Source organism: Myotis yumanensis, unplaced genomic scaffold (assembly GCF_028538775.1).
Source record: "Myotis yumanensis isolate MYYU_CA2020_CCGP unplaced genomic scaffold, mMyoYum1.0.hap1 SCAF_16, whole genome shotgun sequence".
In the NCBI taxonomy this organism is placed as follows: domain Eukaryota; kingdom Metazoa; phylum Chordata; class Mammalia; order Chiroptera; family Vespertilionidae; genus Myotis; species Myotis yumanensis.
The window spans coordinates 12,974,117-13,110,848 of NW_027223767.1; the positions used below are offsets into that span (position 1 = coordinate 12,974,117).

Genomic DNA, 136,732 nt, shown 5'->3' on the forward strand with positions numbered 1-136,732 from the left:
CTCTGCTTTCCTCTACGTTATGTCCGGAAAGAATTTGGAGGGGAGCCGAGTCTCAAATTACCGTTACGATCTCCTAGCTTTTCTTTCCTAGCTTCGTGGGGAAGGTCGGGAAATGGGTTTTCAGTTATTTTTTACGGTAGCGAAGACCAACCACCCAAATTTGCTACGTCGCTGTGTAGCCCACAAATTGATTCCAAAGTGATTACGCTGACGGCGTGGGGGTGCGGTCAGGAGGTGGTGCTAAGCGATCCGCGTTAGAGCTGCTGCGCTGGTGGCGTAGCGCAGCCCGCAGGGCGGCCCCAGATGGGCGGGGGCGGGGTTGGCGAATAGGGAAGTAGCGCAAGTCTTGGGATCGCTCCGCTGAATCCGCCTGCGCGTCGCCACCGTCGCTGCCGCCGCCCCCCGTCCCGGGCCCCCCCTCCCTGGGTTCCCTCAGCCCAGTCCGGTCCAGCCCGGTTCCCGGGAGGATGAAGTTCGTGTATAAAGAGGAGCATCCGTTCGAGAAGCGCCGCTCTGAGGGCGAGAAGATCAGAAAGAAATACCCGGACCGGGTCCCGGTGAGGACGGTAGCCAGGGCCGAGGGCGCGGGGCGCTGGTACTGACGCCACAGCCTCGGCTTGGGTCCGGAACGGGCAGCGCGGCCATCAGATTGTGGGCTGCGGTGGGGTTGGGAGCGACCCTGAAACTGCTGTCGGGGGCTGGAGGTGAAAGGAGGGGTAGTGGTGGTAGCTGGGGGCTCAGGGGTGTGGATGGGGGAGATAGACCTTGGGATTTGGGTCGGAGGCTGTAGGGAGTTTGACAGTCTGAATGTCACATGGTCATTCCCCCAGCTAGCTAGGCTTTGGAGATTGAACCCATAGCCGCCCAGACAAGTCGTCCCGTGGGGTTCAGGTAGTTGTTTGTTATGACGCCCTCCATTCAGGGACCTGGGTGGTTAGGGGAGTTGAGTCAGTGGGGTCCCGGGTCTCTACTCAGGGCTGCACCACGTGTTCAGAGACAAAGAAATGAGTCTGGGGTGTTTGGGTGCTCGGAATATTGTTGCTTGGGTTGCTGACAGGTGGAGCTGGGGGCTATAATATCAAATGTCTTCTAATTGTCATCTTCCCTTTATCAGGTGATAGTAGAAAAGGCTCCCAAAGCTCGGATAGGAGACCTGGACAAAAAGAAATACCTGGTGCCTTCTGATCTCACAGGTGGGAACCTTACCACAGTACCCGGGTTTTGCTACCTGTGGGAGGAGGCTCCACATAGCAGCTGTTATTTTGAGGGCATTTGTGATACCTGTGACTTTATCACATCTTATATTTTGGGCAGTTGGGCAGTTCTATTTCTTGATCCGGAAGCGAATTCACCTCCGAGCTGAGGATGCCTTGTTTTTCTTTGTCAACAATGTCATTCCACCCACCAGTGCCACGATGGGTCAGCTGTACCAGGTATGGCGATTGGGAAGTAGTGGTGGTTTTGGAGAGGAGTTGGAAGAGCTTGAGGGGAAGGAAGTTTTAGGTCAGCAGTTTTTGGGTTAGCTGAGTAGTCCTGGGTTGGAGGTTTGTACAGGACAGTGGGAGTAGACCGAAGGGAGAGAACAGCGTGCTGGAGCAACTGTTCTGATATGGACTCTCCCCCACCCTCCTCATTCCAGGCAGCAGAGAACAGTTTGAGGGTTTTTTTGTTTTGTTTTTTTTTTTGCCCTGGGTTGCTGCTAGAGATAATCCTCCTGTTAGGCTGCTAGGTCCTGGAACAAGTGAGGGAGAGAATTAAGGCACTGGTTTTGAGGGTCTTCAAAAATGGTTTTTGAAGAATGTGTTTTGGTTTTGGGTGGTTCAAGTAACTAAAGGCCAGATGCCTGAGCACCATTATTTTCTGCTTTCACCCCAGGAACACCATGAAGAAGACTTCTTTCTATACATTGCCTACAGCGACGAAAGTGTCTATGGCCTGTGAAGCTGCTGCGCCTGTAGTGGGGGGTCCCATTCTACATAGAAAGAGATGGCCCCCCCTTCCTTGACTTCTTCCTTCAGGACCTGTACTTCCTAATGTTTGAGGCTCTTCTCCAGACCCTCTTAACAGGGGGCTCATGGGGGAGATGGCCTCTGGTACCTCTCCTTTCTCCTGCCTTCTTTCTACCACCTTTCCCACTCTGCTTTAGACTTCTTGATTGTCGAGCTCTGTCACATCCAGTGATTGTTTTGGTTTCTGTTCCTTTTCTAACTGCCCAAGGAGCTCAGAACCCCAATACTGGTTCCCTTTCACTATCTTTTTGTGGGTAGATGGAAGGGGATGAAATTGTGGGGGGAAGGTAAGAGGCACGTCAATAAAGAGGAAACCATCAAGCTGAACTGGATTTTGCTTTGTGTTGCTACCTTCTATTGTTTTTTAGTGGTTGGTGGGAAAAAATGAGATTGGGGGGATAGTAATATATTTTGGTTTATTCCGTTGATGTTGGGCTTTTCCTTGTGCATGAAAAGGTGCTTTTGTTGTGATGGATGGGATATCCTGAGTATTGTTTCTTGAAATTCAGTTGTATATACCTGTGTATTGGGTCCTGATGTAAAAGAGTAACATTTTTACTGGGTTCTGGTGGGGAAAGTTTGAAAGTATCTGCTTTAGATAAATGCATCCAAGTTTGTTCCTTTTCGATTAAGGAAGAGATTTTGTCACTTGTCCAGACTTTGTGCGGGCATGTGGGATCTAGTGGAGTGAATCCAAAGAGGGAGAAGACTAGGAGGAGGGAATCTATTATTACCAGAAGAACTTCATCTCCCAGCAACCACTTCTCTGGCCGGAAGTGGGGCGGTCCTCCAAGGGAGAAAGAAACTGCAGAGTGAGGCAGTATGGTGGCCGAGAGTTCTAATCCCTTCTTTCCCCTTCTTATTTAGTCCCGCCCAGCCTACATTTCCCAGGAGCCTGAGCGCGCGTTTCCGCTCTACCCTCCGCTACCAATCTCCCCGCCACTCCCAGGGGGAGGGGAGTGGTTTAGTGCGCCGGCGCGAAACCGTAGCTTGTTGGGAATTGAAGTTCCCAAGGCTCATGCGGTCCCGTTCCCGCTGCCCCCAGATGGACTACAAGTCCCTTGATGCTTTGCGCGTCGGCGCCCGCGAAGGGAGGGGAGGAGGGAGTGGAAAGGAGGGAGGAGGAGGAGGAGGAGGAGGAGGGAGCAGGCGGCCGGCGGCGCGGGGGGAGGGGGCTCGGTCCGGGAGTGCGGGAGGCAGTGGTAGAGGGAGGTGGCGGCAGCGGCTAGCGGACTCGAGTCACAACTGGGGCCAGGCAGACACCTCTGTGGAGCGAGGCAGCGGGAACACCGAGCACCGGAGGCGGCACCGGGATCCCCGGCTCGGGAGGGGGCCGCCGGACCGGGAGGAGGGGAGGGGGCGATGCTGGAAGCCATGGCGGAGCCCAGTCCCGAAGGTGAGCTCTTGACCGGCACTGAGCACTCAGCCGGAGGGGGGCGGGCAAGGAATCAATTGGCAAACTTGGAGGTCGAGCCTGGAGTCCAGCGAGGGAGGTGGGGAGGGGCTCGGGGGCTGCCCCTGGAGGTGGAGGGCGACGAGTTGGGAGACCTTGGGGAAGGAGGAGTGGGAGGCTGTGCCGGGGGTAGTTGGAGACCAGATGCTGTGTGAGGCGGGTGGAGGGGGGAGTGGGAGCTGGAGATCAGCCTGGGGTTAGGGGGCGAAAGGGCCTCCGGCCAGTCGGAGCCCTGGCGCTGGGTGGCTGGGGGGTCTGGGCCGGAGAGTAGTTGAGAGAAGGTGGACGGAGTGGGGAGCCGGTTCCCCGAGGTGGGGAGTTGGTGGCGGCGGCGCCGAGCTCCCGGCAGTTGCCGCCGGAGGTGGCCGGTGTTTGTTGGAGGGCGGGGAGAGTTGCGGGGAAAGGAGAGCCCGGGTATTGTCTGCGGCAGAGGGACCTGTGCCGGGAGAGCCCGCGGGAGCGCGGAGGTGAGGAGTTTGGGGCGTGGGGCGGGGTGCGGGATCGAGCCGGCGAGTTGTGCGGCGAGTGGGGGACTCGGTCGGCGAGGGTGAAAGGCTCGGAGTTGCGTAGGGTGAGGGGCAGCGGGGGCTGCTGCGCGGGAGAGGGGAGCAGGGTGGGGGCCAGAGTGAGGGGTCCGTCGCCTCGGGACTGGGTGGCGGGTACGGGGGTGGGGGAGGCGGCGGCCGGAGAGAGCTCCGAACTGGGCCGGGGGGCCCGGCGGGGAGCCGAGCTGCTCGAGGCGGGGAGGGGCCAAAGCCCCGGATGGGGGCGGAGGGACCGCGACATTGTGGGGAGCGCGGTATGTGGGGGCAGGTGGGGCCGCGTCCGGGCGAGCGCGCCGGTCCGTCCCGGACGTGGAGCGGCGCTGGCGGCGTGAGCCTGTGTGTGGGGTGAGGGGCGCGCCGGCCTCGTGCTCGCGGAGGGCGGCCGGCGGGCGGAGGGCGGGCGGCGCGGTCCTCTCGGGTCCGGCGGGCGGCGTGCTCGGTCTCGGAGGGACGGTGCGGAGAGCGCGGCCCGGCAGGAGCTCGGACACGGGGCGCCTGTGAAGGATCGGGCGGGCCGCGGCCCGGCTCGGTCCCGGGAGCGGTACGGCGGGCGGGGCGCCGAGCGATAGGAGTAGACAAGTCTAGGGAGACCGTGGGGGGGGCGGAGCGCGAGGCCGGCGGCGGGGGGAGGGGAGGGGAGCGCCGTACCGAGGCCCCGGAGGGCGCCGCGCCGCGCCCAGGCTCCGCCCCGCGGGGCGGGCGGGGGAGCCGGGGCGGGGCGGTTCCGCAGGGGGCTGGCCGGGCTCTGGGACCCGGGCGAGCTGGGGGTGGCAGCTGGGGGTTCGCTTGGGGTCTCCCAGGTTTAGAGGTGGGGTTGTACCCAGACTCTCCTCGTGCCTTGACTCAGCTTTTATTGCTTTCGCAGACCCACCTCCGACCCTGAAGCCAGAGACTCAGGTGAGGTTCCCCTTACCTTGCAGCCCAGTATTACTATCCGACCCGCCTCTCCCCTTCCTCCCCTCTCTCCCTCCTCCCTTCTCCAGCTTCCTTATTCCTGGGTATATGCCTTTGGAAATGCCCCTCTTAAACCCCGTATGATACAACTTTCCTTCCTTCAGCCACCCGAGAAACGTCGGAGAACAATTGAGGATTTCAACAAATTCTGCAGTTTTGTCTTGGCCTATGCTGGCTACATCCCCCCCAGCAAAGAGGTAGGAACAGGAGGTCAACTGACATGAGGGTAGTGGCCCAGGACTGTAGAGGTCTGTTGAACAACTGGAGCTCTACTTACTTACAGAAGGAGCCCGTCCGAAACTGTATGTAAGACTAGGGCAATTAGAAATTCTAGTAGGAAAGCTATCTGGGGTGGGGGTGGGATTAATGGAGATAGCTGGCCTGAGCAGCAGTGAATGGCCTTGGGGTTCTGTTAATGGGAGGTGTTTTGGATAAATTTTTGGAAACTGTAAATGATAACCAATGAGGCTACACAGAAAGCTAGATAATGAGATTCTTGTTGGAGGGATACAATGTTGCAAAGGCAGTGGGAATTGGAGAAATGGCTAAAATGTAAGGGCAGAAGTAACATGGAGATGCTCATGGGAATTGGGGTGGGGATAAATTTTTGAGCACAGTGGTGATTTGATGTTTTTGGCAGGGTATTTGGGGGTAGATTAGTCCCTAGGTTTTAAGCTAGGATTGTAGAGGAACTGAGTGAGATAACACTGGGTCCCCTGCTGACCCGGGTCTTGTTCCTCTTTTAAGGAAAGTGACTGGCCAGCCTCGGGCTCCAGCTCTCCATTGCGAGGTGAGAGTGCGGCAGACAGTGATGGCTGGGACTCAGCCCCCTCAGATCTCCGAACCATCCAGACCTTTGTTAAGAAGGCAAAGTCATCCAAGAGACGGGCTGCTCAAGCAGGTCCCACCCAGCCAGGACCCCCAAGGTCCACCTTCTCTCGTCTGCAGGCCCCCGACAGTGCCACCCTGCTTGAGAAGATGAAGCTCAAGGACTCTCTCTTTGATCTAGATGGGCCCAAAATGGCATCTCCACTGTCTCCCTCATCCCTCACACATGCCTCCCGGCCCTCTGCTGCTCTCACCCCAGTACCCCTTTCCCAGGGGGACCTCTCCCAGCCTCCTCGAAAGAAGGACCGAAAGAACAGAAAGTTGGGGCCAGGAGGGGGGGCTGGCTTTGGGGTGCTTCGGAGGCCTCGGCCAGCCCCTGAGGATGGGGAAAAGAGGTCTCGAATCAAGAAGAGCAAGAAGCGGAAGTTGAAAAAGGCGGAGCGGGGGGATAGACTCCCACCTCCTGGGCCTCCCCGGGCACCTCCCAGTGATACAGACTCTGAAGAGGAGGAGGAGGAAGAGGAAGAGGAGGAGGAAGAAGAGATGGCAGCAATGGTAGGGTGTGACACCCCAGCCCCTGTGCTGCCAACACCCCCTGAGGCTCCTAGGCTCCCTGCCCCAGGGCACCCTGAAGGAGCCCCTCCCACTGACAGTGAAAGCAAGGAGGTGGGCAGCACTGAAACAAGCCAAGATGGAGATGCCAGCTCCAGTGAAGGGGAGATGCGGGTCATGGATGAGGACATCATGGTAGAGTCAGGTGAGAAGTTTGGAGTTGCCCAGGGGCAGCTGGGATGATGGGTATGGGGCTGTTGTGGATGCAGCAGCTCAGGCACAATACTAAACCAACCTTTTTTGCCCCAGGTGATGACTCGTGGGACCTGATCACGTGTTACTGCCGAAAGCCCTTTGCTGGGCGGCCCATGATTGAGTGCAGCCTCTGTGGGACATGGATCCACCTCTCCTGTGCTAAGATAAAGAAGACGAATGTCCCTGACTTCTTTTACTGCCAGAAGTGCAAGGAACTGCGGCCAGAGGCCCGGCGGTTAGGGGGGCCTCCCAAATCTGGAGAGCCCTGACATCACTGTCTCTAGGCTGGAACTTCCAAATGACAACATGACTTGGGAACTGAGCCTCGGGGTCCTCAGCCCATCCCCCGAAGCTTGGATATCGTCCCACTTCAAGGCAGGAAATCCCAAGGGAGACTCGTTTGGAAACGAGTTGTTACTCTGTTCTTCCTCCCCACCTTGTGGACTTGAAATGGGAGCCATTACAGTTGGGGGTGGGAGGCTGTCTGGGTCCCTAGACACTTAATCTCTGTCCCTTGGACCTGCCACCTCTCACTCAATGTGCCAGGGTTGGAAATGGGATGGAATGGGACAGTTGTCTATAAAACGCTAGTGTAAATACAGCACTTCCCTCCCTCATCTCTTCTCTCCATCCCCATTTATTCTACACTGGTTTTGTTTTTAATTTCGGACTTCCCCTTTTTGGGCAGGGCAGCTCAGAGGTGGAGTACCAGAGCCTGGCTGGGGGAGGAAGGAAGACAGGTGATCATTCTCCGGGTCACCTCTTGTTTTTAATAATACCGGCCCGCTGTTGGTGCGGGCGGCCTGCGTGTTGTAAATAAAGCAGAGTGGGCTCTTTGTGTTTACAGCCCTCACTGACTGTCCTCCTTGGGGGGGAGGTTTTGGAAAAGCTGGCAGAGAAGATGGCTGGAGGCGGCCCGGAAACCCACCTCTAAAGCCAGAGCTGAACAGGACCCTCTGTGTCTTGCCCAACAACTCTGTCTTCAGTTGGCTTTGCCCCATGTCATCCCCAGTCTGGAACCCCCGGAACCCCGCCCTCCCCACGCCTGCATCCCCCGTCGGACCACAGTTGCTTGGCGCCCCTGCGGGGTGGGAGTGTGCTGCCTGCCCCCTGAGGACAGAGGCCAACTTGGCCGGGGTGTTCGGAGGGCAGGGAGGGGAGTGGGGAACGGGGGCATTCGGGGGGCGGGGCCACGAGGGAGACCGTTGCTGAAAGCAGTCACGTGGTGTGGCGCCAGTCACGTGGTGTGGGCGTCGCGAGAGGGCGGGCCGGTTTGGGCCACGTGACATGGGAAGAGGTGGGCGGGGCGCTGGATGGTGTTCGCGGCGGCGGCCGAGTCCGTGGCTTCGGGTCGCGCCCCGCGGCCCGTCCCCCTTGGCCGCCACCCGCGGACCCCCGCCCTCCTCCCTCCGGCCTCTCGCACCGGGGCGGTCCGGTCCGCGCTCGCCCGTCGGTGTGCGGGTGTGCGCAGGCGCGGCGGGGGCGAGTAGCCCGGTTGGGTGGGCGGTGGAGCCGGAGAGCGCGCGGGCGAGACCATGGCGGGCGGCGGGGCCGGGGGCGGCGGCGTCGGGGAGACGAAGGTGATTTACCACCTGGATGAGGAGGAGACTCCCTATCTGGTGAAGATCCCCGTCCCCGCCGAGCGCATCACCCTCGGCGACTTCAAGAGCGTCCTGCAGCGGCCCGCGGGCGCCAAGTACTTTTTCAAGTCTATGGATCAGGATTTCGGGTGAGCGCGAGGCCTAGCCTGGGGCCGAGGGGGCTGCGCCGGGGCTGATTGGCGGTGTTGAAGGGCACGGCTTAGTCTGGGCCATGCTGGCGTTTTCTGGGCTGTAGGAGCGGACCACTGTGGTGGGAGGGATTGGCTGTCCCAGGATGGACAGACTGAAGCGCACGGAGCTGTAGGAGGAAGACTGGGCTGTGCTAAACCATGAGCCAGATTAGCGGAGATCAGGTTCTACCGGAGCGGAGTGGGGCACACTGGTTTATTCGGGGGTGTTCTGGACTGTCCTGCTGTAGATCGCTCTACCCGCTCATTCTGCGCAGTTCTGTAGCACAGATACTGTGAAATCTGATGTAGATTGGGCTCTATTGGGGCAACTTGAGACACTCCCGTCCTATGCCGGGGCTGCCGGGATTGTTTTGGGACCGTCGTCTGTACTAATGCAGAGGGTGCTGTTTGGGGATGTTGAAGGCTGGGGGTACATTGGGCCATTCTGGTCTCTATTGGATTGTATTGGTTGATCTTAGTTTGTATTGGGGCCTGGTTTTTATTGGGACACTCGGTACTCTTGGTGTCTCTGCCAATACTGACAGCTGTATGGGGATATTCTGGTATGTGTTGGTGCAGACAGCTGCGTGTGGGGACATTCTAGGCTGTGCTAGAATATATTGGGCTATCCTGGGGTAATTTGGGACATTCTGGGCTAAGCTGGGATTTTAAATAATGCAGAGTGAGCTCTTTTGTGTTTATAGTTTTGGGTAGGTACTGAACCTCAACCTCAGCGCTCTCTCTCTCCTTTTAATCTTCACTTGATGTTTTTATCGATTTGAGAGAGAGGGGAAGAGAGAGAGAAATGTTGATGTGAAAGAGAAACATCAACCGGTCGCCTTCCATATGTATCCTGACCAGGGATCCAATCTGGAACCTAGGTTATGTGCCCTGACCAGGAAGGACTCAAACCTGGAGCCTTTTGGTGCATGAGACAACGCTCCAATCAACGGAGCCACCTGGCCCGGGCTCAATCTCCAGCTCTTTTTTTGTTTCTTTTTATATTTTTATTGATTTCAGAAAGGAAAGGAGAGGGAAAAGGAGAGATAGAAACACCAATGGTGAGAGAGAATCATTGATCAGCTGCCTCCTGCACCCCCCCCTACCGGGGTTGAGCCCACAACCTGGGCATGTGTCCTTGACCAGAATCGAACCCAGGACCCTTCAGTCTGCAGGCCGACGCTCTATCCACTGAGCAAAACCAGCTAGGGCTCAACCTCAGCTCTTATAAGCAGACTGAATAGGCTGGGATAGGCTGGGTTCTAGGAGAGCCAAATCAGCTGGGCTCCATCTAGAAAGATTGTTGGCCATTGGGAAAATGGTATTGTCTGGGGAGTTACCTTGGATTTAAATCAAGGTTCTTCTATTTGTCAGCAGTGTAATTGGGCAATTTAAAAAATTTTGTGCCTGATCTCATCTGTGAAATGCAGATAGAGTAAAATGCTTAGTACAGGTGCATAGCACACATTAATTCTTGGCCAGTGGTAATTGGCAGTATTGAGTTTGACTAGTCCATAAACTAGGTTATGGTAATACAGACTGGAATCATTGGGAAGGCTGGGTTATGCTGAGACAGATTGGTATTATGTTGTGAAGAATATGACATTATGCTGGGACAGATTGGTAGTGACTGGACTGTGTTACATTGAAAGCAAATGGGATTAAGTTGGCATGTATCCAGGGGTCTAGAACCATATTAGGCTAAAAGGTTAATCAGACAGGATGTCCTATTGGGGCCGGGGGGTGGGGGGGGAGGTGTGTGTGTGTGTGTGAGAGAGAGAGAGAGAGAGAGAGAGGGAGGGAGGGAGAGAGAATGTGTATGAGATTCTGTTCAGGGCAGGGAGGCTCATAGTTCATATGTGTATTCCTTTAGCCAACAAGTATTCGTTGATGTTTGTGAAGTGTCAGGTACTTTGCTGTGTGGCCAGGACATGGTGTTGAATATAATTGATTCCACAGATAGTTGAAAAGGGGCAAGTCCAGTCCATCTCAAGGAACCCAGGGGAGATGGGACCCCCAGGGTTGGTCATTGAAGTCTGTCAGGTGGAGCAGATTGCAGTCTTGTGGCAGGTGAGGCACAGAAATGGGAAGCAGGGCCTCCCCTCCCCTTGGGAACTCAGCCTGGTGAGGAAGTGCCAGTGTTTGGTTTGATGGTTGTTTTTACTCAGGCAAAGACAGTGCACGTGGATGGCTCCCTGGAAGTGAGTTAGAGAAAACTAAAGAAAGCCTAAGAGTAGAGTCTTAGATGAGGACCAAAGACTTTTGAGGGGGAAGGTATGTGAGAAACGGTGGAGGCTGCCAGCAAGGCTCCTAAGTAAGGTTAGATAGATACTTGGGGCAACTGAGGTGACTTAGGGGGTGGCCTCTTAAATTGGACTGAGAGATCTGAGTCAGGCTCAAGGAGATCTTCGGAGCAGCACTGAGCCCCTGAGGATGAGCTGGGGCAAGAAGAAGAAATAAAGAAACAGCATTGAGTTTGTAGATATCTTAGGTGTAAGAGCGAAGTGTTTTAATGTGAGAGAAGAGGACTTAGATAGGGTGGGAGAAATTCAGCATCACATCCTTGAGCTGGATGGAGATTGGGAGAGCCCTTTTGGCTCTCTGAGCAACACCATGGTGGTCTGCAAGAACAGGTGCCTTAGGAAAGGTGGCAGAAAGGGAGCCAACTAGAAAGGGCTTGATCCATTTTCTAAGGAAGATTGGTGTGATGTGAAGCACCAGCTCTGTTCCACATAAGAAATACTGGAGCCCTAGCCGGTTTGGCTCAGTGGATAGAGCATCAGCCTGCGGACTGAAGGGTCCCGGGTTCGATTCCAGTCAAGGGCATGTACTTTGGTTTCGGGCACATCCCCAGTGGGGGGTGTGCAAGAGGCAGCTGATCAATGTTTCTCTCTCATCAACGTTTCTAGCTCTCTATCCCTCTCCCTTCCTCTCTGTAAAAAATCAATAAAATATATTAAAAAAAAAAAAAAAAAAGAAATACTGGAAACAGCACTAGTCACGAGAGCACAGGAAACCAAAATTGCATCCAAAGGTCTCAAAGGCCATGTTTTTGAAGTGAGTGTAGCTGATCTGCAGGGTAATGAAGTTGCATTTAGAAAATTCAAGCTAATTACTGAAGATGTTTAGGGCAAACCTGCCTAATTTCCATGGCATGGATCTTACCATGGAGACAAAATGTGCTCCACGGTCAGAAAATGGCAGACCATGACTGAAGCTCGTGTTGATGCCAAGACTACCGGTGGTTATTTGCTTCATCTATTCTGTGTTGTTTTTACTAAAAGACACAACAATTAGATTTGGAAGACCTCATGCTCAGCATCAACAGGTCCACCAAATCCAGAAGATGATGATGGAAATCATGACGGTAGAGGTTCAGACAGATGATTTGAAAGAAGTGGTCAGTAAATTGATTCCAGGTAGCATTAGAAAAGGCTTGCCCATCTATTTGTCTGCTCCAAGATGTCTTTGTTAGAAAGTCAAAATGCTGAAGAAGCCCGCGTTAGAGTTAGGGAAACGTCACGGTGAAGGTAGTAGTTCTGGAAAAGGTATTGAGGCTGAGACAGGTGCTAAAGTTGAATGAGCTGATGGATATGAGGCCCCAGTCCAAGAATCTGTTTAAAGGCAAATTTTTAATGGTGACAATTAAAATACCCTGTTTGTGCCCTGCCTGGTTTGGCTCAGTGGATAGAGCATCAGCCTGTGGACTGAAGGGTCCTGGGGTCAATTCCGGTCGGGGGCACATGCCCTGGTGGCCGGCTCATTCCCAGTAGGGGGCAAGTGCAGGAGCAGCTGGTCAGTGATTCTCCCTCGTCATGATGTTTCTATCTCTCTCCCTTCCTCTCTGAAATCAATAAAAAGAAAAAAAATCCTATTCGTGATTTAAAAAAAAAAAATTGGGAGAAACTTTGGGGATGGGTTTGGAGGGACCTAGTCCAGTCTCACTGCCTTTTCATCCTGGCTCTCGACAGGGTGGTGAAGGAAGAAATCTCAGATGACAATGCCCGCCTTCCCTGCTTCAACGGAAGAGTAGTCTCCTGGGTAAGGGGCCCGGCTCTGAGGGCCCAGTCCCTCCTGTATCACCAAGCTCCTTCAAGCCTTAGTCTGGCCTTGTAGCCCAACCCCTGATTAGTTGTTGGAGATCCTGGCTGTTTGCTTCCCCACCTGTTTGGAGAGCTAGTTGAAGTCCCTCATCCCTCTCTCTCTGGAGCCTCTAATGCTTCCTCCTGCTTTTTGATGCTTTTCTCCAGGCTCTGGCAGACCCTGTCCCCTTTCTAGTCCTTTCCCTCACTCCCATCTCATATGCCTCACGTCCCAGTAGATCCTTTTTTTTATCACTTGCATCCTTCTAGCTTGTGTCATCTGATAACCCTCAACCCGAGATAGCTCCCCCAGCCCAGGAGCCTCGGACAGAACTGGTGCCTCCAACCCCACCATTACCCCCTTTACCACCGGAGAGGACCAGTGGCATTGGGGACTCCAGACCTCCATCCTTCCAGTGAGTCCTTGGGATTCTTGGGCGGCGGGGGGGGGGGGCGGCAGAGGAGGAGGGAATCGAAGCCTCTTGGGCGGGGAAGCCAAGGCTTTGGAACTCTGTCCCACTGCCTCCCGTTGGCGCCATCTCTGCCCCTCTAGCCCTAATGTGTCCAGCAGCCGGGAAAATCTGGAGCCTGAGACCGAAACGGAGTCAGTAGTGTCTCTGAGGCGGGAGCGGCCTCGCAGGAGAGACAGCAGTGAGCATGGCGGTGAGGGGTCGGGCTCTGAGGCTGGGTAGACTGGAGTTTGGGAAGGGGTTGGGTCAGACCCGAGCCTTGATGAGGGTGAGGAGCAGGAGGCTTGGTGCCTGAAGTTGCCATTCATACTCAGCTGGGGGCCACAGGCCCAGTGGCCCCTCGAGGCTGGAGCGCCACTTGGCTGGGTACGAGAGTTCCTCAACCCTCATGACCAGTGAGCTGGAGAGCACCAGCCTGGGGGACTCCGACGAGGACGACACCACGAGTAGGTATGGCTCCACAGATCTCCCCCAGGGCACCAGCCCCTTCTCTTCCCTCCGGCACCTAGTCCTCTCACCTTTCTCTGCCTGCAAGTGCTCCCTCCCCCCTCCTGACAGGTTCAGCAGCTCCACGGAGCAGAGCAGTGCCTCTCGCCTCCTCAAGCGCCACCGGCGGCGGAGGAAACAGCGGCCGCCTCGCCTGGAGAGGGTGAGGGGGTCATGGGGTGACTGGATCTTGGGGAAGATGGGGACCTGGGCCTTGGCTAAGTGGGTGTGAGGGCCCAGACAATCCCAGACCTGTCCCTTTGTTGTTAAAGGCAGTCTAGTGTAGCTCCTTCCCTCTTTCCCACAGACCTCATCCTTCAGCAGCGTCACTGATTCCACCATGTCTCTCAACATCATCACAGTCACACTCAACATGGGTATGAGGGAGCCAGGGACGGGGGTTTGGGGACCTGGTCTCCAGGGCGCGGGGGTCATGTGGCTTGGGCTTCCCCTCATCACATGGACTCCTTCCACAGAGAAGTACAACTTCCTGGGCATCTCCATTGTGGGCCAAAGCAATGAGCGGGGAGACGGGGGCATCTACATCGGCTCCATCATGAAGGGGGGGGCCGTGGCTGCTGACGGGCGCATCGAGCCGGGGGACATGCTTTTGCAGGTGTGCTGGGCAGGGCACTCGGGCAGGGCTCTCGGCCTCTCCCACCCTGTCTCTGACCCACTGCCCCTCCCTTCCAGGTGAATGACATGAACTTCGAGAACATGAGCAACGACGATGCGGTACGAGTGCTGAGGGACATTGTGCATAAGCCAGGGTGAGCCTCTGAGCTGGTCTCGGGTCCTCAGTCCTCTTGTCTTGGCCTTTTCTCCTTTTTGTTTTATCATTTTAAAAAGTAGTGAAACGACATTTATGTACAAGGTGTATAAAACAAAAGATGCGCAGTATAATGAGTGATTCTAGCGTGAATGAGTACCCCTGTCACCACTGCCTAGATCATGAAGTAGAAGATTGCTGATACCCCCAAAGTTTCCCCCAGTGTCCCTTCCGGCTCCCACCCTCCTCACGGCCCCTAGGGGTAATCATGCTCCTGATTCTTTGGTCATCGCGGTGACGAAATCTTCGCTTCGCTTGATAGTTTTACCAGCCATGCATGTGCCCTTGAACAACATGCTTTAGTTTTACCTGCTTGGGGGCTTTCTCTGAATGGAAGTGTACAGTGTGTACTCTCTTGTCTGACTCAGTATGTTTCTCAGAGTTATCCAAGTTGGTGAGTCACCCTCATAGTGGATGGAGCCTTCCACCCTCATCTTCTGGGGCCCAGCTATGTCTTTTCTTCTCTCCCTCTTTCTGTCCCTCAACCCGTTCTCATTCCAGGCCTCCGTCCTCCGGAGGCCTCTCTCCACACCCTGCTTGACTGGCCTTCTCTCCCCTACAGCCCCATCGTGCTGACTGTGGCCAAGTGCTGGGATCCCTCTCCCCAGGCCTATTTCACTCTCCCCCGAAGTGAGTGATGCTCAGGAGGGCCTGCAGCGGAGAGCCTGGGCGGGCTGGGGCGGGGTCCCAAGGCTACGGGGAGTGGGTGGAGGAAGGTCAAATCAGAGTCAGGGAGGGACAGGGATAGCTCTCCGGGACTAGGAAGTGGTCATGTTGGTGGTTTTCTCTGTCCTAGATGAGCCCATCCAGCCAATTGACCCTGCTGCCTGGGTCTCACACTCGGCTGCGCTGACCGGCACCTTCCCAGCCTATCCTGGCTCCTCGTCCATGAGCACCATTACGTCAGGGTCCTCTTTGCCTGATGGTGAGCCCCTAGGCCCGCCTCATCCCCCCTTCCCAGAAGGCTGCAGTGTTGTGGTCCCCTTGCTCCTTGGGAGTGGGCTCTGCCTGATTCCCTGCTTCTCTGTCAGGCTGTGAGGGCCGAGGTCTCTCCATCCATACAGACATGGCCTCTGTGACCAAAGCCATGGCCTCTCCAGAGTCTGGACTGGAAGTTCGGGACCGCATGTGGCTCAAGATCACCATCCCTAATGCCTTTCTGGGTATGGCTGGGGCCTGGGCACGGGGCATGGGAAGAGGAGGAGGAGCCAAAGCTGGGAATGGCTCAGGCCAAGGGTGAAACAAGTCAGGGAGGATCTGAGGCCTTTTTCTGCTCGGGGTGATCCCAGGTTCGGATGTGGTCGACTGGCTCTACCATCACGTGGAGGGCTTTCCTGAGCGGCGGGAGGCCCGAAAGTACGCCAGCGGACTGCTGAAGGCTGGCCTTATCCGGCACACCGTAAACAAGATCACCTTCTCTGAGCAGTGCTATTATGTCTTTGGAGACCTCAGTGGCGGCTGTGAGGGTTGTGAGTGCCTCTCTCTAACCTCAGACTTTGCCCAGAAACCAGTTAGGGTCACTGTGGACCGATGAGCAGTATGTGCCCTGCACTAGGCCCTGCACTGGCCGATGACACAAGTAGGGGCTAACGCCCACCAGTGTTCTGCTGGACAAGCTGAGCACCAGGCACAGGCTGTCTGCTGGGGGCTAGGGCGCCTTTTCCTGAGTTGCATAAAAGCATATGGGACTTGTGGCCCTGGCTGGTTTCCTGCCCCAATAGTAGTGGCAGGTGGGGAACTTCCTGTTAGAGGCCCTTGTTGGAACCCCTGGCATGGATGGTTCTGGGGAAACGGTTCACAGTTCCTCTTCATTCAACGTCTTGGCGTCCTGGCCCTTTGAAGCAGTGACTTAGTCTCTTCTCTTTCCAGACCTAGTCAATCTGTCTCTGAATGACAATGACGGCTCCAGTGGGGCTTCGGACCAGGACACCTTGGCTCCTCTGCCTGGGGCCACCCCTTGGCCCCTGCTGCACACCTTCCCCTACCAGTACCCAGCCCCGCACCCGTACAGCCCCCAGCCCCCACCCTACCATGAGCTCTCATCCTACACTTACGGTGGAGGCAGTGCCAGCAGCCAGCACAGTGAAGGTAAGTAACTGCCAGGCACCAATATAGTTGTGGGTGGGGGACGGGGGGACACCAGGGAGGAGAGGCAGAGGCAGGGGCTGGGGAGGCTGAGGGGCCTTGGGCCTGGGCTCAGTTGCCCCCTTACCCTCTCCCCCAACAGGGAGCCGGAGCAGTGGGTCCACACGAAGCGATGGGGGTGCAGGGCGCCCAGGGAGGCCTGAGGAGCGGGCCCCTGAGTCCAAGTCTGGCAGTGGCAGTGAGTCAGAGCCCTCCAGCCGCGGGGGCAGCCTTCGGCGGGGTGGGGAACCTGGTGGGACTGGTGATGGGGGCCCTCCCCCTTCCAGGAGCTCATCAGGAGGTGCTCCCAATCTCCGAACCCACCCAGGGCTTCATCCCTATGGACCACCCCCTGGTATGGCCCTTCCCTATAATCCCATGATGGTGGTCATGATGCCCCCACCTCCCCCACCTGTCCCTCCAGCAGTGCAGCCCCCGGGGGCCCCTCCAGTCAGAGACCTCGGCTCAGTGCCCCCAGAGCTGACAGCCAGCCGCCAAAGCTTCCACATGGCCATGGGCAACCCCAGTGAGTTCTTTGTGGATGTCATGTAGAGCCAACAGTGCGCCATGTTGGAGCTCTACCCCTGGCCTGTCTAGTCAGTGCCTGGTGCTCCTGTCCTGTGATTGGGTGTCTTGTCAGGCGTGTTCACTACTCCTCTGTGGTGCCTGGGTGCCTGGGCTCAGCCTGTCCTGTGGCTGCTGCCTACTGTGAGGTTACCACTGTGACTCTTACCAGCAGTGCCTGGTTCCTCCCCTTTCCCTCAGGGGTGTACAAGGGACCTTTGGTTATTTTTAGTATTGTTTTTTTTTGTACGCTTTTTGGGGGGTTAAAATAGATTTTTCTACATATTTTAGACTATTTTTTTAGTAGATATTTCCTCTTTTATATGAAGAATCCCTATGTCCCGGCCCTTCTTTTAACCCCCAAATGTGACCTCATCCAGTCACCTCTGTCCTGCTACCCTGGGAGGAAGAGGGGGGGTTGGTCACCCTTGACAGCAGTCAAAGAAAGCTGGGGTATCTGGTATTTGGGGGCCAATGTAGCTGCATTTGTTATTCTATTTATTTTAGTCACTTGTATAAAACACCAAATAAAGCAATAGGGGCAAACTCCCTACGCCTTTGGCTCCTTTTTTTGGGAGGGAGGCAGGCAGCGAGGAAAAGGACTCAGACACAGTAGCAAAGCATGACTTTATTTGTAAGGCAGCGAATGCTCCCTCTGAGAGCAGGCACAGTCCTGGAGTAAGGCCCTTCAAGGGAGAACCAGGGCCCACAGAAAAGGGGCCTAGGCTTTGGCTTAAGGCACACCCTGGCTCTGGCTGGGCGTATTCAGAAGCCAAGGGGGTTGCTGGTGACCACGCCACCCTGCTCCACCAAGGCCTTGGAGATGCTTTTGAAGTTGCGGAAGAGCTCCTGCTGGTGGGGGTCAGACTGCAGAGCAGCCATGTTCTTCTGGATCCGGGCTGCAGCCTGGGGACAGGGAAGGGGGTGTTCGGGACTGTGCCTTGGGCCCCCCACCTGCTCTTGGCAACCCCGAATCTCACCTCAATGCACCAGCTGTCGCAGAGCATTTTCTCATGCTGGGCTGTGGGGTGGCCCTCACTCAGGGATCGGGAAGCCCTGGTGGGAAGCAGGAGACAAAAATTCAGGGCTGTGACCCTGGCCCAGGACCCCCTTGCAGCCCAGGCCTCCCACACTGCCTCCTGACCTGGAAAGAACCACCACCATGGCATAGAGGTCAATGGCACTGTCTGCCAGACGCTGCAGCACAAACTGTTCATCTGTCAGGTAGATGGGATGGGGGGAGGGGTGTTAGTCGGAGGGAGAGGAAAAGGGGGGAGGGGTGGGTATGGGGTAGGTCTCACTCACTGACAATATCCTTCTTGTGTTTTATCAGCTTGGCCTCCACCACAGTGGCAAACTGCTCCAGGGCTTGTGTTGCCTGAAGAGATGAGGAAGGTGCCCAGGGCTCAGAGGGGGCACAGCCCCATCAGCTCTGGAGGCAGGCTGTCTCCCACCCACTCAAGCGTTGACTCCTTACCAGTTCACCACTCCGATTCAAATCCGGATGGATGACGCCACTGAGACTCAGGCCACTGCCCAGCCCTGCCCGCCTTAGAGGAAAGGGGAAAGTGATTGGTTAGTTGCCATACACTTACACTAACCTGCCCTACCCTGGCCCCAAAGCTTACCGCCTCAGCTGTTTGCCCGCCTCTCCTAGCAGCAGGCCGGCATTCCCCAAAGGATTCTTCAAAGCTTTGCCAAGCCCAGAGAGTTCCTTTCCTTTGTCCTGTGGGCAGGAGGGTACAACCGTCAGGGTTCCGTCTTCCCCACCTCCTCCCCTCAGTTCTCCTCCTCCTTACCATGCAGCCCTGCAGAGCCACAAACAGCCGAAGAATATCATTCGTTCCCTCAAAGATCCGAAAGATGCGAAGATCCCGGAGCACACGCTCTACTCCAGGCTCCTAGCACAGGGAGAGATAAATCACATGCCTGATGAGTGAGACGTGCCTGCCTCCTCCTCCCAGCCCAACTGCAGCTCCCAAGGGCAGAGAACCCTCCCGTACCTTCATGAAGCCCATGCCCCCCATGATCTGGATGCACTCGTCTGTCACCTGCCAGGCTGCCTCCTAGGGACAGAACCATAGAAGGTTGCTTTTGGAGCTGAGCTCCCGAACTAGGCTCCCCCTCCCTGCAGCCTGAAGCCTCACCGAGCCAAAGATCTTGCTGATGGCGGCCTCGATCTGGAAGTCCTTGGACCCCTGGTCCATGTTGGCACTCACCATGTAAGCCATGGACTGAGGTTGCGTGGTTGGAACATGAGAACAAAAAGGGCTGCATTAGATTTGACCTGATCATCCACATCTCCAAGACCAAATCTGCCCCAGCTCCTGCAGCCCTTGCCTTCACCTTCTAACTCCACGTGTCAGGCATGTTGAAATATTTGGTTCCCTGAGTTAGTTCATCAGGGGATTCTAGGAATCTGACTTCTTGAAAGGGGTGAAGAGGTAAGTGTGGGTGTGGGGGTAGAATAAACTTCAGGTCCCTCTGGAAAGCACCTCAGCAGAACAGCATGGCTCCCCCCTTCTGCAGCAGCTGAGCTGACTATGCCTCCCCGCATCCCCTAGGGCATTGGTGTAAAGCTGGAGACCCACTGCCCCAGGTGCTGCTGGGGGTTGTAGTCTGACCCGACTGAGAAGGCCACAGGAAAGGAACATGGGGAGGACGCTTCACCTCTGTCACATACTGCAGCATAGCCATCCGGGCCAGCTTCTCCTGGATCAGCCCGAAGTTGTGAATTTTCTCCCCAAACTGGGTACGATTAGCAGCATGATCCACCTGGAAGAGAGCACCTGTGTCCCACTGTGGTTCTCTAGTCCTCCCAGGAGAGGGGCTGGGCTGGGCTTTGGCCACAGCCAAGGAGAGTACAGTGTAGGCTAGATGGAGACCTAAGTGATCAGGTCTGGAGCTGCTGGTGGGGGAGGGGTCTCTGCAAGGGAACAGGGACATATAGGAAGGGGGACAATGTGACTTAGATTTGGGCTATCTAGGGACTCAAGCAGGGTACTCACCGCCTTAGCAATGATGCCCTTCATGGTGCCTGCAAGAGCCGCCGCCATGCCAAACCTTCCATTGTTGAGAATGTGCATGGCGACCTTGAAGCCACCCCCCACCTCGCCCAGCACATTCTCTGATGGCACTCGGACTCCATCAAAGTACACTTCCGCCGTGTTCGAAGCCTTGATGCCCATTTTCTTCTCAGGGGGCCCACTGTGATAGGGCAGAGCAGAAGTGTGTTCAACAAGTTGTAGGGAAAACTGCCCCTTCGTTTCTTATCAACCAGGGAGGAACTACAACTCATAGCCTGTACACAAGTTCCCTGCATGTCCAGAGGGCTGAGGAGGTCTGGCCCTGTCCTGCCCTGTGCTGGGCTCATTGGTTGCTGGAGCTAAAGCTTTAGATCAGTTTCATACGTTTTAGTCCCAAAGGAACACTCTCTCCAGCTGTGTTGGCTTCTACACACATTCCCAGGTGCCCTGTAACAGCCATTTGCCCCAGAGCTCGGTACTGCCCTCCCTGGCTCAACCTTTTTCTTCCTCCCCAAACCCACTCACTGGGTAACACCTCCAAAGCTCCTCTCCACCACAAAAGCTGTGATCTTCTCCTTCACGGCTCCCGTGGCTGCATCGGTAACTGGTGTCTTGGCAAAGACGGTGAAGATTTCTGCCAAGCCCCCATTACTGTGGAGAGAGAGGGCAGTCAGGGCATGGAGGACAGAGCAGTGTGGCCTGGAATGGGCAGAGGAGGGGAGAAATGGGAGGAAGATTGCCTGATCCAAATCTTGCTTCCATTGAGGGTAAAATATTTTCCACAGGGACTGGGCACAGCTGAGGTTCGGATGGAGGCGGCATCTGAGCCACTGGAGGGCTCAGTTAGACAGAAAGCTGCTATAGTCTCTCCTGTTGGGCAGAAAGCTCCTTTACACTGAGCCCATCGCGGGTATGATGGGCACTGAAGGTCCTCAGTGCCCCCCGCCCCCAAGTTACCCCTTAACACCTCAGGGTATATTCAGTTTCTTCCCCTTCCCCTACCAGCACCCTGTCATGCCTTCCCCAAATCTCCCTCAACCAACATGCCAAACTTTGTGGTGGCCTAATTTCGTCAAGCCCAAGACACCCCTAATCCCTGGGGCTACAAGACCTGCCTTACCTGATGCCAGTTTGGGGAGGTATTTTTCTTTCTGGGCCTTCGTGCCAAAGAGCAGGATGCCTTTGAAACCAATGCTCTGGTGGGCCCCCAGGGTGATGCCCACACCAAGGTCATGCATGCCCACGATCTCCACCAATCTGGCGTACTGGAGAGGAAGCAGGCTGTAACTGGTGGGCAGAGCCCGACCTGGGCATTCCCAGAGAAGGGAAGTGGGACCATGGCAGGGAAGGACACTGGCTGGCGGGTGTCCAGTCCAGGTCGTGATGGCTTCCTATCCTGTCAGGTAGTCCCCACTTTCACGAGATTCACTAGGATTTGGGAACCTGGGTGGGGGTCCATGGCCCTAGGGGACTGTATGCAGTTCAGTGATGTGTCTGGAGGGGGTGTGTACATATCTTGAGAGTCCATATCCCGCAGGTCCCAGGGCAGGGACTGGGCAGACTAGCCCCAGGATGAAGGAGCTGAACCTGCCAAGCTGAGTAGACCACAGACCTGGATGCTGGGAAGTAGCTGCGGGGCTCTCACCTGGGTGTTGCAGAGGCCCACGCCACCCAGTTCACTGGGCACTTGCAGACCAAAGGCGCCCAGCTCCTTGAGGCCCTGAATGGTGGCCTCCTCCACCTTCTCCAGCATGTCATTCTTGGCAGGATCGTTCACCTCCTGGGAAGGCACAGGATCCCGCATGCAGGCTCCTTTAAAGGTCCGAACACCGCTCCCACCCCACAGGGACCAAGCCCGCGATTCCCCAGGCCCAGGTTATTTCTTACCTCGAAGAAACGGGACACAGGCCCCACCAGCTCTTTGAGAAACTGTGTCTGCTCCTCGTTGAGCACTGCGGGGGCAGCAGAGACAGGCCGGGCCAGGTGATCAGGGGAACCTGCCCCGCCCCCGCCCGCTCGGACTTGCCCTGCCCTTACCTGACGGGTAGGGGAACACCTGCTCTGTGGTGAGCTGGCCCTTGAACATGCCCACAGCAAAGGACTTAGATTCCTGCCACAGGGGAAGGAGGAGGTTTCAGGGAGCTGGCTGCCGGGGTGGCCCCTGGGCCCGGCCCGCCCCGCCCCTGGCGGCTTAGATCGGGGCCACATACCGCCTTGGCCGCTTTCTCCCCGGTCGAAGCCTCAGAGGAGAGCGAATCGGACTTGTCCAGAACCGCCTGGGGAAAGGGATAGTCAACGCGCTGGGGAAGGGTCTGCCGAAATGCCAAGGAGAGCGGAGGGGCAGAGCGAGGTGCCCGGAAGGGCAGACCCGGCGACCTCTCACCTACTTTCATGCCAGGGCACCCTGGCCCGCCCTTTCCCCTACTTTCGCTGCCAGAGCGGTCAGCGGGTCACTGCACCGAGAGGGAGACCCCTGTCGGCGGCGGCAGGGAGGTGGGGGCCCGGACGGTCGCCCACCCCAAGGCCACCGTCGCTTTCTTACCTGAGCGGCCCCACTGGCATAGGGTCGTTGGGCCGGGCCGGGCCGGGGGTGCCCCAGGATGGCACAGGGCCGTGCGCTGTGGGGGGTGGAGGGTCAGTCCTGGCCCAGCCCCCGGGCCCGCCGCCCCCATCCCTCCGGGCATACACACACCTTCCGCCCCCCAACCTCAGCAGCTGCCGCCCCACGCTCGGGGCCCTCCTCGCCGCCTGCATCTCTGAACCGCCTTCCTTAGCCGCCGCTGCCCTGAGCGCTGACCTCGCGCTCTGGTTCTGTCTGCGAAAGCCAGGGTCCTACCACCTCTGACTCATTCTCCACAATGCACCGGGAGGTGGGCGTGGCTTCCGGCCCCCGGGGCATGCTGGGAGCTGTAGTTTCGGAGCCCCCCAGCCCTGCATTCTGGTTGACCTAGGGGTGATCTCCAAACGTCCCTTCTCTCCCCCAAACTCCTTCCTGCCACCTGTCCGAACTAGAGTGTAGCCCTCGGAAGGCGTGATCGGTTAGGCCGGGACTGAAGACGGAGGAGCTTAGCAGCTGCAGCCAGAGGGATGGAGGGTGGGCTGAAAGGAGCACTTACAGGTGGGTTAGAAAGGAGAGGCGGGGAGAGAGAAGTGTAAGCCAGATGCCAGAGACAGAGGCATGGAAGGATGACTCTTCGGTCTCCCTGGTGAAATTTACAAAAGGGAGGAAAATGGCGGGGTGGGGGACTCCAGCTGGGGTGTGAGTGTCCCAAGCACATTCTCCTGAGACCTAGGAGGTTCACTAATTTGCGAAACACCAACATTTTCACAGTAGGAAGGACTTCCTCTTCCCTCCTGGGGTTCACTGCCTCCCCCTTAGGCCTCTGAGACCTTCCTCAACACCTACCTCTCTGCACCTGCCTTCTGTTTCCTCCTGAGACGTGCTCAGGCCAGACCTGTGGGCAGATGGAGCTCTCCAGGCGTGAGAGGAACTGCAGGGATCCTCATGTCTCTTCCCTCTCCCACACTTCTCTAGCTCTGGGTCAAGAAGTCCCAGTGGCCCTGGCCAGTGTAGCTCAGTTGGTTGGACCAAAGGGTAGTGAGTTTGATTCCCAGTCAGGGTGTGGGAGGAGGCCCATTGATGTTTCTCACACTGATCTCTCTCTCTCTCTCTCTCCCTCGCTCTAAAAATTAAGTTTAAAAGAGTCCCAGGTAATTTATGCCCTTCTTTTTGCCATTCCCACTGGAGACAGGCCCAGGAGGAGAGAGAGAGCTGGGCTCTATTTCTGAGCTGTGGGAGCCTCCGTGGGAGGCAGCCATCTTCCTCAGTCCCTCAGGAAAGTGTAGCTAAGTTGTGACTGGCTTTGGGGAGAAGGGGCCAGGGTGTGTGGAGCAAGGTGATGGTGGTGGTGCCCGGAGACCTGGAGCAGAATGGGCTATCTGGTTGGTTCAGAGAGTGCCTGCTTTAGCTAATGGCTAAAATTGGGTTGGGAGAACACAGCTCAGCTTCAATCCTGGAGGATTAGGGAGATTAAAGTGAGAGAAGAGAGAGATGTCCGAGAGACCAAGAGGTGAAAAACAGGAGTCCTTATGGAGGAGAGACCTGGGGGTGGAATGGGGGCTGAGGCTTTGGGGATCCCTCTCCCTGAACCTTTCCATAGAGTCTGGGGTGAAAGGGCCAAGGCTGGGAAGATGAGGTGAGTACATTGGTCTCTCTGTCTCTTTCTTCTCCAACCCACCCTCCCTTGCATTTCACCAGCTCCCAGGTCAGCCCTCTGGCTCCTGGCCCCCCCTCTGCTGCGATGGGCACCCTCTCTCCTCAGGGTCCTGCACAGTGACCTTTTCCAGGCCTTGCTGGGTGAGTGGTCTCCCAATTTCCTAAGGAACAGTCGTGGAAAGGGCTGGCCTAGGCCTGTGAGGGCCATGACTGAACTTGGGGGCTGGGTGGGAGCCCGGAGGTCATGTGGTCCGAGCAAGAGCCTCGTGCAGGGGTCATCCCCACAGGGCTCCTCCTCAGTGTCCACCAGCTTGGGCTGGAGGGGCGCCTCCCTGACCAGACAGCAGGAGGCAGGGTGATGGCTGGGGTGGCCAGGGAGGCGAGGGTGGGGAGTAACTCGGTGCTGTTCCTGTGGCAGACATCCTGGACTGTTATGAGGCTTCCATCTCAGAGAGTCAGGTAGGTAGGATGAGGGCCTAACTTTCGGAGGGTTGAGCAGAGTCCTGCTGATACTGAACTGACACTTGGGGACAAAATCCCGAGCCAGGGGCACAGAGAATGCCTCTCCCGTCCCCGAGCCCCTTCTCCGGCTGGCTTCCCCCTTTTCGTCGCCGGCCTCCATTTCAGGCACTAAAGAGTTGAGGATATAATTACTGTTAAGGCTTCCTCTTGTGAATCCTGTGGGAGAACTAGGACCCTGGGATTCCCTCCTGCCAACCCCTCCCTCACTCCCACCCTCTGCCATGGCCTCTCTCCAGTATTTAAACAACCATGGGTGCTCCCTGCCCAGCTATGGTGCTTCCTCCTCTGAGAAATGAAATCTGCCCTCATCGTGTCTGCTGTCACCGCTGGTGGCTGGCCAGGTCTCCATGTTTGCTTCAGGGCCTCTCTGCTTTTGCTTCCGTCTCCTTTTCCATGATCCGGGTTCCTTCCAGCACGGAAGGAGTTAACTCTGCCAAGGCACCCCCCCATTCTGGCTCCTAGCTCCCTCCCTCCCTCCCCCTGCTTCCTCTCTCCTCCTCTCTCCCCTTCCCTCCTCTGGCTCCACGGCTCCCTCGGCCGCGGCCACCTCCAACCCCCCAACCCCACTCCTCCCGCCAAGGCCCCTAGCCCCTGGCCAGTAGGCAAGACACCCCCGGGGCTCCCCGAAATCCAGCTCCCCTCCCCCACCTCAGCTCATGCCCCAGCCCCCGAACTCCGGGGCAGCTAGCCCCCGGTGCCCCCGCCCCTCCTGAGAACCGGGGTGTGCTCCCCAAGCCCCCCCTCCATTGGGGACTCCCTTTTAGGACCCCCTTTCCCTCCCTCCCACGCTCCCCTACCCTTCCCTTCTCCAACCCCTTCTTTCCCCTCTCACCCCTCCCCCCATCCTGGCCACCCCTGCAAAAGTGGGGTGCGGAGGGGGGAGGGGTGAGAACCCACGGAGGAGAGGAACGAAACTCCGATGAAGTCAGAGCCCCCTACCCGCCGCTGCGGCCAGGCCCCCCAACATGGACTGTCTCTGTATAGTGACAACCAAGGTAAGCATGATGGGGGGGGGGGGACTCTAAACTGGGGGAGGGTATGAGTTTGTGGGGAGCGGTTCAGCAGGCCTAATCTGGGGCTGGGGGTCCTGGAGTTAGAGGATCAGAAGATGTATTTGGGGTCCTAATTTAGTTTTGGGGTTCACATTTGAGAAAACGCTGGGTTTGGCCACAGGTGCCCCCTGGAGTCATCCCTTTGTACCTGTAGAGAAATGGAAAATTTGGGGTACACTGGTTTGTGGGTCTGGTAGGTTTGTGGGTTCATCAACCATATTTGAGAGAGACTTATTTAAGGAGAAGCCTGGCTCACATGGGAGTCCTGTTCCTGTATATTAGAAGGTGGACTATGTGGGGGGATTCTCTTTCCTCCTGGGGGACAAGCTGGCCTCTGGGTGCCCGGTCTGATTTAAGGGGGCTTTCGGTGTGGGTAGAAGGTTATTGGTTGTGAATGCCTGACTGGTCTGGGGGTGTCAGCTGGTGAGAAGGGGTGGGCCTTCAGGCTATAGAAACAGCGTCTTCTGGTAGATACATTTGGGGGTGCTTTCTCAATTAGAGGGAACTGTTAATTTAGGGTTCGATCATGATCATGTGGGATGGGGAGAGTTGGGAGTTGTCAGAGGGCTGGGGCCTGACAAGGATCACCTGAGGGAATGGACCAAGTCAGGTTAGGCTCTGGGGTACTCCCATGGGAGACACAGGTTACAGCAGCTGAGGTTGCGGGTTCCTGAGGAGGAGGAGGGGGAGGAGAGGTTTTGGAAGAAAGGGGATTTGAGGAGGGGGGCCAGATGGGTGGTGCAAAATTTGGGGGTGGGCAAGGTGGGTGCCCAATAACTCCCTCTCCTCCCACACTGTATCTGCTCCTGGTTGAGTAAAAGGGAGATTCGATGGAGGGCAATGTTTCTGTTACCTCTGACACTTGGGCTCAAGGTGCGGGGAAAATACCTGGATTTAAGGTGACGGGGGTGAAAAGGAGTAGGAGGAGGGCAGGGCTGGCAGCAGTGAGGATCTGTACAAGGTGTCCCTGTGGTTGGAGTGTGGAAAGGGCAGGAGATGACGATGGGGAGCACAAGCAGCTCCTGGTGGGTACAGAATACCTAGGTCTTGGCTGTGAGACTCTGGGACTGGAGAGCTGGATGCCTGGTGTGTGGAGGGCGGCATGGGCTGGTGGCAGGCAGCTGGGGGCTGGGGGGTGGGACAGGAAGTGGGGGCCGGGAAGGCGGGGTCTGGTGAGTCAGAAGCTGGGGAGGGGGTTATATTTAGTGGGAACTGCAGCTTTTCAGGGGAGGGAGCTGAGGACACACATGTTCCCTGTCACAAACTTACACATGTGTGAGCACGGACGGAAGAGATTGGGGGCTGAGGACCTTTATGTCGCCAAGGCTGCTTGCTTGTCCCTCTCACTGAGACCTTTCTCCCCCCGCTGCTGCTTTGCCCCCCTCTCCCATCCCCTGTGGTTTCAGTAGATTTTGGGGGCCTCAGTCTCTCTGGCCTGCTCTCTCTAAGGTCCTCTGGTCCTCAGCTCCTCCTGTCTCCTGCCCCAGCCTGCTTCTGAGACTTAGGCTCCCAGGCTGTGGTTCCGTGTGCAGGTGTACACAGAAAGCCAGCTGGAATGTGTGGGCTTTGCTTCCAACACGTGTGCACATGTGTGAGCGAGGGTGAGGGGCTCCCTAGCACTGGCAGCTCTTCTGGGAGGGGGCGCTTATGCGTGTTCCTTCCAGACTCCCACTTCTTCCATGGAGCCCAGGGCTGAATTCCCCTGAAGAAAGGAGCCTTGTACCGAGAGGATGATGCATTTGGGCTTTTATAGAGGCGTGGAGACTCAGGCTTGCCACATTCCTTGGCCTGAAAACTTGTCAGTTGCGGGATGGCGGGGACTCCAACTCCCATAAGGCCTTGAGGTACAAGATCCCTCAGTGTTAGGGGATTGCTGCCATGGGGCTGTTGGGAGTTGTGGTTCCTCTCTATCCAGGGCAGCGGAGGGTAGCCCTGGAGGAACCAGCAGGGGGCACATGGCTCTTGTCCCCCCCAAAATGCTATGTGGGTAGCGGGTGCTCGGGTCGTGGAGCTCCCCACCTCCGTCTGAGAGTACTCCATCTTCCATCACCTATATTTAGACACCTGGTGCAGGAATTTAAGGAACATGGATTGAATATCTACCATGTGCCGGGCCCTGTGCTTTGTGCTAACTCTGCTTTTGCAGCTATCACTTATTCTTACTCTGTGCCTCTCTCCGCAGGAGTCTCTCCATCTCTGAGCATCTCTTTCTCCCACTCCGCCCCCGTCCCTCCCCCTTCTCTCCGCACTGCTGCCGCCGTTGCCATGGTAACCGGCGACGACTGAAGTTGCGTGGCGGACTGGAGGGCCGGGCGCGGGTGGCGGAGGGCGGAGCAGAACTGCGGGGGGAAAGGGATGGTGGGGAAAGACCAGGGGTATTTGAACCCTCGGAGGCGAAGCGGTTAATCCCTCCGGGTGGTCCTTATTGGGCAAAGCTAAGAGGACGGAGGCGGGGCAGTGTGGCCAGCGGCCTCATTCATTGGCCGACAGGGGCGTGGCGAAAGGACAGTACGGGGGAGGCCGGGGAGCAAATGGGCGGGGAGTGGATGGAGGCGTGGTCTCCTGGAGGCAGGTGGGCGAGGTCTGGCTTACTCTCCAGGTTGGCGGGCTACAGCCCTCGGAAAGGGGCGGGGCCTTAGGGCTGGGTAACTGGACTGAATGAGGGCGGAGCTGACCTGGCAGGGGCGTGGCGTGTCCCATGTGCCAAAATGAGACGGGGGTTTGAGGGGCTTCTCTGAGTAACTGCGGGGCGCGAGGGTCTTTGGAAAGGAGAATCCGGGGGTTGGGCCATCTGACGTCTCAATTTTCCTAAGATGGAGGCCTGTTCAGATTTCATTAGAGCACAACCTCCTACCTCAGCTCTATGTTCCAAGGAGACGGTTACTAGGCGACAGCAAAGTCCTTGATAGCTGCGTTGCTAGGCAACCGGGAAACGGAAAATGGAGGGAAAAAGGAAATGGGGGGTGGGGGTCTTGGGTCATAGCGCCCACTAGTGGAGAACTGTGATTTTTCCATTCTTGAAGAAATTTCGAGTCCAGCCCCTTCGGCACTGGTTTCCTTTGAGGATCCAAGCATCTATCTATCCACATATGAAACTAGGGCATTGGGGGTCATCTTGGGGGCGCGTCTAACAGACTCGAGTCCACAGGAAAGAGGAGGCATGGGCGAGATTCTCGGGAAGGCCGTCCTTCATGCCACGTGTGAGCCTTTAGAGAAGCCAGAGGAGCAGATTTGGGGAGACTGCTCACTGGGCTTTGAGTGGGAAAGAAAGGCGGGCGTTCAATGGGAGAATGTTTGGGAGAGACGCTTTCAGGCCGTTGTTGGGCAGTCGGTTTGGGGTGTTCTGGAAAATTTGTGGGTCACTGCAAATTGGACCTTATCTTACTTTAGTGAATATTTTTCGAGGCTGGTGTCTGGGACAGATTAATACATTTGGGAGCAATCTTCCAACGCAGTTGGAACTCGGAATCATGGAGGGGATGAATAATGTATGAAACTGCGGGGTAAAGAAAAAGAATAGAAAAATACCTCTTAATTTAAGGGTTTGGGGGTACATTGAAAAGGTTTCCATTTAATTTGGAGCGTCAGCTTTAAGATACACGAAGTATTACCTAAAATTGGGGTCTGGTATATCAGAAAAGCCTGAATATTCTATTAGATTTGGGTATTTGAACAGGGGACGACAAAGGAATTTGGGAACTGCTTATTTGGATGTTTACGTTAGAGCAAGGGTAATATTTGCATTAATTTCAAGATTTCTGTCAGTGGATGGAGGGATACATATGATTTTGAAAGGGATGATTTAAGGGGAAGATCAGTTTGAGGGCAGACGAGGATCTGTGGTCCTTAAACTCTTGAAAAGCACCCCCTGGCTCTCAGGCGGGGCTGGACTACCGGTGAGAATAGGAGCTGTCTTTGCTGCCGGGATGCTGTCCATATGAACAGTCTTTAGGGACGTGGGGGGCGGGGCTTGTGGGAGACAATGTAGACCCCTTTGGGTCCTAAGGTGAGATAATGCTGCTTCCTTCCCTGCACCCTGACAGCCCGGCAGTGACGATCGGTCTAGCGAGGCTTTGGAATAGTTAGGGGCCTGGTGATTGTCGGGGTGCGCGATGAGGCAGAGGAAGGGGCCCGGAGAACCAGACGATGGATGGGCGCATGTTAGGAGCGTCTCTCTTTGTGAAGGGAGCCGGCCGTGGACGGGCAAGTCCGCCGGGAACAGCTGGAGCCGGGAAAGTTGACGGCCCGGAGGGTCTCCCCGCACCCTCTCTCCCATCGTGACGCTCCTCCGCACTGCGCAGGCGCTGGCCCCCACCCTCCCCACCAGCGGCCGCAGCCTCCAGTAGCCGCCGCCGCCGCAGCCCCCGCCCCTCTGCCCCTCCCCCTCCCCAACCCCGGGACCCTTGCTCTCCCGCCCGCCCCCTCCCCTCCGCCCCCCTCCCCTTCTCCATGTCGGCTCGGAACAGATTCGCCTCCATGTGTCTCTGCGTGGTACGTGCCGCGATCCGGGCTCCGGCCCCGCTCCCCTCCTCCCGGACCCTCCACATCTCAGGGTGCGAGCTCCAAGCGCTGACGCTGCTCCTGCTGCTGGGCGTGGGGTCTCTGGGTTGCAGTGTCTTGCGGACAAGCGCAGGGGGTCCCCCCTCTTACCTCCATCCACTTTCACTCACACCCCTCTGTGCTGGGGGTGCAGCTGGGGCGACAGTGAGGAGGGGGCCCAGGGAGGAGGAACAGCGGCGATCCCCAAGCCCTTCACTTCTCTTCTGCCCTAATATCTTGGGGGTGTCCCAATAGCATTGGAGCTGTCGCGGGTCCGGGCCCTCAGCCCCAGGCGGGGACCTGAGCATCTGTTTTGGGGATCCCCCTTTGCTGTCCGTCCTGCTTTAGATGTCCTAATCGAGGACTGAGAGGTGCCGGCCCCAACTCCCACCTCCTGGTTTCAGAGCTACTCTCCCACCCTCCCCTTTCCAGATCCCCCCCCCCCCCCCATACATGTACCTAGAACATTTCCAAGGGCTGAAGGTAGGCTCTAACCTCCTTCAGCCACGTTCTGGGAACTTTGTCCCTTACCTTGCTTCTATTTCTGTCACATTGTCTCCCATCTGGAGGAGCCTTTCCCCCGTCCCGGACCCCCGCTCCCCCCACAGGGGTGGGGCAGAGGGAGGTGATGGCAGTCTCACTGGTAAACATTTACCGCCCTCTCCTCTCTAGAATAAACGATGAAATGTCCCTTCCCATGCCTCCCTTTTCCGTATGTGCACCTGGCATTTCATCACCCGGTTCAGGAATCTTCTCTGTGAGATGGGGTGCAGAGGGAGGGGCATGGGGCAGACCCTGTCCCAGACTCCTAAGCTTGAAGCTGCACCCCTTGGCCCTGCCTCATTTACCAGGGAATTGGGGGCCTTGTGAAGCGAGAGAGGAGAGCTGCCTGGACCCCCCGGTTCTGGGGCACTGCCCCTTAGTTCTTGCACTGTCCTGGCTGAAGACCACCTTTTCCGGGTGTGGGATGAGCAGGCTCTTTCACTGAATTCTGTTATCCAAGATGGCTCAGCCTTTGAGGACGGATACTTAGCTTATACTCTCCCCTCCTCTCCCTTCTCTGCTTTTTGTGCCCGTGGCATTGAAACCTGGAGCTCTCTTCACATCTGTGGGCCAGAAAACGGGGTATGTCTTCATGAGCCCCTGTTTTCCTTCTTGAAGGCTTCAGATGCATCAAGGTACTTCTTGATGCCAGTTGTCTGTGTCCTGGGTTGAGAATCTTCATGTTGCCAGCACCATGTCCCTCCCCCCATTCTTTTACTGCAAGCTGAGCCACAGCCAAAGTTGAGTTACGTCTTGGTTCATCATCCTCAGAAATTTCAGAATCATACTGTCGTATTAGGCATTGACCTTGATAAGCTTCCTTCAGTTGGATCGTGCAGCTGTTGGCCTCCAAATGTTGGGGTATGCTCAGCTTCCCAGATACTTTTTTGAGAAGGAAATTCTTTTTTACCCATGTGTACCGGGGGGTGTATCCTACTTCCCTCTCCATACGGTACCCCTCTCCTCCTTCCCCAGCCTGGAGTTGGGGAGGGTCTGCTTCTGTGGGGGGCCAGGTCCTGAGAAAGGGCGCAGCGGGAGGTCAGAGCAGAGGTGGGAGGACCAGGCAGGGTTGCTGCCCTTCTCTGCTGCCTCCGGCTGCCCTCTTCCTCTCTCTCTGCCCCCCAGTTAGTCTCCTTTGCTGGTGTCCCTATTAAGCTAGCACAGGAGGCCCTTGAGATGGCAGGTGGTTAGCTGGGAAGGGAGTAATGTTGGGTCTTTCACTCCTTAAGGCCAGAGGGAGGCCGTGCTTTTACCCTGAGGCTCAGCACCCTACCTTCTTCCTGTCAGGGACCCTGGAACCTGACACCCATTCCTGTCCCCTTCCTGAGCCCTGCTGCCTCTGTCCTCCCCTTTCTCTCCCATCCCCTTCTAGTACATCCGATTAGCTGGCTGGGCTGTGGGCATTTGTTGGGGTGGGGCTGGACTCTTGGGGCCTCTCTGCTGACTTCTTGGGCACCAGCGGGGCCTTTGGAGAAAGAGCTGGCCAGGTTTAGCTTTGTCCTGCTTGGGGGGCTGATGCCAAGTACCTGCTCGTTGAAGGGCCTGACTGAGGTTCCTGCCTTGGGCATGGAAGGTGCTGGAGAGCCCGTCTCCTGAGGTAGAAGCTGTCGTGGGGAGACTGAGGCAGTGAGGGTGGTGGGGTGGTGGTAGGATGGAATGGCAAGCAGGAGCAGCAACTGGAATAGGGAGGAGGGAGGTTACAACCTGGGGGGTGGGATGAAGATGATGAGAGAAGCAAAGAATTTGGGGCTGGATGGATGTAGAGAATGTGGGCCCCACTGTCAGAGGGGCTGTCGCTCTGAAAGGATGGAGGGATTTATGATGCAGGCCTGGGAAAGGGGTGAAGAAACAGAGGCCAGAGGTGGGAGTTTGCTGGGTAGAAGGCTGGGGGTCCTAGGGTGGGAGGAAGAGGAGTTGGGGGTTGGAGCTGGGATTTGGAAAGAGATGAGAGGTGCCCAGGCCAGGGCCGGAGAGGGGGCTGTGGGAGGGCGGAGAGAGGGGAGCCAATGGGCTGGAGGAGAGGGAGGGGGAGGAGCTGGTCAGGCCCCAGGGCCTTCGGCACTGTACTGGCTGGGGGAAGAGGAGGCGGCCTGGAGCCCGAGGCACTGGGTCGGCCCCAGTGACACTTCCATCCCTGTCCCCAGAAATACCGCTACCAAGATGAAGACACACCCCCTCTGGAGCACAGCCCGGCCCACCTCCCCAACCAGGTAAACGCCCCCGAGCTGGTGCACGTGGCGGAGAGGAACTTGTCCCACCTCGAGGCCGTCCACGGGGTCGTGGGCCGCGCCCATCTCTCCCCCCTCAAGGTAGGAGACTCAGGCAGCCCCTCCCCAGTGCGGCCCTCGGAGCCTCGGAGCGACAACCACCCTCCAAGGCCGGTAGGGCGGTAGCCAAGCTGTGTAGGTGGAGGAAGGCTGGGACTTGGGCTCCTGGGGCCTAGGGGAGAGGGTATTTGGGGGGCTGGAAACCTTCTTCCTACAGAAGAGGAGCAGAGGCCAGGCAAGTGGGAGTGGGTGCAGAGCTGAAAGCCTGGATGTGCATGTGTGTGTCTGTCTGTCTGTCTGCCTGGTATCTGCGCGCATATGTGTTGAGATGTGTGCAGGATGCTCACCAAGCCCAGGGCTACTCCATTCCTTCACATTCCCTGCCTCTGTTCACGGTCTCTGTGTCCAGAGCTCTATTCAGAGCTCCTGCTGCCCTCATTAGCTCTGGTCCCTTCCCTGCCTCCTCCCCCCACTTCCCGCTCCTGGGCCCGGCTCTCCCTGCCTCCCCAGTCTCCAGTCCTTTCCATCTGTCTGGCCTGAGACCTCTGGCTGGGGAGCCCTCTGCCTCTGTCCCCGGCCCCAGCTTTTGCTCTGCTCTGTGCTTCCTCCCCTCCTCGCTGCCCTTCCCTCCCTGCTGGCTGGTTCTTGATGCTGTCTCTCTCTCCCTCCCACGCACTCGCCTCCCTCCCCCAGATCCCCGCTCAGGCCCTCTGTGGCCTGCTCAGTCCTCTTCAAGGGTCAGCCAGGCACCCCTCCACCCCTCCCACTTACCCCCTTCACTGCTCGTCATTGCTCTCCTCTCTCCCAGGCCTCCCCTCTCCTCCTCTTGGGCTCTCATTTCTGCCCAGATGTTTTCTCGGTGTCCTGTCTGTCCCCCGTTATTATTTATGACCACCTGTTTCCCTCTCTCCTATGTGCCGGAATCTGAGTTTCCTTCTCCCATCTGGGGAGCCTTGTTTCTGAGACGTCCCATTCTCTAGGCCACTCTCATCTTCTTCCCCCTCGGTCTCCTCTTCCAGGGGGCACAGCATGGGGAAGAATGGAGGGCACAGGGCAAGCTGTGCGATCGAGGGGAACATTGTGGGCTCAGGGCTGGGCTTTAGGGCTCTTGCGGGATGCCCTTGGAAGGGGGACTTTGCTGATCACACTAAGAAGGTGGGGAGGAGGTCGGAGCCTAGGGATGAGGAGGCAGGGAGGGGCAGCAGCAGGTTCTGGGGTGAGAAGGAGGTGGTTGGCAGGAGAGGAGCTGGAGAGAGAAAGACCATCCTCTGGCTTTAGCAAAATGGAGAGGCAGCAGAAGGGTAAGAGGTCCCAGGACTGGGGACAGACCGGCTGAGACTGAAATCAGGGTAGCAGGCTGAGCTGACTGAAAGGAAGGCAAGGAAGGCCTTGGAGCTGGGGAGACGGTGAGACGCTCTGGGGGCTGCAAGGAGAGAAGGAAAGATGCCAGAGCTGCTTTTTCCAGGTGGGGCCGTTCCGTCCCTGGCAGGGGTGAGACGAGAGAGGGAGGCTTGAGAGGTGCAGTGGGTACGGGACTGGGGTGCTGCAGTCAGAGCTCAGGAAGCACAGGGAAGTGGAGGAGAGCGTGGAGGCCCGAGTGTGTGTGTGGGAGGTCTTAGGACAGGCAGACAGGAGACACCCCCGTTTTCAGAGGAGATGGGGAGCGGGTTGAGAATGAAGGATTGTGATTTAGGGACGGAATCTGGAGGGGCTGAGGATGAGGTCAGGGGGAGTGGTGCTGATGTTAGTGGGGAATCAGCAGTGAGGATGGAGGATAAGGCCAGGAGACTAATAGGGATGGGCTGGAAGGTGGGGTAGGGGCAGGGAAGCAGGTGGAGAGTGGAGGCTGGGGCTGGAGCCTGAAATGGAAGGTGGGACAGGTTTATAGATGGGGGTGTGGGGATGGGGTGGAGAGGATGAAAGGTGGGCCCTGAGGAAAGGTTCTAGGTGGGGACTGAGGATAGGCTGCAGGGTGGAGGATGGCCATGTGGAGGGGAGTTTGGTGTCAGTGCCTATTGGCTGAGTAACAGCATTTACTGAGACCGGAAGGGTCGGAGGCTGGTGCTAATAGATGTATGAGTGTGAAATCTATTAGCGATTGAACATGGCAATGTGCAGTATTGAGAAGCAGCAGTAGGGGAGGGGAGAGACCCCTTTGCAGGGGAGAAAGAGGAGCCTGGGGAGACGTGAAGACTGCCTCTCGCTTGGTAGGCTCCAGATAAATATTTGTTTAAGGAGGCGCTAGGTTGGGGATCCCGGAAGGAGGCTCTGGGCAGCCTTCCCTCATTGCCATGGAGACGTGGCTTCTGTTGCCCTGGCAATGGGGGAAGCCCCTAGGACCGGCCTAGAGCTGGCCCCACCGCGGAGTCTAGAGACCCTGCTCTTCCGAGGCCACTGACGTCAGGGGCCTTAGCACGCCCCACTTTAACTCTTTCTTTAATGAAGTGGCGGCGGGGGGGGGGGGGGGGGGGGGGTAAGGCGGGGGGAGGAATAGATGAGAGGACAGGACCCGGATGTCTTTACCACTTCCCCTCCTGACGTCCTTTGCACTGTAGGGTGAGGGGCGCAGAGGAGGGAGGTGATGCAGAATGCGCTGCTCCTGGAACCTCTGCAGCCCGGGCAGCTCCCGCCCGGCTGGCGGGGGCGGGGCCAGAGCAGGAGGGGCGGGGCCGGCTGATCCCTGTTGCGTGGGGAGCCTGGGCGCCCCTAGGCCACGCCCACCCCTCCTGTTGTCTTGACAACAGGGCCTCCTGGAGGTGGGTCTCCCCTGGCCTTGGCGGCGCTTAGATACTCTTGCTAGGCAACCAGGTCCCCGAGGAAAGAGTGGATTAGACGGCGGGTGGGCAGGAGGGGGGTGGCCTGCATCTGGGGGACCCTGGGTTCCGCTGGGCGAGGGCTGGGGACAAATGTGCGTAAAGGTGAGGGTCCATCTGAGGGCGGGTGGTGGAGGTGTCAGGGTGTATGTGGGCGGACAGGGACGGGTCACGGAGTGGGAGCAGGCCCTGGCGGACATCAGCCCCGGGGTTTACGTGTGTAGCACATAGGCATGGAACACCCGGTGGTGTTACATCCGGTGAGAGGCTCCCCCAGCCGGCCCCCTCCCCCCTCTGTGCCATCTGCTGCTCCCCGGCTGGCTGCCTCTCCCTTCCGGCTTCTGAAACATCTTCTCCATGCAGGGGCCTGGGCTGGGCAGAGTGGAGCGTGTGCACGTGTGCATGTGTGTGATTGTGATGTGGACAGAGGCTGGGTCCTTGAGGGACTCGAAGGGTAGCAGAGGAGCTTGGTTAAGAGGCTGGGAGGGTAGGCGGGCTGGCCGGACTCTTTCTTACGGACTGACTCCCTCTTGAGCCAACCCTCAGGCAGCTTTTCATCTCCTTCCCCCCTCACAGGCCAATTCTCCCCCCGTGATTGTCAACACAGACACCCTAGAAGCCCCGGGATATGTGAGTTGTTTAGAGTTTGGGGCCGATGCAGAAGGAAGGAGCGGGGTGGCCTGGGCTCCAGCAGTGTGTGGGGGGCAGGTCCTCAGGTGGGAATGTCTGTCTCACTGTGTCTGTGTTTCTGGCCCGTGCTGGAGTTGCAGGTGAACGGGACCGAGGGGGAGATGGAATACGAGGAGATCACATTGGAAAGGGTGAGCCGGCTCCCTGTCTGTGCGGCTCTCCGGGTGGCCAGCCTCCTCACCCCGACCCTTCCGGCGCTGGTCACAGCTCCCCACCTTCTTTGCCAAGAGCAGACAGTGAGGGGAGCTAACCTTCTCCCCCCTCCTTCTGCCCAGGGTAACTCAGGTCTGGGCTTCAGCATCGCAGGTGGCACCGACAACCCACACATCGGTGACGACCCGTCCATTTTCATCACCAAGATCATTCCTGGTGGGGCCGCGGCCCAGGACGGCCGCCTCAGGTGGGGAGAGGAGACGGGGGCTCGGATGCGGGTTCCCTCCAAAGGGAGGACCGGGGTGGCAGGAAGCGCCTGGCTCAGGCCCACCTTGCTGCCCTCAGGGTCAACGATAGCATCTTGTTTGTAAATGAAGTGGACGTGCGGGAGGTGACCCACTCGGCGGCGGTGGAGGCCCTTAAAGAGGCCGGCTCCATAGTCCGCCTCTACGTCATGCGCCGGAAGCCCCCTGCTGAGAAACTCATGGAGATCAAGCTCATCAAGGGCCCTAAAGGTAGTCACCCCTGTGTCTCCACCCCTGTATCCCTGGCCCCCCGCCCCAGGCTTGCTTCCCAGGCCCCCACCTCTGCCTTTCCCTCCATCTAGGTCTTGGCTTCAGCATCGCAGGCGGTGTAGGGAACCAGCACATCCCCGGCGACAATAGCATCTACGTAACCAAGATTATCGAAGGGGGTGCCGCCCATAAGGACGGGAGGTTGCAGATTGGAGACAAGATTTTGGCGGTGAGGACCCCCCTCGCTTGGGTCCTGCCTGTGGCCCCGAGCAGACCTAGGCTTCGTGACCAGCTCACTCCTGGTGCCTTTGTCTTGAGGCTGCTTCTGGCTCTGTCTGAGCTTTGCTTCCCTTGACCCAGGTCAACAGCGTGGGGCTGGAGGACGTCATGCATGAGGACGCGGTGGCAGCCCTGAAGAACACGTATGACGTCGTCTACCTAAAGGTGGCCAAGCCCAGCAATGCCTACCTGAGTGACAGCTATGCTCCCCCAGACATCACAACCTGTGAGCGTCCTCCAAACCCAGAGCTCCCCGCGACCCACCCCACTCCCCCCGGCATTCTGGTCACTGTTCCTCCTCAGATGCTCCCGGTGAAATAGCTGCTGTCCCTTCCTGTGGTTGGAGAATATATGGGAAATTGGTCACCATGGAAGAACTAAAAGATATTGTCAAAAGTCTCTCCCCCAGAAGGCACAAGGCCCAGATGGTTTTATGGCTAATTTTATCAAACCCTCAAGGAATGGATTATTCTTATGCTCTCTCTGAGTATGGGGAAAGATAAAAACGTCACATTTCATTTTATAAGGACAGTTCCAATGGTCACCAAGATAATGTAAAAGCAAGCACAGGCCAATTTTGTTTCCGAATAGCGATGTAAAAGTTTATAACAGAGTCGCAAACCAGACACAGGAGCAGATGAAGAGAATACGTTGTCACAAAGTAGGGTTTCTTTCAGAAAGGTGGTTCCATATCAGGAAACCTCTTAATTTAATTCATTGTATTAAAAAGTTAAGGGAGGAAGACTGTAGGGCCATTTCAGATAGATATGCGAAAGGCATTTGATGGCATTCCATATCTGTTTTCAGATGAAAACTTAGTGAACAAGGAGCAGGAATTTTCCTTAATGTGGTGAAGAGTAGCTTTCAGAATCCAACAACAAACATCTCCTAATGATAAACCTTAGTGTGTCCATCCAGTCGGTAACTGCGCAAGGATGTCTCTATTGCTGCTGTTACTCTGCATTGCTTGGAGAGCAGGCTTTCTCGGCGTTGGTACTGTTGACATTCTGGACTCGGTGGTTCTTTGTTGCTGGGTTGTTTTGTGCGTTGCAGGATGTTTATCAGCATCCCTGGCTTCTATCAGATGACGATGGGACTCCTCCCCACCAGTCAGAACAACCAAAAATGCCTTTAGACATTGCCAAGCGCCCCTGGGAAGCAACATGACCCTGCCTGAGAATCACAGCGTTAGAGGTTCCAGGCAATGTAGGAAGGCAAGAAGAATAAATAGATGTTACATTTGAGACATTAAAAAAATGATTGATTTTAGAGAGAGGGAGGAAGGGGGAGAGAGAGAGAGAAACATTGATGTGTTGTTCCACTTATGTATGCATTCATTGTTTGATCTTGTATGTGCCCTGTCCGGAGATCAAACTTGAAACCTTGGCGTTAACAGGAAGATGATCTAACCAACTGAGCCACTCGGCCAGGATGATAGAGGTTCCACTTGAAAAGGGAAAAACAAATTTGTCTTTATTTATAAACTATGCTATTGTCTGTTGATATTAAAATCCAAAAAATGTAGAAATAATATGGAAGTTTAAGAATGTGGCCATATGTAAGATAAGTGACAAGAATTAGTAACTTCCCAGCAATAAGAATATGTAATGGGTAAAAAGGTTCCTTTTACCATAGAAAAAATTCTGTAACATTCTTAGAAAAATGAACTTGACAGCCAGAAGTGTATAAGATTTATCTGGAGAAAATGAGTACCCTTTACTGAAGGACACAAAAGAAGACTTAGAAAATGGAGAGTCGCACCATGTTTCTGATTGGAAAAACTTGTTATGTTAAAGATTTCAGCCCTCTCCAAATTAGCCTATGCATTTTATGCAATCCTAGTCAGAATTTTAATGTTCTCCCCCTCCTTCCCTGGGAACTTGGCAGGTTGATTCTGAAGTTCAACGGGAAAAATACATTTGGGAGAATAAGAAATTTTTGGAAAAGAATAATGAGGCATGACTGATCCTACCACATCTGAAGCCATATTGTAACACGCTATTAAAATCATGTGGTAGCATTTCTCAACACCATGGCCTACCAGGAACCGTGGCTTCTTGGAGGAAGGGCCGATTCCAAAGCTTGGGCAAGAAATGTAGACGATGGGCTCACAACAGCTTTCATACTCGAAAGCAGGGGGTGTCTGAGACGGCCAGGGCCGCGTCGAAGACTCAGGAGCCACATGCAGGGGCTCTGTTGGCCATTTAACGAAAACGCACTGAATGTGTGAAAGTCCGTGAGATCGCGCTGGCGCTTCAAGAGGTGCCTTTGGAGGAGGTTCAGGACCCATTCATTCGGAAAACTGGCAAATAAGGGGAAAGTCAGGCATTTGTTCTCCCTCTGGAGCAACTGCACCTTAGGGTAACCAAATGGTTAACATGGGACAGTTCTATTTTATTTACTTATTTATTTTATTGTTGACAGTGTTACACCCCCCCTTTGCCCCCTTCCACCCACCCCTGCCCCACCCCAGGCCTTTCCTACACTGTTGTCTATGTCTGTGGGTTATGAATACATGCATATACGTATGTTCTTTGGTTAATCTCTTCGCCCCCCCCCCCCACCCCCCCTGAGATCTGTCAGTCTGTTCCAGGCATCCAGGCCTCTGGACCTATTTTGTTTGTTAGTTTATTTTGTTCATTAGATTCCACATATAAGTGAGATGATGTGACACTTGTCTTTCTCTGATTGGCTCATTTCGCTCAGCATAATGGTCTCCAGGATCCTCCATGGGGACAGTTATATGTTTAAAAATTTTTTTTTTATTGATTTCAGAGAGGAAGGGGAGAGAGATAGAATAGAAACATCAGTGATGAGAGAGAATCCGCTGCCTGTATGTCCCTCACCGGGGACAGTGCCCACAACCCGGGCACGTGCCCCGACTGGAAACCTAACCGAAACCTCCTGGTTCACAGGTTGACGCTCAACCACCGAGCCAAGCCGGCTGTGCGATAGTTATTTATTTATTTATTTATTTTTTAAAAAATATTTTATTGATTTTTTATAGAGAAGAAGGGAGAGGGACAGAGAGTTAGAAACATCGATGAGAGAGATCGATCAGCTGCCTCGCACGCCCCCTACTGGGGATGTGCCCGCAACCCAGGTACATGCCCTTGACCGGAATCGAACCCGGGACCCTTCAGTCCGCAGGCCGACGCTCTATCCACTGAGCCAAACCGGTTCGGCTAGTTATTTATTTTTTTTATAGAGTGATTCCCACTAATAAATGCCCCTCCCGCAAAAGAAAGAAAAAGAAAAAAGTAAAGACAGTAGAACGTCACCATATTGCTATCCCCAGTGACACCTTAGAACCAGGACGCCCTCACCGGGGGCTGCGGACACTCTGAGGCGGGATGCTGAATCCCCGGAGCCTGCCAGCTGGTCTACTAACGGAGAGACAACAGGACACGTGGCCCTGTCACGTGCAGTGGAAAGTACACAGCACCATCTAGGAAGGATTCTTGCTAAAAAGTTGAACTTGAATCTAAGTCTCTTGTCTGAATGACCAGTTTGCAGGCGATACCGGGCAGGGGCTCATGTCCGCACCATGGGGTGCAGCAGCGATTGCCCTATGAGATTTTCCTGACAGGAGGAGGGGACCTCTGTTAGACAATGACCTTGTTTTTCCCAAATGGATGGCCAGGAGGAAAAGAAAAGGGGGAGAGGAATGTTCTAGATGAAGAGATTCTGCAACTGAAAGAAAACCCCAAGAGCCTGGGGTTAATATTCCCCTTGACCCCACCGTCCTTCACTCCTAGGACATGTCACCGCACACCCATGGCCCCCTAGGTCCTAGGAGAACCAGCCCGGGACACCTGTGAATTCCTGCCCCGGCACCGCTGCGATCTGATCCCCACCCCGCTGTGTATCTGCCAGAATCATTTCCCCTTCACCGAGTCGGGCTCCCCTGGTTCCCGGGAGCAGGGGGTGGTGGGTGCTGTTTAGCCCATGCATTTCTGTGTCACCCTTTATCCCGCGTCTTCCCTCAGCTTACTCCCAGCACCTGGACAACGAGATGAGCCACAGCAGCTACCTGGGCACGGACTACCCCACAGCCATGACCCCCACGTCCCCCCGGCGCTACTCCCCGGTGGCCAAGGACCTGCTGGGGGAGGAAGACATTCCCCGAGAACCGAGGCGGATCGTCATCCACCGCGGCTCCACGGGCCTGGGCTTCAATATCGTGGGGGGCGAGGACGGTGAAGGCATCTTCATCTCCTTCATCCTGGCCGGGGGCCCTGCGGACCTCAGTGGGGAGCTGCGGAAGGGGGACCAGATCCTCTCGGTGAGAGAAGGCCAGCCCCTGCCCGCACCACCCGCTCCCCTCACGGCAGGGCCCAGGGCTCTGGGGCAGGGGCTTGGGCAGCCGGAGCCCGGCCCTCCTCTCCGGTGACCCAGCCTCTCCTCCGCCCTCCAGGTCAATGGCGTTGACCTCCGCAATGCCAGCCACGAGCAGGCCGCCATCGCCCTGAAGAACGCGGGGCAGACGGTCACGATCATCGCTCAGTATAAGCCAGAAGGTACCAGGCCTGCAGCCCCGCCACTGGGGGCTAAGGTGGTCCTCCGGACCCTGTCTCCTCAGCTCTGGCCTCAGTGGGCACGGAGGGAGGGAGGCAGGGAGGCAGTGGGACTGGGCCGGAGCTCAGGAGCCTGCTTGTTCTTCCTCAGAGTACAGCCGATTCGAGGCCAAGATCCACGACCTCCGGGAGCAGCTCATGAACAGCAGCCTGGGCTCAGGGACCGCCTCCCTGCGGAGCAACCCCAAAAGGGGTTTCTATATCAGGTGGGAGGATTCCTGGGCTCGGCTCCTCCTCACTCTGGGACCCCCGGCCCCACACAGCTCTTCCTCTAACCCGGTCTGGCTCCCACTGCCCCTCCAGCCCCGACACTCGGCTGTGTTCCCGGCTCAGCTGCACAGAGGAGTGTTTTAAATACTCCCTGTCACCTGAAAAAGAGCCTCGGCCTCAAGCATCCTTACTCCTCTAGTCCCCTTACCCTGACACTCCCCTTAGGACCGCCCCCCCCCCCCCGCCCCCCAGCTGCCCCACATTTTCCAACGCAAAGGTTAGTGCCAGAACAGGGCCCCTGGCTACTCCGAATGTTGCCCAGACTGCATCTCCCTCTGGGATGTGCAGTCCAGGGGAGGTGAGCTGCAGCTCTCTCGTGTCACCTGTCTCTTCAGTAGCGTTGACTTCCTTCTCCGGGCTCCTCCCCTCGGCCGCCTCTCTCTCTCTCTCTTTCTCTCTCTCTCTCTCTCTCTCTCTCTCTTTCTCTCTCTCTCTCTCTCTCTCTCTCGCCCTTCCCAGGCGTCTGTCTTCTCTCCTCTCCCTCTGGGCTCCCGTCCACTCACCTGGTCTGGTCTGCTCTCCACTCTGTGGCTCTCAGAGCTGTCAGCTCTGGCCCGACCTCTTCCCCGGTTCAGACCTGCAGATCTGGCCATCTGCTTTCTGGACATGTCCCTGGGGATGTGCCACAGGCATCTCACATTCAACACGTCCCGACAGCTCGTCTCTTCCTCCTGTGTGCCGTGCTGGCGGTCTCGCCGAGTCAGTGTTTTCTCTTTTTTGCTGAATGGCACCACCAGTGACCCGGCTCAAACCAGAGCCTTGCTCGGCCCTTCCCTCCCTGCTAGGTCTCGGGGCTGCAGGTTGGTCAGTGCTGACTCACAGATGATGCCACTGACCCCGCGTCTCTCCTCCCGTCCCGCTGTCTTGCCCTCCATCGTGGCTCTCTCGGTGGTCATTTCTCCCCTTGCCCTGACCGCAGAGGTTAGGGCTCCTCGGCAGGGATTTGAGGTGTTAAGGCAGCCAGTCTGCAGCGTGTTGTTTTTCCTATGAACTTGAGCGCTTCCAGGTTACCTCTGTGACTGTGACGTGCGGTGCTTTGCAGACTGCTCCCCGGGAGGGTGGGGTTCCTGTCTTACCTGAGAGACTGCACTGAGCCCATGGCTTGTCTGCTCGCGGACACAGCGTTGACTGAATGACCGTGAGCAACAGCAGAGCTTTTGGTCCCTCAGAACTCTGGGCTGCTCAGACCCCAGGCCCCCGGGGGAGCGCCATGGCAGCGTGCTCTGCTGCAGACCCCTGCTCCTGACCGCTGAGCTGGGCCTCGGTGGCTGGGGTCCTCAGCCAGGCTCTGACCGATGGCCGTCTGTCCTCCAGGGCCCTGTTTGACTATGACAAGACCAAGGACTGCGGATTCCTGAGCCAGGCCCTTAGCTTCCACTTTGGGGACGTGCTGCATGTCATCGATGCCAGTGATGAGGAGTGGTGGCAGGCACGGCGGGTTCACTCGGACAGCGAGACCGACGACATTGGCTTTATTCCCAGCAAACGGCGGTGAGGCTCCCAGGCCTTCAGCCTTCCTGCCACAGGCACCGCCTCTCCCGAGGTCCCGGGTGGGCAGCTAATAGGACGTGGAGGTGCCCTCTGCCCTCTTGGGAATTTGTCCGCTGGCCCTCCTGGCACCATAGCTCCTATGAGCCTTTAGGGCAGACATCTCATTTAGGAGCAGAGGGGCCCAGGGCCTGCTGGGAGAGGGGGTTATGAGCTGGTCTAGTGATTGGTCTACAGCCCCCTCACTGGACATTTCCCTATCCCCCCTTCCTCCATGTTTCCCATAGGGTTGAGCGACGGGAGTGGTCAAGGTTAAAGGCCAAGGTAGGTAGAAGTGGGGTGAGCTTGGGTGGAAGAGTCAGGGACTCTTGGGGTGAACTCAACCAACCACATGGCCTGCTCTTTCTTCCTAGGATTGGGGCTCCAGCTCTGGATCGCAGGGTAGGTAGGGTCGGTTTGGGAAGACCTGGGGTGAGGGGAGCCCTGAGCTTTGCTTGATGTTCTCAGGAAGGCAACAGGGAGCCCGAGTCCCCTGTCTCAGAGCCCCTGACAGTGACCCACCTCTCACCAGGTCGGGAAGACTCGGTTCTGAGCTACGAGACGGTGACGCAGATGGAAGGTAAGCCCCGCCCGGCGTGGCCCAGCCCCTGCTGCTCCTGGCTCTGCCCCGCCTGAGCCAGCGCTCTCTCCCCAGTGCACTATGCTCGCCCCATCATCATCCTCGGGCCCACCAAGGACCGTGCCAACGACGACCTTCTCTCTGAGTTCCCTGACAAGTTTGGATCCTGTGTTCCCCGTGAGTGCTGGGGCTGGGCTGGAGGCGGGAGTGGGGGCGGGGGGGCACGGGTGGAGGGGGCAGAGCCACTTTTGGCTGCAGGAGGACACTGGGGTTCTCAGAAAAGGGGTGCTTCTCAGCCCTCCCATGTGCCATGCATGTTGCCATTGAAGGCCAGAGCCTCGGAGGACGGAGACGGAGGGTGCTGGGAGGGGCTGTCCCTCTCGGTCTCGGTCTCCCCTGCGGCCCCTGCCCCGGAGGGACCGGCTGAGCACTTGGAGGGGCTGACATAGACAGCTTGGGAGCTAGAGGGATGGTGGTTAGATCTTTGGGGGGCGGGTGACTTCCTGGCAGATACGACACGGCCCAAGCGGGAGTATGAGATAGATGGCCGGGATTACCACTTTGTGTCATCCCGGGAAAAAATGGAGAAGGACATTCAAGCGCACAAGTTCATTGAGGCCGGCCAGTACAACAGCCACCTGTATGGAACCAGCGTCCAGTCCGTGCGGGAGGTGGCAGAGCAGGTAGGACCCGGCGGGCACCTCGCACTCTTCCTCCCCTCTCCCCACCCCATGGCCTTCCTCCAGCTCTCTCTAACTCTCTTTCTCTCTGTCTCTTTCCCTGCTGGGTCTCGACTCCACTCCTCCACCTCCTTCTCCTCTTGGGCAACTCTGTCTGACCGCCTGCTCTCTGTGCCGCTCCTCCTGCCGGCCTCCTTTGCGTCCTGACCCCAAACCCCGCACCGCCATCTGGCCCCTCTCCCCCTTCCCTCCTCCTTGCCCCACTTCTCCTCGCTTCCTGTGGCCTTGCCCTTGGTGGTTTGGCTTCCCCTCCCTCGGTCCCCCCCATTCGGCCTGACTCCCCTTTGGCCCTGTCCCCTCCTCTGTTCCTGGGGTCCCCACTTCCCTCTCCCATTCCTCTGCTACCTCCTTTCCACGCTGCCCCCACCCTGCCCTCTCTCCCTCCACCGATCCTTTCTCCATCTGCCTCTCCTCCCTCCCATCTGTCTCTCCTGGTTCCTTCCATCTGTCTGTCCTCTGTCCGTCCTCCCCTCCCTCCTCCCTCTATCCTACTTCCTCTCTTCTTTTCCTTTGCTTTCTTGCCCCACCTGTCCTGTCCGCCTTCCATCCCCCCACCCTCTTCTGCCCTGTTGCCTTGCTCTGCCTCTTCTTCGGGGTCTCCCCCCTGCCTGTTTCTCACCCTCCTCCATCTCTCCGACCTGTGCTGGCCCTTCCCTCGCTCTGTATGCTCCTTCCCTCTTTCTCTCTGTCACTTTGTCCACACCCCCTTCTCACCTTGACTCTCTGCCAATGTGTCTTTTGACATCCCTGTCACTTCCCCTTTGGCCAACCTCCTGTTTCCTGCCTTTCCATGTACTGTGTCCTGTCCTGGTACCTCTGTCTGTCCTTTCCCGCCACCTGCTGGTCCCCCTCCGCCTACCCTGCCTGCCCCAGGGGAAGCACTGCATCCTTGATGTCTCAGCCAATGCTGTGCGGCGGCTGCAGGCGGCCCACCTGCACCCTATCGCCATCTTCATCCGCCCCCGCTCCCTGGAGAATGTGCTGTGAGTATGGTCCCAGGGGGCTCCCCTCCACTCCCCCACACCTGTGGCCCTGGGCCTCGAAGGCCTCTGTGTTGAACTCTCCCCTCTAACCCAGGGCAGTGGTTCCAGCAGCCCTTGAGGGGAATCTGCACAGAGAGCTGGATCCCAGAGGATGCAGGAATCTCAGGCCTCTCCCCTCTTCTTCTTCCTTGGACTAGGCAGGACTACAACTCCCAGCAGCCCCTGGGGCACACACCTGCTGGGTTAGCCAGGGCCCCCAGAGCTGCTGAGAGTGGGAGTCTGAGTCCCTTCACTGGGCTGAAGGCTGGGAGGATGAGGCTCTGGAGAGGTCCCTGGAGTGGCCATACCGGCTGGTGGGTTGCGGGAAGGGGCAGTCATCTGTGGCTCCAGAGGATGTTGGGAATTCTTACTTTTTTGCTTCGTGTTCCAAATGAGAAAAGGCCGTTTGCCATTTAACACCCCTGGATGGAGGAGATGAACGGCAGGGGGGACCCACCCTCAGGCGTGTCTCTCTCACTCTCCACAGAGAGATCAATAAGCGGATCACAGAGGAGCAAGCCCGCAAAGCCTTTGACAGAGCCACCAAGCTGGAGCAGGAGTTCACCGAGTGCTTCTCCGGTGAGCATTACCGCACGCACGCAGCGCCCCTGCTGGTTCAGAGGGCAGAGGTCGCCGGGCAGTGGGAGAGGGGAGTGGAGACCGCCGGGGGTGGTTAGAAGCAGGTGCCCCCTTTGGCTTACGGCTTAGAGAGTTAGAAAAAGGTGCCCCTTTCTCTGGGCTGGTGCCACCCCTGGCCAGACAACTGGCTCATCTGGCTCATTCCCCCCCCAGCCATCGTGGAGGGCGACAGCTTTGAGGAGATCTACCACAAGGTGAAGCGTGTCATCGAGGACCTCTCAGGCCCCTATATCTGGGTCCCAGCCCGAGAGAGACTCTGACTCCTGCCGGGCGTGGCCTGGATTCGCCGCCTCCGTCGCCTGGGCCCCTGGTCTGGACTGAACTGCCCAAGCCGTTCGCACTCCCAGCCTCCCTCCCACCCTTTCTTATTTATTTCCTTTCTAACCGGATCCAGCCCATTGGAGGGGGGACACTCCCCTGCATGTATCCTGCACCCCAGAACTGGGCTCCTGAACCCCAGGAACCTTGGGTCTGGGGGGAGCCAGGCTCCTGGTCCTGGGCCCTTGCTCCTTAGGATCCCTGGCCCTGCCCGCCCCCAACGCACACACAGACCCACGGGGGCGCCTCCCCCATCTCCACACACACATTCCAGAAGCCAGGCTTGCCCTCCGGGAGCACCCGCTGGGGGAGGCAGGCCCCAGGCCTCCGCTCTCCTGAGGCAGCTCTGGGGTCACCCCTGCCCACACCATAACTCCCTTGATTTCTCATTTATTTTTTCCTTTTTTTTTTTCTTCACAAAGGTGGTTTTTTGGGGGATAAGTAGGGGACTCCACTGTGGGCCCCTGCCTTCCACATGCCCCCACCTTTTATCTTTGCTGGTTTGCATGAGTGGAAGGGTTAACTGTGGCTTTTTTTTTCCCCTGGGATTTTTTTTTGGGGAAAGGGGAGGGATGGGTCTAGGGAGTGGGGATGTGGGAGGGAGGGTGGGGGTGGGGGTTGGGTGTCCAGGGGAAGACTGGAAATGCTGCCGCCTTCTGCAATTTATTTATTTTTTTCTTTTGAGAGAGTGAAAGGAAGAGACAGATACTTGAAACCTGGTGTGTGGCCTGATTATTTGGGACTTGGGTGAGGAGGGAGACAGGGTGGGAGCATGGGGCTGATTCCCGCCCCCCCCCCCCGCCCCCCGCCCCCAATAGGGTAGAGGGGTCTGGAGGGGCCTTGGAGGGAACCTGCAAATCAGGGGATGAGCCTGGAGGCACTGGAGCTCTGTCCACTCACTGACAGCCCTACAAGGAGGCATACGTTTACTAGCTCAGCCCTGACCCCTCCCAGGGCTGTTGGACCCGTCAGGCAGCCCGAGGTCTGTGAAGGGAAACACAGAGGCCCCTTTCTGCTCCTGTTCATGGAGCTGTGGCCTGAGCTGGGCTCCAGCGACCGTCTTCACAGAGGTTTGCTGATGAGAAATGTGTAAATAGTTATTCATTGGATTTCTTTATGCCTCATCTCTACAGAAAAGATTTGAAGCAGTTTTGCAATTAATAAGGGTAGGAAAATAGAACTTAATACTAAAGATAAAAATAGGAGAAACAATAGCTGTAGCTTTGAGGATAAAGATAATTTCTGAGCTTCCTAGTAGACCAGGCAAAAGAGGAAATGGTTCCTTACCTGTTGTATTTCATACACACACATATAAACACACATTATTATTAGATATAAAGACAAAATTCTAGTCCTTTTGTTAGTTTTTAAATTTTACTTATTGGTGTTAGAGAGCGGAAGGGAGAGAGCAAGACAGAAACATGGGTTTGTTGTTCCACTATTTGTGCATTTACTAGTATTGGTTGCCCCTTGTGGCCCTGCCTGGGGATGGAACCCACAACCTTGGCATGTGGGCATGATGCTCTAACCTACTGAGCTCCCCGGCCAGGCCTCTCGTCCTCTCAGGGAGTCCTTTGCCTGTCCGTAAGTCCAACTGAAGCTCCTCAGACGTGGCATGGAGAGCAGGGTTCTCAGCTCTGCTTCTGCCACTGTTCACAGGCTGACAGGCCCCCGCCATGAAGGCCTCAGCGGCAGCAGAAACGAACCATTGCTGGTCCCAGTGTGGTGCGGCCCCTTCCCCCTCTGACTGGGGGGCCTCGGGGGCCTCAGGGGAAGGCTGAGGTGCAGGGACTAAGCGTAATGGTCAATCCTGAACAGTGCAAAAGGACAGCTTTAAATTTTTTAAAATATGTTTTTATTGATTTGAGAGAGAAAGGGAGAGAGAGAAACATAAACATGGATCGGCTGCCTGCCCCCCTGGGGATCACCTCTACAACCAGGGCATGTGTCTTGACCAGGGATCGAACCAGTGGCTTCTTGGTGCAGGAGTCGGCACTCACCACTGAGCACACCAGCCAGACCACAGGGCAGACTTACAGCCACCCCTGACGGAAGCGGAGAGAGGGATGCAAAAGACCAATCCCCAGGGGCACAGGTTCTGGGAGGGTGGGCTGCCCCAGCCCTAGCGATCCAAGGTCAGAGGCAGAGAACTTGGAGGCCTGTTCTCCCTGAACCGCGTGCGCAGTTCTGTGCAGGCCTCTACCCAACAGAACCCCGTCCTGGGGGCGGGGCCCAGGACTCTGCATTCGGGAAGCCTCCCGGGTGAATCTGATGTCTTGCTGGGTGGAGAAGCTCTGCTCCCCCAGATGTTTTTTTTCAAATAAGCCTCTTAGCTTGGTTCTGTGTCGAAACACTTTTGAGGCTGTGCTGATGGTCTCTCTGCCATTAGCCGAAGGGAGACATCTGAGCTGGGAAGGTGTGCAGGTGAGGTGTCTGGCTCTAAAGGCTTACCTAGTTTTGCATGCATTTTTAAAAACAATTTTTAAAATATATTTTATTGATTTTTACAGAGAGGAAAGGAGAGGGATAGAGAGTGAGAAACATAGATGAGAGAGAAACATCGATCAGCTGCCTCCTGCACACCCGCTACTGGGGATGTGCCCGCAACCAAGGTACATGCCCTTGACCAGAATCGAACCTCGGACCCTTCAGTTCTCAGGCCGACGCTCTATCCACTGAGCCAAACTGGTTAGGGCTTGCATGCATTTAAAAAAAAATTTTTTTTTTCATTTCAGAGTGGAAGGGAGAGGGAGAGAGAGGTAGAAACATCAATGATGAGAGAGAATCACTGACCAGTTGCCTCCTGCACACCCCACACTGGGGATGGAGCATGTGCCCTGACCGGTAATTGAACCGTGACCTCCTGGTTCATAGGTTGATGCTCAACCAGTGAGCCACACTGGCCGGGCACATGCATTATTTTTTAGAATACAAAAGTAATACATGTACCTTACCAACATTCAAGTAAATATGGGAATACATATGACTAGAAATAAAAGTTCCCTCCCCATCTCATTCCGCATAGTTTAGAGGGAAGTGCGCTAGCAGTTTGGGATGGAGTCTCCCAAATCCGTGAAGCTCTTCCTGCTGGTTAAGGAGACCGTGTGTGAGTGGACAGGTGCACCGAGGCTCCAGTTCTGACCTCTCATGCCCCTCTATAGGTTTCAGCAAACACCTGTCTGGATCTTCCTTGGTGTCAGGAAGTGTTTAAAATGCTGGGAATGCAACATCCCTGCCCTCAGGGAACGTGGGGCCCATCCAGTGGGGGCCAACAGACAGTGTTGACAATTTAAGATGACGATGGTGCTATTAAGCAAAGAACATGATGCTGGGTGTGTGTCCTTGCTAGTTTAGACAGGGTGCTCACAGACGCCTCTTGGGGGAACGTTTGAGTTGAGACTTGAATGGTGAGGAAACCTGGGTCGGCGTGTGTGCCGGGTGGAGAGGAACAGCGAGGTAGGGAGAAGTTTGGATTGTCCGAGGAGAGAGGAGGACGAGGGTGCGGCAGGATGGGGGAAGGAAGGTACGTAGCTGGATCAGGGAAGTAAGCCAGGCCTGAGGACTTTCTATGGATTTTTAAAATAGTGCCATAGGCCTGGCTGGTGTAGCTCAGTGGTTATGCATTGACCCATGAACCAGGAGGTCACGGTTCGATTCCCAGTCAAGGCACATGCCCGGGTTGTGGGCTCGTTCCCCAGTGGGGGGTGTGCAGCAGGCAGCCGATCAATGATTGTCTCTCATCGTTGATGTTTCTCTCTCTCTCTCCCTCTCCCTTCTTCTCTGAAATCAATAATCAATAAAAAATAAAATCAAATAGTGCCATAGGAAGTCCTGTTGGAGCTGTGAGAAGGGAGTAACTGCGTCCCCCTCTGTGCTGGTGGAGAAGGTCCGGTAGGGGGCAGCAGAGAGCCAGTCCGAGGTGGTTGTGGGGCAGGAAGAGGTGCGGTGTCGCTGTGTATGCCCAACTTCATTCGGAGCCTCGTTTTCCCCAGCTGTGAAATGGGAGTAATAACTACCCTCCTCCCAGGACTCCGGGGAGGAATAAAGGGGACAATCCGTGTAAGCCTTAGGCACCCTCCCTGGAAACGGTAATCATAATTTTTTAAAAAAATTCTCACCCAAGGATATTTTTTCCAGGGATTTTTAGAGAAAGTGGAAGGAAGGGAGGGAGGGAGAGAGAAGCCTCGACATGAGAGAGACGCAGCAATTGGTTGCCTCCCCCACACACTGGGACTGGGGGACCTGCAGCCCAGGGTGTGCCCTTGGCCAGGAATGGAACCCGAGACCCTTCGGTCCTCAGGCCGAGGCTCTGATCACCTAGCCAAACCGGTCAGGGCGGACACGGAACCATTACTGCCACTGGCTTCATGTTCCAGTCGCAGTTACCGGGCAAACTTGAAAGTTAAAAAAAACCTGGAAACATTTGGAGTTTTAAATTTTTCTAAAAGTCGAGTAGGAAAGAGGAGCAGAGAGGGCCCTGGGTCACAGAACCCTGGCCGCCCCAGGACTGAGAAGAGGGGGGTGCCTGGGATGGAGGCAGTGGAGGAGGGGAGGGGAGGGGAGGGGAGAGCCGCAGGGGGCAGGGGGGAGGGGGGGACCTGCGGCCGGGCCCCAGGCACTGCAGGCTGCAGGGAGCTGATGTCGAAGCCCTGGGGTGGGTTGTTCGGCCTCCTGTTTAGACGTGTGTGTGTGCGTGGTCTTCTCTTCCTGCAGCCCTGGGGCCCCCTCTCCCCTTGCTGCTGGTCCTGGCCCTGAGGCTCCAGCCTGAGGTACCTCCTCCAGCATCTCCTGCTTCAGTGCCGCCCGCGCCCTGCGCAGCCTCTCCTAGGTTTGGGGAACCGCAGGGCACCCTCTGTGGGAAGCCAGCACGGAGCCTCCCTTTCCCCTCTGCCCGTCTGTCCCCCCCCCTCTCCTTGAGGTCTGCGCGGTGCCAAGAGGAGCGAGGGTCCTCGGCAAGAGCAAGGCAGGCCCCCTCCAAACACGAGCTTCCAAGTGCTCTGAGGGTGGGCCAGGGCAGAGGGAGGGCAGAGCCCAGGGAGCCTTCACAACTCAGACGACACCCCAGGGCCCGGCTCTGCTCCAGGGAGGTTGCTAACCACCCTCTAAGATGTGGGGCCAGAGATCTGCTGGGCTGACCCCACCTCCTCCCGCAGAAGGAGCTGGAACTCAGCTGTTGGCGGTGCTGCTCCTGATGATAAGAATGAAAACAGGGTGTGCTCAGCACCTACGTGTCCGACGTGGCTTCTCGCCCATGTTCTCCCTTAACCTTGGCGATAACTCTGAGATGAGCATTAAGCTGCTTTCCAGATGCGAGGAAGGTGAACTCAGACAGAACAGTGGCCTTCAGGCTCCCCGCCCCCACCCTCCCACCCCCGCTGTCCTACGAGTCTCCCACCCTGAACACCCTTCCCGAGACCCCCAGCGTCTTCCCCTTCGGGGTTCACCTGCCCAGGCTGCCCCACCTGGGAGCACTTCTCCCTTCCCGACTCTTAGAGGAGCCTCCTCTCCCTCCTGGGCAGCCTTGAACCTGGCACTCCGGGTGCCAAGAGCTGGCCCTGAAGGCCACTCCGCCTTCCCGTTGGTATGACTGGCAACCCCAGGGCTCTTCCCTCTCTTCTCCCACTGGCAGGGCTCTGTCCTGGCTGCTTGCTCCCCGCTGTGCCCTCTCGCTGGGTGGAGGTCATCTCGGGCACTGGCCACATCTGGGCCCCACCCTCGACGATGATCTCAGTGTCTCCAGTCCCGAAAGCTCTGTGGACTCCCGATCCGTTTCCGTCTTCTGGGTCCTGGCGGGCGTGCTGCTGTCTGCCCCTGCCCATCCCCTCCTCCCACCGCACCTTCAGCAGCCACAGGTCCACGCCATTCCTCTGCCAACTCCTGCCCGAGTGACCCTCCTGTCTGGCCTCACTGAGACCAGCCCCGCAGCCTCCTGACCTCACCCCTTCCTCTCAGTAACCCACCCCTGACCCATGACCTATTCCAAGGCCAGGCTATCAGCTTAGAGATCTGACTTCACCACTATCCTGACTGCAACTCTTTATGAGCCCTGTAGTATGTAGTTACTCTTAAAAATATAGAGCCCGCAATCCGGGTCGGAATCGAACCCAGGACCCTTCAGCCCGCAGGCCGAAGCTCTACCCACTGAGCCAAACCAGCTAGGGCGAGGCATATATTCTTAAAGGAATAAATGTAAAGGGTGGATGAATTCTCAGAGTGCCTAGGTAGATATACCACCATTGTGGCATAGTTTTGTTTTTAGTAGCTTTTTCGTTTCTGAGGATTATCTCTAGTATTTTATTTTATTTTTTAAAAAATATTTTTATTTCAGAGAAGAAGGGAGAGCAAGAGAGATTGAAACAACAATGATGAGAGAGAATCATTGATTGGCTGCCTCCTACATGCCCCACACTGGGGATCTAGCCTGCAACCCAGGCATGTGGCCTGACCTGGAATCGCAGACGGCTCAACCACTGAGCCGTCTCTGAGACCTCAGGGCCCAGCTGCGGAGGCTGCACAAGGTCCTGGGGTCAGGCGGCCCCAACTCCATCCCCCTGTGCAGCCTCCTCGCAGTGTGAACCTGGGTTAGCTCTCACCTCTCAGGGTCTGAGTGTCCTCATCCTGGATGTGCTCTGGGAGGAGAGGAGCTAATGAACCAAGCGGCCGGGCCCACAGCAGGAGTCAGCGGAGGTTTGTGGGCACCAGTCTCTGGTGAGGTGGGAAGCCTGCTCTCCTGCCTCTCCCCACATCTCATCGCCCCCCTCCCCCCTCGTCCCCAGGCTGCTGGGGAACTTGACTCTCCAGGAGACTGAAGCCCCTCAGCCTGGGCTGGGGAGTCTGGAGGCAGAGCCCCCAGGAAGCTGGGGCCTGGGCTCAGATGCCAGGTCACAGGCCCAGGTTGGGCAAGAGCAAAGCAGGCATGGGCCCTCTGATCCCGTTGGGGACACCAACAATTCCGGGAATTCAGAGGCAGGCGTGACGGGTGAGGGACAGAGGAGAAGCGTGGAGCTGCACCCAGGCCCTCTCGGCTCCCCTCCCAATCCACACAAGCGGGGTGACCAGCCTGCGGAGGTGAGGGGGACAGACCTGGAGGCTCCCCTCCCCGGGGAGGAAAGCAGCGGCAACCCATCCCCCCAGCTTCCACCCCCACACGTCCCCCGGTTGGTTCCAAATCCACTTCCACCTCTGTTTAAGTCCAAAGTCCCTGGCACTGGCGATGCCAGGTTCGGCACACTAGGGACACAGACAAGCAGCCACGCGTAAGCACAGGGCTCAGGGCCCTTGTATGGACCCTCTCCCACTGTCCGGGGCTGTCTGCACACCCCCGTTCTCCAGGCTTCAGCTTCCTTCTTAGCCTGGGATCTGCACAGCATTGAGGGATCCAGGAGTCACCCTCGAGTCCACCAGCAATTAAAAGAGGAAGAAAGGCAGGAGGACTGACTGGGGTGAGCTGGGGGAGGGGGGGAGGGGACCAGCTGTAAGGGGCGAGGGGCTGGGGGGAACACTCCAGGGGGGACAGGCCCGGGATGGAATGAGGGGAAGAAGGAAGGTCTGCACGTAGCTGCGGGTCGCTTAGGAAGGGAAAGACCCCCTACCCCAACTCGGCTCAGTCCCAATCTCAACCCTCACTTCAGCCTTGACTCAGTCCGGGGTCCAGCCAGCCCCACCATGACCAAGGATTATCAGGATCTTCAGCACCTGGACAACGAGGAGAATGACCATCAGATCAGACGAGGTGAGGGACGCCGCTATTTCGGAAGGGCGAGCATTAGGCTCCGGCTTCTTTCTATGCCCCTGCCTCTGCCTCTGCTCTGCCCCTGTCGCGAGAACATAGCGAGCGCCTGAGCTGCCCTCTTAGGGGAGGTGTGGGGTGTGGGGCTGGAGCCCTGTCTTGGGGAGGGTACCCTTGACCCTTGCCATGCCACCCGCTTCTCAGGGCCTTGGGGAGGGGGTGGGCCCATGAGTGTGGCGGTAATGAAGGAAGTTAGGCCCCTCCTTCTTTCCTCTTTCAACACCAGTGAGCTGTGTGTGTGTGTGTGTGTGTGTGTGTGTGTGATTAGTTTGGTCAGGGGATAAGAGTTCTGTGAAGAGGCTGTGGGGTCTCTGATCTGAGGGAGGATGAGGCCCTCCTACACAAAAAACAGACCCCGAGCCCTGGTCAGTGTGGCTCAGTCGGAGCACCACGGTTACAGGTTCGATTCCCCTCAGGGCACATAGCTAGTCGGGGTACATATAGGAGGCAACTGATTGATGTTTCTCTGTCACATTGATTTTTCCCCCTCTCTATCTAAAAATCATCAACAACAATAATAATAAAAAGACCTCCATTTTTTCTCCCGTGAGCAGGAACGCCGTTGGGGCTGAGCGAGGATCCAGCTCCTGGGGCGTGGGAGGGGGCAGTGCCCTTTGATGGGGAAAGGGGATAAGGGGGGGCGAGAATGGAGGGGAGGCCTCCCACACCCCAGCTCACTGGAACAGGGCTGCCTGGTGGGAGCAACTTGAGGGACCTGAAGTCTGGCTTCCCCCCCTTCTCCTCCTGCCCCCAGCCTGCCCCCAGCCAGAGCGGTGGGACCCCTGGAGGGAGGAAGAAACCTCTGCCTCTTGCCCCACCTTCAGGGAGGAGCGCTGGTTCCCCAGCTGGTCTCCAGCTCACAAACTCCATCCTCACGGCTCTGAAGAGGTTCACCAGCTGCACTGACACAGTCCGGCCACTAGGGGTCAGCCACAGCCCGGGGCCAGGGCAGGGCTCGGGCAGGTCAAAGCTTTGCCTCCATCTGCAGCCTCTTCCCTTCCCACCTCCAGAGGCCTCTGGCCTCTCAAGCACCCACTGCCCATATTTCTTCTTCTTCTTTTAAAAAAAATCCTCACCTGAGAACATGCTTTTATTTATTTATTAAAAAATATTTTTATTGATTTCAGATAGGAAGGGAGAGGGAGAGAGAGAGAGAAACATCAACGATGAGAGAATCATTGATGAATCATGGACCGGCTGCCTCCTGCACACCCCCACTGGGGACGGAGGTCTAACCTGGGCATGTGCCTTAACTGGGTATTGAACTGTGACCTCCTGGTTCATAGGCTAATCGATGCTCAACCCCTGAGCCATGCAGCTGGTACTTTTGTCGATTTTAAAGAGAGAGGAAGGGAGAGGGAGAGAGAGAAACACAAATGCACGTGCCCGAACCAGCAACCTGGGCATGTGCCCTGACAGAATGGAACCCTGACCTTGTGGTGTACGGAGGAAGCTCCAACCAGGAGCCGCTCTGGCCAGGACACGCTCCTGCTTCTTACTCTGTGATTCCCCCGAGCCTACGAGAGGGGCCTTAGCCGGCTCTCCTCCCCGGACCCCAGACTCTGCCGCGACCCTGAGACCCTCTCCTCTCGCAGGGCCGCCTCCTCCCCGGCCACTCTGCCAACGGCTCTGCTCCGGACCCCGCCTCCTCCTGCTCTCCCTGGGCCTCAGCCTCCTGCTGCTGGTGGTTGTCTGTGTGATCGGATCCCAGAGTGGGTGCCCCAGGGGTGGGCGGGGAAGGGAGCAATGTTGGAGGGGGGTGGGGTGGAGGGGTGGGGGGGGGAGCAGTGGTGGGGGCAGTGCTGGGAGCCATGATGGTGGACACAGCCCTCTCTTTTTGTCTAACTCACACCTTCTCCTGTCCAGACTCCACGCTGAAGGAGGAGCTGCGGGCCCTGAGAGAGACGTTCAGCAACTTCACCGTGAGCACAGAGGCCGAGGTCAAGGACCTGCGCATCCAGGGTGAGGGGGCTGGGGCTGAGGGTGAGGGGGGCTGGGGCTGAGGCTGTGGGGGGCTGGGGCTGAGGGTGAGGGGGCTGGGGCTGAGGCTGTGGGGGGCTGGGGCTGAGGGTGGGGGGGCTGGGGCTGAGGGTGAGGGGGCTGGGGCTGAGGCTGTGGGGGGCTGGGGCTGAGGGTGAGGGGGCTGGGGCTGAGGCTGTGGGGGGCTGGGGCTGAGGGTGAGGGGGCTGGGGCTGAGGCTGTGGGGGGCTGGGGCTGAGGGTGAGAGGGCTGGGGCTGAGGGTGAGGGGGGCTGGGGCTGAGGGTGAGGGGGGCTGGGGCTGAGGCTGTGGGGGGCTGTGGGACGCTAGGGGTGTCGGGACATTGAGCAAGTGTCTCCCCCAGGAGGAGGTGTGGGCAGGAAGATGAAGTCCTTGGAGTCCCAACTGGAGAAACAGCAGCAGGACCTGAGTCAAGGTGGGAGAGGGAGCCGTGTGCCGGGCCACGTGTGGAACACAGGGCGTCTCTCAGGCCGAACCGAGGGGTCTTTCTTTCTTTCTTCTTCTTCTTTTTTTAAATTAAATGTATTTTTATCGCCCTGACCGGTTTGGCTCAGTGGATAGAGCATCGGCCTGCGGACTGAAGGGTCCCAGGTTCGATTCCGGTCAAGGGCATGTACCTTGGCTGCGGGCACATCCCCAGTGGGGGGTGTGCAGGAGGCAGCTGATCGATGTGATGTTTCTCTCTCATCGATGTTTCTAACTCTCTATTCCTCTCCCTTCCTCTCTGTAAAAAAATCAATAAAATATATTTAAAAGAATGTATTTTTATTGATTTCAGAAAGGAAGGGAGAGTGAGAGAGGTAGAAACATCAATGACGAGAATCATTGATTGGCTGCCTCCTGCACACCTCCTACTGGCTGGGGAATCAAACTGTGACCTCTTGGTTCATAGGTCAACGCTCAACCACTGAGCCACACCGGCTGGGCCAAACCAAGGAGTCTTGACAACAAATTCCCCTTCCCTCCGCCCTGCAAGTCTCAAACGTTTTATTGACAGAAACGTTCTCTCTCCATCAAACCAAGGGGTCTTGTGGCAGGGGCACCTGTGACTGACCTTCCGTCCTGCACACAGAATTTACACCGACCCCTTTCCCTCCTCACTCTCCCCCTCCCCCCGCCCTCTGTCCCCCCAGATCACTCCAGCTTGCTGTTCCATGTGAAGACCTTTGTGTCTGACATACGAAGCCTGAGCTGTCAGCTGGCCATCCTCCAGGGCAACGGTGAGGCGGCAGGGATGCCCAGCCCCGCTTTCAGGCCTACTTCCCCTCCTGGCAGCAGCTCAGCCTCTCACCCTCCCTCTGCACGACCCCCCCCCCCACCCCCCCAGGCTCTGAGAAGAACTGCTGCCCTATTAACTGGGTGGAGCATGAAGGCAGCTGCTATTGGTTCTCTCGAACCGCGAAGCCCTGGCCCGAGGCTGAGAAGTACTGCCAGCTGGAGAATGGGCACCTGGTGGTGGTCGGCTCCTCGGAGGAGCAGGTGAGGGCTCCGGAGGGCTCCTCGGGGAGTCAGTCTGTTCTATGGAGAGGTCACCATCCTCCTCTCTCTCCCCAGAAATTTGTCCAGCACCACATGGGCCCTGTGAACACCTGGATGGGCCTCACCGACCAAGATGGGCCCTGGAGATGGATAGACGGGTCAGACTACGAGAAGGGCTTTCAGTGAGTATGTGTGCTCTGCGCTCTGCACTGGCCTCCACTATAACCACCCCCCCCCCCCCCCCAACGCCCTGCTGTCCCAGCTTGGTGGGTCCAAGGGCAGGAGGGCTCCTCGGCTTGGCTGAGGGCCTGGCCTCCTGGGGCCCAATCTGTCTGGTCTTCTTAGGAACTGGAGGCCAGATCAGCCGGACGACTGGACCGGGCACGGGCTTGGGGGAGGCGAGGACTGTGCCCACCTGACAGATGATGGCCGCTGGAATGACGACGTCTGCCGGAGGCCCTACCGCTGGGTCTGTGAGACAGAGCTGGGCAGGCCCACCCAGGAACCTCCGCTCCCCTAATTTATTTCCTCGATGCCTTCACCTGTTGAAGGCTCCTCACTTTGGGATCCTCCTACCTAGGGCCTCCTGCACATTCTTGGGGCTTTTCATCTGGGCTGTAGGGGAGGGGAGAGGATGGTGGCTGAGGAATGCAGAGGATGTTCAGAAGGGCGGGGAGATTGAGAGCTATGCCACTCTCTGCGGTTTGCAGGTTATTGTCAACTTTTTTTTTTTTTTGAGTAAAAAGAGAAATATACGAAACAGTCTGAGTTGACTAATTATAAGGGATTAACAGTGGGGAATGGGTTTGGCTGGTGTGGCTCAGTGGTTGAGTGTCGACCTATGAACCAGTAGGTCAGGGCTTGAATCCCGTGCAGGAGGCAGCCGATCAATGATTCTCTCTCATCATCGATGTTCCTACCTCTCTATTCCTCACCTTTCCTCTCTCTCTAAAGAAAATCAATAAACAAAGAGGAAAAAAAAGAATGGGGAACGGACGTTGGCATAGGGAAGCCTTGGGCAGGTAATGGGTTAGCCTGGGAACAGTATGGCTTTGGGCCAGAGGGAGGGATGCGCTATTTACAGGCGTGTGATTTAAGGCAAGTTACTCTGCTCTCCGAGTCTCAGCTGGAACACGGTGTTGTGCTGGGACCATCCTTCCAGCAACCCCCCCCCCCCCCCCCCCGCCACAAGAGGGCTGCCCCGCGTGTCAGGCGCTTCCGAGGCTCCCGCTGAAGCTCCTCGGCCTCTGTGGCGAGCACCACAGTGGAGAGAGGCAGCGGCCACAGGCGGCAAGTGCAGGGACCCAAAGCTGAGCCCCAACCAAGAGCACCCCACTCAGGAGGGGAGCCGGCCCCACGGAAGGGAAGGCCCCAGAGAAGTAGAATCCACAACCCAGGACAGGGGTTAACAGGACAAACAGACCAAGACACTTCCGGGTTTGTCAGCAAACATTCTCCATTAGCCACAAACAAGCCCCCAGCTAATTCTAAAAAGGACCCCAATAAAACAGTTAGACCTGAAAACAAGTAGAACCAAAAAGGACTATCACATCTGCCTTTCTCACCAACTTTCTAGATAAACTTTAAGAGAAAAATCAAAGTAGACGCAAGTGAATTAGAAATGGACAAGGAGAGCATTACACACTGGGGTGTGGGTGGTCTAATGCAGCAGGCAGGCGGAGCTGTGCAGAGCCTTCAACACATTTATTTTAAAAAGTTAAGAAAGGGGGAGTTGAAATAAGCTGTTTTAACTCGAGAAACTTAAAAAACAAACAAACCACAAAATAAACCCCCAAAATAGAAGAAAGGGACTTTTTTTAAAAAGCAAAAACTAATAAAGTAGGATATAAAAATGTAGATATGACCTACAAAATTAAAATCTGATTCTTGGAGAGGTGAATAATAAACATGAAGGGGCCCTAGCCAGTTTGGCTCAGTGGATAGAGCGCTGGCCCTTGGATGAAGGGTCCTGGGTTTGATTCCGGTCCAGTGTACCTACTTGGTTGCAAGCTGCATCCCTGGTCAGGGTGTGTGGGAGGCAACCAATTGATATGTCTCTCTCACATGGATGTTTCTCTGTGTCTGTCTCTCCCCCTCTCTTAAAAAATCAATGGAGCCCTAACTGGTTTGGCTCAGTGGATAGAGTGTCGGCCTGCAGACTGAAGGGTCCCAGGTTCGATTCCGGCCAAGGGCATGTACCTTGGTTGCGGGCACATCCCCAGTAGGAGATGTGCAGGAGGCAGCTGATCGATGTTTCTTTCTCATCGATGTTTCTAACTCTCTATCCCTCTCCCTTCCTCTCTATAAAAAGTCAATAAAATATATTTTAAAAAATCAATGGAAAAATATCCTTGGGTGAGGATTAACCAAAAAGACCTCCCCCCAAACAAAACAAAACAAAAACATGAAGGAGAAAAAAAGAAACACAGACACACGACCCTAGGAAGGAGGAAGGTCAGAGGACAGGTGTGGAGGCTCTAATCGTATAACACAGTGGTTCTCAACCTTGGCTGCACGTTAGAATCACCTGGGAATCTTTTTAAAATCCTGGTTTCTGGGCCTCATCCTCTGGAAATTCTGTTTCTTTGTTATGGGGTGGGGCCACAACATTAGTAACAAAGAAACAGAATTTCCGGAGGATGAGGCCCAGAAACAAGGATTTTAAAAAGATTCCCAGGTGATTCTAACGTGCAGCCAAGGTTGAGAACCCCTGGTGTAACCCTTCCAGATCGGAAACAGCGAGTCAAGGTCCTGTTTCCCCTCCATCGCTGCAGAGTTTATAACTTCCAAACTTAGAAAGGGGAAAAAAACGAAAAAAAAGTTAATTTAAGGGAAGGCAGGAAAGGAGAAAAAAAGAAATAGAACTGGTAGATAAGAAAAGCTCAAACTGCCAAAACCGGTTTGGCTCAGTGGATAGAGCGTCGGCCTGCGGACTGAAAGGTCCCGGGTTCGATTCCGGTCAAGGGCATGTACCTTGGTTGCGGGGACATCCCCAGTAGGAGGTGTGCAGGAGGCAGCTGGTCGATGTTTCTCTCTCACCGATATTTCTAACTCTCTATTCCTCTCCCTTCCTCTCTGTAAAAAATCAATAAAATATATTTAAAGAAAAAAAGAAAAGCTCAAACTAAAAGGTTAGTCCATAATCCAAGTACGTTGCTGAGTATATTAAATGCAAAAGACTAAAAAAGAAGGAACTGCTGTAAAAAAGAAGGAACTCTTACCATTTGCACCAACAGCATGGATGGATCTGGAGAGCATTATGCTAAGTGAAATAAGCCAGTCAATGAAGGAAAAAATACCACATGATCTCACTCATTTATGCATAATAAAGACCATTATAAACTGATGGACAAAAATAGATACAGAGGCAGAGCAGCATCGAACAGACTGTCAAACTACAGCGGGAAAGCTGGGGAGGGTTGGGGTGGTGGTGGTAAGAGATCAACCGAAGGACTTGTATGCATGCATATAAGCATAACCAATGCACACAAGACACTGGGGGGGGGGGGGGGCGGTAGGGGAGGCCGGGGAATGCCAAGGGGGGGGGGGGGCGGGAAGGAGACATATGTAATACTCTTTGTAATACTTTAAGCAATAAAACAAAATTTAAAAAAAAGTCAAAGGAAAACTCAAAAAAAAAAAAATGCGAAAGACTAACTTATCTTGTTAAAGGGAAAAGACTTCCAGACAGAATCTACACTAATAAAAGAGAAAAATGGTAATTGGCGTACGACCGCTACCCTTCCCATTGGCTAATCAGCGTATCCTTATGCAAATTAACTGTCAGCCAAGATGGCGGCCGGCAGCCAGGCAGCTGGAAGCGAACATGAGGCTTGCTTGCTCCAGGGACTGCAGACTCCAACGTTCCCCGCCTGACTTGCCGGACTCTGAGCTGGCAGTTTGAAACATTCTAACAAATATAGAAGGCAGGGATCTCAGAGCTGGAGTTATACATTGTTTCGATTATAGAATGGAAAACAAACCAGCAGCGGAAGCCTCAGAGCTAGAGCCAGAGCTAAAGCTGGCCCAGAAGAAAAAAAAAAAAGAAAACAAGGAGTGGTTGGAAGCTTCAGTCACTCGCTTCGGGAAAGCAGCCCTCAGCCCCTCACCCAGACTGGCCAGGCACCCCAGTGGGGACCCCCACCCTGATCCAGGACACCCTTCAGGGCAAACCAGCCAGCCCCCAGGCCTCTATCCTATATAGTAAAAGGGTAATATGCCTCCCAGCACCAGGATCAGCGGAGCCACAAGGCCTCCTGGCACCGGATCAGCCTGACAGGGGGCAGCGCCCAAACCCCCTGATCGCCCTGCGGCTCTGTGTGTGACAGGGTGTGGTGCCCCCCCCCCCCCACAGGCCCTGCTCTGTGTGTGACAGGGGGTGGCGCCCCAACGCGCCCCCCCCCCCCCGCCCTCCACGGGCCCTGCTCTGTCTGTGATGGGGTAGAGCCATAACCTCCCCATCGGCCCTGCCCTGAGTGTGACAGTGGTGGCGCCCCAACCCCCTGATCCACCCTGCTCTGTGTGTGACAGGGGGCGGTGCCCTAACTCCCCTATCGGCCCTACTCTGTGCGTGATGGGGGAGCTCCCCAACCCCCTGATGGGCCCTGCTCTGTGAGTGACAGGGGGCAGCACCCCAACCCCCTGATTGGCCCTGCTCTGTGCATCAGAGGGGGTGGTGCCGCAACCTCCCCATCGACCCTGCCTTGAGTGTGACCGGGGGCGGTGCCCCAACCCCCTATCAGCCCTACCCTGAGCGTGACTGAGGGTGGCATCACAACCTCCCAATCCGCCCTGCTCTGTGCATGACAGGGGGCGGTGGCCCAACTCCCCAATCAGCCCTGCTCTGAGCCCGACCAGGGGCTGCACCTAGGGATTGGGCCTGCCCTCTGCCCCCCGGGAGCAGGCCTAAGCCAGCAGGTCGTTATCTCCCGAGGGGTCCCAGACTGTGAGAGGGCACAGGCCGGGCTGGGGGACCCCCCCTCCTCCCCCCCCCCGAGTGCACAAATTTTTGTGCACCAGGCCTCTAGTAAAGAATAAAGTCCAGGAGGAGATCGAAGATGGCGGCATAGGTAAACACCGGAGATTGCCGCCGTAAACAACCACTTCAAAAATACAACTAAAAGTCGGAACGGACATCAACCAGAACCACAGGAAGGCTGGCTGAGGAGAGACTCTTCAACTAGAAGCAAAAACAACAGCATTCCGACGCTCAGAGGAGGCGTAGTGTGGAAAATTTAAAGGTACGGCGGTGCGGTGGTGAGGTGGTGCGCACGCAAAGCGGGCTGGCGGCTGAGGGCGCGGTTGTCGTTTTCAATCAGGAGTGAGTCTCAGACTCTGGGCTACAGATCCGGGCGAGTCTCTAGGGACCCAGACTCAAACGGGAGAAGCGGGACTGTCTGGCTACGGCCCCTCCGAGGTTTGCAGCGGTTGCTGGGACAGAGAGGCAGAACCCCTGGGGACGGACTGAGAGCGGCCATAGCGGCTCCCTCCCCCCGCCCTGTTGATCCCGCCCGCCCAAGCCCTGCGCACAGCCATTTGCCGATCGCCTCAGGCAAAGGCTGGATTAGCGCCTCCCCAGAAGACAGATGTTTTCCGCACAGCTGATTCCTACAGCCAGTCGGCCTGGTGGTCAAATCCCTCTAGTGTTAACTACAACAATTAAGGCTTGGCTAGAACAAGACTGCGCACAAAGACCACAAGGGGGTGCACCAAGAAAGCATAAAAGATGCGGAGACAAAAAAACATGACAGAAATGGAGGATATGGAGCTAAGAATCGCAATTTTGAGGGCTTGCCATAAATTTGTGCAGAGCCTCACGAAAACTAATGAGACCCTTGATGCTACGATAAAGAAATTAGAAAGTAAGCATACACGGACTGAAATAAAGAATATTATACCCAATAGCAGACCAGAGGAGCTCAAGAATCAAACCAAAGATTCGACAAAAAACACCCAATTGGAAAAGCAAAATGAAAAAAGAATCCGAAAGTGTGAAGATAGTGTAAGGAGCCTCTGGGACAGCTTTAAGCGGTCTAATATCAGAATTATTGGAGTGCCAGAAGATGAGAGACAGCAAGATATTGAAAACCTATTTCAAGAAATAATGGCAGAAAACTTCCCCCACCTGGAGAAAGAAATGGACTTACAGGTTCAAGAAGCGCAGAGAACCCCAAACAAAAGGAATCCAAAGAGGACCACACCAAGACACATCATCATTAAAATGCCAAGAGCAAAAGACAAAGAGAAAATCTTAAAAGCAGCAAGAGAAAGACAGTCAGTTACCTACAAGGGAGTACCCATATGACTGTCAGCTGATTTCTCAACAGAAACTTTGCAGGCCAGAAGGGAATGGCAAGAAATATTCAAAGTGCTGAATACCAAGAACCTACAACCAAGATTACTTTATCCAGCAAAGCTATCATTCAGAATTGAAGGTCAGATAAAGAGCTTCACAGATAAGGAAAAGCTAAAGGAGTTCACCACCGCCAAACCAGTATTATATGAAATGCTGAAAGGTATCCTTTAAGAAGAGGAAGAAGAAGAAAAAGGTAAAGATACAAATTATGAACAACAAATATGCATCTATCAACAAATGAATCTAAGAATCAAGTGAATAAATAACCTGATGTACAGAATGAACTGGTGATTTTAATAGAATCAGGGACATAGAAAGGGAATAGAATGACTATTCTTGGGGGGAAAAGGGGTGTGGGAGATGCGGGAAGTGACTGGACAAAAATCATGCACCTACGGATGAACACAGTGGGTGGGGAGTGAGGGTGGAGGGTGGGGTGGGAGCTGGAAGGAGGGGAGTTATGGGGGGAAAAAAGAGGAACAAATGTAATAATCTGAACAATAAAGATTTAAAAAAAAAAAAAAAAAGAATAAAGTCCAACTGTGTGCCCCAGAGGCACATCTAAAACAGAGAAGTTGAAAGCAAAAGAAGTCGAAGGCAAAAGATCTGCCAGGCAAGTTCTAACCAAAGTAATGATCATACAAAGTATAATTTATAAGAAAGTGCTATTAGAAATAAAGAGTCATTTCCTAGTGATAAAAGGTTTACTTTGACAGGAAGATACTGGTATTAAATATATGTGCATGGGATAAGAGGCCCACGAAATACTTGAAACAAAAGTTTTGGAAGTACAAGAACACATGGACAAATGTGTATTTATAGTAGGAGATTGCAATACATCTCTCTAGCAATCGCCAGATCAAGCAGACACACAAAAATCCCCAAGGACACATGTTTTGAACTTCAGGTTGTAGTATTACGATGCAATAGACACAGTTAGTACACTGTGCTCATTACCTGCGGAATACTCATTCTTTTCAAGTACACTGGGACATTTAAAAAATGTGAGCAAATTACATAAAGCAAGTTTTTTAAAATATATATTTTATTGATTTTTTTACAGAGAGGAAGGGAGAGGGATAGAGAGTTAGAAACATTGATCAGCTGCCTCCTGCATACCCCCTACTGGGGATGTGCCCGAAACCAAGGTACATGCCCTTGACCGGAATCGAACCTGGGACCCTTCAGTCCGCAGGCCGACGCTCTATCCACTGAGCCAAACGGTTAGGGCACATAAAGCAAGTTTTAACTAATTTCAGATAGAGAATTTTTTTAAAAAAATATTTTAATTATTATTTTAACAAAATATATTTTATTGATTTTTTACAGAGAGGAAGGGAGAGGGATAGAGAGTTAGAAACATCGATGAGAGAGAAACATCAGCTGCCTCCTGCACATTCCCTACTGGGGATGTGCCTGCAACCAAGGTACATGCCCTTGACTGGAATTGAACCTGGGACCCTTGAGTCTGCAGGCCGAAGCTCTATCCACTGAGCCAAACCAGTTAGGGCTATATTTTTATTATTGATTTCTGAGAGAAAGGGAGAGGGAGAGAGAAATAGAAACATCAATGATGAGAATCATTGATGGCTGCCTCCAGCATGTCCCCAGGCCCCCAACTGGGATTGAGTCAAGAACCCGAGCATGTGCCCTTGACCGGAATGGAATCCAGGACTCTTCAGTCTGCAGGACAATGCTCTATCCACTGAGCCAAACTGGCTAAGGCTCAAATAAAGAATTCTTTACTACAATCACTAGACGTGTAAAATCCCTAAGTAAAACATAAGCTAACCCAATCAAATGGTGTATTAACAGAGATATGTTCAAGTAGCATATATGCCAAGAATTCAAAAATGGTTTAACATCAGAAAACATTTATTTATTTGAATACATTTTTGATTTCAGAGTGGAAGGGAGAGGGAGAAAGAGAAACATCAATGATGAGAATCACTGATCGGCTGCCTCCTGCAAGCCCCCTTACTGGGGATCAAGCCCGCAACCCAGGCATGTGCCCCTGACTGACTGGAATCAAACTTGGGACCCTTCAGTCTGCAGGCCAACGCTCTATCCACTGAGCCAAACTGGCCAGGGCCAGAACACATTTATTAATAAAATAGACTTAGGGCCGAAACCGGTTTGGCTCAGTGGATAGAGTGTGGGCCTGCGGACTGAAAGGTCCCAGGTTCGATTCTGGTCAAGGGCATGTACCTGGGTTGCGGGCACATCCCCGGTGCAGGAGGCAGCTGATCGATGTTTCTCTCTCATCGATGTTTCTAACTCTCTATCTCTCTCCCTTCCTCTCTAAAAAATCAATAAAATATATTAAAAAAAAGAAAAATAATTAAAAAATAGACTTAGGGAGAGCAGAAGACTAGATTAATGGAGTATAAAAGAAAAAAAATCACAATGCAGAGAAAGCACTCAAAGCAAGTTTAACACCTACTTACGAGAAAATCTTCTAGGATCTCAGCTGCTTCTATTTTGTTATCCTCAACATGTGGATTCTATCACGTTTTAAGATGTCTGCCCCACTCCAGCCACATTCCAGGCAGGAGAGAAGAGAGGAGAATGGCACGCTCTCTCTCTCCCTCCGAGGACACTTCTGGAAGTTGGATGATCTTACATCTGTTTGATCAGAACTAGTCCCAGGGCCACAGTTAGCCGAAAATGTGGCTGAGTAGTGCACTCTTTATTCTAGACTAGAGGCCTGGTGCACAAAATTCATGTACTCAGGGGGGTCCCTCAGCCTGGCCTGTGCCCTCTTGCGGGGAGTGGGCCTAAGCTGTCAGCCGGACATCCTTAGCACTGCCGCAGAGCCACCGAGCTTGCCAGCCGTGAGCTGGGCTCAGGGCTTCTGGCTGAGCGGTGCTCCCCCTATGGGAGCACACTGACCTGCGGTGTCTGCCCGCCCCCTGGTGGTCAGTGCGCATCATAGTGACTGGTTGTTCCACCATTCGGTCCATTTGCGTGTTAGGGTTTTATTATATTGGACGGCCAATTTCAGCTAACAATCCAGGCTTTCTGTTGACATGCTAGTAGAGCAGAAGTCAGCAAACCGTGGCTCTCACCTGTTTTTGTAAACAATGTTTTATTGGAACCCGGCCATGCTCATTTGTGTACGTATTGCTCATGACTGCTTTCACCTTGTGAGCAGAGTTGGGTAGTTTCGACAAAGCTGGCAAATATTTGCCCTGTGGCCCTTTGCAGGAATGTTTGTGACGCCTGGTGTAGAGAAGAGGGGAGGATGGGTACTGGGGCCAATGAGAGGTCTGCCACGCTGCTATGACTGCTGCCGTTTAACATCATCCGGGACATCCTGGCGAAAGTGCCTGAGACAGGAAAAGGCCTCAGAGGTGTAAGAATTGGAAAGGAAGGGATAAAACTCTATGATCATCTGCACAGAAAATCAACACCATCAGCAAATAATTAGACCTAATACAAGGCTCCAGTGTAGCATGCAGCTATCAACACTTTAATGTAGAGCCGAAATCGGTTTGGCTCAGTGGATAGAGCGTCGGCCTGCGGACTGAAGGATCCCGGGTTCGATTCCGGTCAAGGGCATGTACAGGGATGCGGGCACATCCCCAGTGGGAGATATGCAGGAGGCAGCTGATCGATGTTTCTCTCTCATCGATGTTTCTAACTCTCTATCTCTCTCCCTTCCTCTCTGTAAAAAATAAATAAAATATATTTAAAAAAACCACTTTAATGTAGAAAGAGCAGATAAGAAAAATATTAAAAGTATTTCCAAATTAACACATAAGTTCAATGCAAGAAAATATTAATTTCAGTTGGATTTTTAAAAATAACTTAATATATTTAAAAAAATGTAGAAAAAAGAAATAAAAATCATACTTAGGGGGAAAAGCAAAAACTGGGAGAAAGGGAAAAAAGACATTAGAATGTATTACAAAGCCATATTTATAAAAGCCGCACGGCGATTATACAATAACAGACAAATAGGCCAATGGCGTGGAAGAGGGAGATCAGAGACAGACCTATGCATGTGTGGGAACTTAATATGTCATGACGGGCCACCTCAAACGTGTGGAGAAAAGATATTGGGAAAACTGGCCCTTCATAGGAAAAAAAGAACTCCATGCAAAAACTCCAACACACAAAGGTGGGCTGGATAGATTCAAGACCCAAACATAAAAGGTAAAATTATCAAAGTAATAGGAAAAAAAAAATAGAAGTCAGAATATTTTCACCTAGGGGTACAGAAAGACTTTATAAATAAGTTCTCCAAAGCACAAAACACCAACAAAACAAAACAAAAATTAGTAAAACTGACTGCATGAAAGTGAAAAACTCCAGCTCAATGATACTGGATCAGTTAGGGTGATAGCGAGAAACAGACAGCACGCAGGAAATGGGTGACTGTGGGCTGATTTAATAGAGGGACAGTTTATGGAAGTGCGAGCAGGATTGGGAACGCCATGAGAAACAGGACATTCTCCACCTCTGGATTTGAAGGAATGCACAGCTGTGAGCACATTCACATCCCCATCGAATTCCCTATAAACTGGTCGTCAGCACGAGAAGTTTAATCAGATTTAGGCCATGCTGCGTAGCGCCCACTGCATCACAATGGGGGTACCTAATGTCGGCCATTTAAAAAATTGGCCTCTCCTTTCTAATATTTTTATTCTTATTTTATTTTTATTCTGGTTCAGCCTCCAGAAGTATTCCAGGGACGCTTCGCCTCCTTCTCTGGGCCTGTCCCAGTGGGCTATTTCTTGGCGCTCCCCAAGGATTTCGGGGTGTGGAGGCTGACATGTACATAGACATCTTTCCTTTCTCCCACTCCTCAGTTCAAGGCATGCTCTCAGCTTCAGTCTGTTCAAAGTTCTCTCATTTAAAAAAAATTTTTTTATTGATTTCAGAGAAAGGGAGAGGGAGAGAGAGAAAAATCAATGATGAGAGAGGATCATTGATTGGCTACCTCCTGCATGTCCCACATTGGGAATTGAACCTGAAACCCGGGCATGTGCCTCGACCAGGAATTGAACCGTGACCTCCTGGTTCATAGGTCGACACTCAACCACTGAGCCACATTAACTGGGCTGACTTCATCATTTTTTAAAACAAATATGTATTTTTATTGATTTCAGAGAGGGAGAGGGAGAGATAGAAACATCAATGATGAGAGAGAATCATTGATTGACTGTCTCCTGCATGCCCCCTACTGGGGATTGAGCCTGCAACCCGGGCATGTGCCCTTGACTGGAATTGAACCAGGACCCTTCAGTCCTACAGGCTGATGCTCTATCCACTGAGCAAAACCGGCTAGGGCTGACTTCATCACTTTTAAAAAAAATATATATTTTATTGATTTTTTACAGAGAGGAAGGGAGAGAGAGTTAGAAACATCGATGAGAGAGAAACATCGATCAGCTGCCTCCTGCACATCTACTGGGGATGTGCCCGCAACCCAGGTACATGCCCTCGACCGGAATCGAACCTGGGACCTTTCAGTCCGCAGGCCGACACTCTATTCACTGAGCCAAACCGGTTTCGGCTGACTTCATCACTTTTTAATAAATATTTGAGACCTGGCCAGGGAGCTCAGTTGGTTAGATATGCCAAAGTTGAGAGTTTGATTCCCACCCAGGGCACATACAAGAATCAACCAATGAATGCATAAGTAAGTGAAACAACAAATTGATGTTTCTCTCTCTCTCTCTCTCTCTCAAATCAATAACAACAATAATAAAAAGAAATACTTGATGATGGAATTGATTTATTTCTTATGTGCTATTTTTCTCAATTCTGAATGCCTGGAATGCTACTTCTCAAAAACTCTGGTTCAGATGTTACAATTCACACAACTGGTTTAGGAAAGAGTAGAATTGGTACATAGGAGCCATGGCTATCCCTGATGTTTTAACAAGAAGTGAAAAATACTTCAAATTTTATGTATGGCAAAAACACTGCAGGCAATGAAGGCAAATCTATATGCTGAATAATGACTAAATATATAAGCTGCCCCTTCTTAGACGTCGAGTGCCATTAGCCTAATAGACTGCTACTAGGTAGGTGACTGGCTGGCCTATTTCCACACCTACTTGCCAAGATGCAGCCGTTGTGATCTTTCCTCTAGTCTACAGCAACCAGGGAAGTTTTGGTATTACCTCAATCTCAACCAGTACAGACCACCATTGAGGCCAGATTCTAATCAACCAACTAAGCCAACTGTTAGAGCTGCTCTCAGCTACTTTGATTAGCTCTGTGAATCCAGAATCTCTAAGAAGTACACCCAAATCAATAAAATAACGAGGTGGCACACAATCCTCAAAATAGACAATGGTTCAAGTCTTAGTGCCTTGTCAAGAGCAACCTAGCCAGATCATGAGCATGGCACCTTGATCTTGATCAGACCAGGGACAGCTTCAGAGTCACAGCTTATTTGGCTGTGGGTAATCACAGCGAGGTGGCCCCAGTTGGAGAGAAGCCACAGGGAGACCTCCACATTGGGAGGGGGATCCAAGGATGCCAAGAGAGGCCCGGACAGGTGAAGGGTAGCAAGTATGCATCTCTCAGGGAAAGGGGGAGGACTATTGTGATTGCAGAGTTATGCAATTTATGGACATTTATGACCAGAGACATTGGGACTGGCCTCCCTGGGCCCAAGAGACCAAATTTCAATATTACAATAACCAGCGAGAGTACAATGGCTCCCCTCCCCCCCCCCCCCCCCCCGCCCTGAGGGGGGTGGATTCTTAGGGTGGAAAGGACAGGAAGGACAATTTATTCATAGAAACCAGCCTATACTTGTTTACAAATGTGCAAGCAGTCCCCCAATGGCAGGCTTCGCTTGTCCAAAAAGCAAATCTTTTTTTAAATGTATAACGTAAATTTTATTTATTTTTTAATGTGAATTTATTTTATTTTTTTCAATCACCGTTTATCCCCTCTATGGTCTCTTCCATCCCCCCCATCATTTCACTGTCCATGAGTTTTCTTTTTTGTCCCTCCCCCGCACCCCCCGCCCCTGCTATCTGACTGCCTTCTATCTATGAGTCTGTCTCTATTTTGCTTGGTAGTTCAGTTTGTTCATTAAATCCCACATATGAATGAAATCATACGGTACTTGTCTTTCTCTAAAAGACTGGCTTATTTCACTTAGCACAATGTTCTCCAGCTCCATCCATGCTGTTGCAAAGGGTAAAATTTTCTTCCTCAAAAAGCAAATCTTTGCCCTCCCCGGGTAGCTCAGTTGGTTAGAGTATCATCCCAATAAACCAAAATTGAGGGTTCTATCTCTGATCAGGGCACATATAAGTGTTAGGGGCAGAAACAGAATATTGGAGACTAGCTACAATGATAAGAAATATTAATCACGCTCTGTTAACAAGGATGGTTCTGTTCTGCTTAGAGAAAGCACATTCTAACCTCGCTGAGAGTTGCACGCCCTGGGACATGGGAGCTAACATCGGAATGCAGTCCATCCTCCTGTCCGAGAACTGCCTATCATGATGGAGGGATTTACAACCTCGTGGCTGAAGCAATCTAGTCCTGGAGGCACCTGCTCTTTACAACCCGCAGCCCCTATTGCCTACAATCTGTTCTGGGGGCACCCGGAGGCACCTGCCCTCTGTGACCCCCCCACCCTCAGCCCACATGACCTGTAACCTACCTCCCCGTGCCTGCAATTCCTTCTTTGTCCTTCTAATATAAGCAGCTGGCTTATGGGGAGAGGCAGACCAGATTTTTGTGGATGACCTGCTGCTCTCCCATCCTGCTGGTAATATTGGAATAAACACTCATATATGATTCAACCCTCACTCTGCTGAATTGGCTCAAGTAGTGACAGGCAGCCCGGACCCCTTGGTTGTTCGGTTACACAAGAAGCAACCAATAAATGCATAAATAAGTGGAACAACAAATCAATATTTCTCTCTCTAAAATCAATAAATGAAATTTAATAAGTAAATAAAATTATTTTTTTAAAAGCAAATCTTTATGTTGGCCATCAGAGCCTATATACTCATAAACTTTGTAATATACTATTGTTATGAACTGAACTGTGTCCCTCTTCCCCCAATTCATGTGTTGAATTCCTAACCCCAGTACTTCAGAATGTGACCTTATTTGGAGATCAGGTCTTTATTTATTTTATTTTTTAAAATATTCTTTTAAAATATTTTTATTGATTTCAGAGAGGAAGGGAGAGGAATAGATAGAAACATCAATGATGAGAGGGAATCATTGATTGGCTGCCTCTTGCACGCCCCCTACTGGGTATTGAGCCTGCAACCCAGACATGTGCCCTTGACCCGAATTGAACCTGGGGCCCTTTAAGTCCGCAGGCCGACGCTCTATCCACTGACCCAAACCAGCCAGGGCAAGATAAGGTCTTTAAAGAGAGAGTTAAGTTAAAGTGAGGTAATTAGGGTGACCCCTAATCCAAAATGACCTGGAAGGGAAAATTTATACACAGACGCGTAGAATGAAGACATTGTGAAGACTCGAGGGGAGGACGACCATCTACAAGCCAGGCAGAGGCCTGGAACAAAGCCTTCCCTCTCAGCCCTCAGAGGGAACCGACCCTGCCCATGACACCTTGATACTGGGCCTCCAGCCTCCGGGACTGTGAGAAAATAAATTCTGTTTGATAAGACCCCCAGTCTGTGGCACTTTGTTGTGACAGCCCTAGGACATTAGGTGGCTCCCTCCCAGTATGAATGCACAAAAAGATACTACATGGACGCCTCTGAAAATGTGCAATGCCACAAAATACAAAATCCACTGTAAAGACGAACTGGAAGCTTAAGAAAATGTAACCAGTCGGGAGGGTCTTTGGGAAGAGCTTATAGAAATTCTAATATTCTATGTAGTTGTGAGACCCTAGAATAGTGGAACCCTAAGGAAGAACTCTACGTTTATAATAACGCTCTATGGTTCTAACTTCCCCTTCCGGTAACTTCCTCCCCCTATATAAACATTCCTCCGTCTTGGCATGCAGGCCAGAGTGTGCATGGCTTGCCATGTCTGCATGCACTGGTTGCAACTCATACTTTTTGCTGTTGGGTGATGAAACACCTAGTCAATATTCTTCTTCACTTGACACTACCAGTAAAAAATTCTCTCCATTCTAGTTGGGATTATTAAGTAATACAATCTCACAAGTGAGGAATGCATCTAATAAGATTTGTACAGATAAAATCTGTTTTGGAATCCCAATCTGAATGATTAAATTAAATTTCGCTAAATTCAGCATCATTAGAGACGGCCACTGTTCTGAAGAGCGACGCCCAATTGGAGTTTTGACAATGAAGTTTGTCCGTCTCCCTTCAGGGCACCCTCTGGCCCAGCCCTGCAGTTTCTAGGCCAGGCAGCAGAGGAAATTCCCTCTTTCTTTCAATCTAAGCTCCCATCGTCAGAACGAACGCCCAAAATGACTTTGAATAGAGGAATCACCATGTTTGTTTTGGTTTTGTTTGGTTTTCTGCTTTGTTTTTCAATCAGCCATTCACCAGCAACTGAGACCATTGGCACCCAGGCATACAAACAAACACAGACTAGATAAGGCTTCCCTACTGGTCTAAACTGATAACCTGTATATATCCTCAAATCCCTGTTAAAGGAACAGACATGTAATAAAAATCTAAAAGAAACCACACTAGAAATGCAGAGAGGTCTGCAAAACAAGAGGCTTCTTTCATTCCAAAAAAACCAAACCAGCACGATGAATGCAATGGGTCCGTGTGCCAAAGGGTCCATTTTGTCCCACCGAGGCACTGCCCTGGCACGGATTTTGAAGAGGAAAGAGAGAGAGAGAGAGTGTGGGGCCTGCAAACTGCGGCAATGCAATCTCCATTTGAACAACGCACCTCTCTCCCCAGGTAAAACTATTGTTTTTTTTTTTTTTTTTTTGTCACTTGATGTGTAGGCACATTTCCCCTCTGCTGAGGGGAGGCAGGGGTGGAGGAGACCAGAGCAGAGGTGAGCATGGGGGGAGGATAGAGGTGGGGAGGAGTCTGCAGCACGAGGGCTGGGTGGGTACCTGGAGAGCGGCTATCCATGTGCTGTGAACCCTGCCAAGAGGATGAAGGGGGAAAAAATGGACGCCTACTAAGAAGTGCTCCTGGTGTCTGACTGGAGTCGAATAAAAAAAGCAGAGCCTGGCCCAGGCGGTGTGGCTCAGTAGTTGAACCCAGAGGTCACCGGTTCAATTGCGGTCAGGGCTCATGCCCTGGTTGCAGGCTCGATCCCCAGTAGGGGGCGTGCACGAGGCAGCCGATGGATGATGTTCCTATCTCTCTATCCCTGTCCTTTCTTTCTCTCTAAAGATCAATAAAATCATTAAAAAAAGCAAAAAAAAAAAAAAGCAGCAGAGCCTAGCAGCCATTTCCGCACAGGGGACTCTCCCGCAAACTGTTTTTGCGGAGAAGCTGCAGGCTGGAGGGCACTCACCTGCCTACAGCGAAGCTGAACTACCGGCCTGCATTGCGCTCCTGCCGCTCCTGCAGGTTGAGCGAACGCTTATAAAAGGCATCCGTTCCAACCAATAGGACTGAGGCTTTCCTCACCCAATCAGCTGTGCACTTCTGACCAATCAGAGCGGCCCTATTCTGACCAATCAGGACAGAGCGTTTGGACTAATCAAACACACCAATCAAGGCCATACCAATCAGGGACTAGGGGCGGGGACTTCTAGCTGAGCCCTCCCGCTCTGGCGGGGAGAACGCTTTTCCAACGGAAAAGTGGGGAGTCCGTTACCCCGGCCGGAGCGGTTGGCTCAGACCCTGGCGCGGTCTCCCCGGGGGGAAGCGGCGGACGGGCGCAGCGGGGCAGGTCGGAGCGGACGGCCTCGCCCGGGAGGGTCCTGACTGCAGCTCCTTCTCCCACGTGCCCTGAAGGGACTCCCACGTCCACCTCGAGAGCAGGTAGCGAGTTCGCACCCACCTGGAAGCTACCGTAGCTCAGCAGCCGGAGTCGTCAGACGCAGTTGTATTTACCCGGGTATATTATTTTTCCTTATCCGTGTTTTTAGCCCCATCATTCCATCCCTTAACTTCTACTCTTCTCCCCCTTTTGCTCCATCCTCTTTAAAGCAACCTGGCCCCCTGCTCACCTTATCGGCGATGATACAACAAAGTGGTTAGGAGTACAGAGTCTAGAGCCAGAGTGACTGGGTTTGCACTTATGTCATTTATTAGCCTTGGATTCATTCTGTAAAATGAAGATTATATAGTTACCACCACATAGGATTGTCGTGAGATTTAGACGAGTTAATATATGTAAAGCACTTATATCACTGCCTAACACATATATATGTGTCAGCTATTATTATTATTGGATCCCTCAGTTACCTCCAGAACTCATCTCTGCCCCCTGGCTTTCTATATATATCACCCATTTTGTGCCCAATCCAGGGCTAAGTGCTGTGGAAGCTACAGAAATAGGACATTGTCTAAAGAACATAACAATGCTAGTGGGAAGAAAGGAAATACGCATAAAAAGGGAGGTGATATATAATTAAGTACTAAAAGAGATATTATAATTCACCAGAGTCTGTAGTCACCGTGGTGTGGGAGTCAGGGAAAGCTGCATGAATAAGCTAGAACTTTAGCTGGTACCTAAAGGGAGTCTATGGTTTGTTAAATAGAGAAAAACTAGTGAGTGCAGTGCAGGCAAAAGCATGGCTGCAGGAATGATCAGGACGTAATGACCAGTCTGGCTGTAAAGAATTGGTTTAGGAAGCAGTGAAAAATGTATATGTATAAAAGCCTAATATGCTAAGTGTCTGACTGGTCCACCGTTCGACCAGTTGCTGTGACACACACTGAGCACCAGGGGGCAGATGCTCGAACCGGTAGGTTAGCTTGCTGCTGGGGTCTGGCCTATCAGGACAGGGTGAGACAGGCTGGACTCGCCCTGGAGCCCTCCCCTGGTTCCTCCGCGGCTCTAGTGGTGCACCGGTGGGGTCCCTCTGCCTGGCCTGTGCCCTCTCACAATCCGGGACCCCTCGGGGGATGTCTGAGAGCCAGTTTTGGCCCGATCCCTGCAGGCCAGGCCAGGGACCCCACCAGTGCATGAATCCGTGCACTGGGCCTCTAGTATGATTATGAAAACCTGCTGAGGGTGTGAAACTTACACTGAAATAGGGAGAGCCACTGAAAGTTTCCAAATGAGACAGATGATTAAAATATGATTATTTTAGTTTCCATATGCAGAGTGGTCTAGAGTGGAAAGCTTGAATCAGGGAGACCAAATAGAACGCTCTAGCAAAATCTAGGAGTAAAGTGAGAAGGTGCTGGACCAGAGCGGTTGTGACAGGAGTAGAAAGAAAATCCTGGGGACACTATAAAGGCAGAACTGACAAGACTTAGTAACTGACTGGAGTTGGGGGGTGGGATATGTAGAGGAAAGAGAAAAATAAGACCCTGGTAAATTTCTGTCCTGGATGATGAGAATGATGGTGGTATAACAGGTGGACGTACAGCATTTGAGAAGGAAGGCTTCTGGTTGAGTGGAAACGGTGCAGACAGGTATCTGACTTTTTCTGATCTTCTTGAAAAATTCTACATAATAAAAGGCTAATATGCAAATCGACCAAACTGCAGAAGGACCTATCGCTATGATGCACACTGACCACCCGGGGGCAGACACTCAACGCAGGAGCTGCCCCCTGGTGGTCAGTGCACTCCCACAGGGGGAATGCCCTGAGCCAGGCTCACAGCTGGTGAGTGCAGCAGCAGTGGTGGGAGCCTCTCCCGCCTCCAGGCAGCACTAAGCCATCAGTCAGACATCCCCCAAGGGCTACTGGACTGTGAGAGGGCACAGGCCAGGCTGAGGGACTCCCCCCTCCCCCCCCCCCCCCCCCCCCGGCCCCAGTGGGCCTCCAGTGTGTATATAAATGGAATAGGTAAGTTGTTGCTGAGAGAAGAGGACAAATCTAAAGGCAAAGATTCAGTCATCTACAGAGTTAATGGTTAAAACAATCTCAGGAATTTAACAGCTTTTATTATTTTATTATTAAATTATTTTATTGGATTATTTCCCTTCTTTGTTTTTCAGTGAGTGAGTGGAAGGGAGGGAAGGAGGTTAAATTGGTCCTAGTTACTACATCTTCGCCAAAAGCCAGTAGTATTCCTTTCCTTTTATAATAGTATTTAAATCTTGATCCAGAATCCAATCAAAGATCAGGCATCACATGTTGTGTCTTTGTTTCCTATAGTCCAAAACATTTTCCTACGCTTTTTAAAAAAAGTCTTTTCTGACACTGGCATTTTTAAAAAAATATATTTTATTGATTTTTTACATAGAGGAAGGGGGAGGGAGAGAGAGTTAGAAACATTAATCAGCTGCCTCTTGCACACCCCCTACTGGGGATGTGCCCACAACCAAGGTACATGCCCTTGACCAGAATCAAACCTGGGACCCTTCAGTCCGAAGGCCAATGCTCTATCCACTGAGCCAAACCAGTCAGGGCTGACACTGGCATTTTTGATGTGCTTAAGATAGCTGTCTTGTATGTTGTCCCTCAGTCTGGATCTGTCTGTTTGCTTGTGATTAGATTCAAGGTAAACTATTTTGGGGAGAATACAGTAAAACCTCCCCATAACAGACTAATTGCGGTGAGAGGTGCTCATTAAAGCCGAAAAATCCATTACATAATAAAGTAGGTTTTCTGAATGCATATGTTAAAAAATGGACAAATTAGTTAGCCTGTTTTTTACTTCTGTAGACACGTTTGTGTAATTAAAATTAAGTATGTATGAAAAGTTTAATTTCACAGAAAAATTTTCTATATGTATTATTATAATTTTAAACTTATCCTGAGTGGGTATACTGCAGTCACCAGTCACTGTGAGTAAACAGATGCACACGCTGGGGCCAGGCTTTGCGCAGGCGGGAACATTGGCTGCCATGTGTTAAAATTGCTGCTGAGCCCTAGCCAGTTAGCTGAGTGGATAGAGCGTTGGCCTGCGGACCAAAGGGTCCCCGGTTTGATTCCAGTCAAGGGCATGTACCGTTGCAGGCTCCTCCCCTGCCCAGGACCTGGTCGGGGTTCGTGCAGCAGACAACCAATAGATGTGTTTCTCTCACATAGATGTTTTCTGTCTTTCCCTCTCTCTTCCACTCTCTCTAAAAATCAATGGAAAAATATCCTTGGATGAGGATTAAAACAAACAAACAAACAAACGAAAACTGCTGCAGAAAATCGTCACGAGACAACAGAACCAATTACCACACACAATTTACTGTGATCATGTGCTAATCATTCACTGACCAATGTTTGCAAGTGGTGATTCTTGCATTTAAATATATAGACTATAGTTGCAGATATGTGATATTTATTTATTTATTTTTTAAAAATATATTTTATTGATTTTTTACAGAGAAGAAGGGAGAGGGACAGAGAGCTAGAAACATCTATGAGAGAGAAACATCGACCAGCTGCCTCCTGCACGCCCCCCAGTGGGGATGCGCCCGCAACCAAGGTACATGCCCTTGACCGGAATCAAACCCGGGATCCTTGAGTCCGCAGGCCAACGCTCTATCCACTGAGCCAAACCGGTTCGGCATGTTGGTGAAATTACTACATTGTTTTTTCCAACATATGGCCCATTTGCTAAAATTTGTTAAAAATAACAGTGAAATAATAACAAAAAATAACCTGTTAATTTAATAATAAGCAAATCTTGGTTAAAAGCATTTTAAAATTAACAGGATGTTAATTTTCACTTATGACGTATGGATCAGGAATTTTGTCCGAAAAACCGAGGGTTTACTACATAGGTGATGTCTTCTTCCTACCTCATCACTTCAGGTGGCCCATGATGGGCTACATTTGATCACCTGGTGCAGATCTCTCCGCTGTAGTTATTTTTCCCCTTGGTAATTAATACATCTGTGGGATGATACTTTGGGATCAGGGAAGATTCTACTGTCAGTTTTTTACCAACTGTGCATCAATGATAATCTGCGTCTGAATTGATTATTGGTGGTTACAAAATGACACTTTTTTTCTAATTCTATTATTCCTTCTACATTTATTAGCTGGCAGCGTTATTCTATAAATAATAGCTTCCCCTCTTTTCTTTTTGAGTATCATTATGAACTCATGAGCTCTTCTTTAAATTAATTATGTTGTAACTTATCAGTTTTCTTTTGAATGTTCAAATTGCCCAGATTTGACCAATGCAATCTGTTATTTAGCCACACAATGTTTTTTTTCTTTATTGATTAAGGTATTACATCTGTGTCCTTATCCCCCCATTATTCCCCCCACCCCCCCAACTCATGCCCTCACTCCCCTGGTGTCTGTGTCCATTGGTTAGGCTTATATGCATGATACAAGCCCTTTGGTTGATCTCTCCCACCACACAATGTTTCTATGCCCAGAGTAATTTCTTATATATTTCCCACTCACAATTAGGGATTGAGAAAGGGACTCCATAAGTTGGTGACTTATTCAGAGTCTTCTGAGAAGTCTTCCTCTTCCTGTGGACTCTCAACCCAAAGTGAGACTTGGGGTTGGGAGAAGGAGATGCATCTGAATTAAACTGTGCATTAGTGTCACCCAATCCTAGTCCTTATCACCTCTATTCCAGGCCTTCCATACCCTCTGCCATGCTTACCCTTATGCTGGGCATGTCTGTTCTCCTCTGTTTATTTACATGTTGAAGAGTAGCAAGTGGCCTGCCTCGTCTACCTACTCAAGTAACTCCTTTGCCACTGATTGAATTCTCTGTGTTTCCATTTATAGGATTTTACCTAGCTGTTTGTTCTGCTGCCTCTGCCAATTTAAAAATAATATTGAGACTGTGGGCAAGACAATCAGACTGCATTTGACACTGAATGTCTGCCAAACACACACTGTGGTGAGTCGGAATTGCCTGATAATAAAATTAAAATTTTTTATTTTATTTGTTTCATTTTTTATCAATGATAAAATTTTAAACAAATAATATAACTGCATTATTATTATTATTACTATTACTAGAGGCCCGATGCATGAAGATTCATGCAAGAATAGGCCTTCCTTCCTCTGGCAGCTGGCAACGGCTTCCCTCTGTCACCTGGGACTGGGCCTTTGCTCCGGCCCTGCCACCCTCCTGTAGCTCCCTCCACTTCCCTACCCCCCATAGCAGGCGTCCCGTCCACCCGGCCACCACCATCTTTGTCACATCAGTTTGCATATGTCCTCCTTATTGCCTGTGGGCGCCGCCATCTTTGTCACAGAGTGATGGTTAATTTGCATATTCTGTCTTTATTAGATAGGATCATTATTATTTTTGTTAATCCTCACATGAGGATATTTTTTCCATTGACTTTTAGAGAGAGTGGAATGGAGGGAGGGGGAGAGAGAGGAAAAGAGAGGAACATCTATGTGAGAGAGACACATCAATTGGTTGCCTTCCACATGCACCCCAGCTGGAGCCGGGGATCGAGCCTGCAGTTGAGGTACATGCCCTTGACCGGAATCTAACCCAGGACCCTTCAGTCTGCGGGCTGATACTCTAACCACTGAACAAACTGGCTAGGAAGATACATGTTTATTTTGTTTGTTTTTGCAATTTTATAAAAAGAGGACAAATGATACTGTTTTATGAAAGTTTTATTTGGAACCTGAGAGTTTCTGGTTCCATCACCAGAGGCTGCTACCCAGCCGTTCTCATGGATGGGAGGGCTCTTGTGTGCTTAGACTTCCAACTCTAAACGCGCTCTGAAGCTCCAGGCTTTCTATCCACCAAACACTTATAAGTATTTTTCTACATATTAGGTTATTGGCACCTGCTTGGTAACGTCCAAAATGTGCTTTCCTGCCTGTACAGCTTGAATACGGTCTCTGTCAGTGATCTGGGCACATCACAAACAGTGACGCTGCTACTTAGATAAAGACAGAGCTGCTTATTTTTCAAAACAGTGTTTTGGCCAATTACATTACTCCCTTCTACCCCAAGGGTGGGCAGGACATGCATTTCCATCTCCTTCCACAGCTGAGTAAAAACACGATCAGAAAGTGCTAAGTGCTGTCCCCTGTTGCCCAGGTCTCTGGCTCCCAGTTTTGGGCGCTTCGCAAGCTCATGCTCCCCCTCTTTCAGGGCCCTTACCTCTCCTCTGACCCTCACCACCCAGCTGCGCACCGGTACACTTGACCTTCACAGTCAGGAGCTTTGTGTGGTTCCCCAAGTAAAGCTGAAAAGAAAAGAAATGACATGAAATGAAAGCCAAGTAGGCATCTGACAAAAGTTGCTTTTTCCCTAATTATTTTAGGGCCCCAAGTATTATTCCATAGACTTATTGAACATTCCTATTGGCACACAACCCGGCAAATCTCAGTCTACATCCCAGATGCCTGCCCAAATGTAAGCAAAGAGCAAGGGTGGACATGGTGTTTTTTTCTGTAGACAGCCTTCTGTTATGTAGGCTGGGATATGTGGAATCAGGAACCAAGCTAAAGAATCGGTGGGTAGATGGAGAAGGGCGTGTCCAGATGAGGAGCTGTTAGCAGTGGGTGTTAATCATGGTCACCTGTGATGGTAGCAAGAGCCGGGGCACGCTGCGGAGATGGAGAGAGGAAGCCTCAGGCTCCCTCTGCGTCTGAGGCAGGACAGGAAGGGGCATGTGAATGTGAGGAGTCACAGTGGATCTGCAGAGGGTCTCACTGACTGGGGTCTTCTAGCCTTGGCTTTTTATTTTATTATTATTATTTTTTTTTAGCTAGCCTTGGCTTTTTTATTTTATTATTATTATTTTTTTTAGCTAGCCTTGGCTTTTTATTTTATTATTATTATTTTTTTTTAGCTAGCCTTGGCTTTTCTTCAGTACCGGGCATTTGGCCCTTCCGGACCAAGGGGCTAATCCTCGCTATGGTTACTGTAGTTCACACTATGGAATGTTCTGAGTAAATAACCACTTTTTCCAAAGGAGCCTTTTGTTGTGTTGCCAGTGATAGGTTTAAGTTGGGGCTTATTTTTCTTCTCTCTAACTGGCAGTCAAATGCTTGCTGATTCCCAGTGTGTTCGACTGGGATGTATGGCTGTGGATGGACAAAAGTCTGTCCCATGAGTTTTTCATGATCAAAAGTGATAATTGATAGGTGAGGAATTATAGGCCATGGCCGGGGAGCTCAGTTGGTTAGCGTGTCACCCCTATATGCCAAGGTTGTAGGTTCAATCTCCGGTCAGGGCACAGGGTACATACAAGAATCAACCAATGAATGCATAAATAGGTGGAACAACAAACTGATGTTTCTCTTTCTCTCTCTTTCTTTTTCTCAGAAAAAATCAATAGAGTTCTGAAGGTTCCAGTGTGGCCCTGAGAAGTGCAAGGAGCCAGCCCGAATGTGTCCTGCCATTCGATGCCTAGTCCACCCCCTCAGCGCCCACCCTCCCTGGAGGTGGGGTCTAAGCATCCTTGATGGCCAGCTCCCCATACTGCTCACCAACAGTGATAGGGCCTCCAGGGAAGCCCTCCGGCTTTTGAGGCCCTCGATCTCAGCCTGGAATTGGCTGATGTTCTGGTTCTTTTCAGAAATCTCCGTATTCATGCGATGCAGGTCATCCCATGCTTCCCAGCCAACGTCAGCAGCTCATCATACTTGATCTGGTACATGATCGCAGCCTGAGCCCGGCTGCAGTTGGGGATCTCCATGTACTGGGCCTTGACCTGGGCGATGATGCCATCCAGCTCCGGGGAGCGGTTGTTGTCCATGGACCGCACCCTGGATGTGTGGGAGGTCTGGACTGCAGGTCATGAATCTCCTCATGCTGCTGCCTGTAGAAGTTGATCGGATTGGCCAGCCCTTCCAGGAGGGCCTCCAGCTCTGCCTTGCTCATGTAAGCTTCATCCACATCTTTCTTCTTCTTTTAAAAAAAATCCTCACCTGAAGATACTCTTTCCATTGATTTCCAGAGAAAGTGGAAGGGAGGGAGGTGGCGGGGAGAGAGAGAGAATCATTGATGTGAGAGAGACACATCAACTGGTCACCTCCTGCGCATGCTGTCACAGGGACTGGGGAGCCTGTAACGGAGGTACGTGCCCTTGACTGGGGATCGAACCCAAGACCCTTTGGTCCATGGGCTGACACTCTAACCACTGAGCAAACTGGCCAGGGCCATCCACATCCTTCTTGACGAGGACAAATTCATCGCTATCTCTGTGCGCTTGCTGATCTCATCCTCAGACTTACTCTTCAAGTCCTCCACCAGCCCCTGCATGTTGCCAAACTCTGCCTCCAGCCTCAGTTTGTCCTGGGCCAGTGTGTCCAGCTGCCGCTGGAATTTGCTGATGTAGCTCTCGAACATGTCCATGGTACTGCGAGTCGTCTGCTGCTGCAGGAGGCTCCACTGGGTCTCCAGTATCTTATTCTGCTGCTCCCGGCTCCGCACCTTATCCATGAAGGAAGCAAACTTGTCGCTGAGGGTCTTGATCTGCTCCTTGTCCCGGTGGTGCACCGCCTGAATGTTGGGGTCCACCTCCAGCTTCAGGGGCCTCAGCAGGTTCACTTGGACAGCTGTGAGGTTCCCCACATTCCCAGCCCCGCCGTAACCCCCAGCCAGACTCATGTTGTTATCCAGGCCAGCTGGTAGCCGCTGCCCACCCGGGAAAAGCCGCTGTTGGTGCCGGGCCCACTCGAGCATGAGGGGCTGGTGAAGGCCCCGGGGGCCTTGGGGGTCTTCTGGTCACTCTTGTGGACACCATGATGGCCGGAGTGGAGGTGAGGAGGCTGAACCACACAGAGGTTTGAGAAGGAGCCAAAAAGCTGCTTCTAGTTGGTGTGATTTAACTTCCGGGATAGAAGAAGTGAGGAAAATAAAAGCACTCTCCAAGGGTGCCTGTGAGACTAAGTCTAAAGGGGACCGATGTGAACTGCTTCTGTCGAGAGGAAACTGCTTCTGCCCAGTTGGTTGTGCATTTTTTTCACTGCACAAGGGCACTCGGCCAAGGGCCAAGGAAGTGAGTGGGGCTGAAAGTCCTGCCTGTACTCCAGGCCAAGCCACATACACAGTCTCCCCAGACACATTGTGGGGCATTTTAAACAGACACAGGGAACTTCTAAAAGCCCAGCGAGCAAGGGCTCGTTTTCAGGGTCCCAGGTCTGTGGTGATTTTGCTCATGAGTATGGACCCATGTACCCATTTAGCCCTAATAAGACCAGAGCTATATGTGAAAGACATGGAACAGGGCATGAATCGCTAATTGTCGGTATGCGTTTACTTCCTAAGGGCTCTCTTCTGTATTTCTGGCATGAGAGATGCTCACCCAAACGCAAGATGGAGGTAAATTTGAGGAGGATAAAGATGGGACAAAGCAGGGGACACACAGAGCTCACATTTCCCTGTTTGTTTGTTTTTTAAACTCAAATTCAAATATTTCCTTCATTTAACTGTTTAGAAAATGCACAACTGCTCAGCGAGACATTTTATAAAAACTGAAAAATGCTGTAAGTAGCAATTAATGTTCTTTCACGTAAGAAGATGACAAAATTTTCACTTAAAAACAGAAATCAATCATCTTAGTACTACAAGTTTATTTGATTTATAAGAAAAGATTCTCAAAGTAGGAATCTTCTATTGCATACAAAACTGTGATTAGGATTTCCAACACAAGGTGTCTCCAGGACTGGTCTCATTTTAGCAGTGCTCAGGCATCTGTTTAGTTGTTTCTACAAGAAGCAGAACTTCGGTGCTGACCTCTGCCAGCTGCTTCTGAGCCCTTGAAAATGAATTGACTGTCAATTTGTCTGCTACATCCTTTATAGTGTCTTCAATCTTCGGTTTATACTCTTCTCATTCACAGTCTTCTGCCATATGCATTTCCATATGTGTTCTGAGGTCTACTGCTTTTTGTTTCCACTTCTCTTTTTTCTTCTTTAGTGTTTTTTTTTTAAAAATATTTTTTATTGATTTTTTACAGAGAGGAAGGGAGAGGGATAGAGAGTTAGAAACATCGATCAGCTGCCTCCTGCACGCCCCCTACTGGGGATGTGCCCGCAACCCAGGTACATGCCCTTGACCAGACTTGAACCTGGGACCCTTCAGTCCGCAGGCCGACGCTCTATCCACTGAGCCAAACCGGTTGGGGCAGTTTTTTGTTAGCACCACGCTCTAACCAACTGAGCTAACCGGCCGACGGGCAGTTTTTTGTATTTCTTTACAATCGAGGGCTTCCACTGCTGACTCCTGGTGAGGTGCCTTTTCTTCATCCAGACGTATACATTTTGAAGAAGGTTGCAGTGTTTCTATAAGATCATCATCTCTTTCTACTTATCCTTTTCAGACGGACAGATTCTTTCTTTAAAATGATGCCATTGGTTTAACTCCTTAATTACTTCATTCAAATAAGAACATGCTTTTCACTGTCAGCATTCACTATTTTTATGATATTCTGAGACTGATCTTGGATATTAATTATTATCTTCTTTCCTGTCAGCATTGTTTTGAGCATGATCCAGTTGCTGTCAAAACAACATATTTTCACTCTGCAAGTGAGATAGACTCTCCGGTGGTGATTCCTGTTTTCCAATGTCTTTATTTACGTTCCTTGTTCCTTTTGATACAGTTGTTCAATTTCCTTCTCTTGACACTGTTTTTGGCTGAGGTCTCTTTCTACACCTTCCAAAACCAATGTCCTTTCTTTGAGAGCATCTCTGGTGTGATAAAGCTCAATTTCTAAGCTACCGTTTTTACTTTACACTTTAGAAAGTTGAGAAAGAATCTCATTGTTATGGTTTAGGTTAGACATCAAAATTCATTTTGTCCCGTAAACAAAACCATTCATCTCCTGCTCTCTGGAAAGCAAGTTGTTTTTTTAAAAAAACATATTTTGTTGACTTTTTACAGAGAGGAAGGGAGAGGGATAGAGAGCTAGAAACATCGATCAGCTGCCTCTTGCATACCCCCAACTGGGGATGTGCCCGCAACCAAGGTACATGCCCTTGGCCGGAGTCGAACCCGAGACCCTTCAGTCCGCAGGCCGACGCTCTATCCACTGAGCAAAACTGGTCAGGGCAGCAAGTTTTAGCTCTCTTGTTGATGTCTGACAATGTTCATGATCCTGTACAGCAGTAGCCAGTCTAGACCGGTATGATTTAACTTCTGCTTCCAGTCTTTCTCTGCTTTGTTATTCATTCTCTGGTTTACAGTTTAGCATTATCATCTCAGCCTTTAGAACTTCAAGCTGTCCATTATATTGAAATATTGTTTTAATGTTTCCTCATTCAGTTTTGTCGTCTTTTGAAGATGGTCATTCTTTTCTTTGCCAATTGAAATGCCCTCAAATTATTTTTTCCCATTTCCTGGGTCTGATTTTTTACTGTGTCTAAGTCCAGTCTTAGCTTGGCAATTTCATCTCGCAACATGCAATTTTCATGCGATAGACATTTTTCTTTGTCAGAACTATTAGAAACCTCAGAATTCATTTTCTTGTGAGCTATTTCTATCACTTTTGTATGGCAAAAGTGTTTGGTCACAATTCCATCTTGTAATATTCTAGCGTTCTGTTCTTGAGAAAGTTGCCTCTGAGTGTAATTTCGCTCTTCTACAGCCTCCTTCGCTTATACAGTCTCCAGTTTGATGTCTTATGTTCTAATGGTTGTTCAAGTTTGGGGTTCATTCAGACTTCTTTAATGGAGTGCTTTCTTTCTTAAATGTACCCTATTTTTTTCAGAAACAGGTGAGCTTTTGGTCTCTTCTCTTTTTCTTCTTTTAAGGTAAATCTATCAGAATCTTCATTCTCCATAATAGGAAGCTACTGATTATTGGTTTGTTCCTTTGCTTTGTTGACTAAATCCATCACCGTCATCAGTGGCAGCATTTCGCATATTTCCTGACACTCCCCTCTTACTGCTTTTCTTTTTTTTTTTTCCTTCTTCAACCTTCAAGTCTTCATTGCATGATGTAGGCCTGGCAAAGTCTACTTAAAGAGTCTTCTTCAGAGACATCAGCCACTGTCCTTGATTTTGTTTCAGTCCTTGCTTGTTTTCCGTAGATGAGGAGTGCTACTTTCAGACTTTTGGGGTCTCCTTTCCTCTTTGCAGTCAGGAGGTCTTTGTTGCCTGCAGTCTCTGTGCGGGCTCCACTTTTGGTCCTTGGGTATCAGGGTTCTGTCCTGCGAATTTTCTGTTGCTGATTCAGGAAGTTTTTCTGTGTTTTAGTTGTAATTCCAGTTCCTGGGAGCATGTCTGCGCGGCATCCACTTACTCTGCCGCCATTTGTAATCCCTTCCCTGTCAGTTTTCGAGGAGGGACGTTTCTGGAGAAGGCGGCCTCGTTGGCTGAGGACTGTGCTTGGACCTCTCAGTTCATCACAGGCAAGAAATGGAGCAAAGCCTGAGCATGAGCTTTTCATCAAAATGTAAATGATTGGGAACAATTTGTCTTATTGATTTCAGAGGAAGGGAGAGGGAGAGAATCATTGATTGGCCACCTCCTTCACACCCCGCACTGTGGAGCAAGCCTGCAACCAGGTCAAGTGCCCTGACTGGTGAATCGAATTGTGATCTCATGGTTCATAGGTCCACACTCAACCACTGAGCCACGCCGGCTGGGCTGAGTCCCTGTCTTTTACGTATCGAATCAGAGATCCTTAAACTAGTTTTCTAGCCCAGCCATAAATGAGACTGTTGCTTGCACAGAGGCCTCCGTTCCCTGCAAATTCTGCTGTTACTGCACACAACTTTATGCCAACAATTAAACCAGTGAAAGGCATCAGGAATACCACTGCCTTTCCCTCCAGATCCGCAGGCTTCAGTTTCCCGTTGTTCTCATCCCCGGGTGATGGACTTGGAACTCAACTAAACCAGCAGCTACAGTCCCTCTTCCCCAACAACGACATGGGAAGGCTCATTTCTCATGTTATCCCTTCTTTGAAAATGGACTGCTCTGGGGTCAGCGTGCACCTGGCCTATGGCAAGCTCATCTGCAGAACAGGCCTCCTAATGAAGCTTCAATGAGCAGCAAGAAGGAAAGGTTTCCAAGGCAGAGTGGACTGCAGATCAATGGAAAAATGAGAGCGATATCAATGAAAGGATGGAAGCCCAGGGTGGCTGGAAAGAGCAGGAATCGAGGGAGGTGAGGACCGCTCCCCAGACATGGGACCTGGACTCAGTCAGCCTAGGACATGCCAGGAGAGCACCCAGGCAGGAAGACCCCGGCCGCCTCATCTGAATCTTGTCTTGACCATGTGACTCTGGCTAAGACAATGACCTCCTGCTTTGCTCGTTTAGAGAATGGTGCCACTGCTCCCAGGGTAGACGAGAGGGCCTAACTTCCCAGATAGATAAATTGTACATGAAAATACTAAGGCTAAGATTCCATAACACATCAGATCCAGGACCTATAAGCTATTCACCTGAAATAGTGGGGTTTTAGAGTAGCAGTGAAGCATAGTTAGCTATTCTTTAAGATACAGTAGGTCCTCGGGGTTACGTCGGAGATCCGTTCCTATGGCGAGACGTAATGCGATTTTCGCCATAAGTCGGAACCCACTTACATAAGCACCTATCTCGCTCATATGGAGCACATACACAGCAGTAATGAAGTGAAAGTAAAAAAAAATTTAAAAGGTAACAATTCCTGACCTGGTAAATAAAAAACAAAGCACATATGTACATACGTCAAAATGACGGAACCTTTTTTTTTTTCATAAATGGAGATGGCAACATAACCACAAAATGACATACATCGAGTCTGACATAACCCGAGGACTGCCTGTAAATTTTTATTGATTTCAGAGAGGAAGGGCGAGAGAGAGAGAGAAACATCCATGTGAGAGAGCCACAGTGATTGGTTGCCTCCCACATGTGTCCTGTCCAGGGCCAGGGATTGAACCTGCAACCCAGGTGTGTGCCCTTGAACAGGAGTTGAACCTGGGACCCTTTGGTCCATGGGCCTACGCTCTACCACTGAACCACACCAGAGGGGCTGGGTCGGCTCGGGGGAGGGGGGACAGGAAGGGATGGTTTTATGTTTAATAAAGTCATGTGACATAAAGTCCATTTACATTTTTGGGAGCATTTTCAAAATTGCTTAACTGTAAACAACTTAATAAAATATGTCTACATAAGAAATGTCCAAACCTGTAAAGAATTTTTATGAGTTTGTTTGAGCCAAACTGATGACAAACGCCAAGAAGCAAAATTCCAATGGATTGGGGAATGTTCCAGAGAATGGCAGTCTTGCAGTTTATTTTATACATTAAAACCCAAGGAGGGTTACATGAAATGCATTGGTGGTAGATTAGGGAAATCTCTGAGACTGGATAAAGAGTAAAGTGAAGACACATACTTTTTTGTACCTTGGCTGGTGTAGGGTATAGGCTAGTTAACAATGAACATCTACAGCACATAGAGATGGTATTTGGGCAACAAGATAACAATGATGTGTTCCATGGTCTCTGCTCTGGTGGGAGATTGTGCCCTGAGGGTCTGGAATAAAGGGGATTATTCTGACAGTCCAAAGGTATGTTGTTGTAGATGCAAAAAAAAAAAAAAGTCACAGTAGACTGGCTTAGTTAAAGTAAAGATTGACTCTTGTCAAGGAAGACACTGATACAGGAGGCAGTTAGACATGAGCAGAGGAGGAGCGATAGGCCAGGTATTGAAAGTCACCAGGGCAGAAAGCCCAGTTGCATAGCAATGGAAAAACTGGGAAAAACAAGTATTGTAGGGTGGGGCCTCGCCTCCAGCATGACCTTTCCCCTCCTAGCATATTGCCGATCATACAGCTTAGACCCCCTGACCTTCCATATTGCTGGTCATGCAGTTTGGACCCTCCTCTGACCTTGTCTCCCTGGCATGTTGCTAGTCACATGGCAGACCCCTTAGAGGAGGAACAAGGGGGCCAGAGAACAGCCTTCTATGACTCCCATAAAAGCTCTTGCACGGCCACTCCCTGAAGCAGCAAGCCCTCAGGACAGGGAGGTCCTGACAGGCACCAAATAATCTTAGAAACAAAGCCTCGCATCTATTGACCACAGAGTTTTTGTCAAACTAGAGATCATATCTAGGCCTCAGTTGTTTCAGCGCCAGGCCCAGAAAAGCAGCAAAACCAGGTGAAGTGACGCCATGGCTGACATCAGGACCAGGTGCAATGACCAATGACCCTCTGACCCGCTACCCTTGTGCCGACCAATTGGTAGAGACCACAACCATGAAAGGACACACCTGGAAAGCTGATGAATATTCTATTGAAATCCTCCCCCGTAATCCCTGCCATTGGAAACCAGATAAAAACTCTTGAGACAAAGAACCCAGGGCACGTGTGAGCTCTCTCTCTCTCTCTCTCAGGTCCCTGCCTTTCCTTCCCCCTTTCTTCCCTCAAGGCCTGCACCTTTGCTCTCTCCTAAGCTCCAAGGGTCCTTCCTTTGCCTCAGTAACTTGTTTCCTGAGTTCACACAGCTCAGCTGGCTCACACTATGTGATTTTCTAAAACTTTTGCTTGTATTTGAGTTGTTGGCTCTGAATTCTTTCTTAGCCAAACTCAAGGACTGAGGTCTAACTTCACCGGTAACAGCTGGTGCCATTTTCCCATTAACTATACCAGCCGAGGATGTGACAACCCGTCATGACCCACCTTTAGTTAAGAAGTTTTAATTTCAGACCATCCTATGTGGTTACCGGAGGTCTCTGAGTTTATACGTCCTTCCATGCGGGCCTCCCCTGAGCTTGTCAGGTTTAGTATGTGGCTTCTTTTCTGTCCACTAGTAACACCAGGCTTGAAAGCCAGTTTTGCTTTGTGGTCACTGGTCATCATTCAATACAGATGAACACAACATCCAAGACAGTCACTCACCCTTTGAGCCCAGACAGCCTGCAGTACACGGATCCTGTTAGAGCACTTTAAACAAAGTTTTTATTGATTTCAGAGAGAGGAGAGAAAGGAAGGGAGAGGGAGAGAAAAGCATGGATGAAAGAGGAACATCATTGATCAGCTGCCTCCTGCACGCCCCCCTACTGGGGATCGAGCCAGCAACCAGGACATGTGCCTTGACCAAGATCAAACCGTGACCTCCTAGTTCATGGGTCAACGCTCAACCACTGAGCCACACAGGCTGGGCAGGCCTACACTTTTAATGATAAGAATGATTTACCATTTAATGTTTCACTTTAGCTATTTGGAGAGAAGCATGATTGAAGTCTGGGTGGCGGGGCGAGTCTCATTCCTCATGGACTGGAGCGTCACACAGGGGTGACCACAAGGTGGTGCTGCCACCCTGAATGTTGGGAACGTAAGAAAAGTATAACCTTAATGTTGACACGTTTACAGATGTCCCCCCTCCCCCCAAGCCAAAGTAACTTTTGATGCCTATTATAGTAACTTAAAGAGGTTTTACAGAAACTTTCTAAAATGAGAAAAACTCAAGTTTTTTCCTTCCTGGATAGGGAAAAATTCAGGTCTTCCCTATTGTGTTTCTCCTTTACTTTTACTTGTACATAGAACACTTCACTTCTGACACTTGTGGTCACCAAAAGTATGGAGGTCCCCCCCCCCCCCGCCCCCCAACAAGCAATTCTCTGGGCATCTTGCAATTTAACTCATTTCTAACACTATCTACCTAGCGATGGTGTCGGAGCCCACAGGTTGAAGGCTCAGTCCCATGAGACTGTCCCCACCCTTGCCAATGGAAAGCCCAGTATCACCTGTGCTTCTGACTGACCAGCTACAGATCAAAGGTTTCCATGACCCCTTCCCTGGGTTCAATTAATTTGATAGAGCTGCTCCCAGAATTTAAGAGAAACACTTATGTTTGCCAGTTTATTAAAGGGTATGATAAAGGATGCAGACGAACAGCCAGAAGGAAGACAGAAAGGCGAAGTGGCTGGAAGGATCCCAAGTGCGGCCTCTGCCCCTGTGGAGTGGAGGTGTGTCACCCTCTGGTACGTGCACGTGTTGCCCACCTGGGAGCTCTCCCAACCGCTCACTATTGGGATTTTATGGGGGCTTCATCGCTCAGGCAGGACCAATTGTCAACTCCATTTCCAGCCTTCTTCCCTCTCTGGAGAATGGGGGTGGGGGGGAGCTAAAAATGCCCCTAATCATGGCCTGGTCTTTCTGCTGATCAGCCCCCACCCAGCAGCCACCCAGGAGCCCACAGTCACCTCATTAGAACAAGAGATGCTCCTTGTGCTCTTACCACTTAGGAATATGCGAGGGTCCTAGGAGCTCAGTGCCAGAGACCAGCACATATACATGTTTTCTATTGTCTGCACAGGCCAGATTTCACAAACCGAACACACACATGCAGCCAGAAATTTGATCGAGAAAGAACATTATGAGCACCCAGGGCTGTACTGTGCCCCCTTCCAGTCATGGCTCTCTCTCTCTCTCTCTCTCTCTCTCTCTCACTTCTAACAGGATAGGTTCGTTTTGCCTGTTACCTGTCAATGGAACCATGCATGTGGTTCTTTCACTCACGAACGTCTGTGAGGTTCATCCGAATCGTTGCACACGCTGTACAGGTTCCCGTCATGGTTTAGTCACTCTGCTGAGGGGCGTCAGGGAGCTCCCCAGCGTTGTCTCCTATGAGGACTGCTGCTGGAACACGGCACGTGGATTTTGGGGAGCGCATGGGTGGTTCTGTCGGGTGCACCTCGGGACGGGGATTCCTGGGCCACATGGCCAGGTTTCGGAGACCCTGCCAAGCAGCTTACCAAAGGCTCTGCCCTTCGTGCTCCCACCAGCTTGGAGGAGTTTCCGTTGCTTCATATCCGTCAACATTTTTCAACCATAATAATTTTAAACATTATTTCTTAAAAAAAATAGAGACAACTAACATTTCTCGAGAGCCTACTATGTGCCTAAGCTCTTCTAATTGGACTCAGCACTGAGCAAGACGGGAACGGTCCTTTCCCTCAGCCTGGGCCCTCGAGGACACTACGGCTTGGCAGGTGCTGGGGTGGGGTGGGGGGGTGGGAGGAGCGTGAGGTGAAGCTCCAGAGACCTCCTCGGCGGAAACGCTGCCTCCCCCCTCTCCACAGCAGCTTCAACTTAGTCCTGGCAGGGCCAAGGGAGTGAGAAGACGCAAAGGACTATAAAACTGGTAGAAGAATCCAGTGCTGCATGCTTCTTGATGAATTGTTTCCTCAGACTATTCCAATGTTTGTACCCAAATGCTAGCTGTCCTCTATCTAGACCTTAAAAGCAAAAGGGAGGGAGAAACCAAGATGGCGGCATAGGTAAACACTGGAAATTGCTGCCTCGCACAACCACTTCAAAAATACAACTAAAAGACAAAATGGACATCATCCAGAACCACAGGAAGGCTGGCTGAGTGGAAATTCTACAACTAGAAGAAAAGAGAAAAGCACACAGACTCAGAGGAGGTTCGGAAGTAAAGTGCAGAGTTACGGAGGCACACATAGAAAGGGCTGGCAACTGAGGACGCAGTTGTCTTTTTCAATCTGGAGGGAGTCTCAAGCTCCTGACTGCTCTGAACTCCAGTTCCAGGCGAGTCTCTGGGGACCCAGACTCATACGGGGAGAAACTGGACTGTCTGGCATTGGGCAGAACTCGAGGGCGGCTTTCCCTCAGAGGTGCTTGCAGCGATTACCGGGACACTGAGACGCAGGGCCCCTTAGGGCAGGACTGAGGAGCAGCCATAGCTGTTTGCTCCACCCTGTTGATTCCCTGAGACCCCGCCCCACCCAAGCTGTGAGCAGAGGCTTTTGCATATGAATGGGCTGGCCCTTTGAGATCTAAAATTATCTAACAAACTGCAGCTGGGTCAGAAAGACCCAGAACATACAAAAGAAGGCCCAAGGCCCCACAGCAGCTTGCATTGCTTCACAGCTGGGCCTCATCTGGGCACCTCCAAAACCCAAACAAGGAAGAGAAACCTGCAGATCTCTCCGTAGCTCCTGCTGGGTAGCCTCAGGCAGAGGCTAAATTAGCACCTCCTTAGAGATCCAAGAGCCAGTGTACCCAGTGGTCAGATTGGGACCATCCAGATTACAACTCCTCAGATCCATAAGGGACACACTCAGGGGGCAGACTCAGTGAGCACCAAAGCCCCACTGAAGCAAATCTTGCCCCAGAAGGGTGTCTCCAGCACAGAAGTTCTCCCACTGTAGACACAGCTGTTTCTCACAGCCAATTGGCCTGGAGGTCAATTCCTCCCAGTGATACCTACAACAATCAAGGCTTAACTACAACAAGACTGTGCACACAGCCCACAAAGGGGTGCACCAAGAATGTCCACCTCAGGTAATTGGGGAGGCTGAGCCACTGGGCCCTAGAGGACACCTAGCACAGAAAGCCACTTTATCAACACAGGGAAGCATAAAAAATGCAGAGACAAAGAAACAGATCACAAATGACAGAAATGGAGGAAAGCAAACTACTGGATATAGAGTTCAAAACCACGGTTATAAGGTTTTTCAAGAATTTTCTAGAAACTGCTGATAAATTTAGTGAGACCCTTGAGGATATGAAAAAGGACCAACTAGAAATTAAGCATACACTGACTGAAATAAAGAATAATATAAGAGATCCAACAGCAGACAAGAGGATCCCAAGAATCAAGTCAAAGATTTGAAATACAAAGAAGTAAAAGACACCCAACCAGAAAAGCAAAATGAAAAAAGAATCCAAAAATATCAAGATAGTTTAAGGAGCCTCTGGGACAACTTCAAGCGTCCCAACATCCGAATTATAGGGGTCCCAGAAGAAGAGAGAGAGCAAGATATTAAAAACCTATTTGAAGAAATAATGACAGAAAACTTCCCCTATCTGGTGAAAGAAATAGACTTACAAGTCCAGGAAGCACAGAGAACCCCAAACAAAAGGAATCCAAAGAGGACCACACCAAGACACATCATAATTAAAATGCCAAGGGCAAAAGACAAAGAGAGAATCTTAAAAGCAGCAAGAGAAAAAAAGTCAGTTACCTACAAGGGAGTACCCATACAACTGTCAGCTGATTTCTCTACAGAAACTATGCAGGCCAGAAGGGAGTGGCAAGAAATATTCAAAGTGATGAATAGCAAGAACCTACAACCAAGATTACTTTATCCAGCAAAGCTATCATTCAGAATCGAAGGTCAGATAAAGAGCTTCACTGATAAGAAAAAGCTAAAGGAGTTCATCACCACCAAACCAGTATTATATGAAATGCTGAAAGGTATTCTTTAAGAAGAGGAAGAAGAAAAAGGTAAAGATAAAAATTATGAATAACAAATACATATCTATCAACAAGTGAATCTAAGAATCAAGTGAATAAAAAATCTGATTAACAGAGTAAACTGGTGAATATAATAGAATCAGGGGCATAGAAAGGGAGTGGACTGACAATTCTTGGGGTTGGGGAAGGGGTGGGGGGGTGGGAAGAGACTGGGCAAAAATCGTACACCTATGGATGAGGACAGTGGGTGGGGAGTGAGGGCAGAGGGTGGAGTGGGAACTGGGTGGAGGGGAGCTATGGGGGGAAAAAAGAGGAACAACTGTAATAATCTGAACAATAAAGATTTATTAAAAAAAAAAGCAAAAGGGGAATCCAGGCAGCTGTGTACCAGGCTCTGTGCAGGGTGTGAAGGACACGGAGGTGACGAAGCCACGGTTCCTGCCAGGAGGGTGTCAGGGTGCAGCAGGGGAGACAGACAGCGCCCCGAAGCAATGACAGAGTTACATGCTTGTCATGGAGGTGGCGCTGAGGGGGGGATGGTGAGCTCCATGTGGGGAGTCAGGGAAGGCCTCCTGGAGGAGGGAAGAGACAGACCTGGGCTGGGATTCCAGGACAGTGAGAAGCTTGTGCGAAGGAACAAAGAAAGCCAAAAGCTTGTGGTCTGGTGGCTACAAGTCGTGCCCTGCAGCTCAGGAGGGGTCAGCACGTGGGGAGGGGGACACAGACCATGTGTACAGCTTGGAGGTAGGGCAAGGAGTTTGCACCTTTCTTAGCTTGTGCTTCTCAATCAGACACAAGCCTGCGAGGCAAGGGATGGCCCCGGGGTTATCCTGCCGGGGTGCAGGATAACAAGAGCATTGGCTCTGGCTGCAGACGGGCCTGGGTCTGCATCCTGGCTTGGCCTCTGGTTTGTGAGTGACTGAGAGAAGTGATTTAACTTCTCTATGCCTCAGTTTGCTCATCTGTAAAGTGGGGGTAATAGCCGTACCTTCTCCATAGGCTATTATTAAGCTCAACTGAGGTAGTGGAGGTAGAGCATGTTGTCCAAAGCCTGGCGTACAATAAGCTTTCAATGCATGCGATTATGTCATTGCTTGGTCATGTATCAGTGCATTTTCCTTGGAAAATCCATTTCAACTCAGTAATATATATATATATATATATATTCCTCACCCAAGGATATTTTTGCATTGATTTTTAGGGAGAGTGGACGAGAGAGAGAAAGACAGAGAGAAACATCGATGTGAGAGAAACACATCTATTGGTTGCCTCCTGCACCTGCCCTGACCAGGGCCTGGGCCGGGAAGGAGCCTGCAGCTGAGGTAGGTGCCCTTGACCGGAATCAAACCGGGGACCCTTTGGTCTGTAGGCCGACACTCTATCCACTGAGCCAAACCAGCTAGGGCTCAACTCAGTAATGTTTAATTTAAAATTATTTTTATATTAAAAACAGAAGTGTATTAAGATAAACACTCTATGGTGTGGCCGTGGATCTCCTAGAGTTGACCATCCTCTGATCTTGGGGCGGGGGGGGAGAGGGTGTGGGTGAGGCTCCCCCAAGGGCAGCTGAGCCGCCATCTTCTCCAGAAAGTCCCCCCACCGGCCCCTCGAACCACCCCCCTTCATCCTGAGCTTGTGCTGTGTATGAGTCCATGTTTCCCTCTCATCTGTGGTCTTGAGGGAGCGGTCCCTGTTCATGTCTGTCCCCCCGGCACAAGCCCTGGGCTGCACACAGTGGGGTCTGAGTCCATCACCAGGACCCCTTGTGAACTTTAAGTGCATGCTTGTCCTCTCAACACAGTGTGTCCACCCCACGGAAAGTCTGGGTGACATGGAGCGAGTAAGCCAGGCAGGGAGAATGAGGCCTGTCGCGGGCTGCAGGCGGGTGGGTGCAGGTAAGTGTGGGAGCAGACACAGACCTGCAGCCAGCATAGCCAGTGGCCAGGGACCAGCCCGGTGAGAGCAGGGTAACGGGGCTTGAAGGATTGGGGTGAGTGAGTGAGTGTGTATGTGTGTGTGTGTGTGTGTGTGTGTGGCTCTGCCCAGATGGGGCCTTTTTGACTCTCCTCCTCCTTGGTGAGTCTCCCCCACTTGTCCCTTCCTGCTGGCTCTCCTGGTTCCTCATTTTGTGATGTAGGAGTGTGTGCACCGTCCAGAAGGGGTCAGGGGTGAAGCTGCTGTTTCCCCTTTGCCTCATGCCTCCTTTCACTTCCTGTCCAACTTCTTGGTTGTCTCTGAGTCCCCAGCCAGGGGCCAATTCTTCTCGCCCACCCGCTGCCTGAGCCACAGGAAGCGGGGGCTTTCCTCCGGGTCCCAGCTGCTTTCAGGCTCCCCAGTTCCTGTTGTGGCCTCTCCCCCAGGGAGTGGGTGCAGGTGGACACCTGAACATCACGGGGAGGAGAGCTTTCTTTGCAGCAATTGGAGGAGGCAGGAAGGAGACGGGCTTTGTGTACAGGCTCAGTGTTAGAGGCCTTTTCTTCCACTAACACACTTAATTCCCACAAGGACAACGCAAGGCAGGTATTATTACCATGTCCATTTCCAGCGAAAGAAGTGGAAGCTCAGAGATCTTAAGTAGCTGGTCCGTCATTCACGTAGAGCTAGTAAGCGGCATGACCAGAACTCCAACTTGTGTTTGACTCCAAAAGCCCTGGTCTTCTCCTTATGCCTTCAGACAGGGCGTCCTTCTTACAGAGGGTGGGCGCTCCCTTTTCCTCGCTTTTTGGGGGGCCTGGTGCTGGGCATGGAGGTTGAGTGGTGAGGAAGGTAGTTCCTGAGTTCAAAGAGCTGGCATCCAGACAGGGAGAGATGTAGAGGGCCCTTGGGAAGGCACATGGGCATTTGTTTAATAATTGTCAGCTGAATCCAAGGCGACAGGCAGAGCCACGCCCTGGATCCACATCTTACCAAAAAGGCAGAAGTGTTCTCAGCTTGACTTTCATCTTTTCCCAGGTGTCGGAGAGTGGGTTTCATTATGTAAATCCAGCCGAGAACCAGGAATGAACGGGAATCGCCCAGAACTGACGTTACTTCCTGGTATTGGGGGTATAAAAGAAAAAACGCGGTTTCGGTCTCTGTCTCTCCATCAGAAGAGGGCAGCGGTCCCACCAGGTCCCAGCTTTTTTCTTCCATCTTTGTGTCTTGTCTCTTTCTTTCATATTCTCAATCCCCAGCAGCCCCTCCTCGAAGAACCACACCACTCTCTTTCCGCACTGGACGTGGAAAAGAGACCCTGCTGTAGAGAGAGACACGGGCCATCCAGTCACTCCTGTAATACGGACTTGCTGGTGTTGGAAACAGACCGTGAGCAAGTACCGACCCAGACCCTGGGAGCCAGGTCTGAGAGACAAGTCCTGCTCTCCATGAGCCTGCGTTCCTGTATGTGCAGGAAGGGAGTAACCACACCCCAATGCATGATGTATGACACGCCGACAAGCGCCACGGAGAAAAAGAGGGTGGAGGAGAAGGGTACGCAGTTAGTCCTCCCTGCGGGCCCCGCCATCCACTCCATGGGCCTTCGTTTGCCACGTGGCACACCAGCTGTGCCAAGGGAAGCCCCGCGTCTGGATGTCTATCCACGTGTTCTTTAAAGTCGACCATTCCCTGCCCTGGCCCTGCGTATGGCAGGAGCAGCACGGGAGCCCCGTTCAAATGTGGCATCTTCTGCAAAGAGGTAAAGGTCCACAGGCCTTGGGCAACACACACGCGCTTGTAACCAGCCCTGCTGCCCACAATGTGCAGTCTCCACACACACACACACACACACACACACACACACACACACGGGACAATGCCGCTCTGCCAGGCCCCTTTTCGCGTGTGCTAATGGCAGCTGAAAAACGGCAAGAGAGTTCCGCCTCGGAGCTGGTGTTTTCAGCCAGTTGGCTCCGAGGTTCACTGCCATTTCTTTTCTCTTTTAAAAAAAAAATATATTTTTGTTGATTTCAGAGGGGAAAGGAGAGGGAGTGAGAGATAGAAACATCAACGATAAGAGAATCATCAATTGGCTGCCTCCTGCACGCCCCCTACTGGGGATCGAGCCCGAAACCCAGGGAATGTGTCCTTGAGCAGAATCGAACCCAGGACCCTTCTTCAGTCTGCAGGCTGAAGCCCTATCCACTGAGCCAAACTGGCCAGGGCTCACTGCCATTTCTTTCAGAGATGAAATGAATAGATGTTGGTTCCCATGCAAGAAAGGCCCCAGTAGCACCGTCCTTTCCATCTGAGGGTACTTGGGTCTTAGGAAAGGTTGGCTGATGACTCCCGTCGGTGTGTCGTAGACACCGATTAAAATGGGGGCGCACTGAAGTCCCCGGGGAAGGTTCCTCGGATGGACTGAGTGTCAGCAGAACCTTGTGCATAATGATAAGTCGAATCTATGGGATCCACCCAAATTCCCAACTCGTCCTGTGGGAGGGCAGCCGCTATCGGATCAGAGTTGGTCCCGACAGGCACCGCCCTGGTGCGCAGCCGTGGCTAGTGCCTCAGGTGCCACGTGCTCCCACTGAGGACTTTGGGGAGGAGCTCCACTGCTGCTCCCTCGGTTGGACACAGTCTCAAGACACTCTTTTCTCCCGAATCATCGGTAAACTCATTGGATTCTTCTCCAAAAACGTGTTCTCCATATTCGGTTTTGTAACCATTTAGACCAGTGGTTCTCAACCTTCCTCATGCCGCGACCCTTTAATACAGTTCCTCATGTTGTGGTGACCCCCAAACATAAAATTATTTTTGTTGCTACTTCATAACTGTAATTTTGCTACTGTTATGAATCGTAATGTAAATATCTGATATGCAGGATGTATATTCATTGTGACAAATTGAACATAATTAAAGCATAGTGATTAATCACAGAAACAATATGTAATTGTATATGTGTTTTCCGATGGTCTTAGGCGACCCCTGTGAAAGGGTCATTCGACCTCCAAAGAGGTCGCGACCCACAGGTTGAGAACTGCTGATTTAGACCATTTTTTTTTTTTACATATATATATTTTATTGATTTTTTACAGAGAGGAAGGGAGAGAGATAGAGAGCTAGAAACATCGATGAGAGAGAAACATCGATCAGCTGCCTCCTGCACATCCCCCACTGGGGATGTGCCCACAACCCAGGTACATGCCCTTGACCGGAATCGAACCTGGGACCTTTCAGTCCGCAGGCTGACGCTCTATCCACTGAGCCAAACCGGCTTTGGCATGATTTAGACCATTTTTAAGTGTACAGCTTGATGGCATTAAGTACAAATATGCGAGACTATCACTGCCTCCCATCTCCAGAACGTTTTTTTTATCTTGCTAACCTGAAACTGTATACCCAATTAAATGTTTACTCCCTATATTTACCACCCCAACTCCTACTTCTGTCTGCGAATGGGACTACTCTAGGCACCTCATATAAATTCGAACATGCAGTATTTGTCTTTTTGTGACTGGCTTATTTTACTTAACATAACCTTGTTAAGGTTTATCTATATTGTAGCATGTGTCAGAATTTCCTTCTTAAAAAAATTTTTTTTTATTGATTTCAGAGAGGAAGGAAGAGAGAGAAACATCAATGATGGGAGAGAATCATTGTACGGCTGCCTCCCACACGCCCCACACTGGGGATCAAGCCTGCAATCCGGGCATGTGCCCTGACTGGGAATGGAGTCGTGATCTTCTGGTTCATAGGTTGACACTCAACCACTGAGCCACTGGCCGGGCAGATTTCCCTTCCTTTTAAGGCTGAATAATATTCCTTTCGCCTATCCATTCATCCATCACTGGACTTGGCCTGCTTCCACCATTTGGCTATTGTGAATAACGCTGCTACGAACACGGCTGCACAATCTTTTTTTCTTTAGCTTTGAGTTTGGAGGAAATTTACCATTTCTGTCTACATCACTGATTCTGTTTCCTGCTGTTACCAATTGGCTCTTCACATACTCCATCGTGTTTGAAATTATCCACTGTCATGTCACACCCCCAAACTGTTCTTCTGTTATCAGTTGTTCCTCTGGTGTGATTTCCTGCTCTTGTTTTGTAGAAGCAAGATTCATTCATTTAGCAAATAAACTATCCAGGATATTTTAAAAACTTTGCCCTGTTTATTGCTGAGTCTATTTCTTTTAAAAAATATTTTTTATTGATTTCAGAGAGGAAGGGAGAAGGAGGGGGAGATTGAAACAGCAATGATGAGAGAAAATAATTGATCTGCTGCCTCCTGCACACCCCCTACTGGGGACTGAGCCTGCAACCCGGGCATGTGCCCTGATGGGGAATCGAATTGTGACCTCCTGGTTCATGGGTTGACACTAAGCCATGAACCACACCAGCCTGGTGCAGTTAGGTCTATTTTGAGAGGATCATTTATCTGATTTATTCCCATCTTTTGACTTGATGTATCTTTTCGTATGTCCTACTTAAAAATGCTGTCTTTTTGCCTAAGTCAGCGATTCTCAACCTGTGGGTCGCGACCCCTTTGGCGGTCGAATGACCCTTTCACAGGGGTCGCCTAAGACCATCCTGCATATCAGATATTTACATTACGATTCATAACAGTAGCAACATTACAGCTATGAAGTAGCAACGAAAATAATTTTATGGTTGGGTCACAACATGAGGAACTGTATTTAAAGGGCCAGAAGGTTGAGAACCACTGGCCTAAGTGCATTAGTTTGCTTGAGCTGCCATAACAGAATACCACAGAATGGGTGGCTAAAACAGCAGACATTTATTTTTTTGTAGTTCTGGAAGCGAGAAGTCCAAGTGAGACCACTCTTTCTGGCTTGTAAGCAGCTGTCTTCTCTCTGTGTCCTCACATGGTCTTTCCTCTTTGTGTGCATTCCTGATGTCTTTCCCTCTTCTTATAAGGACATCAACTCTATTGGATGAGGGCCCCACCCGTATGACCTGATTTAACCTTAATGACCTCGTTAAAGGCCTCATCTCCAAATACAGTCACACAGAAAGGGCGAGGTCAGGTGGACCGTGTGGTATTGGCTATGTTATATGCTTGGATGCATCCAGCCATTGGCTGTGCTGCTCTGGAAGCTCCCAGAAGGCTTTGCTCACATGTTGGGGGCCTGGTGTTCCTCTGGGTGGTCTCTCTCCCTCTCTCTTTCTCTCCATATTGTGTCTTAACTCCCCCCCACCCCCCGCCCCAGCCCAGGCTTCTCCATGAACCCCCCACCCCCCGCCCCCGCCCCACCTTCTTGCCTAATAGCTGGACTTCCTTATAGCATGGTGTCTGGCTTCCAAGAGTGAAAACTGAACCTTCCAGGTCTCTTAAAGTCTAGGCAAAGTGTGACTTCAAGCACTTTCTATTGGTCAAAGCAAGTCACACTGTCAGCCTGGACTCAAGGCGAGGGGAATGGACTCTACCAGGGATGGGTAGTGTGACTTGCACACACAGTGAAGGGAGAAGGTGATGGCTACCATCTTTGGAGACGGCCGTATATGTAAACACACCACTTGGGTTGCCTGTGGAGAGTGGAGGAATTGGAGTGGGGAAACAGTGCAGGGGGGAAGGTAATAAAACAGGAGAAAGGTCTTGCTCAGACCGCAGAGGAAGACTGGGTGTCGTGAACTCAGAAATTGACTCACCTCACTTTCTGTGCCTTAGGTACACACCCTCCCCCCAACCAAAACCAACATCAACCACATAAAATGGAACTTTATAACCCAAATCCGAAAAACCCTGACATAAAGGTAATGAGTCAATGTGGAAACGTAAGAAATAGTCCAAGTATATGTCAAATGTTGGTAAATTAAAATGTTGACTTTCAGATAGTTAGAAAGGATAGGACGCAGAGGGTATCTCTCGTGTTCTGTCCTACCTCGCCAGTGCCAGGAGGAGGGTTGTACCTTGAAACTTGGAATCTATTCAGTCTAGGTGGGTGGCCAGTGAGGCTCCCCCTATCCCTGGATGGCAGTTGGTTGTGCCACACCAGCACGACCAAGGGTGATTCCTATTGGGGCGGGGGGGCGGGTGAAAGGATTAAGGAAAGACAGACAAGAGAATAATAGCTGGGTCTCGGAGGGACGCTGCCTCCCTGATAAGGAGACAACGACAGCGCCCACAAGCCGTGTCTTTATTTTATAGCAGATGCCACGAGGCAAAGTAGGGGCGTGATCACGTTGTTTACAGCATTCTCTGAGTTTCAACCTCACTCAACTACACGCACCCGAACTCTATCACAAGGCACGTGGGGCTACGTGTTCGGACCATAGGTTCAAGCTTACAACCACAGCCGCTGGCTATGATTGTGCTGGGAGGGCTCTGCCCTCCAGCTGGGACTTGCACGTGGCAATGAGAGGACCCTGTCCTTTCATTAGTCCGAGGCTTGAACCTGGCCAAAACACCGTAACCGCGCCCCACAGTTGGTGACCCTGGACATGCAGCTGATGATCTGTTTGCTGAGCTCTTGCTTGTATCTCAGACCGGAAACCACGTCCCTGCCAAAAGCAGGGCTTCATGACAGTGTTTTCAAACTTTGGTGACTGATGAGTGGACCAGGAAACTCAATTTAGTTGGTCATGAAATAGAATGCTAGCAGTTCTGTCCGGTGTGGCTCAGTTGGTTGAGCGTCATCTCATGCCCCAGAAGGTGACCATTTCAGTTCCTGGGCAGGGCACATGCCCAAGTTGCAGGTTCAATCCCTGTCAGGGTGCATATGGGAGGCAGCCGATCGATGTTTCTCTTTCTCTCTCTCCCTTCCTCTCTTCCTAAAATCAATATAAAATATGTTAAAAAAGATCATAAAGACTGTTAAGGAAAGAAATAGAATGCAAGTAGTAAGGTAAGCATTGTTTCATGAAACTTTCATGTCAATAGTATATCCACAAATTCATTCATTCAATCACTTGTTCATTCAATAAGTACCTGTTGAGCCCGTACTACGTGCCAGGCCCTGGGGATTCAGAAACCAGTGAAACCTACAAACGTGCACACGTGTGCAGGTGCTTGCGAGTGTGCCCTGGGTCACGGTGTAGAACGCATCTCTCACTGTGGGCGGCAGTCAAACAGCAGAGCAGCCACCACTGCCTTGGTGGCTTCATAGAAAAGTCATGATATTGAGTTAAGTGGTTACTTCCCATGTGTGTCGGGAAGTTACCACAAAAAATGGACAGGCTGTACAGCTGAAACAACACAATGTTAAATGTCAATTAAAAACACACAGAGACAGACAGAAGGAAAGCACAGGCCTCTGTCTCCGCCCCTTTTCAGCACCAGGCGCCACAGGCTACTTTATAAGCAGCCCAAGTAGGTGAGGGTCTGAAAGTCACGCATGAAACTGCGTTTTCTTCCCCAGACTATTTATTGTTAGCGTGAGTGTAGTGATTACTGACGTTCCTCGGTCCACGGAGCCCACCTTCCTCATAGGACTGTGAAGACTCCTCTCTTATGCTCTGCCCCCCCCCTCGCTTTTCCTGTTTTGCTTCCCATTTCCCTCCCCGAGGCTAATTTTTGTGGTCATTTTCTCCCCGGGGTGCTGTGTGGTGAGAGTTACCTGAGAAACTGGCGGGGGGGTGAGGACAAAGGTTTGTGTTGCTAGGGCCATGCAAGGGGCTCCCTGGGGTGGCACACCTCCTGCCCCGGGAGGGCTGCCTTCTGCCCAGTCCTCCCTCTGTAACCCGGCAACCAAGGGGTCCGGGCTGCCTGTTGCTACTTGAGCCAATTCAGCAGAGACAGGGTGGAATCATACATGAGCGTCTATCCCAATCCTGCCGGCAGCATGGGAGAGCAGCAGGTCACCCACGAAAATCTGCTCTGCATCCCCCCATAAGCCAGCTGCTTACGGTAGAAGGACAAAGATTACCTGGGGGAGTAGGAATTACAGGTGTGGGGAGGTAGGCACGGGATAATCATCACAGGTTACAAGTCATGTGGGCTGGAGTGGGGTCGCAGAGGGCGGGTGCCTCCGGGTTCCCGGGACCAGATTACAGGCAATAGGGGAGGGGGTTGTCCAGAGCAGGTGCCTCTGGGACTAGCCATGAGGTTGTAAATCCCTCCATCATGAAAGGCGGTTCTCAGGACAGGAGGATGGACTGCGTTCCGATGTCAGCTCCCATGTTCCAGGGCATGCAACCCCCAGCCAGCTTAGAATGTGCTTTCTCTAAGCAGAACAGAACCATCCTGGTTAACAGAGCGTGATTAGTATTTCTTATTATTGTAGCTGGTCCCCAATATTCTGTTTCTGCCCCTAACACCTCCTCCCCCTGCACATCCAGTTCTCCAGGGTGTCAGTCCCCGGGGGGGGGGGGGGGGGGGAGGGGGGGGGCGGCAAGCTTGTCAGCGCAGCGCAGGGGAGCCTGGGTCTGGGCTCCGATGCCAGATTGGGCAAGAACAGAAAACTGGCCCCTCTGATCCCGGTCAGGGTGTTTGGCGACACCAACAATTCTGGGAAATTTGGAGGCAGGAAGTGAAAGGGGGTGGGACGAGGGGAAACCCTGAACTGCACTTCCATCCTCCTGGCCAGGCCTCCCTTCCAAACTGTGCAATGAGGTTCGGGGTGACCGGCTTGTAGGGGTGAGAGGGGCAGCCAGGAGACCCTTTCTCTAGAAAGAACAGAGACAGTCCTGACCCAGCCCCCACCACGCGTTGCCTGCCTCCCAACTCCATGTCCACTTCTGTTTACTGTCCAAAGTCCCGGGGTCAGTAGATGCCAGGTTACAGCCACTTGGACATTCAGACACAGGGCCCTCACCTGGACCAGCCCCCTCCCCTCCTCTGTCCTGCTAGCAGCACCGGCCCCACTTCTCCTGGCTCCAGCTCCTCCTTAGCCTCGGGGCCTGGGCTGCCTGAGGGACCGGGAGTAAGCCCTCCACACCTTTAGCAGGTAACCAAGGTTGGGGAGGCAGGTGGGACTGGGCCTGTTTGGTATTAAGGACACCGTGGTTGAGGGGCAGGGGGACCGGATGGGAAGGTGAGCGTGTGGAGGGAAGGCTCCTCCATGGCCTTGCCACTGCCTAAGCAATCATCTGAGAGGGGACAGGACTGGCTGTATTTCAGCCCCAGACTCACCTCCAACCTCAGACCCAACCCAAGCTGTCTCCTCGATCTACTCTCACCCTACTTCCAACCTCATCACCAGCCTGCACCTGAGTTACCATCTCAGCACCAACATCAGCCCCCGAACTGAGCCCCTGCCCTAAGAGCAGCCTTGACTCAACCCCAGGTGCAGCTCGGCCCTGGACCCAGCATGGAGAAGGACTTCCAAGACATCCAGCAGCTGGACCCCGAGGAAAATGACCACCAGCTGGGTAGGGGTGAGGGGCCAGGCACTCATGGACACAGTCCCAGGAGAGAAGATGCATTTTGGAAAGGCAAGTACCCAGTTTCTGGGGCTCTGCTTCATCTCCGGCTCCTGACCGCTCTGTCTCTCTGAGTCTCTGTCACATTCACTCTGTGGGCAGGGCCCAGGCCCCTCTACGCGTGTAGGTGTGTGGTGCCCACACCTCTGTTTACCCCTTGGCCTCACCTTCCTCTCCACCCTCAGGACCCCAGGAAAGTGTGTGTGCCCAGAGGTGAGGGAGTAAGTGGGAGCTGGAGATGACTTCCTCTCCTCTTCCTTCTGACGAGTGCTGTGTGCAAGGAAAGCCCATTCAGCCAGGAGAGTGTCTGTGTATGCGGGAGGGTGTGGGGATGGGTAGGTGGGACAACGGACACAGATATTCTGGAACATTCCCACTCCCCTCAACACCCCCTCCGCCCCCCCAAATCTTTCTCTGGCAGATCTTGATGGAAGGCCCATGTCTGGGGAAATGGGTTTAAGGCAAGAGAGACCCGAGCCATTCTAGGCTGAAGGGCTGGAGCCAGGGGTGGCGAGGGGGTGTCAGGTGTGTGGTGATGGAGTGAGCTCTGTGGAGACAGGGGGTGCTGGGGCTTGGAGCTCAGGGAGAGGATCTGGTTAGCCTGGGCTGGGAGGAGAGACCTCATTTCTGAGGCTGGCGGACTGTGGAGGCTGCTGCTGTTGCTGTGGGAGCTGGGCAGGGCAGGAGCAGCAGGAGGCAGGGGCATTTCTACTGAAGACTGGGCAGTAGGCGGAGGCCACATCTGCCTCACTCCCTCTGCGTTGTGAATGCCCACGTGTACCTGGTATGCAGTGAACACTCACAAATGATTTGGAATATTGTTGAATCTCCCGAAGGTGAGAGGGTTCAGCATTTAAGCAGGTAGTTTGGAGACAGTCCAGAGGTTTGGGGTTTCATGGGAGAAGGAGCTCACCCCACAGGCCCGATGGAGACACTGCAAGGCACCGCTGAGGTGGTGCAAGCGTCAGTGGGCAGGGGAGCTGGCATCTGCCTCCTGCCTGCCCGCCATCCTCTCCCACTCTCCAAGCACCTTGTATGCCTCTGTTTTCAGCAAATTTGGAAACATTTTGGCCAGTGTCTGCCTCGCCCTCCTCCCCCTTCCTTCAAGGACTCCAATTCTGCATCTACTAGTGGACCCACAGTTCCCTGATGCTATTTCCATTTTTTAAAAAATATATATTTTATTGATTTTTTACAGAGAGGAAGGGAGAGAGATAGAGAGTTAGAAACATCGATGAGAGAGAAACATCGATCAGCTGCCTCCTGCACATCTCCCACTGGGGATGTGCCCGCAACCCAGGTACATGCCCTTGACCGGAATCGAACCTGGGACCTTTCAGTCCGCAGGCCGACGCTCTATCCACTGAGCCAAACCAGTTTCGGCCTATTTCCATTCAAAATTTTTTTTTTTTTTGCCCTGACCGGTTTGACTCAGTGGATAGAGTGTCGGCCTGCGGACTGAGCGGTCCCAGGTTCGATTCCGGCTGAGGGCATGTACCTTGGTTTCAGGCACATCCCCAGTAGGAGGTGTGCAGGAGGCAGCTGATCGATGTTTCTCTCTCATCGATGTTTCTAGCTCTCTATCCCTCTCCCTTCCTCTCTGTAAAAAATCAATAAAATATATTAAAAAAAAGTTTAAATGATAATTTAAAAAAATATTTTTTCTCTCAGTGTTTCTTTTTATATAGTTTTAAAGCTATGTCTTAAAGTTTACAAATCTTTCCTTATGAATGTCTAATCTTGCATTAATTCCACCCAGTGTATTTTTTATCTCGTACGCTGTAGTTTTCATGTCTAGAAGTTCAACGTGGGCCTTTTTAAATGTCCTCCTTGATACTTAACTTTTTGAACGTATGGAGTACAGTTACAATATCTGTTTTAGTGTTCTGTCTGCTAATTCTAACACCTGTGTCAGTTCTGGGTCAGTTTTGATAGATGCATTAACCTCCTTGTTACAAAATGTGTTTTCCTGCTGCTTTGCATGTCTAGGAATCTTTGGTTGGACACCAGACATTGTGATTCTGCTTCTTGTGTGCTGGATATATTTATATTCCTCTACATATTCTTGAGCTTTATTCTGGGATGTAGTTAAGTGACTTGGATCACTCTGGTCCTTCCGGGTGTTGCGTTTATGACTTGTCAGGTGGGTCTGGAGCATGGTCGGGTCAAGGGCTTCTCGGGTCCGCTACCCAGTGCCTTGTAGGTTATGTTTTCCAGTCCGGCTGGTGGGAGCAGGCACTGGTCCTGGCCCTGTATGAGTGCCAGGCACTGCCCCCTAATCCTCGCAGATTGTTTTTGCCTGGTCTTGGGTGGTTTTGTTTACTGCCGATGGCTTGAAGGGAACACCACACAGATCTCTGGACTGCTCTGTGCAGCTCTCTCCCCTGATACTTTGTCCTGTGATGTCTCCTTAGACTCTTGGCCCCATCTCCTCAACTGGGGGAGTCTGCTGGGCTCTGCTTGGATTGCCCTCCTCTGCCCCATGGCCTGAAAACTTCCCCAGCATTAGGTGGGGACAGTCATAGGCCTCCTCTTGTTCGCCTCCTGTCTCCCAGGGATCATTGCTCTGTGTTGCTTGAAGGCCAGTCCCTTGCAACTGGTTGTTTCTTATAGTTAGCTGTTTCCTGTTTTGGCATCTCTGGGAGGAGGGCCCATCTAGTCCTTATTGTCCCATAAGGCAGACCCTTTCTTTTATTTTCCAACCTGCCTAAGCAGCACGTCACACGTTTAAACCCATTTCATGCTCAGAACAACCCAATCAGGTAGCTGCTGTTCTTACCCACTTTTTTCCTATTGTGGTAAGAACACGTAATGGGATCGACCCTTTCAACAAAATTTAAAGTGCGCAGCACTGCTTGTTAACGAGGCACGGTGTTGTAAGCCGAGCTCTAGAACGCACACGTCTTGTGTAATCGTAGCTGTACACCCGCTGAACAGCAGTTCCCGATCTCCCATCCCCAGCCCCTGGCAACCACTATCCCACCTGTTCCTATGAGTTTGACTGTTGGATTGGATAAGTGGACACAAGGAAACTGAGGCGCCAAGAGGTTGAATGACTTTCCCCTGATCTCAGAGCTGGTTGGTGGCACAGTGGGACTCAGCCATGGGTGATCTGGTGTCCGGACAGAGGTGCGGAGACAGATTGTTGAGGTTTTATAGGCCGTAGGTCAGGCTGGGAAGAGGACAAGGGCCCACTAAATGGACAGTATTAGAGCGAGCAGTCAGAGGCCCAGCCAAGGAGTATCAGTCACAAGTGTGAGAGTGAAATGAAAAGTGTGTGTGTGTGTGTGCGTGTGTTTTCAGGATTCAGCTTGACTAAGGGGAGGGAGAGGTTTCTGTGAGATGACTGAGGGCGAAGGGGGAGAGTTCACAGTGAAAGAACAGGGTTTCTGGGGTGGAAGGGGAGAGACGGGAGAGGAGGCTCTAGGGGTGGGAGATGAGAGAGGGGGGGCCTTGGACAGCAGCCCGTGGGGAGTGGTCTGTGGTGGAATGAACATCCCAGGGGAACTGGGTGGTGGTGGTTCCAGGTTTAGACTTGCGTGAGGAGCCCAGCATGGACCTTAAGAACACAGGGCCGGTTCCCTAGGTCCCCGGGTCTGAGATTGGGCCTTTACACACCGATGAGGTGACTATCGGTGTCATGCGCAGGTATGTTGCATGCACTTGTAGGTGTGAGCATATGCATGTGTTCATGTGGGTGCCAGTGTGCAAATGCATGCGTGTGCAATGCTGAAACGCTAGGGTCAAAGCCCATAGTTTTCCCCACCCGCCTGGGCTGTACTTCCTGAGACTTCTGCTCCCCCGGATGCTCCCATTAGGTGGGCTCTGGACAGACCTCCTCCTGACACCCTATCCCTCGCAGGAGCTCCTCCTCCCCAGCCCCTTCTGCTGCGGACTCTCTGCTCCAGCTTCTGGCTCAGCCTGCTGGTCCTGGGCTTCAACGTGCTGTTGCTGGTGGCCGTCTGCGTGATCGGGTCCCAGAGTGAGGATCGCAGAGGCCAGTGGGATGGGCTGTGATGGGAGGAGATACGGGCGGTGCTGGGGGCAGTGAGAGCGACAGCAGGGGAAGGCTTGGAGGCAGTACGAGCAGTGCTGGGGCGGTGAGGGGAGGTGGGGACGGTGCGATGACAGTGATGAGGCTGTCACCTGGGGCACAGTCCCCTCCACTTTGCCCAGTGCCCTCTCTCCTGACAAGGAGCACAGATGCAAAGGGAGTTTTGGGCCCTAAAAGACGCTTTCAGCAACTTCTCCGCCAGCACCCTCGCCGAGATCCGGACGCTCAGCTTCCATGGTGAGGGCGCTCCCCAGCCGGGAGGGCCGGTGGAGGGTGGGGGGTGGGGGGGGACGGGGGGGGGTGGGGGGTAGTTGAGGCACCCGCTTAGCAGCACAGGCTGGACTCCAAGGTGGGTGCCCGGTGCTGGGTCTGCAAAGGGGCGTGTCTGAGGTGTGTGGGCGGATACCCCAGCGGATCCCTGGGCTGAGGGACCCTGAAGGATGGGTAGGCAGGTGAAGAGGAGGGGGCTTAGTGCCAGGTAGAGAGAACGAATCTGCCAAGGAGGTGGGCAGGGCCAGGCCACGGAAGAAGCTGTGAGAATATGGGGACCTAGGGAAGGGATTCAGGCAGGGGAGCCGTCTGAGCAGGTTTGTTCCTCAGAAAGCCGGGTGGCAGCGCAGAGAGACTGGGGGGGGGGGGGGGGGGGGGCAGAGCCGGTGACCCAGGTGAAGGCGATGGTGGCTGGTGCTCCAGGGGGTGAGCATGGAGGATGGAAGGAGGCGGAATGGAGGAAACCCGCTCAGCTTTCCTCTTTCTCAGGAGGCAGCACAGGTGACAAAGTGACATCTCTGGAAGCCAAGCTGGAGAAACAGCAGCTGGAGCTGAGAGCAGGTCTGAGACCGCCTCCTTGGTGCGTGGTGTGTGAGTGTACGTGTGGGGTGTGGTGTGAGTGATGTGTGTGTGTTGTGTGTATGAGTGTGTGTGTGTTGTGTGTATGAGTGTGAGTGTGTGTGTGTTGTACGTAATAGTATGGATGTGGGTGTGTATGTGTTGTGGTGCATATGAGTGTGAGTGTGTGTGTATGTGTGTGAGTGTATGTGCGGGGTGCAGTGTGTGTGTTGTGCATATGAGTGTGAGTGATGTGTGTGTGTCCTGTGTGGGGCGCTGGTAGATGGGGCACCCGCACTGCCCACACCCGGGCCTGTTGCTCCGTCCCCTAGATCACACCACCTTGCTCTTTCACCTGAAGCACTTCCCAGCCGACGTGCGCATCCTGTCCTGTCAGATAGCCTTCCTGCGAAGCAACGGTAGGGATGGGAGCCTCCAGGCCCAGTGCGCCTGCCCCTCCAGTGGGACCTCACCTCCCGGCCCCCTCCTGTCCTGCAGGCACGGAATGCTGCCCGGTTAACTGGCTGGAGCATGATGGCAGCTGCTACTGGTTTTCTCGCTCTGGATTGACCTGGCCCGAGGCTGAGAAGTACTGCCAGCTGGAGAACGCCCACCTGGTCGTCATCAACTCCAGAGAGGAGCAGGTGAGGCCACACCTCCCCAGGCAGGAGGCGCCTCTGGAATGCAAACCCTGGGTGGCTGGATCAGCGCTTTATTATTATTATAAAAACTAGAGGCCCGGTGCACAAAAATTTGTGCTCTCGGGGGGCGGGCAGGGGGGTCCCCCAGCCCTACATGTGCCCTCTTGCAGTCTGGGACCCCTCGGGAGATAACGACCTGCTGGCTTAGGCCTGCTCCCGGGTGGCAGAGGGCAGGCCCAATCCCTAGGTGCAGCCCCTGGTCAGGCTCAGAACAGGGCCGATTGGGAAGTTGGGGCGCCACCCCGTCATGCACAGAGCAGGGCGGATCGGGAGGTTGTGATGCCACCCTCAGTCACGCTCAGGGTAGGGCCGATTGGGGGGTTGGGGCACCGCCCCCTGTCACACTCAAGGCAGGGTCGATGGGGAGGTTGCGGCGCCACCCCCTGTCACTCACAGAGCAGGGCCAATCAGGGGGTTGGGGAGCTGCACCTTGTCACACTCAGGGCAGGGCCAATGGGGAGGTTATGGCTCTACCCCATTACACATAGAGCAAGGCCCGTGGAGGGGGGTTGGGGCGCCACCCTCTATCACCCACAGAGCAGGGCCAATCAGGGGGTTAGGGCGCTGCACCCTGTCACACACAGAGCTGCAGGGCGATCAGGGGATTGGGGAGCTCCCCCCTATCAGGCACAGAGCAGGGCTGATCAGGGGGTTGGGGCGCCTTCCCCTGTCACGAACAGAGCAGGGCAGATAGGGAGGTTGTGGCCCCGCCCCCTGTCACACACAGAGCCGCAGGGTGATCAGGGGGTTTGGGCGCTGCCCCCTGTCACGCTGATCCCAGTGCCGGGAGGCCTCGCTGCTCCGCTGATTCCGGTGCTGGGAAACATATTATTACCCTTTTACTATATAGAATAGAGGCCTGGTGCATGGGTTGGGGCCGGCTGGTTTGCCCTGAAGGGTGTCCTGGATCAGGGTAAGGGTCCCCACTGGGGTGCCTGGCCAGTCTGGCTGAGGGGCTGAGGGGCTGAGGGCTGTTTTCAGGCTGGTGGGTTGACTGAAGCTCCCAACCGCTCCTTTTTTTCTTTTTTTTTTTAATTCTGGGCCAGCTTTAGCTCTGAGGCCTAGGCTGCTGAAAGCCGGTTTCTGGCCTTTGTTTTTCCTTCTGTATTTGATACAATGTTGCAGTCTGGCTGGCTGAAGCCTGGCTGACTAATGCAGGTTTCTGGGGTTTTGTTTAGCTTCTATATTTGCAACATAGTTGCTTAGAGTTGCAGCTGAGAGGCCAGCAGCGGCAGGCAGAGAACATTGGAGTTTGCCAGTCACTGGAGCAAGCAAGCTTCCCTGTTCACTTCAGTGCATGGCTGCCAGCCGCCATCTTGGCTGACAGTTAATTTGCATAAGGATATGCTGATTAATCAATGGGAAGGGTAGCGGTCGTATGCTAATTACCATGTTTCTCTTTTATTAGTGTAGATACTAGAGGCCCAGTGCATGAAATTCATGCACTTGAGGGGGGGGGGGCGTCCCTCAGCCCAGCCCGCACCCTCTCGCAGTCCGGGAGTCCTCAGGGGATGTCTGAGTGACGGCTTAAGTGCATCAGGGAGTGGGCCTAAGCCATCAGTTGGACATCCTTAGCGCTGCCGCGGAGGCTGGAGAGGCTCCCGTCACCGCTGATGCACTTGCCAGCGGTGCATCAGCTTCTGGCTGAGTAGCGCTCCCCTTGTGGGAGTGCACTGACCACCAGGAGGCAGCTCCTGCATTGAGTGTCTTCTGCCTGGTGGTTAGTGCACGTCATAGAAACAGGTTGTTCTGCCAACGGGCCGAAACCGGCTCTCCAACATCCTCCAAGGGGTCCTGGATTGTGAGAGAGCACAGGCCAGGACGAGGGACCCCACAGGTGCACAAATCAGGGCTGGGGAGGGATGCGGGAGGTTGACCAGCTGGAGGGACCATGGGCAGGCTCCAGGGCATGTCCAGCCTGTCTTGCTCAGTCCCAAACGGCCGGACCCCAGAAGCAAGCTAACCTACTGGTTGGAGTGTCTGCCCCCTGGTGGTCAGTGCATGTCATAACGACTGGTCGACCAGTCAACTGTCTGCCCCCTGGTGGTCAGTGCATGTCATAGCAAGCAGTTCAGAGGCCTTAGCATATTATTAGCATATTACACTTTGATTGGTTGAATGGCCAACTGGATGACCGGACACTTAGCATATTAGGTTTTTATTATATAGGATATTTGTATTGATTTCAGAGAGGAAAAAAGAGGTAGAGACAGAAACATCAATGATGAGAGAGAATCATTGATCGGCTGCCTCCTGCACACCCCACACTGGGGATCGTGCCCACATCCTGGACATGTGCCCTGACCGGGAATTGAACTGTGATCTTCTGGTTCATAGGTCATCACTCAACCACTGACCCACACCGGCCAGGTGTTTTTTTTATTATTATTTTAAAATATTTTTATTGATTTCAGAGAGGGAGAAGGAGAGAGAGATAGAAACATTAACAATGAGAGAAAATCATTTACCAGTTGCCTGCTGCACACCCTCTGCTGGGGATCCAGCCTGCAACCTGGGCACGTGCCCTTGATTGAATTGAACCTGAGACCCTTCAGTCCACAGGCTGATGCTCTATCAACTCAGCCAAACCAGCTAGGGCCACTTTAAAAAAATTTTTTAACCTGGGCAAGAGTCCAGAAGCAGCAGGCTGGCAGAACGCTGGGTAGTTCATAGTGGAGCAGCCACTGATCTAAGAGGTGGAAGGTTACAGCCAGGAGCTCGGGCAAAGGGGCAGGAGCCAGGTGAGCAGGGGGTGAGGGGCAGGTCAGGAGACAGAACGCAAAGATGAACTAATTAAAGGCAGGACTCGGGTGCAGAGCGCCAAGGGGCACTGAGAGTCCTTCTCGCTGTGTGCCGGCCTGGGATGTGGCGGGCAGTTGGGTGAAAGGAGCAGAGAGGGCAGGATTCCCGTCACAGTAAAGACTCAGCAAATGTTACCATGAAGATCCTCCTGAAACAATGGCCCCGCCTCTTCTAACAGCTGGCTCTTCCCTGTGAACGCTGGTGCTTGGGTTGTGGTGTGGTGGTGGCAGTGGGCAGGGGAGACCGGCAGCGCCATCTGGGGCTCTGGGCAGTGGGTCCAATTGGAAGCCCCAGGACCCGGTGAACCTCTGGAGATGACAGCTACACAGAAGCAGGAGCAGGGCAGAAGTCCCTGAGGGGCAGTGACACTGACAGCTCCGGGGGGGCAGCAGGCACAGGGGCCGGAGTCAGGATCCCGAGAGGACTAGCGTTGGGGTAGCAGCCAGGGGTTGAGGATGAAGTGTGGGCATCACAAACTTAGCACTGCATTGACTTTGGGGGCTCTGCCAACCACCGTGAGTTCCTTAAATCAGAAGCATTAGAGGGCTTCTGAGGGTTAGATAAAATGATACCCATGAAGCACATAGTAAATGATCTCGGAACAATAGGAAAAAGCGAGGACCTAGTTTTGCTGGGGGCTGATGCTTCACCTTGGGGAAGATCAGGCTGGGCAGGTTGAGGGCCCACAGCTAATGCCTGCACGGAGCACAGGGGACAGTGATGGCGAACCTATGACACGCGTGTCAGAGGTGACACGCGAACTCATTTTTTGGGTTGATTTTTCTTTGTTAAATGGCATTTAAATATATAAAATACATATCAAAAATATAAGTCTTTGTTTTACTATGGTTGCAAATATCAAAAAATTTCTATATGTGACACGGCACCAGAGTTAAGTTAGGGTTTTTCAAAATGCTGACACGCCGAGCTCAACAGGTTCGTCATCACTGGACTAGACACTCCATTCCACCTGTTTTGCAGAGATTCATTGCACAGCACTCGAGCCCCTTTCACACCTGGATAGGACTCACTGAGAGCGATGGCTCCTGGAAGTGGGTGGATGGCACAGACTATGGGAGCAGCTACAGGTAAGTGCCCCCTCCCCACCCCACCTATCCTTAGGGACCAAATTCCCCAACCCTCTCCCCTCCAGACTCCCACCTGCTCCTTTCTGTTCCCTGAACTGTCCGAGGCTGTACTTTTTTATTTTTTATTTCAGAGAGGAAGGGAAAGGGAGAGAGAGATAGAAACGTCAATGATGAGAATCATTGATCAGCTGCCTCCTGCACGTCCCACATGGGGACCCAGCCTGCAACCCGGGCATGTGCCCTGACCGGGAATCAAACCGTGACCTTCTGGTTCATAGGTCAATGTTCAACCATAGAGCCACACGGCTGGGCAAGGCTGTGCTTTTGTGAGGTGGGTGAGTGTTGCTGGGATGGGGTGGTCAGAGTCTGAGCTCTGTCCTGCATTCCTAGGAACTGGGCCTTTGGTGAACCAAACAACTGGCAGGGGCATGAGGAGGGCGGAAATGAAGACTGTGCCGAAGTCCAGGATGATGGGCGCTGGAACGACGATTTCTGCCTGCAGGTGCAGCGCTGGGCATGTGAGATGACGCGGAACATCACCGGCTAGGAGCCCTGACCCCAGCAGATCTCCACCTGCACCCACCCCTGCCCTGCTCCCAGCTTCTCTACTGGGGATTTGGAAGAAAGGAAGAACAGGCAGAGGCATTGGGAGGAGTTGAGGGAAGATGGAACAAAATGGTTTCAGAATCTCAGACCCCAGGACACAGATCCCACCTCCTCCTGCTACTCACTGTGAGGGTTACCATTTCCAGCCTCCTCGGTGGAGAAGGAAAAAAATAAACCAACATTGACACTCTGTGTGGACTGGTTATTGGGAACTGGGTTGCAGGGTGCAAAGAAGAGGGGGCGCAGAGGTTCTGGGAGGAAGTTTAGTTCCAGACAGCTTCTCCTGGGTCCCCAATCCTGAGGGACGTGGACCAGGGAGGGGAGGGAAGAGCTTGGAGCAGAAGCACTCAGTGGAAGGCACGGGGTCGGGGCGGGCGGGAGGAGCTGGCTGGGCCTGGCGGCCGGAGGGGCCGCCCACAGCCTGAGGGGCTCCTGGGGGAAGCACTTTCCCTGCAGCTGGGTCTCCTCCAGAAGAGGCTGCAGGGGCACCCACTCCCCTCAGCCTGGGAGCTGTGGCCTGGATCGCAAGGCCGGTGAAGAATGTTGCTAAGAGAGGGAGGACTGGTGGCACCCTGTCCTGCTGTTTTCAGTGGCGGCCTCTTTGTGACCCAAACAGATCTAGACGGATGTCCAGCACAGGGTGCCACCGACATGTCCACAGCGGGCAGACCTCATCCTACAACACCATCCAAAACCATTCTTAGAAGGGTCTTCAAGCAATTCCATTTCACTTTTATTCTTATTACAAAAGTAACATTTACAATTAGTGAAAAATGTTTTAAAGACACACACACACACACAAAGAGATTTATTACAAGGAATTGGCTCCTGTGATTATGGAGGTTGACAGGCCCAAGTCCTGGGGTGAGCAGACCAGCTGGAGGCCCAGGGGAGCCGATGGTGGGATGACAAAGGCAGCAGCCCGAACGCCCAGGGGGTGATGTCTCCCCTGAGTCAAAGGCAGGAAAAGCCAATGTCCCCATTCAGAGCGGGTCAGGCAGGAGGACCCCTCTGGGATCACGGAGGCTCAGCCCCTGGTTCCATGCAGGGCTCCGACGGTGGGAGGAGGCCCACCCCTTGGGGAGAGCAATCTGCTTTCCCAACTCAAACGTTCCTCTCGTGGAAACACCCTCCCAGGCGCACCCAGATAGGACTGACCCGATTCCAGGCCCCTGTGGCCCAGTTAAGTGGACAGAAAAGGTTTCCTGTGGGTGTGCCCTGCGTACGTGCACATTTGCAACATTGCCCTTCACTATGCAGTGGCTTTTCCCGCTCTCCCGTGCCTTGTGGACTTTGATCCAATCTTTGCTATTCCCGTGGAACTTAGCAAGGGTCGAGAATTCCAAAATAGGATGTGCCCTATGTTAGTTAATCACTCCCAGTGGTATATAAGGAGTTGGCATTTTTGTATGTTTTCACACATAATATTTCAAGCGAATTTTCTTCTAAGCCTGTGATAGGTAAAGACTTCCTGATTTTGAATTGCAAAATTTTCTAGGACTTCTCCTTCCAAATGTATATGATTGGCATGAGGTAAAAAGGAATCCATGGAGCCCTAGCTGGTTTGGCACATTGGATAGAGCGTCAGCCTATGGACTGAAGGGTCCTGGGTTTGATTCTGGTCAAGGGCACATGCCCGGGTTCTGGGCTCGATCCCCAGTAGGGGGGGTGCAGGAGGCAGCTGATCAATGATTTTCTCTCATCATTGATGTTTTCATCTCTCTCTCCCTTCTTCTCTGAAATCAATAAAAATATATTTAAAAATTATGTAAGTAATAATACATACAAGTAAAGTCTTGTGAGGCTAGAAAAAAGCCATTTCTGCTGTTTAGAGAAATCACTCAGTGCTTTTTAGCTGTTTCTTCCAGTGACATCTCAATTTCTAGATAATGCACATAAACAGATATATCTTTATATACCAATTGTTGACATTATTTAGTCACTACCCTGTACATGAGGTACAATCTTTCAACTGAGTTTACAATAATTGCTATTTACATCGTAATTCAGAATGTGTATCAGCTATGGCTGCGTCAATAGTGGTAACTGCTGAGCCAAGTAGGATCAGCTGATTACATTTCCTTTCTTGCACAACTTTTGTTTCTTCTGAAGTTTATAATTATTTAAAAGAACATGCTCCATATTCTTTGAACCTATTGTGAAATCTTCCTTAACTGTAAAAGTCTGGCAGTATAATCATCTACACGTGCAAACTGGTCATAGAACTGGTATTTCAGTTGCACTTTTTTCCTAGAGTCACAGGGGTGAATGGAAATTTTACGAAACTTGAAGTGTACACAATTTTGGGGAGCCCTTAAAAAGAATACAAAATTAAGCTTCAAAGTTAATATGTACCTAACTCAAAAAACTCAGAAATTAAAAAGGCTGAAGCTACCGTAAGCATCACAAAAATGATATAATCTATGTATATATAGTAAAAGGCTAATATGCTAAGTGTCCGACTGCCCAACCGCTATAATGTGCACTGACCACCAGGGGGTAGAGGGTCAATGCAGGAGCTGCCGTGATGCCCACTGGCCATTTACAGAGAAATGTCACTGTGGACCTGGCACCTACAAAGCAATGCTTGGTTTCCCCCAAGTGGGACACAGACCCTGGAGTTACAGCCCACCAAATTGCAGCTAATGCTGCCGAGACCCCATGGCACAAAATGTGGCCCACAGCCTAGCCCAGCCTGGAAACGGTGACTGTGGGTGCTGGGTAATGATGTCATGTAACAACGCCTGGCTTCCTCTCCCTAGCGACTAGCCTCCTTGCCGTTTCTTCAGCCCGGGAACATGACTTGCTTTACAGCCAGGTGGAAACATTTTACACTTTAACCAAATGTCTGTGAAGCGTTTTCCCGTGCCTCATCTCATTTGATCCTCACAGAAGTCCTGGAGCAGGTACATAGGAGAGTCAGTGGAATCCTATTTTCTTTTCATTAGCTGGAAAACAGAGATTTAGAAACCTTAGAAACTTGACCCGACTGAAAAGAAGTAAGAAATGGTGGACCTTAAAAATGACTTCAGGTTTTCTCATTGAGCAGAATATAGTCACTCCCGCAGTTAAATATTTCACCCTTTGTTCTTCCTTCGTGATCTACAATAATAATTTGCTTTGTGTTGATATTTACTGCTGTGTTGCAGACAATTACCTGAAAGAGAAGCTGGGGAGCTTCACTGGGCTGGAAAAAGTTTAGCTAAATCAGAAAGCAGGTCTAATTAAGCAAGTTTATTCTATATCTGTAAAAGGCTAAGTTGACTTGTGCATGCTCGGTACATATAAAGCTCTCTCTGGCGCCAATCGCATGCATGTTTTTTGATCTGTCAGTTGATCGTGAATTTGGTTGATACATCTATTATAGAGAAGGAGCCAATAGTGACATTAAAATATTTCTTCTAATTAATTTCCTTTCAATGTGCATGAATTCATGCACCAGGCCACTAGTATTTTAAATAATCCTCCAACACACTTCTAAACTCTGTTTTTCCTGTACTTCTTTGCTGCACACTCATTGTTTACATGTGACAAAGGTGTTGTAAGGTGAGTGTCCACAGAGAGAAGAGATTGTCAAGTGTTTTCTCTGGTGCGGTTCTTCTATGTTACTGCCATCAGGTACTTCAGGGCCTGTGCATGTGCCACCTTCATGTCACCCTAAATAAGTTTGCACAGTGGGTGATAAAAGGTCCCCTGAAAGCCATTCTGGAGCTGGTGGTTGGACCCTCAGATTACATGATGTGACTGCAAATCGAATATCAACCCTGTCACTCAAACCAACTTCTTACTCAGATGGACCAAAGTCACCTGACACAGAGGAAAGAGTGAAGGAGAGTTGGAGTGAACATGACAGTGGTCATCTGAACCGACTGTAGTCAAAATAACTTTTGTTTTCATCATTTACAAAAACTTATGATTATGTGATGACACTGCAAGGGCCCTTGGGGACCTTGAAGGGGCCCGAGAGAGGCCCTTGAGTTCAAGCTCCCTTAGGCTCGCTGTCAATCCATGTCTTCCCTCCCCCCACACCCCTTGTTCCACAGCCAGTCTTGTGTCCTCAGACCCCACCAGAGAGGCTGTTTCTAAGCCTGTGGTGGAGCAGCTATCTTGAAATTTCCTACCCATCCTGAGAAATTCCTGGACCTTTCTCTTTCTCTTGGGTTGGATCCTCTTGCCTGGATCTGTTCTTCTGTCTTTGTTCTTCTTTTCCACTTGTTTTATTGAACCATCCTCTCCAGTAGCTTTCTGTAAAAGTGTGTCTGGGAGGGACTTCCTTTGACAGATTGATTACTCATTGGTGGGAATACAGAATTATAGCTTGAAAATAATCTCTCAAGGTTTGGTGATCCTCACTCCATGTTTTCTAGCTTTTAATGTGCTGTTGAAAGACCTGACCCTACTCTAGGCCTGACCCTTTGTATGTGAATCCTCCCGACTCTTTAGGATGTTACCTTAAGCCTGTGTGTGAAAATCACCACTGCTGTGCCTTGGTGGGAGCCTTTCAGTTGTTAGACCAGGATCCCACCAGGTTGTTTTAATTTGGGAAAGTGGAAGGTGATCTGAGAGAAGTGGCTGAGAACCAGGTGGTTGGCCTGTTTGGCATGGTGAGGATTCTGCTGCTACTTGCGGGAAAAGTGCTGTATCAGGCCCTGCCTTCCTCCCTGCTTAGTGCCCCCAGGGTTGTCATGGAAACCTCAGGAGACTTGTGTCTAACAGGCAGCAGTAACATCACATTGCTGTTCATATTTTCCTCTGAATCTTGGATTTTAGGCTTGTATGCTCCAAATGTACTCTTTTCAATCAGTGACCCATATTCTGAATTGAAAATATAATTAAAAAATTATTACATTAAAAGTAAGTGCCAAGTATTGCTAAGTGAAAGAAGCCAATCTGAAAAGGCTACATTCTGTGTGATTCCAACTACGTGACATTCTGGAAAAGGCGAAACTATGGAGACAGTAAAAAGGAAGTGATTGGTAGGAGTTTGGGGAGAGGAAGGGATGAATAGGTGGACCAAAGGGGATTCTAGGGCAGGGAAACTATTCCGTATGATACTGTAGAAGTGAATAATGGCATTATACATTTGTCAAAACCCATAGAATGTACAACACAAAGACTGAACCCTAATGTAAACTATGAACTTTAGATACCAATGATGTTTCAATATCGGCTTATCAGTTATATAATATGTACCACACTAATGCAAGATGAAACAATAGAGGAAAGGAAGAATAAAATAAAAATCGCAATAAACATAATTTTCTGTTCTTTTGAGTTATTGGTATGACTCAGGGAAGAAGGTAGTAAACTTGTGTGTTCTATGGTTGTAAACAGAACATCTGATAAATTAACAGCTGGTGGGAGCCAATAGCTTCCTATAATAATCTAATATGATAATAGAGGAATATGAAAATTAGCCGGGACGTCGTAACATCACAACCGATCTACAAGTGGTGGAGAGCTACAGGAGGGAGGGGCAGTGGGCAGAGAGCTACGGGAGGGCGCAGTGGCAGTGGGCAGAGAGCTACAGAAGGGAGGGGCAGTGGGCAGAGAGCTACAGGAGGATGGGGCAGTGGGCAGAGAGCTACGGGAGGGCGGAGTGGCAGTGGGCGGGGTGGCCAGCTGAGGCAAGAGGGAGTGAGCTACTCGTGCATGGATTCGTGCGCAGGGCCACTGGCAGTAATAATAAATGAAACAAACATTATTTATACTGTCCTTTTAGAAACAGTTTTGTCATCGAAATCTATCAAAGAAGGACCTTAATAAATGCAAAAAGGAGATATTTATTATGTTGCATTCTAGTATTATAATATAACTAGAGACCCGGTGCAGGAAAATTTGTGAAAGAGTAGGCCTTCTTTCCCTCCGGCTGCCGGCACCAGCTTCCCTCTGAACCCGGCTTTGTCCGGAAGGAAGTCTGGTCTAATTAGCATATTACCCTTTTATTATTATAGATTAATTTAAATTATATATAAATAATAAAAAGAGAACCAAAATGTCTTCATAAAGAAATACTGTCCCATATTACCATGACTCAAAGTGAAAATTATCTAGAAAAGAATCAAATATATCAAAACCTATTTGATGACGCTAAAGCTGGACCTTAGGAAAATATACAGCCTCATGTTTTTATAACTCAAAACTAAAGATTGAAAGTAAATAGCCAAGTATTCAACTTAAAAATTAGAAAACTCAACTACAAAACAACCTAAAATATAGTGGAAAGAGGGAATGAATAAAGTTAATATTAGAAGATACCAAATATAATAGAATGAAGAAGGCTAAAAACTATTTTAAAAGTTAAAGCTTTATTTTTTGATAACTGGAGATTCACCTGCAGGTGTATGAAATAATACAGAGAGATCACATGTAACCTTTACTTATTTCTCCCAATCATAACATCTTGCAAAAAATATTGTATAATATCATCACCAGGATATTAACATTGATCCAGTCAAGATACAAGTGAAGATACAGAACATTCGTATCACTACAAGTATCCCCCCTGTTGCTCTGTTATAGCCACACCCACCTCCACTGCCCACCCAATTCCTAACCCTTGATAACCACTAATCTGTTCTCTATTTCCATAATTTTGTAATTTCAACAATGTTTTTCAGTGGAAACATGAAGCATGTAACCCTATTGGCCTTTTTCACTCACCGTAATTCCCTGTAGACTCATTAAAACTGTTGCATATGTTCCGGGGGATAGATGTACCAGTTTGTTTAGCTATGTACCTGCTGAAGGTCAGCTGGGTTGTTTCCAGTTTTAATTATTACAAATAAAGCTTCTATGAGCATTCATGTATAAATTTTGCTATGAACATAAACTTTCATTTCTCTGAGGAAAAGCCCAAGACTACAATTGCTGGGTCATGTAGTGGTTGGATGTTTAGTTTCAGAAGAAGCTGCCAAACTGTTTTCCAGAGTGGTTGTACCATCTTATATGCCTACTAGAGGACTGGTGCACGAAATTTGTGCACTCTGGGGAAGGGGGGGTCCCTCAGCCCGGCCTGTGCCCTCTCATAGTCCAGGAGTCCTCGGGGGATGTCCAACTGATGGCTTAGGGCTGCTTTGGGCCTAAGCCATCAGTCAGAATCCTTAGTGCTACTGCGGAGGCAAGAAAGGCTCCTGCCACCACCGCTGCACTTGCCAGCAATGAGCCCAGCTTCTGGCTGAGCAGTGCTCCCCCTGTGGGAGTGCATGACCACCAGGGGGCAGCTCCTGCATTGAGCATCTGTCCCCTGGTGGTCAGTGAGCATCATAGCGACCAGTCATTCTGCCGTTTAGTCAATTTGCATATTAGCGTTTTATTATATAGGAGGATCTCCAGTGTATGAATGATCCAGATTGCTCACATCTTCACCTGCATTTGGTTGCTAACACTATTTTAAAATTTTAGCCATCTTGGTGAGTGTGTAATGAAATAATACTGTGGTTTTAATTTGCATTTCCATGATGGCTAATAATTTGTACAATCTTCTTGTGCTTATTTTCTTTTAAAAAATATATTTTTAGCCCTGACCGGTTTGGCTCAGTGGATACAGGGGTCAGCAAACTTTTTGACTCGAGGGCCACAATGGGTTCTTAAACTGGACCAGAGGGACGGAACAAAAGCATGGATGGAGTGTTTGTGTGAACTAATATAAATTCAAAGTAAACATCATTACATAAAAGGTTACGGTCTTTTTTTTTTTTTTTTTTAGTTTTATTCATTTCAAACAGGCCGGATCCGGCCCGCGGGCCGCAGTTTGGCAACGGCTGGGATAGAGTGTCGACCTGCGGATTGAAGGGTCCCAAGTTTGATTCCAGTCAAGGGCATGTACCTTGGTTGTGGGCACATTCCCAGTGGGGTTGTGCAGGAGGCAGCTGATCGATGTTTCTCTATCATCAATGTTTCTAACTCTCTATCCCTCTCCTTTCCTCTCTGTAAAAAATCAATAAAATATATTAAAATATATATATATATATATATATATATATATATTGATTTCAGAGAGGAAGGGAGGAGAGAGAGATAGAAATATTAATGATGAGAGAGAATAACTGATCAGTTGCCTCCTGCACAACCCCCACTGGGGATCGAGCCAGAAACCCGGAGCATTTGCCCTGATGGGGAATCGAACCATGACCTCCTGGTTCATAGGTTGACACTCAATCACTGAGCCATGCCAGCCGGGCTCACGTGCTTATTTTCCATCTGTAATTCTCTTTGAAGAAATGTCTTTTCGTGTGTGTGTGTGTGTGTGTGTGTGTGTGTTTGCCAATTTCCAATTGGATTACTTGTGTTTTGTTTTTTCACTGTTGAGTTTTGAGAATTCCTTATATATTCTTGATGTCAGTTTTTTGTTGGCTATGTAGTTTGCGAATATTTTCTCCAAGTGTGCAGCTTGTCTTTCTATCTTTGTAACAAAGATCCATTTCCGAAAAGATTAATGTGATAAATACAATCTTGGCAATCTCAATTAAGGAACAGAAAAGTGACAGCCACATCAAATAGGAAGTTAATGACACTTTTCCTGTTTTCATAGCAATTTTGCTGGGTTTCTGAAGCTGAAAATGATTATTGGTAAAAGCCCAGACATTAAAACAGGAGTTGAACCCATGTAGGCAGACGGGAAAACAAGCAACCACCACTCTTCCCAGCCTCTGTAAGAGCGGAGGGAGTTAAGGAGATCATTTCAAGGAAATTTCAGATGTAAACCTGGGCTGGAGCTGTTCCATTCATCAGCTAATCAGGCTATACTTGGCCATCTGCCAGGACAAGGAGGCCTCGTGGACTCCATGGATGTCAGGCCTGAGCCATATAGGAAGTGAGACTGAAAGAGACTGTGGGTGCACAGCTGCCATCTGGGGCAGGAACCATGGTGACCATCACAGAGGGAAGCCAGAGAGTTCATGGTCCTCATGAGGGACTTCCATGGTGAGAGGGTTCCCTAGGGCAGTGATGGCGAACCTATGACACACGTGTCAGAGGTGACACGCAAACTCATTTTTTGGGTTGATTTTCTTTGTTAAATGGCATTTAAATATATAAAATAAATATCAAAAACATAAGTCTTTGTTTTACTATGGTTGCAAATATCAAAAAATTTCTATGTGTGACACGGCACCAGAGTTAACTTAGGGTTTTTCAAAATGCTGACATGCCCAGCTCAAAAGGTTCGCCATCACTGCCCTAGGGGGTCTCGAAGGCACCAAAGGATCCAATGAGAGGCTGGTGTTGGAGGCCTGCTGTGAAGAACATCTTGATCACCACAATAGCACCAGGTCACGGGCCTCTTTTTCTTGTGTTCGTTTTTTAAACAAATTTGATATGCTGTATTTTAATTGTAGTTGAGTTCAAAATTAGTTCCTTGTTTCTCTTGAGACTTTGTCTATGATCCATGGATTATTTAGAAACAGGTTGCTTAATTCCTGGGTTCTGGTGATTTTTAAATTACATTGCTGTTATTGATTTCTAGTTAAATTCCATTATGATCTGAGTACATATGTTATAAAATTTTAATTTGTTCACGTTTCTTAAAGTTTGTTGTATGATCCATGATATGATATATCTTCAAGTTAAGTTCTATGTAGTACTTACAATTAATGTGTATTCTGCTGTTTGAAGGCGGCATTTATGGTCTATAAATGTCAGAGAAATTACATATAAACACAATGCAAGTGTGATCTGAATGCCAATTAACTTTTTGGGAACAGGATAAAATAACTTTACTATTCAATAGAACAATAAAAGATACCCAGTGTGGGAAACTGATATAGGGTTGAGCCTCAGACTGACCTGCTGACAAAGTCACAAACAAGTCCCAGCTTAGAGGACTCAGTCCTCTAAGCATAATTAAGCTTGACCTTATAACACTCCCCAGATCTTACCTGGGAAGCTAATGGGCTGAGGGAAGTGCAGGGAGTGTAAACATGATCAAAACAGGTGAAACTCACAAGAACTGTAACTATGGTAACCACTGCATTGTTTACCTCAGACTATAAAAGGTCGGGGTGGACTGAGCACAGGTGGAAGTCCTTCCTCTTGAGTTGGACTTACCCACCTGGTCCCCCAATATTTCCAAATTATCTCTTGTCTTTTCTATTTCATTTGTGTGTGGCTCCTCTTCCAGATATTGAACCCTGAACCACGCGGGACGTGGAGGGAAACATTTATGACATCTGGCGCCCGAGGGGAACTCTGGAAGTGAAGATTTCGCTAGAGCGAAAACACGACGTTTCACTGGCAAAGTGAGGAACAAAGAATTCACCGTAAAGGTAGGAAAATTCACCGTAAAGGTGAGGGGTTATTTCACCGCACACAAACAGCCACAATCAGCTATAGTAGCCTGGAGCTGTAGGCAGTGTGGGAACGTTTTCTCAACCAGGCTAATGGGGCAGGATTCGGCTTAAAAAAAAAAAAAAAAAAAAAAAAAAAGATTCGGCTTTAAAAAGTAAGAAGAAGGTACATTTGATCTTGAAAGATTGCCAAAAAGTAAGTCAGAACTTGAAAAAAGTTCAGCAAGCAGAGAAAAACTTATCTTAAAAAACAAAAAACACACACAAAAAAACCCAAAACTGTTTTTCCATGAGGAACACAATATTGCATTTGCTAGAGCCTTTTAGAGAGGCTGAGAAGGAGCCTCCTCGCCTGGTTCCCTCTGCTCCTCCTAGGGAGGAGCAGGAAGAAAAATTGGAGGACTGGCCTTCATGGCACCCTCCACCTCCACCTCCATGTCCTAATCCTGAAATGATTAACTCGCCGTTAATAGAATCACCTGTGAAAAAAGCCATCAGAGAAGGATTGAAGGACATGCCGGTGGAAGAAAGGTTTGCATTTCCAATCATACAGGTAGCTGACCCACAGCTCCCGAATCAGATAACAAGACACCATGAAAAAATTGACTTTAAAATGATAAAGGCCTTACGTGAAAGTGTAGTTCAAAATGGTCCAACCGCTTCTTTTACAGGAGAAATTATGAATAATATTTCTGAAGCATTCTTAATTCCTTATGATTGGTATTCTCTAGCTCATGCAACTCTGGATGGAGGAGATTATTTACTATGGAAGGGAGAATTTTTGGAGAAATGCCAGGAGCAAGCCCATACAAACCGTGGACTGAATGCTCAAATAACTTATGAAATGCTAGCAGGACTGGGACAATATAATGACATGCAAACTCAGTTAAATGATGTGCAGCTGGCATATGAGCAAATTAGAGTTTGTGGAAAGAAAGCTTGGTGGGCTTTACCAGCAAAAGGGGATTCTGAGGGAGCTTTTAGTAAATGCATACAGGGGCCTTTAGAATCATTTTCTGATTTTGTGGCTCGTCTCACTCGAGCAGTGAGACGACAGATTCAACATGAGATAGCAGGAGATATTTTAATTTAGCAATTAGCTTATGAAAACGCCAATGAGGATTGCAAGAAATGCCTGATGCCTCTGAGAAAAGGTAGTACCATTACAGAAATGATTCGAGCATGTCAGAATGTGGGGTCAGGCACTTTTCTAGCAAATGTACTCGCCGCTGTAACTGTAAAGAATAATAAGTGTTATAATGGTGGGAAAACAGGATATTTTAGAAAAGAATGTAGGCAACCAAGAAGGACAGAAGGTGGCGCTCTAGGGAAAGGCGCGAACATCCCGCCTCTTGTGCCAATCAACACAAATCCAACCTCTCGGTGTAATAGGTGTCAGAAGGGCTACCATTGCGCCAGCCATTGTAAATGAGATTCCATAAAAATAGGCAGCCATTGTATCAAGACACAGGGTATGGCCAATCGCAGGGAAACGGCCAGAGGGGCTGCCCCTAGCCCCGTCATTAAAAGGGGAGATCTGCCCTGCAAAGCCCACAGTGGACTCTCTGATCCGGACCACTCCAGGGAGCGCAGGCCTAGATCTTAACAGTACTATAGCGGTCACTTTGACCCCCGATATGGCTCGGCAAGCTGTTCCTACAGGAATCTGGGGACCTGTGCCACCGGGAACTTTAGGATTAATTTTAGGGAGAAGTGGAAACACTCTGAAAGGATTAACTGTTTTTCCTGGGGTCATAGATTCAAATTATGAGGGAGAGATTAAAGTTATATTAGAATGTAATCATATTATGCGAATTACTCCAGGACAAAGGATTGCTCGGATACTACTTTTACCTTATGTTCAGCAAGGTGAGGCTATAAACAGGAGGAGAGGGGCGCAAGGGTTTGGAAGCTCAGACATCTATTGGATACAGGAAATTAGCAAAATCCGTCCTATGATTAATTTGAGAATAGAAGGAAAAGTGTTTAAGGGCTTAGTAGACACTGGGGCAGACGTCAGTGTTATCAGCAAAGAATTATGGCCTCCAAGTTGGTCCGTGGTAGAAGCTATGGACTCAATTAGGCGGGTGGGAGTTCCTGATAACACACAAAGTAGTGCTGCAGTCTTAAGGTGGCAAGATGAGGAAGGACAGACAGGATGGTTTTGGCTCTACATTGTCTCTGGAATTGCAGTCAATTTTGGGGGCCGAGATGTCTTAGAAGGTTTACAAGCTTGTATTATTACTGGCAAAGGACAGCAGTTTATAGCTCAGATGGGCTTAAAATGTTATGTTTAAGTTTTAAAATGTTTTGGGCTATGGATTGGCATTGTTTTGTTACTGTTTTAATAGCCAGAGTTTTGTTCTTGATGTTTAAGTTTTTCATTATAGTAGCTAATAAAAAAAAAAAGGGTGAGATGTGGGAAACTGATATAGGGTTGAGCCTCAGACTGACCTGCTGGCAAAGTCACAAACAAGTCCCAGCTGAGAGGGCTCAGTCCTCTAAGCATAATTAGGCTTCACCTTATAACACTCCCCAGATCTTACCTGGGAAGCTAATGGGCTGAGGGAAGTGCAGGCAGTGTAAACATGATCAAAACAGGTGAAACTCACAAGAACTGTAACTATGGTAACCACTGCATTGTTTACCTCAGACTATAAAAGGTCGGGGTGGACTGAGCACAGGTGGAAGTCCTTCCTCTTGAGTTGGACTTACCCACCTGGTCCCCCAATATTTCCAAATTATCTCTTGTCTTTTCTATTTCATTTGTGTGTGGCTCCTCTTCCAGATATTGAACCCTGAACCACGCGGGACGTGGAGGGAAACATTTACGACAACCTAGTGAGAAAATTTTGAAGGGAAACACTGAAAAATAGAAGCAAGAAATTTTCAAAACCATTTTAAGAAAGAAAATGCAAAAACAACAGTAACAAAACAACAACAACCTGTCAAAGTCAGAAAAAAAAGGCAAGAAAATATGGCAGATCAAAACATAAAATTATAGTCCTGCTCAGTTTGGTTCAGTGAATAGAGCATTGGTCTACAGACTGAAGGGTCCTAGACTCCATTCCGATTAAGGACATATGTACCTTTGTTGTAGGCTGGATCCTCCAGCCCTGGTTGGGGCATGTGCGGGAAGCACTCAATCGATGTGTTACTCTCATATCGATGTTCCTCTCTCTGTGTCTCTCCCCCTCCCTTCCACTCTCTCTAAAAATCAATGGGAAAAACTCAAAATTCCTTATTTTACCTGCTCTGTGCGTGCTAGACTCCAGCCTCCTAAGAGGGATCACTTGGAGTCCTGCTGTGGTCTCTGCCCACCAAGGGGTCTGCTGCTGGGAAGAGCTTCTGCGCGGGAGAAAAGCTGGGGGTGGAGGAGTGGAGGGATGGAGAAAGGCATTTTTGGTCCCTCCCCCCCCAGCATGTTACCTTTGCCTTTCCCTCTCCTAAGCTCCAAGGGTTCTTCTTTTGCCTCTGTAACTTGTTTCCTGAGCCTATGCAGCCCAGCTGGCTCACTTCTACTACCTTGTAACTTTCTAAATAAACTTTCTCTTATAATTTGGAAAAAAAATCAATGGAAAATATCCTTGGATGAGGGTTAAAAACAAACACCCCCCCCCATAAAATTATATAGCAAAAATAAATTATCCTATCTAATAAAGAGGGAATATGCTAATTGACCCTCATGCCATCACAAAGATGGCTGTGCCCACAGCCAATAAGGAGGGACTATGCTAATTGCCTGCCCCACCCTCAAAGATGTCAGCACCCACAGCCACAAGATGATGGTGCCCAGTCCCCTCCGCCCCACCGGGGTGCCTGCCTCCTGAATTCCCCAGTCCCCTCTGCCTCCCAGCCACCCAGGGCTGGCCTGAGGCACAGGCAAGCCTCAGATGGCGGCTGCCCAGCCACCCAGGGCCAGCCCAAGGTGAAGGCAAGCCTCGGATGGTGGCTGCCCAGCCGCCCAGGGCTGCCCAAGGCTCTGGTAACCAGGGCCGGCTGAGGCTTGTGCTGCCGGCAGTGGCAGCAGCAGAGGTGTGATGGGGGCATCGCCTTCCCCTGATCGCCAGGTCAACTCCTGCCCCTGAGGGCTCCCGGACTGTCAGAGGGGGCAGGCTGGCCTGAGGGACCCCCCTCCAGTGCATGAATTTTCATGCACCAGGCCTCTAGTCCTATATAATAAAAGGCTAATATGCAAATTGACCAAATGGCAGAATGACCAGTAGGTATGACGTGCACTGACCATCAAGGGGCATATGCTCAAAGCAGGAGCTGCCCCCTGGTGGTCAGTGTGCTCCCACAGGGGGAACACTGCTCAGCCAGAAGCCAGGCTCACAACTGGCAAGTGCAACAGCGGTGGCAGGAGCTTCTCTTGCCTCTGTGGCAGCACTAAGAACCCCTCAGCAAACATCACCTGAGGGGTCCCAGACTGTGAGAAGGCACAGGCTGGGCTGAGGATCCCCCACCCCAGTGCATGAATGTCATGCACCAGGCCTTTAGTAGTATTAATAATATAATAAATGTGAATAGTAAATAGGTTAAATTCTACTAATAAATAAACAGAAAATCTTAGGTTGGGTAAAAAAAAAAAAATCCAGTTAGAAGCTGTTTATAAGCCATGGTCATATATTTAAAACAAAACAACACCAAATCTATCTATATATAAAAGCCTAAGCAATCGTTATGACTGGTCAACCAGTCACTATGATGCCCAATGACCACTTATCCCTTCTGGTCAGGACTCATTTCACAATAATAAAAATGAGGAAGTTGGGAAGGCTGAAAGAAGCAGAAAGGGAGGAGGCATACACGGGAGGAGGAGAGCAAAGCTGGCTTGATAACTAACACCCATAACACCCAGTCTCAGCCTGTGATCTGATGATTATTTACTGCCCAAAGTCAAGGAAATGAGAGATCCCAGAGTATAGACTCCTGGGCTTTCAGACACAGAGACCAGCAGGACTCCAGTCATTTATTCGACTCCTCCCCCAGGCACCTCTACCCCACTCTCCAGGATTTCATTTCATCCAGCTCTGCTCATTGCTGCGTGGCAAACCCAGGAATCACAGCCTCCAGACTTTGCACAGGTAACTGGGCTGGGGATGCAGGTGAGACCAAGGGGACAGGGAGGGAGTTAGAGAAAGCAGGGAGAGGGGGCTGTGAGTCTCAACTGGGACTGAATGGAAGAGATATAAAAGGGCAGCTTGGAGATTTAGTGGCCAAGTGGAAATTTTTGACTCTATTAACTTAACTGGATTCAGGTTGAAATATGACAGCCAAACCTCGGTCACAAACTGAGACTCACTCAGCCCCATCTCCAGCCCCATCTTTAGCCCCAGCCTAGCCTCAGTCCTAACCTCATTAGAAACACCATCTTCTCCTTTAACCCCCAAACATAGCTTTAGCCCCAAAGTCAACATGAATCTTAACACAAGCCCCAAATTAACTCTCTCCTGTTTCCAACTTCAGGTCCAAGCTGAAGTATTAACCAAGATCAAAGAAGGAGATGCAAATTCAATTGCGTCCCCAATGTTAGACCCAATCCTAGTCACATATTTAGCTCCAACTTTACCTTCACCTTCATTCCCACACTCAATCTGACCCCAGCCCAGAGACCAATCCTGACCCCACTTCCAACCTCTGCTGCAAACCTAGGCCCATTCCCATTCCTCTCCCTAACCCTTGACTCATCCTCAACCTGAACTTCTCTTACCTCGACATCATCCTTGACTTCAGCTCCAACCTCCTCCATCCCCTAACTCCGTGGTCGGCAAACTGCGGCTCGCGAGCCACATGTGGCTCTTTGGCCCCTTGAGTGTGGCTCTTCCTAAGCCTTAGGAGTACCCTAATTAAGTTAATAACAATGTACCTACCTATATAGCTTAAGTTTAAAAAATTTGGCTCTCAAAAGTAATTTCAATTGTCGTACTGTCGATATTTGGCTCTGTTGACTAATGAGTTTGCCGACCACTGCCCTAACTCCATCCCTAGCCTGATCTCTGGCCCTGCCTGCATTTCAGAGTTGGTTCAAGGATGTCAGTGAAATATGAAGACCTCCAGTCCTTGGAGAGTGAGAAGAAAAGCCAGGGTTCTAGAAATGGTAAGAGGAAAGGAGAAATGGTGTCTTCTAAAATATTTTTGTTAATATTTTAGGAGGATATCTGTTGTCATGGGATATCTGCACCTCTACCATGTCCACTGCTGGGCTCTCCCACTCTGAGGGGGCTCCCGTATGAAGAGGATTCACAATCCTCTGAAGGACAGGATCAGAGTGGACCAAAGCAGTCCTGGCTGCTATACCCTGGGGAAGGTCATGAGCATTTACACTGGGAGAATGAACAGTCATGTATGGAAGAAAAACGGTGGCTAACCTGACAATACAGATAAGCACGAGCCTGCTGAGGGCCTGGCTGCCCCGGCTCACTCTGTGAACTCCTGCCCCCTGTTCCAGGCCTGATGATAAGACCTTACATGTCGTCATCATGTGTTTCCAGGAGAGAGGGGGTCTGTGTGACTGAGAACTTGTGCTGGTCCATGAGGGGTCAGATGCCTGGGCATCCCCTGCACCACAGCCTCTCCCAGCATCACTCTTCATCCCTGACAGGTCCCTGTGGCCCTCTGCTCCTCCCCAGTGTCTCTCCTGTCCTCAACCTCCATGTCCTGATGTCCTCTCCTCTTGCAGGGCTGCCTCCTCCCCCAGCCTTCCTGCAGCATCTCTGCTCTGGCCCCTGGCCCCTTCTGCTCTCTCTGGGCCTCATCCTTCTCCTGATGATTGGCATCTGCGTGATTGGATCCAAAAGTGAGTGTCCCAGGATGGGCAGGGAAGGGGGCGATAGTGGGTACAGTAACCCAGGCACTGATGATGATCATGGTGGGTAAAGGCGGCTGCTGGCTCTGTTGCTTACTCATGGGTAATGTAGTCCAAGTGCCTAACCTCTGGAAGCCTGAGTTTCCTCTCTGCAAGCTTGGATAACAACAGTGCCTGTCCCTTGAAGTGGGGTGGCTGTGAGGACCCAATGAGCCAATGTATGTCAAGTGCCCTGCTGAGTGTCAGCACAGAGAGGACTGAGCAATCTTAGCTCTCATTGTCCCACCTGCCTGGTCAGATGCCAAGATTCAGAGTGATGTGGAGACCCTGAGAGCATCTTTCAGCAACTTCACTTCCAACACGAAGGCTGAGGTCCAGGCACTGCACTCCCAGGGTGAGCCTGGCTGGAAGGGGCACTGGATGGGAGGGGTCGTGGTGGGGGAAGGGGGAGCTGAATCCTGAGCACTGAGTCCCCATGTCCTCCAGGTGGCAGTTTGCAAACAACAATAACATCTCTGAAAGCTGTGGTGGAAAAGCAGGAGCAGGAACTGCAAGCAGGTGAGAGGCCCTCCAGGAGTGAGTGTGCAAGGGTGGGGGCCGGGCTCTCAGGACAGAGGTGGGGTTGGCGCAGCCTGGGGTGCTGAGTGCCCTCCTCTCCAGCCCGTAGCCTGAATGACAAGGTGTTTTCTCTGGAGAGCAAGCTGGAGAAAGAGCAGCAGGAACTCAAAGCAGGTCAGGCCCCTTGTCCCCTCCCCTGGGCCTGATGTGGTGGGAGAGCATGGAGGGCCCTGAGCCGGCCCCCCTGCATTGTCCCCACTGCCCTTCTGTGTGCCCCAGGTCATTCTGAAATGCTCCTGCAAGTCCAGCAACTCGTCAAAGGCCTGAACTCCCTGAATTGTCAGATGGCTGCGCTCAAGAGCAATGGTGAGTGCTGGAGAGCAGTGCCTAGCCCTATATTCTGCCCATGTTGGGCAGCATATGAGATCCTCCTCCCTTTCCACCTCAGACTCTCAAAATACCTGCTGTCCCATTAACTGGCTGAAGCATGAAGGCAGCTGCTACTGGGTCTCTGGTACTGGAAAGCCCTGGCCCGAAGCCGAGAAGTACTGCCAGCTGCAGAATGCCCACCTGGTTGTCATCAACTCCAGAGAGGAGCAGGTGAGGGCTCAGGTCTGAACTCAGGTCCTGAGAACTGGCCCCACTAAAGAAACGGTTCTCCACTCTTGTTGCACACTGGTATCACCAGGGAGCTTTAAGACCATGGTGATGTGAGCCCCACCTGAGGGATTTATAATCATGGGCCACACAATGACATTTCAGCAAGGATGGACCAAAGAGATAACAGTCGTCTCATAAGATTATATTAGAGCCAAAAATTCCTTTCACCTAGTGGGCAGTAGCTGTCATGATGTAGCGTAGCACATTGCTCAGGTGTGTGTGCTGATGCTGGTGTGAACAGACGTACCTCACTGCCAGTCATATGTATAAAAGCACAGCACTTACAATTATGCACAGTACAGTGTACTTGCAAATGGTAATAAACAACTGTTACTGATTTATGCATTTATGATACTCCTAGAGGCCCGATGCATGAAGATTCATGCACATTAAAAGGGGATTGATTAGAGGAAATATTGTAATATTGCTATTTGTCCTTTTTCTATAATAGAAGTGTCAGAGATGTAAGAAAATTATCAATATGTATATGAAAATCTTCCTCCTGTCAGAGTCTGGGGTGCACCGCAGGACCCAGAGACAAGTCGCTGCCCACCCATGGCACCTCAAAATCGCACAAGACCCAGACCCAGCTGGCCCCACCCCCGTTGGGCGAGATCCAGACCTGGCTGGCCCCACCCTTGTCAAGCCCCGCTGGGCAAGGGGCGTAGCCTCAGGTCGCCTGGCCTGGTGGCAGGTGGGGTGTGTGGCCTCAGGTTCCTCATCAAGCCCTGCCAGGCGTGGGGCACGGCCTGAGATCCCCCACCCTGGTGCCAGGGTGGGAGGCTTGGCCTGAGGTCCCCTGTCAAGCCCCACTGGGTGGGGGGCACAGCCTCAGGTCCCTGCTGATTGCTCATTAAGGCTCCTTAGGGAAGCTAGGCCTCCACTGTGGGTGCAGCCATCTTGTGTTACAGAAACACCTTCTCCACTGTGGGCGCCACCACCTTTGTGATGTTGTGACGGTCAATTTGCATTTCCCGCTTTATTAGATAGGATACTATTATTATGCTAGAGTGTATTCTTTCTACTTATAAAAAAAAGTTTGTTGTTTAAATGTATGCTTTGTTTTGCTGGCAGCAGCCTCATATCATACACCTTGTGTTTACTGTGTCTCTTTTGTGCATCCTTTCCTCTT

The 136,732-nt window shown here is 51.7% G+C and overlaps 8 protein-coding genes and 3 pseudogenes across 21 annotated transcripts in view; 8 read left to right on the forward strand and 3 right to left on the reverse strand.

The window, feature by feature from the left end:
• The first annotated feature begins 344 nt into the window (after nt 1–344).
• GABARAP (GABA type A receptor-associated protein) lies at nt 345–2,336 on the forward strand. Its single transcript, XM_070395182.1, has 4 exons — nt 345–557; nt 1,115–1,193; nt 1,315–1,433; nt 1,876–2,336. The coding sequence occupies exons 1-4, from the start codon at nt 468–470 to the stop codon at nt 1,939–1,941; spliced, it is 354 nt and encodes a 117-aa protein (XP_070251283.1). The 5' UTR covers nt 345–467; the 3' UTR covers nt 1,942–2,336.
• Nucleotides 2,337–3,194: 858 nt separating this feature from the next.
• Nucleotides 3,195–7,449, forward strand: PHF23 (PHD finger protein 23). Its single transcript, XM_070393969.1, has 5 exons — nt 3,195–3,405; nt 4,873–4,904; nt 5,066–5,158; nt 5,709–6,546; nt 6,651–7,449. The coding sequence occupies exons 1-5, from the start codon at nt 3,372–3,374 to the stop codon at nt 6,863–6,865; spliced, it is 1,212 nt and encodes a 403-aa protein (XP_070250070.1). The 5' UTR covers nt 3,195–3,371; the 3' UTR covers nt 6,866–7,449.
• Nucleotides 7,450–7,919: 470 nt separating this feature from the next.
• On the forward strand, nt 7,920–17,982 carry DVL2 (dishevelled segment polarity protein 2). 2 transcript variants are annotated; one of them, XM_070395170.1, is made up of 15 exons: nt 7,920–8,325; nt 12,339–12,408; nt 12,720–12,865; nt 13,003–13,112; nt 13,234–13,369; nt 13,478–13,568; nt 13,713–13,782; nt 13,882–14,021; nt 14,099–14,175; nt 14,797–14,864; nt 15,031–15,159; nt 15,266–15,397; nt 15,524–15,703; nt 16,104–16,322; nt 16,462–17,982. In XM_070395170.1, the coding sequence occupies exons 1-15, from the start codon at nt 8,132–8,134 to the stop codon at nt 16,908–16,910; spliced, it is 2,211 nt and encodes a 736-aa protein (XP_070251271.1). In that variant the 5' UTR covers nt 7,920–8,131; the 3' UTR covers nt 16,911–17,982. The 2 variants fall into 2 exon arrangements, with proteins under 2 accessions (XP_070251271.1, XP_070251272.1); XM_070395171.1 differs by having other exon boundaries at nt 13,003–13,100.
• Nucleotides 10,215–11,989, forward strand: LOC138994900 (small ribosomal subunit protein eS1-like; annotated as a pseudogene).
• On the reverse strand, nt 17,533–22,781 carry ACADVL (acyl-CoA dehydrogenase very long chain). 2 transcript variants are annotated; one of them, XM_070395173.1, is made up of 20 exons: nt 22,656–22,781; nt 22,491–22,566; nt 22,159–22,224; nt 21,986–22,058; nt 21,836–21,900; nt 21,594–21,728; nt 21,069–21,213; nt 20,689–20,818; nt 20,474–20,599; nt 19,931–20,129; nt 19,593–19,697; nt 19,070–19,156; nt 18,926–18,988; nt 18,722–18,823; nt 18,551–18,648; nt 18,400–18,472; nt 18,228–18,300; nt 18,067–18,139; nt 17,903–17,978; nt 17,533–17,828 (listed from the first exon to the last, which is right to left on the reverse strand). In XM_070395173.1, the coding sequence occupies exons 1-20, from the start codon at nt 22,700–22,702 to the stop codon at nt 17,688–17,690; spliced, it is 1,953 nt and encodes a 650-aa protein (XP_070251274.1). In that variant the 5' UTR covers nt 22,703–22,781; the 3' UTR covers nt 17,533–17,687. The 2 variants fall into 2 exon arrangements, with proteins under 2 accessions (XP_070251274.1, XP_070251273.1); XM_070395172.1 differs by having other exon boundaries at nt 22,641–22,781.
• Nucleotides 22,782–25,179: 2,398 nt separating this feature from the next.
• Nucleotides 25,180–47,790, forward strand: DLG4 (discs large MAGUK scaffold protein 4). 10 transcript variants are annotated; one of them, XM_070395161.1, is made up of 20 exons: nt 25,180–25,681; nt 32,965–33,129; nt 36,477–36,530; nt 36,671–36,721; nt 36,866–36,990; nt 37,089–37,258; nt 37,351–37,487; nt 37,619–37,763; nt 41,527–41,822; nt 41,955–42,057; nt 42,206–42,320; nt 43,699–43,875; nt 44,160–44,196; nt 44,286–44,313; nt 44,444–44,491; nt 44,567–44,668; nt 45,002–45,174; nt 46,105–46,214; nt 46,741–46,832; nt 47,046–47,790. In XM_070395161.1, exons 1-20 carry the CDS (start codon nt 25,652–25,654, stop codon nt 47,150–47,152), a joined length of 2,265 nt encoding a protein of 754 aa, XP_070251262.1. In that variant the 5' UTR covers nt 25,180–25,651; the 3' UTR covers nt 47,153–47,790. The 10 variants fall into 10 exon arrangements, 9 of the variants coding, with proteins under 9 accessions (XP_070251262.1, XP_070251268.1, XP_070251265.1 ...); XM_070395164.1 differs by having other exon boundaries at nt 25,181–25,681; nt 32,965–33,030; nt 36,662–36,721; XM_070395165.1 differs by having other exon boundaries at nt 25,181–25,681; nt 32,965–33,030.
• Nucleotides 47,791–54,444: 6,654 nt separating this feature from the next.
• Nucleotides 54,445–59,336, forward strand: ASGR1 (asialoglycoprotein receptor 1). Of its 2 annotated transcripts, none has more exons than XM_070393123.1 (9): nt 54,445–54,652; nt 54,842–54,942; nt 56,595–56,711; nt 56,866–56,961; nt 57,343–57,414; nt 58,133–58,219; nt 58,327–58,478; nt 58,554–58,660; nt 58,824–59,336. In XM_070393123.1, exons 2-9 carry the CDS (start codon nt 54,876–54,878, stop codon nt 58,996–58,998), a joined length of 873 nt encoding a protein of 290 aa, XP_070249224.1. In that variant the 5' UTR covers nt 54,445–54,652; nt 54,842–54,875; the 3' UTR covers nt 58,999–59,336. The 2 variants fall into 2 exon arrangements, with proteins under 2 accessions (XP_070249224.1, XP_070249225.1); XM_070393124.1 differs by having other exon boundaries at nt 58,554–58,664; nt 58,824–58,909.
• A 23,862-nt stretch (nt 59,337–83,198) lies between these two features.
• LOC138994655 (keratin, type II cytoskeletal 8-like) lies at nt 83,199–85,999 on the reverse strand (annotated as a pseudogene).
• Nucleotides 86,000–98,117: 12,118 nt separating this feature from the next.
• On the reverse strand, nt 98,118–101,844 carry LOC138994656 (inositol polyphosphate 1-phosphatase-like; annotated as a pseudogene).
• A 4,762-nt stretch (nt 101,845–106,606) lies between these two features.
• On the forward strand, nt 106,607–117,478 carry LOC138993772 (asialoglycoprotein receptor 2-like). 2 transcript variants are annotated; one of them, XM_070393120.1, is made up of 9 exons: nt 106,607–106,734; nt 107,074–107,221; nt 111,072–111,191; nt 111,405–111,500; nt 112,023–112,094; nt 112,424–112,510; nt 112,590–112,735; nt 116,576–116,682; nt 117,073–117,478. In XM_070393120.1, the coding sequence occupies exons 2-9, from the start codon at nt 107,098–107,100 to the stop codon at nt 117,227–117,229; spliced, it is 909 nt and encodes a 302-aa protein (XP_070249221.1). In that variant the 5' UTR covers nt 106,607–106,734; nt 107,074–107,097; the 3' UTR covers nt 117,230–117,478. The 2 variants fall into 2 exon arrangements, with proteins under 2 accessions (XP_070249221.1, XP_070249222.1); XM_070393121.1 differs by lacking the exon at nt 112,424–112,510.
• A 14,962-nt stretch (nt 117,479–132,440) lies between these two features.
• The window catches only part of CLEC10A (C-type lectin domain containing 10A), a 5,603-nt gene continuing 1,311 nt past the window's right edge, over nt 132,441–136,732 (forward strand). The window contains 8 exon segments of the mRNA XM_070393122.1: nt 132,441–132,661; nt 133,595–133,674; nt 134,257–134,373; nt 134,681–134,776; nt 134,869–134,972; nt 135,176–135,213; nt 135,215–135,306; nt 135,389–135,540. Coding sequence (XP_070249223.1) covers nt 133,608–133,674; nt 134,257–134,373; nt 134,681–134,776; nt 134,869–134,972; nt 135,176–135,213; nt 135,215–135,306; nt 135,389–135,540 — 666 coding nt within the window. The 5' untranslated portion in view covers nt 132,441–132,661; nt 133,595–133,607.

What these genes read in the sequence shown, in the direction of transcription:
- GABARAP (XM_070395182.1), top strand. Translation starts at nt 468, where the DNA reads ATGAAGTTCGTGTATAAAGAGGAGCATCCGTTCGAGAAGCGCCGCTCT. An exon ending in GGTGCCTTCTGATCTCACAG is followed by an intron (nt 1,194 to 1,314) that starts GTGGGAACCTTA and finishes TATTTTGGGCAG; the next exon opens with TTGGGCAGTTCTATTTCTTG. An exon ending in CGATGGGTCAGCTGTACCAG is followed by an intron (nt 1,434 to 1,875) that starts GTATGGCGATTG and finishes CTTTCACCCCAG; the next exon opens with GAACACCATGAAGAAGACTT.
- PHF23 (XM_070393969.1), top strand. Translation starts at nt 3,372, where the DNA reads ATGCTGGAAGCCATGGCGGAGCCCAGTCCCGAAG. An exon ending in GGCGGAGCCCAGTCCCGAAG is followed by an intron (nt 3,406 to 4,872) that starts GTGAGCTCTTGA and finishes TTGCTTTCGCAG; the next exon opens with ACCCACCTCCGACCCTGAAG. An exon ending in CCCTGAAGCCAGAGACTCAG is followed by an intron (nt 4,905 to 5,065) that starts GTGAGGTTCCCC and finishes TCCTTCCTTCAG; the next exon opens with CCACCCGAGAAACGTCGGAG.
- DVL2 (XM_070395170.1), top strand. Translation starts at nt 8,132, where the DNA reads ATGGCGGGCGGCGGGGCCGGGGGCGGCGGCGTCGGGGAGACGAAGGTG. An exon ending in AGACAGCAGTGAGCATGGCG is followed by an intron (nt 13,113 to 13,233) that starts GTGAGGGGTCGG and finishes ATTCATACTCAG; the next exon opens with CTGGGGGCCACAGGCCCAGT. An exon ending in CATCCCTAATGCCTTTCTGG is followed by an intron (nt 15,398 to 15,523) that starts GTATGGCTGGGG and finishes GGGTGATCCCAG; the next exon opens with GTTCGGATGTGGTCGACTGG.
- ACADVL (XM_070395172.1), bottom strand. Translation starts at nt 22,702, where the DNA reads ATGCAGGCGGCGAGGAGGGCCCCGAGCGTGGGGCGGCAGCTGCTGAGG. An exon ending in AGGGCATCATTGCTAAGGCG is followed by an intron (nt 19,698 to 19,930) that starts GTGAGTACCCTG and finishes GCTCTCTTCCAG; the next exon opens with GTGGATCATGCTGCTAATCG. An exon ending in TGAATCGGAGTGGTGAACTG is followed by an intron (nt 18,301 to 18,399) that starts GTAAGGAGTCAA and finishes TCATCTCTTCAG; the next exon opens with GCAACACAAGCCCTGGAGCA.
- DLG4 (XM_070395160.1), top strand. Translation starts at nt 30,188, where the DNA reads ATGTCGGCTCGGAACAGATTCGCCTCCATGTGTCTCTGCGTG. An exon ending in GACGGTGACGCAGATGGAAG is followed by an intron (nt 44,492 to 44,566) that starts GTAAGCCCCGCC and finishes CTCTCTCCCCAG; the next exon opens with TGCACTATGCTCGCCCCATC. An exon ending in TGCGGGAGGTGGCAGAGCAG is followed by an intron (nt 45,175 to 46,104) that starts GTAGGACCCGGC and finishes TGCCTGCCCCAG; the next exon opens with GGGAAGCACTGCATCCTTGA.
- ASGR1 (XM_070393123.1), top strand. Translation starts at nt 54,876, where the DNA reads ATGACCAAGGATTATCAGGATCTTCAGCACCTGGACAACGAGGAGAAT. An exon ending in CTGTGTGATCGGATCCCAGA is followed by an intron (nt 56,712 to 56,865) that starts GTGGGTGCCCCA and finishes TCTCCTGTCCAG; the next exon opens with ACTCCACGCTGAAGGAGGAG. An exon ending in GGCCATCCTCCAGGGCAACG is followed by an intron (nt 58,220 to 58,326) that starts GTGAGGCGGCAG and finishes CCACCCCCCCAG; the next exon opens with GCTCTGAGAAGAACTGCTGC.
- LOC138993772 (XM_070393120.1), top strand. Translation starts at nt 107,098, where the DNA reads ATGGAGAAGGACTTCCAAGACATCCAGCAGCTGGACCCCGAGGAAAAT. An exon ending in GCAGCTGGAGCTGAGAGCAG is followed by an intron (nt 112,095 to 112,423) that starts GTCTGAGACCGC and finishes TCCGTCCCCTAG; the next exon opens with ATCACACCACCTTGCTCTTT. An exon ending in AGCCTTCCTGCGAAGCAACG is followed by an intron (nt 112,511 to 112,589) that starts GTAGGGATGGGA and finishes CCTGTCCTGCAG; the next exon opens with GCACGGAATGCTGCCCGGTT.